The 107,509-nt window shown below is 50.7% G+C and overlaps 1 protein-coding gene across 5 annotated transcripts; it reads right to left on the bottom strand.

Moving 5' to 3' along the window:
* Window positions 1-40,660: 40,660 nt before the first annotated feature.
* On the bottom strand, window positions 40,661-97,804 carry TSPAN14 (tetraspanin 14). Of its 5 annotated transcripts, none has more exons than XM_027062434.2 (9): window positions 97,714-97,804; window positions 69,231-69,328; window positions 52,593-52,643; window positions 50,647-50,793; window positions 48,954-49,124; window positions 46,929-47,054; window positions 45,710-45,754; window positions 43,525-43,644; window positions 40,661-42,470 (listed from the first exon to the last, which is right to left on the bottom strand). In XM_027062434.2, the coding sequence occupies exons 2-9, from the start codon at window positions 69,309-69,311 to the stop codon at window positions 42,399-42,401; spliced, it is 813 nt and encodes a 270-aa protein (XP_026918235.1). In that variant the 5' UTR covers window positions 69,312-69,328; window positions 97,714-97,804; the 3' UTR covers window positions 40,661-42,398. The 5 variants fall into 5 exon arrangements, with proteins under 5 accessions (XP_026918235.1, XP_026918236.1, XP_026918234.1 ...); XM_027062435.2 differs by lacking the exon at window positions 97,714-97,804 and adding an exon at window positions 92,772-97,648; XM_027062433.2 differs by lacking the exon at window positions 97,714-97,804 and adding an exon at window positions 95,431-97,648.
* Between the last annotated feature and the right edge of the window lie 9,705 nt (window positions 97,805-107,509).

Raw genomic sequence — 107,509 nt, 5'->3', positions numbered from 1 at the left:
GCACTCTCTTTCTCTAAAAAAATAAAAATTAAAAAATAAAAATAAAAGCCATTAATAAATTCATAATTAACAAGATATCTCCTAGGTCTTCTATGAAATCTTAGAAAAAAATCAAAATTGAAATTATGCATTACGTAAAAGGAAAATGTAGCCCAAAACTATCGGCACATAAAAGAAAAATTATAGACTTAAAGGCTTTCCTTTTTCATGTCCCCATGAAGATGCACCTCTCTTCTCCAAGCACGTAACAATAATACATACAAAATAATAGGGGAAAAAATGCATAGGAATACAAGAAACACCTCCATGGAATCTATTCCAAACAGGAATGTGGAAACAGTGAACGGTGTGGAAGCCTTGAACTCCACATGGGTCCCCTGGCAAATCGTGGTCACCAGGAATGTAACTCTTACAGAGAAAAGGGGAACAAAAGTTCTCCAGGCAAAGCAGGGGCCTGAAAGGATCGTTATTGAAGCCAAGTGCTTGGCAAGTGCAAGAAACAGCGAGGAGGCCATTGTGGCTGCAGTAGAGTGGACAAGAAGGAGAGTGGGCGAGAAGGTGGAGAGGCAGCAGCAGCCCCAGCCCTGGTGGACACGGATGGCACAGGTAAGGACCCTGGATTTCATCCTGAGTGAGATGGAAGCCACAAGAAGCGGAGGGCGGGGGAAAGTGACATATCTCATTTACATTTCACAATGCACGCTGCCTGTTGTGGGGAAAACCGTGGGTCCATTAGCATTTGTGAACGGTCCCTGTGAAAGGAAATCATTTCTTGAGATTTAGGATATATTCTGAAGAAAAAAAGCAATATTTGCTTAAATTCCGGATACAAATTGTGAAAGAAAGGGAACAAGAGAACTCCAATGTTTCAAGCTCAAATGATAGAACGAATGGTCACGTGACTGAAACTGGTAACATGAAAGAAACAACCTGGTGAAATCAATGATTCCATCTGGGCCAAATTAAGTTTGACATGCTTATTCGGTGTCCAATAGGCAGTTGAATAAAATAAGGGTGAGAGGAGAGGCTAGAAAGAAGACAAAAAGTTTGGCAGTCATCAGTGTGTAGATATCTAAAGCCACAAAACTGGATGACAACAGGGACAGAGTATAGCACAGAGGCCCAGGACACTTCAACAGTTAGACAGCAGGAGGACCCCCAAAGGAGACAAGGACAAAAAACCCTGTGAGGCAGGGGAACAACCCTAAAAGAGCGATATCCCAGAAGCCAAGGGGAGAAAGAATTTCTGGAATTAAGGAGGCATCAACTGCAGTCAAGAGGATGAAGACAGAGAACTGACCACTGAATTTGGCAACATGGAGGTCATGGTTATCTTAATAAGAGTGGTTTCATGAGTTGATGGAAAGGAATACTTGGAAACTTCTAGAGGGAAGTATAAAAGCACATCATGATAACTTTGGGGAAGGGAAGAATTTCTGCTACAAGACATAAAAAGAATAAACTGTAAGAGACAGTGTGGATGAATTTGAATACAGATTAAAGCTTAAAATTTCTACACAAAAACGCACACCATAAAGGCAATTAAAAACAAGCCACCAACTGAGAGAAGATATTTGAATACACATAACTGTCAAATGATTGCAACAATTAATTAAAGCAATAATAACAGCTAACTTCTACAGAGGGCTTATCTGCTAATCATGGTTCAACATATTTTACATCTATTAAACTTATTAATGTCTAGAACAATCTTGCCCTACTGGGGTCTTGTGAGAAAAATAAGCCCTATAAAACGTAATTTGAATGATGATTTTCCTCAGTCCTCCCAAAGATGGTATATAGATAGTACTTGCCTGATGCACTGTAGAAAAGTTAACTCATTACATACAATGAATCCTTTAGGGAACCGTTCTCAAATAACTTGCTCTCAGGATGCCTTTACATTCTTTAAAGATATGGAGTATCTCAAACGCTTTAATTTATTTGACTTATATCTACTAATATTTACCATATTCAAAACTAAAATAGGAAAAAAAATTAATGTTTATTTAAAATAATGGCAAATCCATGACACGCTAACACAGCTAGCATTTTTATGAAAAGTGGCTGCATATTCTAGAACAAAACTATCTAATTGGAAGAGTGGCCTTGTTCTGCATTTTTGCAAATCTATTTGATGTCCACCTTCATAGAGAACATCTGGATTCTCATATCTGCTTCTATGTTCATTCTGTTGCAATATGTAATTTAGTTGAAGTTTATGAAAAATTTTTGACTTCACACAGATACATAGTTAGAAAGGAGAAGAAAATAGAAAAATTGATAGTTTTTTCAGATATGTATTGATAATCTTTGATACCACAATGAAACTTAAACAAATCATAGTTTCTTAAAGGTATATTGTGATGTGAAACCTGAAAAAATATCAATGAATTTATTGTACTTTGTTATGTTAGAACTCATTGCATGTTAATTTCTTACTTTTGATCAATATACCATGATAATATAAAATGTTTCCATTTGGGGAAGCTGGGTGAAAGCTATATGGGAATTCTCTGGGTCACCTTGCAACTCTGAAGTCTCTAAAGTTATTTCAAAATAAAAAGCTTAAAATTCTAAAAAGCAAAATAAATATCAATTGGTTTATTTTGTGCTTCGAATGGGTCTTTCACTAATGCATGATCTTGCAACGTTATTCATTGGTCCTTTGGAAAATACTGGTTCACTAGGTCAAGTAGATATTCCCAATGTGGACACATTTTATTTTACAATATTAGAAAAGTGTTTGTTAACATCACCATGAGTCTCATGATTCTGGTGACAGAGTTTTCCGAAAATTCTAAATTTTCCTTGTAAGCTGGGATTTTATCTTTGGCATATATTGTATCAGTTGTTTTTCAAGTGACAGGTTCACTTTATTCATTTTCAAATACCCGAGTCTTTGTTTTTGTCTTTTTTTTTTTTTTTTTTTTTTTTTGAGAGAGAGAATGAGAGCACGCGGCGGGAGGGGTAGAGGGAGAGAGAGAATCTTAAGCAGCTTCCACACTCAGTGCAGAGCCCAACGCCAGGCTCGATGTCACAACCCCCAGATCATGACCTGAGCTGAAATCCAGAGTCGGACGCTTAACCAATTCAGCCACCCAGGTGCCTCTCAAATCCCCAAGTCTTAACAAAGCCGTAGTTTATCTTTCAGTCTTCCTTCAAGTAAAAACTTGAAGCATTCTATGAATACTTCAGAATGGAAGGTTTTCTATGAATCAAGAGGTGCACCATATGACTCCAGAAATTCCACAGTGCTTTTCCTCAATGCTTTATGCATACTTCTCATTTTATCATACAGTATAATAAATAAGGTTTACTGTCTCATCGAGGAGTGAAACCATCATAAACTTGACTGTAACCACACGATGGTGGAAAAAGACAATGGCTACTGATACTAAAACACCAGCCCGTTTACCCACTCTTAGTTTTGCATCGTTAGCACAAGCGCAAATGTGGCAAAAAGGTCAGATAGCACCTTAGTATTATTGTGAAAATAGTTTTAACCTTGTGGACATGCAGAGTCACAGACCTCCAGGAACCCATGGACCACACTACAAGATTCACTGCTAAAATATCAGGGCTTAGTTTTTTCACAGAATCTTGATTAGGGGAAAAAAATTTTATCTGAAATATACAAAGAACACTTACAAACAAATAAGAAAATGATCAGCAGCCCCACAGAAGAAAAGGCAACAGATAATTGTCCCAAATGCCACTAGGAGGATGCACTAGGAGGATGGAGGATGCCCCTCCATCCTCCTTCCACTGTTTCCTTGCTTTTAGTACGCAGAATTTAATCAAAACAGCAACATGCTTGCGTAAAATTCTCATTTTCTGTCTCCCTTCCATGTGACAAAGTTCTGGCCAATTATTATAAGTAAAAGGTAATGAAAGAGCTGTGTCAAGTGTTTGCTATCCTGATACAAATATCACCCAGTCTTTCTCTCTTTTTTTTTTTTAAGTTTATTTATTTATTTTGAGACAGACGGTGTGAACAGGGAGGGGCAGAGAGAGAGGGAGAGAGAGAATCCCAAGCAGGCTCCGCACTGTCAGCGCAGAGCCCCACACAGGGCTCGAACTCAAGAAACTGTGAGATCGTGACCTGAGCTGAAACCAAGAGCCAGATGCTTGACTGACTGAGCCCCCCATGGAACCCTAACACCCAGTCTTCCTTCCCCCTATTCTTCGTGACTGGAACACAGATGTGGTGTTAAAAAGCACAATAACCATCTGAAGACCCAAATTACTAAGCCACCATCTGAAGATCAAGAAAGAAGTGCCAGCAACATTAATAACATCACAGAGCAAATAGCCCGCTTCAGGTCTGCCTACTTCTAGATTTTTTTGGTTAGGTGGAAAAGCAACCCTACTTACAGAAATCCCTGGTGATTAGGTTTTCTGTTGCTTCCAGCTTAACACATTCCTGTCACATTATTGATACGAACAGACATTTCACAGAAGAGGAAACACAAACAGTAAACTGACAAAGATACTTAACTTTATCACTAATTAGACACAAGCATATAAAAACAAGAATGAACTATCATTTCACTCCTACACGATTGGAAAGAATTTTGTAAAAAGTCTGAAGAAGCGGGGCACCTGGGTGGCTCAGTCAGTTAAGCATCTGACTTCAGCTCAGGCCAGGATCTCACGGTTCGTGGGTTCGGGCCCCGTGTCAGGCTCTGCCACTGAAAGCTCAGAGCCTGGAGCCTGCTTCTGATTCTGTGTCTCCTTCTTTCTGCCCCTCCCCCGCTCACACTTGTCTCTCTCTCTCAGAAATAAATAAACATTAAAAAAAAATTTTTTTTTAAAGCCTGATAAGGCAAGTGTTGGAAAGGATATGGAGCAACATTAATTGTTACAAATTGCTGATGGTAGAAGGTACCAATACAACCACTTTGAAGATCTTTGATAATGTTAAGTTGAAAATGCTGTACATTAATACTAAGGAATAGCACTTCAGGTGCATAACTTACAGAATCTCTTTCACATGTGCTCAAAGAAAACTGAACCAGAAAATATTGTTCCAATTTAACACTGTTCAGAATATGAAAAATTGGAAATAACATAAATACCCAATAAAGGAAACCAGACAAATAAATCTTGATATGTTTTAAAATGTAATACTCTATAGCAAGAAAAATATATTTGAACAACACAGATATGTGTCTTTTAAAAATACAGAACCACAAAATTAAATTAACTTCAGGTTACATACAGTATAATGTCATTCATATAATGATTAAGCAACATAGTGCCTACAAAATATATATTGCAGTATGGAAAAGATATAAGCAAGATACACATTGAATTTAATAAGAGTTGCATATTGGGAGAGAGACGGGGAGTAAAATTTTAAGAAGTCATTAACATAGGTCTCTGCCGTATATAAAGTGTTGAAATAAAAACAAAGAAGGCACTAATATCAACATTTAATAAAGACATTATGGGTCCAAACACAAGAAACAGCAAGTGTTGGAGAAAACATGGAGAACTAGGAAATCTCATGCCCTGTTGGTGGGAATGCAAACTGGTGCAGCCACTGCGGAAAACAGTATGGAGGTTCCGCAAAAAGTTAAAAACAGAACTACCCTGGGGCTCCTGGGTGGCTCAGTTGGTTAAGCCTCCGACTTCAGCTCAGGTCATGATCTCACGGTTCATGTGTTCAAGCCCCACATCAGGCTCCATGCTGATAGTGAAAACCCTGCTTGGGATTCTCTCTCTCTCTCTCTCTCTTTCAAAAATAAATAAATAAATAAACTTGAAAAAAAATGAAAGAAAGAAAAGAAAAATGGAACTAACCCTAAAATTCAGGAGCACCTGGGCGGCTCAATCAGTTAAGCACTGGACTTATGCTCAAGTCATGATGTCACAGATCATTAGTTTGAGCCCCACATCAGACCCTCTGCTGTCAGCACAGAGCCCACTTCAGATCTCTCTCTCTCTCTCTCTCTCTCTCTCTCTCTCTGGCCTTTTCCTGCTCATGCATGCATGCACATGCTCTCTCTCTCTCTCTCTCTGTGTGTCTCTCTGTCTCAAAAATAAACATTTAAAAAAGTGGGGGGTACCTGGGTTGCTCAATCAGTTAAGCGTCAGACTTAGGCTCAGGTTATGATATCATGGTTCATGGGATCGAACCCCACATCGGGTCCACACTGAGCCTGCAGAACTTGCTTGGGATTCTCTCTCTCTCTCCCCAACTTGTGCTCTCTCTCTCTCTCTCTCTCTCTCAAAATGAATAAACTTTAAAAAATAAATAAAAAATAAAAAGTTTAAAAAGTTTAAAAGAAGGAAAACTACCCTGTGATCCAGTAATTCCACTACTGGGTATTTACATAAAAAGTACAAAAACATGTACCCTTAAGTTTCTAGCAGCAATATTTACAATAGCCAAATTATGGAAGTAGCCCAGTTGTCCATCTATAGATGGACACAATGGAATATTATTCAACCATTAAAAAAAAAAAGAATGAAATCTTGCCGTTTGCAGCAATGTGGATGGAGCTACAATGTATTATGCTAAGTGAAATAGGTCAGGCAGAGAAAGACAAATATCATATGATTTCACTCATATGTGGAATTTAAGAAACAAAACAAACAAGCAAAGGAAAAAAAAAAAAGGAGAGACAGACATACCAAGAAACAGACTCGTAATCATAGAGAACAAACTGATGGTTACCAGAGGGGAGGAGGGTGGGGGGATGGGTGAAAAGATGATTGAGGATTAAAACACTTATTGGGTCACCAGGGTGGCTCAGTAGGGTTGAGCATCTGACTCTGGATTTCGGCTCAGGTCATGATCTCACGATTCTCGGGATGCAGCCCCGTGACTGGCTCTGCACTGAATACACGGAGCCTGCTTAGGATTCTCTCTCTCCCTCTCTCTCTGCCCCTCCCCCTGCTCATGTGTGCACTCTCTCTCTCTCTCTCTCTCTCAAAATAAATAAACAAACTTAAAAAAAAAAAGAGTACACTTATCACGATCATGATGAGCACTGAGTAATGTATAGAGTTGTTGAATCACTATATTGTACACCTGAAACTAATATAACACTGTATATTAACTATACTGGAATTGAAATTTTAAAAAACAACTTTAAAACCAGGGGGTACCCGGATGGCTCAGTCAGTTGGGCATCCAACTCTTGGTTTCTGGTCAGGTCATGATCTCATGGGTCATGAGTTCAAGCCCCACCTCAGGCTCCACACTATCAGTATGGAGCCTGCTTGGGATTCTCTCTCTTCCCCTCTCTCTCTGCCCCTCCCTCACTCTCTCTCCCTCTCTCTTTCAAAATAAATAAATAAACTTAAATAAAAATTTTTTTTAAGTTTTTAAAAAGGCATGGTGGGTCCATGAGTATTCATTATATTATTTTCCATTTTGCCTAGATGTTCAAATATTTTATGAGATTTTTTAAAGCTTTATTTTTAAAAGATGCACATGAATTAACTACGTTTTAATCTAAAACATTTAAAAAATAAAATAAGCTAGAAATAGCAGATCAGAGGGAGAAGAAGGGAGAGACAGGAGAGCCCCGAGAAGGTAGAATATATCTAGAATACTCAGCATGGGGCCAAGATGCAGAATGGGAGAGAAAAGGCAATGGGAGGCCTGTGTCAATGAAGACAATGGATTCTGCTGCAAACTTTTTTCTTTTTCTTTTTTTTCTTTTTGAGAGAGAGGGCACAAGCAGCGGAGGGGCAGAGAGAGAGAGAGAGAGAACACTGAGAGCCTGACATGGGGCTCAATCTCACAATCGTGAGATCAGGACCTGAGCCAAGATCAAGAGTCAGATGCTCAACCGACTGAGCCACCCAGGCGCCCCATCATGACCTTAAATTAGACAATGGTTTCTTAGATATGGTACCAAAAACACAAACAGCAATAACAAGAACTAGATATATATAAATAAAATTAGACTTCATTGAAATTTAAAGCATTCATGTTGCAAAAGGCACCATCAAGAAAGTAAAAAGGCAACCCAGGAGTGGGAGGAGATATTTTTAAATCTGATAAGGAACTTGTACCTAGAGTGTATAAAAATTCTTGCAACTCAATAGTAAAAGCCAACCCAGTCAAAAAATGGGCAAAGTATCTAAACAGACATTCCTTCAAAGAAGATATTGTGGTCAATAAGCACAAGAAAAAATGCTCAACATTGTTACTCATAAAAGAAATCAAAATCAAAATCACAACGACCTATTATTTCATACCCACCAGGACAGCTTTAATAAAAAGACATAGATAATAGCAAGGGTCGTTGAGGATGTGGCGAAATTGGAATTCTCATACGGCTGGTGGGAATGTAAAATGGTGCAACTCTTTTGGAAAACAGGCTGGTAGTTCTTCAGATGGTTAAACATAAGGTTTAACCAGCAATTCCAATCCTAGGTGCACACCTAAGAGAAATGAAAACATACGTGCGCACAAAAACTTGTGCATGAATGTTTATAGAAGTATGATTCATAATAGCAAAAAGGTGAAAACAGCCCAACTGTCCATTAAGAGATGGACAGATTGTTTTTTTAAATGCACATTTGAGCAATGGAATATTATTCAGCCACAAAAAGGAATGCTACAGTATTGATGGACCTTGAAAACATCATGCTAAGTGCAAGAAGCCAGCCGCACAAGTCCACATATTACATGATTCCATTCGTATCAAAATCCAGAACAGAGAAATTATAGAGGCATAAAGTAGATTAGTGATTGCCAAGAACTGGGGAAGGAAGAAAAGGACCTAGGGGAGTAATAGTTAAAGTGTACGGGGCTTTCTTAAGGTAATGAAAATATTCTAAAATTGACAGTGGTCGTGGTTGCACATATTGGTGAATTTACTAAAAGTGATTTAAGCGGGGGCGCCTGGGTGGCTCAGTTGGTTGGGCATCCGACTTCGGCTCAGGTCATGATCTCGCGGTCCGTGAGTTCGAGCCTCACATCGGGCTCTGTGCTGACAGCTCGGAGCCTGGAGCCTGTTTCAGATTCTGTGTCTCCCTCTCTCTCTGACCTTCCCCCATTCATGCTCTGTCTCTCTCTGTCTCAAAAATGAATAAACGTTAAAAAAATTTTTTTTAAAGTGATTTAATCATACACTTTACATAACTGAGTTGCATCGTGCATGAATTATATCTCAATAAAGTTTTTTAAGAAAAATTCTCTCCTGGTAATTTATAAGATAAGTAGGGGGGAAAAATCAGGGTAAAGAAGGTCCAAACAACACTATCAACCAACTTTTAACCTAATTGACATTTATAGAATACTCCACACTACAGCAGAGCTCTTTCTTTTTCAAGTGCACGTAGAACACTCACTAAAGACAGATCATATTCTCACCCATTAAAAAAAAAAAAAAACTCAACAAATTTAAAATGTTTGAAATCATGTATGGTATATACTCTGACCACAGTGGAATCAATCTAGAAATTGATGACAGAAAGATGTCTGGAAAAAAATCCCTTCAAATATTCAGAAATAAAACAATATAGTTCTAGGGGTGCCCAGGTAGCTCAGTCAGTTGAGCATCTGACTCCTGGTTTCAGCTCAGGTCATGATCCCAGGGTCATGGGATCCAGCCCTGTGTCAGGCTCCATGCGGATCTAAGCTCCACGCGCTTAAGATTCTCTCTCCCTCCCTCTGACCCTCTCCCCTGCTTGCATGCTCTCCCTGTCTCTAAAATACATTTTTTTTAATAATAATGAAACAGTATAATTCTAAACAACTCATGGATAAAAGAGGAAATCACAAGGTGAATTAGAAAATATTTTAATTGAAGAAAATGAAAATATATGTAAAACCCATGGGACATAGCTAAAGCAGTACATTGAGAGAAATCTATAGCACTGAATGTTTATATTTTTAAAAAAAGAAGCACCTTAAAACAATAGTCTAAGCTTCCACATTAATAAACTAGAAAATAAAGAACAAGCTAAATCCAAAAATAAAAGAAAGAAATAATAAAGATAATAGAAATCAATAAAACAGAAAACAATGAATGAACTAGAAATTGGTTCTTTGAAACCATTAGTAAAAGTAATAAATTTTTCACTAGACTGATCAAAATAGCAAGAAAATACACAATTTACCAATATCAGGCATGAAGGAGGGGTCATCACTGCAGATCCTGCAGACAAAAGAATTTATAAAGAACTTAATGCCGATAGTCTGGTAACTTAGATTAAATACACAAATTCTTTGAGAGACATAAAATACCAAAGTTCACTCAAGAAATATTGTGTCTATTAAAGCAAATTTGAATTTGTACTTTAAAATCTGCCCACAACAAAAACGTGGGCCCAGAACAAATTACTAGAGAATTCTACCAAACATTTAAGGAAGAAATAATATCAATTCTACACAAACTCTTCCAGAAAATGGAAGAGAGAATATTTTTCAACTCATTTTTATGGGGTCAACATTATCCTGATAATAAACTAAAGATACTACAAGAAAACTATAGAGCGGGGCACTTGGGTAGTTCAGTCGGTTATGCATCCAACTTCAGCTCAGGTCATGATCTCGCAGTTCATGAGTTCAAGCTCTGCATCAGGCTCTGTGCTGACAGCTCAGAACCTGGACCCTGTTTTGGATTCTGTGTCTCCCTCTCTCTCTTCCCCTCCCCCACTCATTCTCTCTCTCTCTCTCTCTCTCTCTCTCTCTCTCTCTCTCTCTCTCTCAAAAATAAATAAATATTAAAAAAATTTTAAAGAAAAAGAAAACTATGGACCAATATCCCTTACAGAAACAGTTTTTAGATTTTTAACAAAGTATTAGCCAATTGCATTCAGAAATATATAAAAAGGATAATGTATCATGACCATACAGGATTTATCCCAGAATTCAAGGTCGATTCAACATTCAAAAGTCAATCAAAGTAATTTGTCATATGAGCAGACTGAAAAAGAAACAGCTATAATTATCTCAACAGATTCACAAAAAACTTTTGATATAACCAATGTCCATTCCTAATAAAAATTCTGAGCAAAATAGTAATAATGGAAAAGTTCTTGACCCTAATAAAGTATATCTAGGAAAAATCTTTGGTTAACATTATATGTAAGGATCAAAGATTGAAATTCCTCCCCTAAGACTGGGAACAAAGCAAGGTTGTCTGCACTCACTACATTTATTCAACATTGTACTAAGAGCCTAACCAATGTAATAAGGCAAGAAAAAGAAAATTTAAATGTACACATATTGGAAAGGAAGAAATAAAATTGTTTCTATTTGCATATGATATGATCATCTACATATAAAATCTTAAAGAATCTACAAAAGAAAAAACTATGTGAACTAATAGGTGATTTTAGCAAAGTCACAGAAAATTATCTTATCAACAAACAAGTAAAAATTAAATTTTAAAATACCATGTACCATAGCATCAAAAAACATGAAGTAGAGATAAATTTAACAAAATGTGTTCTCCAATCTACAAAACATTGCTGAGAGAAATAGAAGACCTAAATAAATGGAGCACCATACCTTTTTCATGAATTGGAAGACAACTGTATCAATAGGTCAACTCACCCCAAATTGGTCTACATGTCCAATGCAATCTAAAATTCCTAGTAAGCTTTTTATAGAAATTGACAAGCTGATTCTAAAATTTATGTGGAGAAGCAAAAGTCCTGGCATAACTAAAACAATGTTGAAAAAGAACAAAGTGTGACTCAAAACAATTCAGTCTCAAGATTTACTACAAAATTATAGTTTCAAGATTTACTATGAAACTATAGATAGTGTGATATTTGTGTAAGGGTAGGTGTGTGCATCAGTGAAACAGAACAGAGTCCAGAAATAGACCCACACATACATGGTCAAATACTTTTCAACAAGAGGGCCAAAGTAACTCAATGGAGAAAGAATTTTCTTCTCAGAAAATAGAACGTGGAACCTTACTTTACCCTCTATATATGCCCATGTTCTACCTGTCAAGGAGTGGAAAAGGTAATATCATATCCCCCTGCCCCTCCAAATAGAAAAGATGTACCAGAGATAGGATGGCCAACAGTCCCAGTTTGCCTGGAACAAAGGAGATTCCCAAGATGCAGAAGTTTCACTTTTAAAACAATAAAGACTGGGTCAACCAAGACAAGAAGGTTTACCCTAAGCAGAGATATTACAAGTTTACCCATAATATCCAACTTCCCTTCTGGCTCTGCCTTCCATAGCTCACCACTCTGAAAAGCAGCAGCCTTACCTACTCCATGACCCCAGCTTCTTAGCTCACAGATGTGAACCAGAGCTGGGCCAATCAGACGCCCACTGAAAGGAATCTAAACTAAGACAAAAAGGGTGCGGTCATTTGATGATAACAGATCTTGGAAGTGGAAGGCCACCTAGAATTCAGACCTGGGATAGCATTAGAAGGGTTGCATCCACAGATGAGTAGCACTGGGAGGTGGTCTGTAGGAGCAAGTGTGCAGAAAAAACACCAAGAACCCAGGAGAAAAACAACTCTGGCTACAGACAGCTTTCTGATTCCAGATCGTACTTGCCATTCTTGGATCCTGAGGGGTAGCTTGCAAGGATCCCCCTTTACCCAGCACGTCCTTACCAAAGTGTCTGGCCACCGCAGCCACATGGAGGACTTCTAGCATCTCTCACAGTAGATGCACACAGTAGGTGTTTACAACATGTGGGTAGAATCAATTATAAGCTGTGATGGTTAATTTTATATGACGACATGGATAGGCCATGTGCCCAACTGTTTGGTAAAGTACTAGTCTAGGCGTTTCTGTGAAGTTTTTTTTGTAGATGTGATTACCATTTACAATTGGTTGACTTAAGTAAAGCAGATTACTCTCCGTATATAATGTGAGTAGACCTCACCCAATCAGTTTAAAGCCTTAAGAGCAAAAAACAGGTTTCCCCAAGAAGAAGGAATTCTGCCTCAAGACTGGAACATAGAAATCCTGCCTGAGTTTCCAGCCTGCCCGTGTGCCCTACAGATATGACAGGCCTGCCAATCCCACAGTCAGTAGCCAATTCCTTAAAATAAATCTAAATAGATAGATAGACAGACTGAGAGATATACAGATATCTCCGAAGGGTAGGGCCACTTCTGATGAAATGGTGCCTTTCAATGAATCCTACACGGAGGTGGCTGCCCCAATAGCTGGTGCGTTCTCTTTATACAGGTGCTTTTTATCCTAAGCTGTGAACTTTAATCTTCTGGGAAAAACATACAAACAAACAGAAAAGAGCTCCACGAGGTGAGAAATGTGCTTTTGCTAATGTTTATCAGGTACTGGGAGCAGCTCGTTTCATCTTGCCCACAGACCTCTGATACAGGTCCTATTGCCATCACCCCCAATGTACGTAAAAAGAAACTGAGGCTCAGGAAGGCTTGAATAACCTGCTGAGGTGAAATTAATAAGTGGAAGACACCTGCCGTTAGACATTGGTCAGAGCTGCTGAACTCAGGCCCTGTGGCCGCCGTACCACTTCCGGCACAAGTGACGTGAAAGAAGGTCGGCATGGTGTGGGCATAAGGTACGTCATCAATAATCAGGCTGCTTTATGCCGTATTCAGAACTGGGTCAGCGACGCACTTGAAGTCAGTTCACACTAAACCCACACACACAAACTCGCTTTCAGCTTGTGAGTGTAAAATGGCTCCTGAAGTCGACCCCCCCCACCCCCGGCCCCAGGCTCCAGGCCACATTCTTTCAGAAGGCTTGCCCCCTGCTGTGAGAAGAATAAGGGGCAAATCCAAGAACTTCCACCAAGACCATAATGCCCCATGTATGTTAGGACTTGGTGTCATCGTCACTGGGAAATCCTTAATGCCCCACCTTCAACCCCACCTCCCCTCAGTACTGACACAGCCCAGCCAATGTGCTAGGGAGGTCTCTGGACCCCAGTCTTACTTCTGTTCCTTGTCAGCCATGAATTTTTATCTAGAACAACATCTGAGGCACAAAATAACTTGATTTGTAAAAGGAAGGGGGTGCACAAGTACCGGGGGCACGGACCCGACGTCCAAAATGTTTAGCATCTCACAGAGCCCAGCTGCAAGAACCCAACCCTGGTGGCCAGAAAATAAACACATCTGTGAAATGATAGGGTAAAAATAACTAAGGCCTAACTAAGGTCAGGTAATTTTACAAGAACATGGGAGAAATAGGTATGAAAATGCCCTCAAGGAATTTAGGCCCCAAAGTCGAATGCAAAATCCAGTTCCAAGTGGGAAAACCCTAAGAAGCTTTGTTAATTTTTATGTGAGAAAAACCTGGAAAGCAGTAATGCTAGCCGCCCGGAGAGATTAGTTGAGGGACAGGCAGCCGTCTGCAACCTGTTACTCTGAGCTGGAGCTGAGACCTGGGGTCGGGTTACAGGGAGTCGGGAGATAAGCAGCTGGTGGCCTTTCTCAGAAAGTGTCCCTGCTGACCTCCAACCCGGAAGGGGAAGCAGGGAGGGGGCAAGCATGGCCGCCCCTGATGCAAGGGGAGAGAAATTAAACCTGAGCAGCTGGCCAGGCATCCCCCTTTCAACAGGCAGGACAGGGGCTTCCCTCCATCCAGAGCAGAGCCAAACTCCGTCTGCTCAAAGCCCCTGAGTTTTGGCAGCAGCCAGGAAAGGGCAGGGACCTACCCAGAAAGTCAAGTTCTCTGCTGGGCCACTGACCGCTGGCCGGCTGCATGGCTCCAGGCATTGGTCTTCGTTATCTGCCCCATCCCAGTGGGCCCAAGCTCCTCGGGAACCAACAGAAATAATGGAAAAGGACAAGCACTCTGTCCCTCTTTATACGTCCCTCCAGCCATGTAAGAGAGAATATCTCTTTTCCTGGATCCTCATCAACATTACCACTGTCAAATTTCTTTGACATTTGCCCATCTCATTGTTTCAATTTGCACTGGCGTGATTTACTCGTGATGTTGGGCTTTTCCCTTTCTAAAAGTGCTACCACTAGAGACGGGAGGGCCATGGACCCCGGCGCCATTTGCCAGATGGAGCTGCCTCAGTCAGCACCGTATCTCCAGGCTTGGGGAAAGGCAGGAAGGAAAGGGGCCAAGGCGGGGAGCTGCAAAGGAACCAGAGGCCCCCAGCCAGTGCTGTGCAAGCAGAGTTGGCTCGAAACTTTGCCCGGTGGCTCCGGCATCCTCGCGGCCACTCGGAAACCCCTCCCCCATTGCAGATGAGGAACTGAGCTGCGGGGAGGCAGTGTGGCATCTCCACTAGGAGCTCACTCACCAGCACAGCTGTCCCACCTTTCTGTCTGCCGCGTGCCGGCAGGACATGGGGCTAGAAAGCCAGAAAGTGGGGCCCCGTTAGTCAAGTCCACAAGCCTGGATAGAGCACCTACCGGTGGAAGGCCCGTGCTGGGTGTCACCGTTCAGGCAGGTGGAACAGAAAAGCCTGGCCCCAGCGCTCCCCCACCCCAAAGTACCAGCAACATGAATACCATTCCCACACCCACACACATGCACACACGGCTCTCAGAGACCCCTAGCTTTTTTTCCCACTGCCTTGCCCAGGACAAGGCCCCATGCCCAGCCACACAGTCACAGCCGGGATGGTCCCAGGCCACACAATGCTGTGCCTCCAGCTATCAGCAGACAACAGCGATTCCCCGCAGACTAGTCCCGCATGCACTATAATACGACGTCTGAGGTCTTTGCCTGATCCGTAGGAAAGGTGTTTATCAGCATCCCAAGAACCAAGAATAAAATAACTGCATTTCCTCTCATTTATCCTGCAAAATAAAACCACACAAGGGGTGATGATTTGACAGGCACGGCCAAGGCAGCACCTCCCTATGGCTGAGACTCCAGAAAAACTGAGGTTGGCCGGGCCGTGAGGCAGCTGGTCCCTACCCTCGGTCTAGTGGTGGAGCACCAGGAAAAGGCTGAGCCAGTTCCAAGAGGAGCTGCCATCGGAGCCGGGGGGCGGGGGGGGGGGGGGGGGGGGAGGGGTAAGGGGAGGAAAAGAAGGTGAGGAGTATAATTAGGTGCCCGACACGGCGGCAGAAGCTTTTCTCATTTGTCGAAGAAGCTTTGTGAATCCTCCCAACGACTGTTGAGAAAGGGTTGTTATTCCCCTGGAGCAGGTGACTTTCAAAGGTCAAAAGAGAACCAAGATGAAAACCCAGCTGACCTGGTTCCATTCTACCATGCTAGAATATAACGTCAACCCAACCAAAGTGTGAAGAACTGACTGGTGACTGTTGTTCCCACCCCACCCCCCACCCCGGGCACCGCAGAAAACGAGCTAATGGAGTGTCCCTTCAAGGGTGAAAATCTAGAAGAATGAACATGGTCCGCCTGCCCCCAAATATACCCCGAGGGCTGCAGGTGCCAACCTTACAGGTCATGGGTGCTAGGACGCCTTTCCGGGCTCAGGTGGACAGCTCTGGGTCACCATACACACGCTTCTCATGACGTTCCTCTTGCCTGACTTCAGGGCTCCCTAAGAGGCTTGTAGCACCCCCACTGCTCATCTGCTACCCGAACTGACCCCTCAGACTCACACTCAGCCCCAATTTACCAATTATCTTGGCACAAGGGACTTTCTGCCTCTTGTTTACACGGCACTAACTAGTGTCCCCCGCAGGCTGGACACCCTGCCCCACCCCCAGACACCTCTTCTCTCCTCATCACATATATTCTACCAAAAAAAACCATCAAACATTCCCCTCCCCAGAATTGTTCCTTGAAAATTTACATATCGACGGGAAACATTTTCTTAACAAAAGGAATGGGCACAAATGGCAGGTAATCTGGTGCTGTGAGATCCAAAGGGGAGAGTCTGTCAATGGTCTCCCCAACGCCCTCTTCCCACAGTGCTGCCCTAGACACTCTGTCCCTGGTACCCAGGAAAGAGGCCATGAGCAACAGCTCCGACTACAGTTCAGAAACCCGGGGCACCCTCTCTCCAGTGATCCTATGTGGTCATCGCCTCCCACGTCAACTGAAAAACTGTTGGACCTAACAGAAAAATTCAAGAAGGAAGTTGAAGGAAGTCAGCATGCCAAGATCAATGGGGTCCCACCACATTATGTGAGCAAGAACAGGATGCAGCAGAAGTCAGTGTCAAGCGTGGGTTTCCCTTGATATTGAGTGACTTCTTTTTTTTTTAATATGAAATTTATTGTCAAATTGGTTTCCATACAACACCCAGTGCTCATCCCAACAGGTGTCCTCCTCAATGCCCATCACCCACTTTCCCCTCCCTCCTACCCCCTATCAACCCGCAGTTTATTCTCAGTTTTTAAGAGTCTCTTATGCTTTGGCTCTCTCCCTCTCTAACCTCTTTTTTATTTTCTTCCCCTCCCCCATGGACTTCTGTGAAGTTTCTCAGGATCCACATAAGAGTGAAAACATATGGTATCTGTCTTTCTCTGTATGGCTTATTTCACTTAGCATCACACTCTCCAGTTCCACCCACGTTGCTACAAAAGGCCATGTTTCATTCTTTCTCATTGCCACGTAGTATTCCGTTGTGTATATAAACCACAATTTCTTTATCCATTCATCAGTTGATGGATGTTTAGTGACTTCTGTGTGACGTGCTGAGAATCCCCATGGTTGGGGTGTGCTGCTGGCTTGCTCAAATCACTTGTGCCATGGGGCAAAGGGGGAATAAAACATTGATCGCTTTCCCCTCAGAGGGAAAAAACATGTAGGGAGTAATGACACAGCTACTGAGTGGACGTAATGTCCAAATAATTAGTTATTATGATTCGATTAAGAAACTCCTATTGTAAGCCTAAAATGTAAATCGTGAAATAATAAATAAGGCAAATAAAATCCATCTCAAATTCTTGATTAGAGGAGCCTGGGTGGCTCAGTCCATTGAGCATCCCACTCTTGGTTTCAGCTCAGGTCATGGGTCATGATCCCAGGATCGTAGGATCAAGCCCCACGTTGGGCTCTGCACTGAGTGTGGAGCCTGCTTGGGATTCTCTCTCTCTTCCTCATTACCACTCTTCCCCGACCTCTCTCTAAAAACTTTTTCCAAAAATAATAAATAAATAAATAAATAAATAAATAAATAAATAAAATTCTTGATTATACCAAGAAAATCATGAAGAAAAGTATTTTAAAGTCCTTATATTTCTCATCTTCAGGACAAAATGCTTTAGCCCTGATAAAGATAGATAAAATGGGTTCAAGTACATTTTTTTAAATAAGTTTTTTTATATTTATTTATTTAAAATAAATATATATTTATTTATTTAAAATAAATACATATTTTTATTTAAAATAAATAAAAATATTTATTTATTTATTTTAAATAAATAAATAAATATTTATTTATAATATAATATAATAAATATTTATTTATTTATTTATTTTAGTAATCTCTATGCCAAATGTGAGGCTCGAACTTACAACCTTGAGATCAAGAGTCACACGCTCCACTGACTGAGCCAGCCAGGCACTCTCCAAAAATAAGTTTTGAAATGGCATATGCTATTTCATATACATTTACCAATAGGCTCTCTTAAAACAAAAGGGTACCAAAAGGCTGGAGGGGAAAAAAAACAACAGATGGAGGCAAATACACACTAAGAAGATGCAAAGACAGAAAAGGTCATATTGGTCAAACTAAAATCTAAGTCAAAAACCTAAAACAAGGAACGAAACTGAAGTGAGTTCTAAGTCTGAGAAAAGGTGACAGAATTGCCATTACTTCTATGTTATTATAGATCATATTTCAGCTCCTATCACCTATCCTCAAACACAAGTATATTGTGACTTTCATACTTGCACTGAAGATTCTCAACTTCTAGAGGAGAGGTCACACCGCAGAGCGCACAGGTTTCCATTCAAAAAAGAGACCCTTTAGCACCCGTCCGTCTGGTCCAGCTCTTGTGACACAGCACATGTGCAAGCTATGCGCCCATGTCCCCAGCCACGTCCAGATGCCGGCACCAAAGCCAGCAACGTCCGTGGCCTCACGGCGCTTTCAGGTTAACGGAGGAGACAAACCATGAACAAGCAAACAGAAACGTAAGGAAAAAAAAGAAGGCAGCAAATCCATAGAGAGAGAAAGCCGACCAGGGGGTGCCAAGGGCTGAGGGGAGGAGGGGATGGGGGGGTGAGTGCTTCATCCATCGATAAAGGGTTTCCGTTCTGGGATGAAAATGTTCTGGAGCTCGATGAAGGCGGTGGTTGCACAACATTTTGAATGTACTGTCACTGAAACGGACACGTTAAAATGGTACATTTTATGTTGTGTGTAATTCACCACAATTAAAAAAAAAAAAAAACGATATCTGTAGATGCGGCAGGTTCTGTAGAGAAAATTAGGCAGGGTGTCGTAAGAGAGAGAGATGGGGATGGGACTCGTGGAGAGTGGGTGATCGGGGAAGCACTCAGCCTCGTGAGGATCTGGGGAGAGAGCATTCCCCGAAGAGGGACACAGATGCGTGGAGATTAGGTTGGAGAGGGGGCAGAGGCCAGCAAGAAGCGTTCTATTTTCTTCGTATTGGAAGCCACTGCGGCGGGAAGATGAATGAGCTAATCAGGTATTGCAAAATTTCTTTGGCTGCTGTGCGGAGAAAGGGTGGCCAGGAGTGAGCGTGAAGCAAGGGGACCACCCGGAACATGGCCATGCGGGGAACATCTGCAGGAAAGTACAGGGTTCCAGGCAGGGCTGGTTTTCAAGGTCGACATTTCCATGGGGGTCAGGGGGGAGGGAACTCACTGAGGCTAGGAGGGCCCAGGCCTAGCAGGCGAGGTTGCCATGGTTACCAGATGGTTCCCAGGAAACAGGGAGAAGGCAGATGTCCCATGAAAAGGAGCGTGTCACACAGCTGTCATCGGGGCCTGGACCAGGCCCACGTGGGCCACCGAGGCCGGGGCAGATGTGCAGCAGGAGTGGCTTAATTCTGAGACGCAGGGAGGATGCTGAGGAGGGTGTTCTAGAGCTGCTCCTGGTTGCTGCCCAGGCTAAGCCAACAGAGAGAGGTGGGCCTAGGACGATCTCAGTGGCGGGGGATGAGGCAGAGGGGGCTGGAGCAGACCAGTGAGCCGACACAGGAAGATGTGGGGCTCTCTGGCACGGAGCTGGCCACGTGGTGAGAACTGCCCCTTCCATGAGCACGCAGGCTCAGTTCCCAGGGTGGCCAGGGTCGGCCACATTCAAGAAGCAGGCAGAAAGGAGGTGGGGGGGGGGGGGGGAAGACACCTGGTTCCCAGACAAAGGACGTCCAGATGGATATAGAGGAAGCACTTGAACACCGACACAAACTGTCGGTCACAGCAGAACGGACAGGTCCAGGTGGGGAAGCTTCCTGGATCATGGCGGCAGTGCGACCACGTGTCTCCTGAGTCCTTGTCCCAGGCAACACCCAGCTTCAAGCCTAAAACACGGGGTGACCGAGCAAGCACGGAAGGGGCCGGAGGTTGTGAGGCTCTACAACCCCTGACGTGTGGCATGGGCTTTTGTGGAGAAAGGGCCCTTAACAGGGGAAGACAGGGTGAAGGTCATGGTAACATCGGAAGGGCTTGGTTTAAATCTAACAGGCACCTAGTGTTACAGCATGCCTTGCCAGAGCCCTGTCAGACTTCGGATTTTCTCAGAAATGGGACAAAACAGCAAATATGATGGTATAAAGGATCGAAGCTGAGGGTCTGTATCTTCCACAACGGGGCAGAACATCGGAAGATTCTCACCAAAGTATGAAGTGAAAACCAACAAACAAAAAAACGTGCCTGCGTGGTCAGGGGAGTGATGTGTGCACAGCCATGACCGTCACTGTTACCCCAGCTCATTTCCGTGTGGTCCCCAAAGGTGTGTTCAAGGATCACACCCCCCGAGGGTGTGTTCAAGGATAAAACCCCCCCGAGGTTCTGTAAACTAGAATGATCCGTATCACCAGTGTTTACTACCCCCCTCTCCAGGCACAACCGGATAGTGGAAAAGTTCTCAGGGACAGGGAGCACCACACCCGGCCCCGCCCTACAGGGCCTGAGCCCTACAAACAGCAAGGTCAGGTCTGCTAGGAGCTGGGAAGTGTCCCCAGAAAAGAGATGGTGGGAGGGAGGCCTTAGGGGACAAGACAGGACTGGGGCAATGGGCAGGAGCAGGCAAGGCATCATCTAGACTCATCAGGTACCGGGTAAGTTGTGCTCAGGGATCCCCAAGGGGCACGCACCTCGATGCAGCATAGCAGATGCTTCCCTCAGGACACGTGGGGGCGGGGAGTGGAGGTAAGGAAAAGATCCAGCCAGTGGAACATGTCCCCACTTACTCCTGCCCTGAGCCACCATGCAGCTGCTGTGCCCCAGGCCTCACTCCTGGCATACCAGTCTGCTGTGTTCCCTGTGATCTGTCCACCCCCAGTCTCAAGGGCCAAAGCTCTATGCGGTTCACCAAAGTCAGCACTTAGTTGCGTTGCACAAGTGAATGAATAAGTATTCACTTATTCACTTACATGAATGAACAAATGAATGCATGCACAGATCATTTGTTGAATTAAAGTCTGAGTTCAGAAGCAAATGAATGGAGGGGGCACCTGGGTGGCTCAGTCCGTTGAGCATCCGACGTCAGCCCAGGTCATGATCTCACGGTTCGTGAGTTCAAGCCCCAAGTCCAGGTCTGTGCTGACAGCTCAGAGCTTGAAGCCTGCTTCAGATTCTGTGTCCCCCCCCCCCGCCCCTCCCCCATGCTCGCTCGCTCTGTCTTTCTCAATAAATAAACATTTTTAAAAAATTAAAATTAAAAAAACAAAAAGGAAGTGAATGAATGGACATCAGTCCCCAGACCCAAGGCCAAAGTCAAGGGATGTTCTTCTCAACTCCACTTCTTAGCATTTCGGTGACTATGGATGGATTGAGTCACTTCTGTGAGCCGTGGCTTCCCCATCTGAAACGAGGTCACAGGGCTAGGGGAGCATTCAGTGCGGGCAGGCATCTGATAAATGTATGATACAGATCAGATGCGGGTTTGTTGAACCCTTCATCATGATCCCAGAACAGGAAGCGGACACCGTGTGTCGAACGAGATCCTGACCTGGAATACACCCAGTCCTCAGTGTGTTTCCTCCTCTTCTCCATTCTTTATAAATCAGAAAATTAATTACCCGGAAAAGAGTCTTCTGCACCAGAAACCCAAATGAGTTTAATGTATAATTTACACACGAAAATGTAGATGTCAGTGTGTGACAAATTGCCATAAAAATGTTTTTGCAGTTAAATTTTTGGGCATCTGTCTTCCTCCCAGAAGAGCCAGCCTGCAGACGGTGTGAGGCCCCAGGGCTCAGGCCGGGTGGGGCTGGAAAGGCAGCCTGTCCTCGTCACCAGCTAGTGACAGCAGCTGCCAGCGCAGCCCGGTCCGGAAGGCCCGGGCCTGGGTACCAGCCAGGCGCAGCCAACTCAGAGCTCTCCCCCTTGGGGTCCAAAACAGGGATTTAACTGCGTGCCAGCTCTCTGTTAGACCCAAGGATGGAAGACAGAATGCAGCCTGCTCTCATGCTCCAGTGGCTTCGGGACCCCTGGGAGAGCCAGGCAAGCAGATGATAAAGGATAGACAGTGTGTCGAGTTCTCGGGCAGGGCCGGGCGCTACACTCCTGCAGAGGAACAAGTTCTTCCCTGCACAAGGAGCATCCCCTAAAGACTCCAGTGGGTGGGGACTCGTCCTGGAGGAGTTTGTCCGGAGGCTGAAGGTAGGGGGGCATTTCTAACAGGAAGAACTCCTTGTGCTAAGACAGAGGCTCGGGAGAGCAAGCGTGTCCCCATGGGTAGGAGCGTGGCCTGTGGCACGTGACAAGGACTGTCCAGCAGGGAGCCTGGAGTGGAGAGAAGGAGCCAGGCCACCAAGGGGCCTGCATGCCCAGTCCAGATGCTGGACTCGGTCCTGGATTGAAAACTTTAAACAGATCAAGTCTACGCTTCACTCTGCTGAACAGTATGGAGGTCAAGGGGGAGGGTTTGGGGGTGGGGAGCGAATGAGAGAGGAGATGAAGGGGCTTGGCAAACCACAAAGTGCGGCGTCCACAGAGAGTACCATCCCCAGCAGGACCCCCAAGTTCTGTCCCGAGCCTCAGCACCCCGACAACCTCACGTGTATCTTCATCACAGGGGCACCGGTCCACGGGCGCATGACCACATAGAAGCCACGCGAAAGGCAGGTTGGGCTCCTATTTCTTCTCTGCCGCTGCTACTGCCATTTGGGGCTGTGTGTCATTCTGTGTGTGGGACATTCCCTGACACCCTCTCTCCAGATGCCGAGCAAGGCTCGAGGCACAACCCAAGCATCCTCTCACGCGAAAATGGGGAGGACAGGCAGGGTGCGCTGTGCCGGCCCCAGCTGAGGGAGGGAGGAACTGTGTGGCCCTCCATCCTAGAACCACTGGGAAGGTCAAGAATATGCCCTCTCCCTCACCAGGCAATTACGGAGCGACGTCTGAGCCCAAACCGAGATCCCAACTGTGTCTTCCCAGAACTTAGGCCTCCCACAACAAGACAGAGCAAGTCCCCACTCCCCAACCCTATCAGGGGCTCCAGGGAGCCCCCTCTGCAGCCTTGGAGCCTCGCAGACCTGGTCAAAACACAGAGGCCGGGTGAATAGGGCCAGACACTCACAGGACAAGGATTTCAAGTCCCCAGCCCTCAGCACACTAATGCTCGTTTTAAAGAACGCAGCCTGGCATCAGGAGCTTTTCCACCTCCTGGGAGGCCAGGCGGTGACCCCTCGGTGACTCCCAGCCACATACCTCGCTTGACTTTCGGGGGCCTGAGGTCCTCTGCCTCGGCCAGGGCCTCCCAAGCCTCGCGCTCCCTCCAGCGCCTCAGCTGCTCCTCTCGCATTTTGTAGAAGAGGATGTGCTTCTGCACATCGCTGAGCTCGGTGAGGAGTTCGGGGTCGATGTACATGTCATGTAGGATCTGCTGCAGCATGGTGTCACCTGGGGTGCACACACCAGAAGGGTGGCCAGCCAGGGAAGCCCTGCCAGGCGGGGTACCCCAGGCTACTCCTCACCCCTGGCTCCTCACTCTGGGGCCACTCGGGGGGCCCCCTTCTCTGTGCAGCATCGTCATTCTGCCTCAGCTCCCAGCCAGTGCCAAACTCATCGCCTCTGCCCAGAACAGCAACAGGGGCCAGGCAGCAGGAAGCCAAGAGGCAGCAGGGACCCTGAAGGGGGGGTGGGACAGGCACCCGGAGCAACCTAGTCCTTCTGATGGGTCACCAACTGCCGCATCCCAGCAGCGCTTGTGTCTCGGGCTCCCCTGGGGTTCAGGGACAATGGGGAGGGTCAAAGCCTCCGGCTCTGCAGGGCATCGCCCGGACCGGCCCTGCCTGGGCCGACAGGTGGACAGGTGTCGAGTGATCTGTTAGTGGAAGGTAACGATGACACCAGCTGTATCGATGACACTGCCCTGGGCCAGCCAGGAACTGATCTCTCCTCCGCGGTAAAAGGAGGAGGGGGCAGCTCTGCCTACTAATTCCATGTCTTTTGAGCCAACTTCAAACAGGCCAGAGGAGCCAGCCAGGAGTTTCTAGGCTCCTCAGCCTCTCCCTCTGCCTGCTCCACCTTGCCAACCTTCTTTTCCAGGACATGTGGCATCCTGAGGTAATGCGTTTAAAACTCTGCCTTCTAACTGTGTTAGAGCCCAGCAAGACAAAAAAAAAAAAATCGACAGGGACAAGAAAGGGGCTTTCCCATGGAATTCAAGGACACAAAGGAGGCCAACTTCCTCTCTGCTTCCCTAGGATGAGGTCCTAAAGCCATGCGTGTGCCTCCAGGGGTCAGTTTGGGTTGCTGTCATTGATCTTTTTGTTTGTCGCAGGTGTCTGGAGATCACTGAACAGAATGGTACGGTGTTTTCTCGGAGCCCTGAATCAGAAGCACCCTGGACAGAGTGGGTGTCCTACCAGGGGGTAGGACTGGGCCCCCAGACCCTGTATTCCCACAAGGTAGCTGGGCTTCAGAAGGTAAGTAACCTGCCTATGGCTACCCAATCCACGAGTTGCCACCTTGGGACTCTACCCAGTTTTCAAATTTGACATCCACCGGCAACTGTGACTCTTTCGATGGCTTAAAAATGTTACCCCACCAGGAGAAAACAACAGAACAGGGTCTGGCACCGGGGGCTGGTAGGACTGGTGACCTTCATGTCCCCTTTCCTCCCCCCAGAGGACCAAAGGTGGATCAGACACCCAAGGGTGACGGAACGCAGGTGTGAGTGGGTCCTCTTCTCCCTCTGCTAGGTTAACACACAACAGAATAATTAAGCTGTTGGGATGAGCTTCAAGCCACAGGGTCAAAAGCAAGTGCGAAGGGCCAGGCTGCCCCGCCCTCAGGTCTAGCCGGCTTGCTGCAGTGTGACCCCGACCTGGCGGCCTCCACGCAGAGGCTCTGGCCACGCAGAGCCCTGGGCTCCCACCCCGCCCTCTTCTCTGTCCTCCCGGCGCAGACATTCCGGCCATTCCCCCACCTGTGTCCTGGTTCCCTCGGTTTCTTACACCGACAGCCTTCCCTTGCCTGGGGCACAGCTCTCCCCGCCCTAGCCGGGGCTGGGTGGGAGCGCGGAGTCCAGAGCAGGGACAAGGGGGACAGGGGCACGAAGAGAGTCCAGCCTCCTGCTGGCAGCCTCCTTCTTTCTTCGGGTAGGGGGGAGGGCAGGCTCCTACAACGAGAGCGGGGGGCGGGGGGAGGGGGAAGTACGCAGAGCAGGAAAGGGCTGGCTGCGAGTGCGCCTCCGGTGGGGTGGATCTGATGGCGTCCTCGAGGCGGCCACCCTGCCAGGAGAGGGTGGGTGGCGGCCGGAAGGAATGACCCCCGCTAGAGCCCCGTCTCGTGCCGCAGGGGGCACGGTGCTCCGAGGCAATCCCGGCTCGGTGGGGCGGCAGGCCGAGCCTCCGAGCGCAGCCCCGGCGCCACGGGATCGGCTTTCTGGAAAGACCCGCTCGCCAGGAGCTGGTGGGAGCCGCTCGGCCCGCACCGCGCCACCTCCCACCAGCCCCCTCCCCGGCGGAGGACGCCGCTCGGCCCGGCCTGGAGCGCCCCCTTGCGGCCGGTGTGGGCGCCGCGAGCAGCCCGGGAGCCAGCCTGGCTGGGAGCCCAGGGTACCCGGAGCGAGGTGACGCCGGGATCTGGGTGGAGGGGCATCCCTCCCCCACCCCCGACGCCGTGAAGCGGGGACACGGTGGCTGTCAATGGCCGCTACCCCAGGGGCAGGGGCCGCGCAAACGAAAGGAGTACTGGCGACTAAAAACGAGGCGAGGGGCCCCCGGGTCTACAGTTGTCTGATGCTTTTCAGCTGCCCTTACTTTGTTTTCTTTGGTCATTGGCCGATGTGATGTGTTTAATATTGCATCCTAACGCAATTCCTTCTGGGGCGGGAGTACACGCAAGCAACGCCGTGCAAGGGACTGGAAACCACCCGAATGTCCCTCTATGGGGTGGGGTCTCCCCAGTACAGAACACTACACCTGTCACAAAGGATGGGTCGAGGATGTCCGCTTTGGCGAGAGAAGATGTCCACGGCAGATAAAACGAAAAGGTGAACCGCAGAACACTGTGCACAGCGAAATCCATTGTTTCAATTCTGTATGTGATTACTTTTGTGTAAACAAAGGAAAAATATGGAACACACACGTGGTTTCTTGCTTTCTTCTTGGAAGGGGAAGGGAGGCCGCTATAGACCATTCTGTATTGTTTTAAGTAAGATAGATGCCTGAAACTAAATGTATTTCAAAAGTCCTAAAATGTGGTTCCAAAACATTGGCCTCCACACCCGCCCCCACCCGCAGGGCAGAGCGGAGGCAAAGCCAGAGCTCTCTGGCCAGGAAGGCTACAGCGCGGGGATTGGTAAACTGCTCATGTCACCAGAGGTTCCCAAGCCCCTAAACCACTTGGAGGCATTTTCTCAGCTCTGGTGCTGGTGCGGAGAGGAGTCTGGAGAGCAGGAGGGCAGGGAGGATAGTCAGCGGACTTTGGCCAAAGTCTAGGAGAGACGTGATAAGGACTGTACGGGAGCTGCCAGTGGGGACTAAGGAGGGAAGACTTGGGAGATATTTCTTGTCCCAGAGCCTATCAGGTCATCTCTGCATCTGCTTAAAGTCCTTTTCAAATTTAAATCAGATCGTGGCATTCTCTGCTCAGAGCCTCGCGCTGGCTCCCATTTTACTCAGAGTCCACGCCCAAGTCCTTATAGGGGCCCACCAGGCCCTCCAGGATCTGCCTCTCCACACCCCACCCCCAGATTAGCCCTCCCACCCCTCTCCTTCCGCTGGCCTCCCCCACTTTCCACAAACACACCAGGCATGCCTCCTCCTCAGGGCCTTACCCCGGGTTCTTCCTTCTGCCCGGAAGCCACAAGGGCTCATTCACCTCCTTCACCTCTTTGCTCAAACTTTTAACTCCTCTGTACTCTTGCTCGTCTTTCATTCAACTCAGTTTTTTTTTTCCCTTATTACTTACTTTGCAAAATACCATTTTACTTATTTTGTGTTTTTATCTCTACCTATTAGATAGCCCTCAGTGCCTCTATTACTGCTTAGCATGCACCAGGTGCTAGATAAATATCTATTGGAAAAGAGAGAATGGGGACGCCTGGGTAGCTCAGTCAGTTAAGCATCCAACTTCGGCTCAGGTCACGATTGCTCAGTTTGTGGGTTCGAGCCCCGCGTCGGGCTCTGTGCCGACAGCTCAGGGCCCCAGAGCCTGCTTCTGATTCTGTGTCTCCCTCTCTCTGCCCCTCCCCTGTTCATGCTCTGTCTCTGTCTCTCAAAAACAAAATGTTTAATTTAATAAAATAAGGAAAAGAGAATGAAGGAAGGAACTTACAAGGTAGAACTGATTACAGCCTGTGCAAATCCTGGGGAGGTGTCCAGAACAGCACTCTGAAGGGAGGTTGCTGGAGACTTGGACGTAGGAGACATGAGCAGATTGGCTAAATCTATGGGGCATTAGGTAGACTGATTGCTATAGGCCACCTGCCCTGGCTGTCCCCCCATGCCCTAATCACATGGTCCCTTGAAGGCAGAGTCAAGCGATGGCCAGAGAATCCCATCATCTTAGCCTCGGGAAAGCCTGGGCACAGCCACCACGTAAGGACCACGTAAGAACCCAGGAGGGTTCTCCTATTCTACTCACCTCCCCTGGCACAGACACTTGGGGAAGCTGCTTCCAAGAGCACACTTAGGATCTCAACTTGGTCTCAGTTTTGCAATCCAAGGGCTCAGTGAAAGTCTACAGTCGTTTCTGCCTTGTCACCAGCTAAGCGCCACTGAAAAATTGTGGCCATGAAAACCGACTTTTAACTCCTCTAGTAAAAGTGTCCCTGAGAAGTGCAACAACTACTTAGAAAATACAATGTGAAAAAGATCCCATTCACAGTAAGAACCAGAGATGAGATGCTGGCATGGATTTGACAAACGGACTTGACATGTAGGTGGGGACCCATATGAGGAAAAGTAAAACTCCTCCTTGAGGATATGCCTAAGATTTCTGGGGCTATACTGCCAGAAAATGTCTAATTCATCCGTGTCAGTTGGCCTCCAGTGTGGCTCCCAATGACTCCCTGCTTCCTGGTATTCGTGACCTTGGATTGCATATGACCCCATAGCATTTGACATATGACCCCACATATGTCAGCGCTGGTCTGTGCCATCACTAGAAACCACCAGAATGGTGATCTGTCACTTTTGACATTAGGGTATAAAGGACATTCTGCTTCCCCTTCGGGTTCTCTTTCTCTCACCACTTTGGGGCAGCCTTGTGAGCCCCACGTGGTAAGGAACTGCAGTCTCCCACCAGCAGTCACGTGAGCGAGGTTGGCAGGGAGATCTGGGTAGGAGAGGCTGCAGCCGGGTCCTGCACTTTCACTGCCACCTCACCAGAATCACCCAGCTACGTTGTTGCTAGATTCCTGACCCTCAGAAAGGGTATGAGATACATACGTGTTGTTTTAAGCTCCCCAACTTTGGGGTATTTTGTTATGCAGCAATGTGTAACGAATGCAATATCAATTTACACATGTCATACAATTTCAGGCCAGCTCTGGAAATCAATTGCGAAGTGGGGGAGAAGCTTGATACAATAATTCCCAAGTTAAACAAAAGAGTGAATAGATGAGAACAGCCTAGAAAACACAGAGGCATACTGAACTCTGCACTGCCCAATTCAAACTTATCAAGCAAATATCTCTGTTCTGACGTACGAACAGGCAGATTGAAGTGGGAAAGCCCAGACACATATCCAAATATATACATAATTATTTAGTACACAATCAAAATGGCAGCTAATAATGGGGGGAGGGAATAATTAATTAGACCAGGAATAATTAATCAGCTAGATCCTTGTCTGTTACCTGGGATCCTACCAGGACATCCCTCAGTGGTCATGAACTCTGGGGGTTCTGTGGCATACATAAGAGTAATGACCGCAGCATTAGTCACAAGAGGAAACAGTTCAACGTCATTGATGGGTTCAATATATAAGGTTTGGATCAGCAAATCATGGCAGATCTATAGGACAGAACTGCCACTGAGAATATTTGTTGACGCACAAGGGTGCTCGTTATGTGCTGCTAAGGCAGAAAGCAGGTCGTAAAGTAGCATGGGTAGTATGGTCTCAGTTTTATGAAGGAGGAAAAGAATATTTTAACCCTTACTGCCTTCTAAGAGGAGACTAAGCAGGTCCAGTTGAAAGGAAAAACCCAAGGTGGAAACCTTGCCAGGTCTCGTTCGCACACTTGGGAGGCCGCGCTGGGGTGAGCCGAGCGGCTGCACGTAACACAGGCCAGACTTCAGGTTCCGCAGGAGCAGAGATGACAGGGGAAGGAAAGAGGCAGACGGCCACACAACCCCAGGCTGTGGACCACCGTGTCTCAAATCATCACCAAAACGACTGAATCCTCAAAAGGCTTGCCATGAGGAGATTTTTACGGGAAAAACAAAATAGACCAAAGAACCCTTAACCTTTATCCAATTCTGTCAGGACACAGGAGGGACAAAACAGAGACTGCTAAGGGGCACAGGAGTTGGAGGCACATGGGAGCGTGGGTCCCTGGCATTAGCTGAAATCACGGGGAGGGGCTTGGGGCTTTCTCCATCATGGAATTGGGAGGATCTGAGTACCTCTGAAGGGCAAGGACACCCACGCTGACATTGGGAAACAAAAAGACAACAGTATAGACACAATCACACATTGATAATTACGGCAGCCGAGCCCAGGCTCGCAGCCGGCCAGGCCTGACCTCTGGGGCACTGCCTCTCATTTCCACGACTCATTTTCCTCTTCTGCGTATGTGGAAGTGATCAGGGCGCCACATGGGGCGTCTGTCAGCACTAAACACGTAAGGGGAGTCACGTCAGAGTCGGCCAGGCACACGGGAGGTGACCATGTGAGCTCTGTCTCCCATTCCTTAATCTGGGACCTGGCTCTTCACTAAATTGGGGAATCAAAATATTAGGTGGCTGTGGAGAGCCGTGGCAGCTAACGCTGTCCGCCCAGCGAGCTGCCCCAGACCCCTTGTGGTGTCAAGGAAAAGTCCTGAGTCCCAGACCCACGTGTGACTCGGGCCTGGGACTGATATCCCCACACTGGGAGAAATGGGCTGACTTTCCAGCACAGTTCTGACTTGGGGCCGCTAGTCTTCCTGTTTCCCCACAGCGGAGAAGGTCTGTGTGCAGCAGGAGAGCACAGGGTCAGCATGCGGGGAGAAGCAGAGATGCTGACGGAGGGAACACCCTGGCCATGTGAAGTCCCGTCCAGGCCCCCAAGGCCCCACTCCCTCTCTCTCTGTCTGGGAATGTCCCACTGTCCCTCTCTGCCCTGGGAACCAATAAACCCCTCCTTTTGCTTAACTTTGCTTGAGGTGAGGTCCCTGCAACCCATGTGTCCTGACCACCCCAGAGGCTTGGCTGCCTCTGCTTTTGTCTTGCCAAGGATGCTTCAGAGGTGGACAGGACAGGACGTCAGGAAGGGGAGGCACCCGGGGCAGAGCCTCTGCGAGGGCTCTTCCCGAAAGTCCACTTCTCACAGGAAGTCCTCCCAGACCCCAGCTCCCTCTCTGAACGCAGCCCCAGTCCGACTTCCTCTGTCTCCCTCCAGGAATCCGGTGACGCAGCAGAGAAAGTGGCAGTTTCCAGAGGAGGCCGAGTCCCTCATGCCCGCACACAGCTCGTGGAGCCGGACACTCTGAGTCCTCAGGGTGGAGAAGGTATCGAGCCAGCTGCTACCTCTGCACCTGCCATCTGACAGACGGATGACCTACACTCGCCTGCACCCCTGCCCCCTAAATCTCTCCTAAAGCCCCAGTCCTGCTAATTAGGAAACACTCCGCTCCATCCAAATTCCCCTGGAACGAGGCCACTCGGCACAAAAATAACAGATCGGTTAAGTCACGGCCCGGGACTGGCTCTTATTAACTCAAAGGGCAAGAGACAACTCTGGAGCCCCAGATGGCAAACAGACTTACACTTCGGGCAGCTGCCCACAAAGCCCTCCCAAGGTCCCCTGGTGCCTGCTAAAGACCACACAGTCTGTCAGTACTGCCTGGGGCACCTCTCAGCTGCAGACACAGCCACATCCAAATCACAGGCCCAGCCACACCAGGCCCCGAGACCGCCCTGACCCGTGAAGAGAAGCAGTGTGTGCTTGCCTCGCAAGCAGCTTAGAACTCCCGGCGAGGCTCTCCCCAGGGAACCCTGAGCCCCCACCCCACCCACCCTCAGGCCCCATGCCCTCCTCAGAGAAGGGAAGGGCTGCTAAGATTTCCTGCACGCCCACTGGACTGTGCCACGCGCTTTCCTACCCTATCTCCTTTACCTCTCCGAGCAAGATGAGGAAGCAGGAAATTGTCTTACCCCAAGGTCAGCTTTCTGGTCTAGGCCAAACAGCTTTCTGGTCTAGGTCTAGGTCTTGCCAGTGGATCCAAGACTTAAACCCATCGTGCTGAGCCCATAACGTGTTCCTCTCCTCCCGGCCCACACGCCGGGCTCTTGTCCTGAGTTGGACAGTCTCTCGAGGGCCATGCAGCTGTGCCCACACCTCCCCAGGGGTCAACCCGGAGGGCACCAAGAGCTCAGTGTGCCACGTGACCCCCCTGATCTGCTCCCAGGCCACATCTTGGGCCCTGTGGAGCCCACGCACCTGCCCAGCATGGTGAGGTGCCCACAGCCTCCAGGCCGATGAGCAGTGAGGTGGCTCAGCAGAGGCGGTGAGCTGGGCAAGGCCCTCGGTTCCTTGCAAAGGGAGATTCTGGAAGTCAGGAAATCCAGTTCTGGTCTTCATTGCCCCAGGCGGTGGGACTTGGGACACAGACCACCGGTGTCCTTCCTCTTCTTCCTGGGCATGAGGCTAGAGTTTTGCCAGCCCCTTGTTTGTTTTGCTTATAATCTTTTAATTTTTTATTTTAGAGTGTGTGTGTAAGTGTGAGTAGGGGAGAGGGGCAGAGGAAGGGAGAGAGAAAAATCCCAAGCAGGCTCTACGCTCAGCATAGAGACAGATGTAGGGACTCAATCCCACAACTCTAGGATCATGACCTGAGCAGAAATCAAGAGTCAGATGCTCAATGGACTGAGCCACCCAGGCGCCCCTTTACCAGCCCTTCGTAATTCAATGTGGCATCTGAGTTCTGGCCAATGGCATGCGAACACAGGTGGTGTGCAGGCCACTCGGGCTTCACTCCTAAGATTCCCCCTCCCTCCCTCCCTCCTCACCCTCTTCCCCCCCACCCCCCACCAGCCGACCAGAGATACTCCAAAGGATACTTATCTTTCAAAGTCACCAAAGTTCAGGAGATGCTTGCTCTCGTGGCTAGTATCTTCTGACTCTACCCTCGTGCAATGGTCCTCAAACCTGAGCATGCATTAGCATCACCCAAGGACTGGTTAAAAAGATTACTGGAGGGGCGCCTGGGTGGCTCAGTCGGTTGAGCGTCCGACTTCGGCTCGGGTCATGATCTCGCAGCTCGTGGGTTTGAGCCCCACGTCAGGCTCTGTGCTGCCAGCTCAGAGCCTGGAGCCTGCTTCCCATTGTGTCTCCCTCTCTCTCTGCCCCTCCCCTGCTTGTGTGCGTGCACTTTCTCTTTAAAAATAAACCAACATCAAAAAAAATTTTTTCTTTTTAAAGATTAGAGTGCCATTCCCGAGTTTCTGACTCCACAGGCCTGGAGTGGGACCACAGAATGTGCACTTTTGACAGGTTCCCAAGTGATACCACAGCCGTTGGTCGAGGGACCACACCTTGAGAACCCCAGCACCATTGCCTAAGCTGCGGTGGAAGTAAGATCCCCAGTTCACTGAGGACAAGGGACCGGTTCCCGGCTCCTCCATTAGCGCTGTGCTGCCCTGCTGATCCATTACGGAGCATCCGTTACAGATTCTCTTTTAATCCAGAATACCACCAGGGCCCGCCCACCCCCTGCAGCTTCCTAGAATCACTTTGAGATGCACAGGGAAGGGAGGTAAACTCACTTCAAAATGCAGTTATGCTTGAAAAGAGACTCAAATGTACACCTTACAAACGAGAGGAGTCCCAGGAATTGTGCAGAAGAAAAAAAAAGGGAGAAAGACACTGAAATCCGCCACGGTGGTTGTTCCAGGGAGTGAAGCATCGAAGATGGCCTCCTGGTCAGAGGAGGGGTTTCTTGTACGACAGCTCACCTTGGCTGGCGTTCTGTTGACTGCAGGGGAGCTGATGGCATGCTCAGAACCCAGGTGATGCCCACCCTCTTGGATTTGGCTGCTGGGTGGGTGGCGGGGCCCTCAGCTGAGATGGGGGAAAGTGGAGAACAGTTTGGGGTGTGGGTGGGACTCAGTCCTGGGGGAAGAAGACAAATTCAGTTTTGGACGTGGCTCCCGATGTGTCTGCAGGAGTGGCCGGGGAGACGGGCTAAAGCAGCTTTGCTGACGCGTAGGCTCTCAGGGCAGCAGACATGGCCTGAGGACCTGAGCCAGCCAGCCAGCCAGCCATCGCTGAGAGGGCAACCCGTGCCCCCAGGACGCCTCCCACAGTGGCTGACCTTTACTAGGGCATGTAGGAGATGCTCTAACCCCCAGAATCCATTTCTCACAGCGAGAGATTGGCTCCTTTGGATTCCCTGCCCAGGTCCTATTTTCAAAAGCGAGCTGTGCCAGAAAGACAAGAGGTGCAAGGAAATCTTTTTTGGAATGAGGAAAAAAAGATTCTGGGCATCTGTGGCGGAAATCCCTGCCTTGTTTAGAGCACAGTCGTCCAGTTATTTGATTCTAGGCTTTCATTACCTTTGAGCTGCTTTACAACTAAGTTATGAGTTAACACAAAGTACTTCTTGTCTACGGACGTGCCTAACTGTATGTAGGAGAATGAGGCCCAAGAAAAGCCAACCCCAAAATTCCTTTACTCCATATAGATCTATGTGATTTCTCTTTCGAACTGTTAATCTTACCAGCTTCCTCGTTTAAATACAATTTTTGATACGTGCATATGTAATATTATATAAGTAATGCTTTTGGGGGGGGGGATTATCTCTAGCAAAAGGCACACTAAAGACCACCGCCTCTCTCAGAGATGGGAAGACTGGTGGTGGTCCATGCAGCACAAAACCCATTCTCAGTCCCACCCGTATCACCCCTACCAGGAGGTAGGTATCCAGCCTGGGCTCGCATACCTCCAGGGACAGGGTGCAAAGTCCTTCCTAGAGGCCACTCCATCTCTTTCCATATAGGACAACAGCTGTGATTTTAGAAAGCTGGGGGGAAAAAAAAAAGGATCTAAAACTACAAGAAAACACAAGACCTGGGCCCAGTCCCCACAGACAGATGAATGGCTGCGTCCCAACAACCATCAGGGGCCGGCAGTCCTGGCCTTGCAGAGGCACAGAGAGGCTGAATCAGCTGGGCAGGGAGGGTGAGGGCTGCCGAATGTTTTTTGACGCAAAGATCTCCTGGGAGCAAGCAGAGCAGGGGCCCATGCACTTGACTTACATGCACAGCCACATCCCTTCTCCCTGGCTCCTGGTTTCCATCCTGCTGAGGCTGCCCCACCACGTGGAAGAACACCCTCACGTGTCAGAGGTGGAGGGGACACAGATGGCCTCCTGGCCTCAGGCACTCGCTCTGAGGCCTCGGCGGGCCCCAGAGTTTCCCTGGGTGTCTGTTCTTACCAGAGCAGGACCAGATGGGGTCCAGCCCATCCAAACGCGACGTCCTGCCGTGTGTGTGGCTTTATCCCCTGCAAGGACTGCTTCCGGGCCCTGTCCTGGTTCCCATCCCAAGCTCCTCGAACCCCTTTCTGCCCACGTCATCCCTCCTGGGCCCCCTGAGGGCAGGCTGCGCCGCTAGGCTGACTCTCCCGTGGGGCCCCGGTCCCTATGAGGGGGAGGGCCGCTCTGCTTCCTCTGGGGGGCTCCAGGGACTTCTGGAGTTGTGGTTTCCAGAAGAACGCACACTCCAGGCAAGAAGCAACACCCTCTCCTCCCCCACCCTGTATGCACACCTGTATGCACAGGAAGCAAACAGACCTTAACCTCCAAATGCCTGCTGAGTCTCCCTACGGCCCTCCAAGCCTAGTTGCTGACAGGACAGAGGGTCGGCAGGACGAGACAGGACAGGCAGCTCAGCCTGGGGGGTGGGGGCGGGGGTGCACTGGCCGCTACGGCAACTGCCCTTCGATAATCTTGTCAGCAGTAATTTTGGAGCCACACACTGAGTAATCCGGACCTATGTTAAAACCCTCTACCTGCCTCATCTAATCCCCAAGGCAGCCCCGTGTGGGGGTATTATTATCCTCATTTACGAAAAAAAGGGCCCAAGGAGGTTAAGTGACTTGCCCAAAGCCACATGGCCAGTGAACAGGAGGTGGCTGGGGAGTCACGGCTCTTCAGTAATTAACTGAATATTCCCGGACACCCTGTGACATGAAGGCAGTCATCTCTACTTCTCAAATGAAGAAACCAAGGCATTAAGTTTTAGTGCGGTTTTTTTGAGCCCACACTCAAACTCAGGCTCAGGCCTCTTCCTGCCACAGCACAGGTCCTAACCCAAAGGAATCCAGGTCCAGGATTTCCCCTCCTCTCACGTAATGGCTTTGGTTTTATTACCTGGCAGACAGGGGAGATGGAGGAACTCATCCCTGTCTCCACTGGGGATGCATGCCCACAGAGCCAAGACCTCCCCCTCTTCCTTCCCCACGGATCTTGGCTTTGCCCCGGGCACGTACCTGCCTCTGGGGAAGTGGCCAAGCAGCAGGCGGCACCCAGCGTGGGTACCGCCCTTCTCCAGGAGCACGAGCCACCGAGCCGCCAGGGGGCAGCAACCAGGCAGCGAGCTGTCTGGACCCGGAAGCCCTGTCCCGAGGAACCGGGGCATTCAGTGAGATGCTGCTGCCCCTCGACTCCGCAAGCGTCAGGTCATGTCCTAGAGCTTCAGCCAGGCTGGCCAGGTGCCAGGCTCGTGTCTGCCCAGACTCTGCAGCTCCCTCCCTGTGCAACCTCAGGGACAGCACTGAATCTGAGTGCTTGTCCTCACTTAACAAGGATGCCAGCCAAAAACGAACACTTCCCACACGACCAGCCATCTCCCGAGGCAAAGACGGATGCCTAGGGCTCCCTTGCCCCTCTTGCTTGGCCTCTCCGTGGAGCTTGTGCTGTTGTAAGGCCACAGGCTACTTACTGGGAGGAGTCCTTGGAGAGACATCAATCACCCCCCTTCCATCTACCCCCCTGACCCAGAGCCAGGACCATGCTGGCATGCCCCAGCCCCCAGACCCTATCATTACAATGTTAGTCCACCTCCCTGGAAAGCTCCTTTAAAAACATGTTTTTCTTGCAAACCCTTCTAGGAAGTTATTCTAACAACAAAATACCATAGAGTTTTTATAAGCCCTTGTAGTAACAAAATACCACACCAACTAAAACATCTACCCACAGAAGCGTCATGACTGTTGGCGGCCTCCTCCATGCTCACCCCCTTCCACAGGAGTCTGTCGCCCGGCCAGATGGTTTAAGTGGGAAGGACAAGTTGAGGGGGTCCCGGGGTGGGGATGGGGGGGCCTTCCCTCAATGGCTTCACCACCGTGTCCCCATGACAGTAAGGCCCGAGGGTGTCTCTGACGGGTCTTCCGTCCCTCTACCTTGGCTGATGGGGGCACCATGGAAGGCACAGGAGAGAATAAAAGAAACCAGATCCTGTCGGCGTCACTGAGCCACTTGGATCAAAACAACCCCGAAACTCACCCCACCTCTGGACTTTCCAGCTTCAGGAGCCAAAAACCTCCCCTCATTGTTTAAACCAGTTTGAACTGGGTTTTCTGTTACCTGTGACTGTAAACCTACTCCCCTGGATAGAGCAAGGTTCATTCACATGCTGGCGGTCCCCTGATGGGCAGTGCGACCGTGAAAATGCACCATGGCTGGGCATACACTTGTGGACAAAGATTTCTGAGATATATTAGGTAAATCAGTTGTGAATGCTACATAAAATTGGTTCTCATTTGTATGAGAAAAGATACTTGACCATGCATGAACATTTTCTGGAAGGGTACTTAAGAGTGGCACACACACACACACACACACACACACACACAATGACTAGTTTTAAAGTCGTGGGAGGTGATAAAAGTATAGTCCAAGGTGATCATTTATTTTGCTAGTTATTAAGCCATGCCTTTGAAGCCCCTGCGGAAATACGAGATGCAGAGCACAGGAAGAAAGCGGAATGAAGAAATAATGGTCTCAGACCTTTGTGAGTTCTGCTTTATTTTCCTCCTCCTCCAAAGCTGGGCTCTCTAAAATTGGTAACTTCACCAGGCCAGTATCCACTTACAGGTAGCCTTGACTTTTTCTAAGTTATTCCACAGTCCTTATTCTACACCGCCCATTGCGGGTTTCCCTGGGTCGCCCCGGAGACCCCAAAAGCACTCTGAGGATGAACATACCTTTCCACTGCAGCCTCAGAGGAGGAAACGCCAGGTCTCGCTGAGTTCCCAAAGAGCCAAAATGGCGCCAAAGGTATCCGGTTCTCTGGATTAGAGAGCACCCGGACGAATGAGAACTGCAGGAGGCCCAGTCAGCCCTGGAAGGCCAGGCAGCAACCTCTTGAGGAACAGACACAAGCCTGTGGAAGCATCTTTACCAAGATCCATCATTTGGGAAAGTCACCACAGTTTAGGGGCAGACAACCCTGTGGCCAGACACCAGGCGGGACCCTAGAGCTGGAAACGCCCACCCGGGAAGGTCACACAGCCATTCCACTCAGCCGGTACAGCTGAAGGCACCACACCTCCAGGTGACAGGGCCAAGCAATTGGTGTCTGGGCAGGACCTTCCTAGGACAGCAGGATGCCTTGGGTGCTGGGACCGCTGCAAAGCACCTCCCCTTTCTCCCTGCCTCTGCAGTCCGTGCTCCGGTGCTGCTGACCAGGAGCGAGCAGGTGGCCCCAGCTACCAAGACTGAGGCCTTCCCTTCTCTGCTGGCTCTGACCCAGCCTCCTCTTCTGGGAAGCTCTCCCCCCGGGCTCCCTAAGATTGCAGAGGCCTACACTCACGCATGCCCATTACCACCCCAGCAGCAGCTCCCACGTAGTATCCCTTGGAGAGAAGGCCATGTCCGATGCCTCACTGCCCGGCACAGAAAGCCCTCTGTGGGCCTGCTGGGTGGAGCAGCTCTGGCCTTACAGAGAAGGGAGCCTGCTGCCCATGGCCAGGGCCTCGGGGGCAAGATGGGGCCGAGCACCTGGAAGACCTGTACTTGCATACGGCTGAGCACCACATTCTTCCAAATCCAGGTGTGGAAGCATGAGCGAGCACTCCCCTGCCTCGTCCAAACGCCTGTTGACCTATGACAGAGCCCTGCTAGTTTGGGCAATCTTCAGGAAACTGCTCCTTTCCAGGCTTGCCCTTGGTGTGGTTTTGCTCAGCAGGAGTCGGACATTCAGCCAGACATTCAGAAGTCGGGGCTGGTAGACACCAAGCCTATTTTAATAGGTACGGGTTCTGGGGGGCAGGTTTCCAGAGTCTGAATCCAGACCTTCCAGATCCTCAAAAGGAACTCTCCTTTCTCGGAGTCTCACATGTCGGGCACAAAAATGGCTTCCTCAGAGCTGTTCTGGTGACTGAATGAGTTTTTTAACTGTTAAGTACCCGGAGCACTTCCTGTGTTCCAGGACCCATTAATGTTTCGTCATTCATGCGGGGAAACGGAGCACAGGCTTCCCACGCACCAGCACAGATGGTTTTCCTGCTCAGCTCCCAGCCCTGCCCTTTGGGTAGTGGGAACGCCCGGAGACTGGTGAGCTGGGCAGTGGCAGGCGAGGCTGGCTGGAGGTGTGACGAGAATGGGCAGGAGGGGGTCAGAGACCTGGCAAGCCTGGGCCACAGAAGCGGAGGATGTTGAGAAGGGGCTGGTCCAGAGTGCCGGGAGCCGCAGAGGCCAGTGGAGTCTGGTGCCTGGGCTCGCAGCCTTCAGTCAAGGAAGGGAGTGGTGGGGAGGGGAAGGAAAGGAAGGAAGGCGAGGGGGCCAAGGCAAGCTTTCTGAGATGAGGAAACATGTAAGAAATGGTGCGCGAGGGAGATGAGATGGGAAAAAAAATAACGCAGCGAAGTCCTGCAATGGTGTGAGCAGGAGGGGGCACAGGAAGGACAAGGAAAGACCCGGAAACCTTAAAGTGGGAGTATATGGGGGTTAAGAGGGGGAGTGCAGAGGTCACACCGGCCTCTACGCAGCGTGGCAGGGCAGGGAGTGAGTAGGCTGTGCGGGGAATGACCAGGAGGCTGCGCTGTGGCTTCGTACAAGTCGTTTCCAGTTCACTGGAGACCACCACGCATGCACCACTTCCCCTGGTTTCCTTTCTCTTCTCTCATCCAGCTACGCTGAGGCCAAGGAGATGGCTGAAATGGCCAAAGAGTTTTGTAAGCTAGTCAAAAACCAAACTGAACTTTGAAAAGTCATGGCCAGACTTCCCCCTGAACTGGGCTGTGACCTGTAGAGACTCACAAGGGGTCCAGCCGCCAGGTCGACCTGGATAGATGGGATGGCAGGCGCCATCGCTCCTGGGTGTCCACGCGCCGGCATCGAGGGTCTGGCGTCACCGTCTCCCCCAGGGCAGGATGGGTCAGAGGTACGTGGCCAGGAGGGCAATGCTGCTCACCCTTCACAGACGGGCCAGCGGGTCCAGGACAGCAGTGCCCAGATTCCGACCCAGCGTCCCCAAGTGCGTTTGCCTGGATCGTGCTGCCGGTAGGGGGCTGCACAGAGAGAGCCTAATGCTTTTTCTCCTGGCTCTACAGAGTCAAAGCTCTGCCTCTCACTGTAAGCAAGCCACAGGCCAGCTCATTCCGGTTATAACCTCCACACAAAGGATGACTGAAAGCGGCACACAGAATCTAAAAAATCACAGGGTGCCTGGGTGGCTCAGTCAGTTCAGTGTCTGACTCTTGATTTTGGCTCAGGTCGTGATCGGTTTGTAAGATCGAGCCCCACGTGGGCTCAGCGCAGAGCGTGGAACCCACTTGGGATTCTCTCTCTCTCCCTGCCCCTCCCCCACTTGTGCTCGCTCACACTCTCAAGGTACATAAACCTTAGAAAAAAATCTAAAAAAATCACTTGACGGAAGTTATTTCAGACGGTGCCAACCATAAACTGGCTTTACCGTCCACCATCCTGTCGTGCCTAGCCACACCCAATCCCCCTGGTTCCCTCAGCAGCCGAGCTTACCACAGAGGTACTTAATGCCATCATGATGTCACCCAAAACACAAACAGCCAAGACAACAGCATTAATACAAAGATATATTCCATAAAAGAGTTTGGCGGTCAAAGAAAAGCATTACACTTCCTGAAAACACAAGCATCCTTCTTCCTCTAGTCTACAGAGAAAACTGTAAAAAAAAAAAACAACAACAACAACAAAAAACTGTATCATAACATCATCAACAAACACCCACCAGGATATACCACACTAGCATGTACACTTCTGCGAGTAAGTGAAGGTAGCACTCGATCCCTGAACGATGAGGACAGAACGGGCACGAGATCCAGAGAAGCGTTAGAAAGTAGCCCAGAGACGCACAAATGCCCCAGCTGTCCCTGGCGGGGGGAACCATTCAGTACATCAGACAGACTTCATTTCCAAGAGCAAGCCCCAGGATAGCCCTGCCAGGAAGGGTAGACACGGTCACCACAGATATCCTGTTTGGGGACAGTGGGGGGAGGTCATCACAAAAGTTAGGGGAGGAAAAAAAAAAAAAACCATCCCAAGCTTCTACACAGCTGCAGGCTGGGGTCTGCGGCTCTGCGCAGGAGCCGGGCTAGATTCACTCCAGGGGGAGGCAAATGCCAGGCCGGCCAGCGGCCCTGACCACGTGGCCTCGAAAGCTGCCCTGGTCAAAGGTTCCGGGCCGGCTCTCTCAGGCTGGGGCTCCTCGGCCTCGCAGCGGGCAGGGGGGGAGGTCAGGATTCAAGTTCCGGATGACAGTTTCAGTAGCACCAAGACCAGAAGACAGTGAGGCCAAGCAGGGGAGGGGCACAGGTGCGTGTGTGCTGGGGGGGTGCACGGAGGAAGGGGGAGCGCGCATGTGCACCTGGGTCATTAGGGATGAAAAGGAGAAGCTGATGGGGTTGGGTCTTGAGACACTCAAAGGAACTGAAAGGGATGGCTTCAGTCCCAGACACCGCGTAAGGCTGCTTAGAGGGAATGCCAGAGGAAATGAAGAAATGGTGTGAGAACATTCTTATCCCTATAAATAAACTATTTACACGCTTTAAGAAAAGAAGAGCCGACTCTCAGAGGAGAACCCTGCCCATGCCCCCGTGCCATCTGGGCATAATGCTATTGAGACGAGGGGCGGTTCCTGCCCTGGAAGGGGCGGCAGAGGAGGTCCTCCGTGGCACCGGTCCACACATGGCTCAGGCTTACTTGAACGTGGCTGAGGATCCTGCAAACATCCCCGAGTCGTGCAGACACCACAGGCTCCGCTGGCACGGTCCACTTGTGTCCCTTCCCCTCCCCAATTACAGGCAGCACCCTTCTGCTGCTGGGAGAAGCCTTGTCCGTGTCTTCTGGTCCACCCCTCCCCCCCCCCCCCCCATGTCCCACTCACAGCAGATGGCTGCCCTCCGGGCCGGCACCAATAACATGAGTGGGGCGGTCAGGGTGCCCCGCAGACACAGTCGGTCTCCAGGAGAACTGAGTCAGGCCCCCTTCACAGCCACAGGGGCCTTCTGTCCCTCAGTCGCCAGCCCCGCTTAAAGACACGTTCTCCGTCTCTGGGTAGACCCCAAGTGGTGGCGGGGGGAGAGCGTCTCAGTCACAAGTTTGTGCGGGTTAGAGGGGGGCCCCTCAGTCTTCAGCACCAGCCAACAGAAGCAGAGAGGTCATGTCACGCTGATGCCGAAGACAGGGCGCCGGCTCTGGCTGGGTGCATCCACTTCCTCCCTCTGGACACGGAGGTGACAACGGGGAAGGGCTCTGGCCTCCACGGCGTGGCTCAGCTCTGCTTGCTCACCTCTGTCCCTCAGAAGTGATGGCCTGCCTTCACGGCCTCAATGTCCGAGATCAAGGTCTTCGCCAGGAAGATGCCAAATATCTGAAAGCAAAGCCGGCAGAGGCTGTCAGCGGTGGGGCCCGATGGGGGCGGGCAGGTGCAGAGGGCAAGGCGGGCCCTGCCGTGCACATCAGTCCCACGTCCACTCTGCAGACGCTCAGGACGAGGCAGAGAGACAAACAATTGGGCCTGTGGCAAAACAAGACCAGCCCACCAGTAAAAACGGAGCCCTGAGGTCTACTTTGCTATATCCCAAGGGCCTAGAAGGGGTCAACGGCAGGCACCACAGAAGCAAGACGGACAGTTCACCCTGCCTCCAACACGAACATGCACGTCACATCCCATAAGCTGGGACACACTTTGTACCCAAAGTTAAACCTAAAATAACAGAGCCACCTGACTGGATTTGATTCAAAACAATAAATCTTGACATTTCCTGTAAAGCTGGATTTCATAATAAAAACAAGGTTCTCCCTGATTTTAGCTGTGCTGATATCTGACCTTGGTGACCGGCGTAATCAGGCGGGAAGACTGTTTTTCTACCAGGAACAGACGAATGTGAACTCAGAGACCTTCAGAATGTTGCTTTTTATTTCCCCTTTAAATTCTCATTATGGTTTGGATTTGATGAGCCAGCCTTTCTGAAGTCTGACTTCTTTGCTTGTTTTGCAAGTACATTTGTTCTTTCCTCTTCTAGATGCTTCTGTGTCTAAGCTTCCCTTTGAGATCATTCAACACACACTCGCGGAATGAAGGAGGAAGGAGTGTGTGGACAGCTGGCGGCCCCGGGGCCACTTCAGTCACCCTCTTCATGACAATGTCAGAGCCAAACATTTTCTAAACAATGCACTTTCCACACAGGAGCAGCAGCCGCCCCAGAGGCCACCTGGGAGCTGCCAGCGTCTCTTCCCAAGCCCTGGGCACCCCGGGGAACTCCTGGTTTCTCTGATGCACTGAGTTCTTGGCTTTCCCCCACCCGTTCTCCCGGCAGCCACGAGCCAGCCTGCTCACTGCCTGGCCACCAAAGTCTTTCCAGGCCTAAAATCTGGCTCAAACACAAGGACAAAGGAAGCCACAAAGGGCAGGGAGAACGCACCTGTAGCAGGGAGATGGCGATAAAGACACCGGCCACGATGTAAATATTGCGTGGAAGCCAGCCCTCCAGTGCCTGGATGCACCCTTTTGTGAAGATGGACTCGTCCCACTTGCTCTTCAGCTGCAGGGAAACACCACTGACCTGAGCCCAACACACGCCGGACGTCCCCACCCCGGCTCCCCAGAGGGCTCCTGTCGCGGGCAGGGCGAAGCTCGGTGGGAGCCAAGGTGCTGCAAGGCGGGTGCCAAGGACAAACAGAACTCTCCGGGAGAAACGCACCTGCCTGCCTCGGTCTCTGCCCCCTCCTCCGGCAGTTTGCGTTTTTTACCCTGCCCAACCGAAGACTCCCTGGCGGTGGCCTGCACCCACTCCTGTCAGGGCCTCCCCAGACTGAAAGACAGACTGGTTTGGCACCCCTCCAGAGCCCACACTAGAAGGGCGGGGAGGGGCCTGAAGGCTCCGAGAAGGAAGACGCGCCTTTAAAGAGAAAACTGGAAGGATGTTTGGCATCTTCTGAGTCAGAGGAGTTGGCTAGAGAAGGAGGGGACCGTGGCTTCCCAGGGTGTGGCCCCCACCCAGGGAAGCTTGGCTCCTGGAGCCAGAGCCAGCAGGAACAGTCATAAGCAAAGGGGTGCCTTCCAATACTGACCCCTAGCGGAGGCTCAGTAGGCACACAGGATGTCTCCACAGCACACACAGCACACCCTCACCCCCACCCACCCACATACAGCCTCACCCATAGCAACGCTGATGGAAAAGTCATTCATTTCAGCGGTGGTAAGGGCTGACCTGTGGCCCCCTAAAATTCAGATATTGAAGTCCTAACCCTCAAGCCCTCAGAATGTGACTGCATTTGGAGACAGGGTGTTTAAAGAGGTAATATAATTCGTAACCCTTACCTTAACCCTAACCCTAAACTAACCATCTGGTGAGGTCTCTGAACTGCACATACCCTCACAATGTCCCTAACCCCAACCCTAACCATTATTTTGGCCTGAAACCGAACCCTAATCCTAGATCTGAGGAAAAACATAGGTAAATAGTTATGTATAAAAGACAGATACGTATATCTATACATCCATATAATTGGAATATTACTCAGCCATAAAAAAGAATGAAATCTTGCCATTTGTAACAATGTGGATGGAGCCAGAGTATTATGCTAAGCAAAATATGTCAGAGAAAGACAAATACCATATGAAAAAAAGCAGGGGGGGGTGGAATACATTGAAATGAAGTTATCAGGGTGGGCCATAATCCAATATGACTGGTGTCCTTATAAAAAGAGATTAGGACACCAAAAGACACAGAGGGAAGACCATGTGGGGACACACACAGGAGACAGCCACCTACAAGCAAAGGAGAGAGGCTTCTGACCAACCCTTTCCACACCTTGATCTTGGACTTCTAACCTCCAGAGTTCCAAGAAGACAAATCTCCATTGTTCAAGGCACCGTCTGTGGTACCTGATTATCACAACCCTGGACCCCCTGCAAGCGGCATTGAAACTGACAATGTGAGGAACAGGCCCATCCCTATGCAATGGAGGTCACTGTGGAAGGGGCTTCAGACCTCCCAACCTGGAGGGACACATCCCTAGTGTCCAAGGCCAACAGGAGGGGTGCCTATGGACTCCCCCAGATCCACCCTCCAGAACAACAGTCATCCATATCACCAAAGGCCACTGAGCAAGGTCTGGGGGGAGGTAAAGGGGAGACTCCCTTCTCTTCACATCCAAGTGCACACCCGCTGTGGCCTGAAGAAGGCTCTGGAGGACTGAGCCTTTCTCCCGCCCTGAGACCCGTCTCCCTCCTTATTATCACCACTGCCTCTACACGGCAGTTAAGCCAAGCCATGTGCTCGAACTCCTATATGACAGACACCTTTTGGGACTCCAAGGAGCCATTAACAAATGTTAGCGTTTGTTCCCAAAACTTTCATCTGATCTCTTTCCCCTCATGCAGCAGCTGCTAGATTTTGTGACCGCGGTTGCTGGGGCTTGGCATCATGCCCATCACCGTTCCCGTGAGTCCTGCCATCAGCGAAGGAGGCTCTTCAGCTGGTTCCCAGCTTAGATGGCACCTCCCCTAGATTCCTCACTCCAATTTGCACTTGTGCTAAATCAGGAAGTTGGACCATAGGGGATAAACCTGACAAACTCAAAGTTGTATGCATAGGCACTCACCTGGGTCCTGACATCATATCCGCACTGTGTGTTCACAACTTTTTGCTGTAAGAAAAGCAGAAAAACACTGGTCATTTTTGTTCTCTTGAGAAGCCAGTGGTAGAACGCTCTAGAAAAGTCACAACCAAATATCAGCAAACACCTGTACAAATTCCACCATAGCTCATGGCCTGCAATCCCGATGCCAAGTAACCTTTCATGCTAGGACAAAGGTTGCCAAACTACGTGTGAAGGGCTAGATCATTATTTCCGACCCGCCTACGTAGCAACTACTCAACAACTCTGCTCTCATAGCAGGAAAGAAGATGTTGACGATATATAGAGGAATGCGTATGGCCGTCTTTCAATAAAACTTCATTTATTATGGACACTGAAACTTCAATTTCATACAACTTTCGCCTGCCACAAAATATTATCCTGCTTTTATTGATTTTCAACCATTTGAAAATGGCTGAAACCATTCCTGGCTCACAGATCACCTGAAAACGCAGAGCAGGCCAGACCACGGGTCATGGTTTGCCAATGCCTGCGCTAAGGGGTAAGAGTTCCACTTGCTCAATATTTCACCGTCACACTGGAGACCTCAGGTGCTGGCCGTGCAACCTCAGCACACCGGAGCCTCTCCTGGGCTGGGGGCGTCGGCCATGTGGTCTCGAGGATGCCCTGCCTGCTTGGGAGCCCCGGGGCCCAGTACCAGGCACACGCACCCAGTACCAGTGCATCCAGAGCTGTGAAAGACCCAGTTCTTCTCAAGCTCAGTTCATGCAAACATTCGGTGCTCCTTCACAGGTCACCCTCAGGGGCCCCCATTTCTGGAACCCAGGGACCAGGGCCACGGACAGGGAATGGAAACAGGTGAAGAAGAAAGAAAAGGAGAGAATTCTCCACCACCCCCAGATGGTGAGTACTGCCCACCGCCCCCGTGGGCTTCCGTGCACTGGGCAAAGTTTTCTCCGGAGAACAGTGAGGAGCGTGGCCCAGGGCTCACCACGCTCGTAGCATTTTGTCTAGGCACCCTGAGTGACAGCCCCTCGAGGGAGGGACACTACTGGTTTTCTCCTGCCTCACTCAGAAGACTAGAGCCAGGTGGGCCATGCAAAAACGCTCCTGGGACTTTTACACAGAGGATTTCAGAGCAGTGGTGCATGGACAGAGCGCAGGGCACTCTCTTCAGACTGAGTCAGGAACCGCTCCACACGCCCCGGGCAGGCCGACTCACCGCAGGGTCCGGCACGCAGCAGGAGAAGGGCACCCCACACTTCTCGCGGCTGTAGCTGGCGCCGCTGCAATTGAAATAGACGTTGAGGTCCCAGTCTTCAGGGCCATAGGCACCGCAGCACTGGTTCTGTGATCACAAAAGCAGAGAGCCATCACGGGCTCTGAGCTGGGGTTGTGGCCGCCCACGGGGTAGCAGACATGAGAGGTTAAGTGCACCTCCATGTAACACAGAGAAATCAAGGCCCGCCCTGCTGACCTCCTGCATGCACCGAGATGCCCAGCACGGTGACCCAAGTAGCCCTTTATGAAGGAAACCAGGAAACCTTGGCGATGATCCCAACATGCATGACTGGCTCCCCCTCACCTCGGCACGGCACTCAGGTCCAGACCCTCCTCCCCTGGACCTTCCCCCTTACCTCCCCTCATCCCAGAGCAGAGTCCTCACTCTCCTGAGGCCATAGTCCCTCTGCCGTAGTTCTCCGGGGGGGGGGGGCCAGAGAGGGAATCCCTCCTTGTGGGCAGTGAGTGTGTCTTCCTCCCAAGGAAATTTCCAAGCTGGCCCTAGTTCCTTTGTGTGCCTCTTTACAAAAAAACAGCTGCTGGACGTCTACTCCCAAGGACAGAACTGTGACTGGGGTCGGCCCCTGACCTGGGGTCTCTGCCCTCGCCTCCCCCCCAGCCCCCATTATCTGGTGTTCTCCCAAAGACCATCCCCACTCGTCTAAAAAAAACGTAAAACCAAACATACGGAAAACAGCACGGTGAGGTCGATGGCATCCCAAACCGAGAGCAGATTCTGTTTTTACACGTGTCCTTATTGCTGACGTGGGTGTGGCGGTGATCGCAACGCACACACAACCAGGAATTCTGGTTGTCTTTATGTCTAAGATGAAATCCTATGTCCCCCACCCTCACTCTGCTGTGGTTCCAGCTGCTTTAACGATCACCGTGTATTTCACGGTGAGGAAGCTCTGTGATGTACCGAATCCCTCCGGATAATTGATTTTCAAGAATTTGCAAGGACGGCAGGGGCGACCACCTCGATGTCTTTCAGGCCAGTGCAGGGCGAGAGTGCCCCGCACACGGGACAGACACCGGCACGCCCGCGGCGATGTCACAACGTCAACACCGCACAGTGAGGGACAGACAGTAGGAAACGGCTGGGATGTGACCTTGCAGACGAACGCAGGCCACTATTACAACACAGGAAGGGCCTCTGGTCACATCAATGGGTTTTGCTGGATCCCAGGACACATGACATGGGGGTAAACAAGTCTTAGTTAACGTGAGAGTAGACTATGGTTATTTTTAATGCTTTCTTGATTATTCTCTTCTCAGAACCAGAGTGTTCCTTACGAAGTCCCTGAGGAAGCGAGGTTTTCTGGCAGAGCACAGACAGATCAAACAACAGCCCTACATAGGCCTGGCCGTGGGGAATAGGTTCTTCCCAGGGTGGGGATGGCTGTGGTCCAAGCCTCCAGGTGTGGCTGCACACAAGGGGACTGAATGCCAGATGGAGTAAAGGCCAAGGCCTGGGACAGCTTAGACACCCCCCTGGAGACATATTCCAGGGAGGTTACATTCCTCTCCATCTGGGGGAGTTTCCTCCAGGCAGCTCTGCCCTCTTAAACAGGAAGGGGAAAAGGTCCCCGGGAGGAAGGGGACAGGAATAGCCTCAGACAGTGAGTCATGGGCCGGTGGGGGGAGACGCTCCACCCCTCGGTACCCATAGCGCCTAGGGACCTGCGGCCGCCTGTGAGGCCAGGGCTGGAGAGATCTGGGCCCCTGGGGGAGGGTGGCCACTGGAGCTGCTGGACTGCCCGCCCGATGCAAATGGGGGCGAGCACCCTGCGAACACGCCTGAGCCGCCAGGCACCCATGAGCAGGCAAAGCTAAACCGACCAGAGGCAGGAGTGGCACCTCCCAGGGCCTCCCTGCACTGCCCCCCGCCCCAGCCCAGCCTGGACCGCAGGCATAGGTGGGAAGCCCGTGCTCTACTGGGGAGGCCAGCATGGGTGGTGCTTACAGCTTTCTGCAGGGAGTCAATGAGGTTCTGCAGGTCAATGTCGTCCCGGTAGGATCTGATGTTGCTCTCGAAGAACTCCCGGAACCGGTCCCGCACCCAGTCCTGGAAGAGGAAGGCCAGCACGGCCACAGCCAGCTCCAGGAAGAAGATGAGCACGATGGTGCCACAGAACTGCATGGGGACGAGGGTGGGAGAGTCATCACATTTGTAGCCTCCAGGCCACGCGCGAACCCTCGTCAGACCCAAGGCCACCGCCTGCCGCCAGGAGACCGGCGCTGGAGCCCCGGGAATCCCATGTTACGGGCTGGCAACCCCGCCCTGCCTGTACACAGAGATAACGCACCCCTACCCACATCCCTGCAGCATGGCTAAGAGTCAGGTGAGGGAAGGGAAGAGACAGCTCCAAGCCACGGTGTCACCCACTTCCTGGGAAGGAGTCTCCCTCTCCCCCGCAGGAAACCCCATCCCGGAAACGAGTGGCTAACCTCCTCCACCAGGCAAGCAGCTCCTTTAGGGCACAGCCTGAGCCCCAGACACAGTACCTGACCACTCTCCTCGCACACGCAACCATCCACGTTGCTAGAAATCTAACCCGTCACCCGCACTGTAGGGACATGGAAACTGAGGCTCACTCGGGCGTGTGGCTTGCTTGAGAGCACACTGCTCACACAGGACACCTGAGTTCCCTGGCAGGTGTCTTCACAACTCCAGAGTCGCCGGCGTTACCACTACCTACTCTGCACGCGTCAAGACTTCTCCAGAAGCACAGAGCCCCTGTCTGCAACAGCCGTGGGGCATCCTGCAAGAGTCCACCGCAGCCCCACACCCCTCCCATCAGGCAGACCTCTGGCCTGCGGCGCGCGCACACTCCCCCGGCCATGATCATCACTGGTCACACTGAGCTCATGCCACAGCGGGTGAAGGTCTCAGAGTTAAGACAGAAGGGAAACAACCGCGCACGCGCGCATGCACCCTCGCACACGCAGAAGGCCCTCCGAAACCCAGCCTCCATGCACACAGAGGGAAGATACTAAATGCAATATTTTTAATAGAAAACAAAATTAGGGGAAAAAAACCAAACCAACCGTGTTCTGCTTCTTAAATTAAGCCCAAGAAAGAGATGCTTGATCTAATCACTTCGACAAATAATATATTGCAAAACACGATTAGGTGTTTTCCCCACCAGGTGCTATTTAATTTTAACTGAATGCACTTCAACATGAATTTGTATCTAAATATAAAACCAAATTCTTAGTAACTCGCAGTGCTGCCAGGAAATGAAGGATTCTGCATCGCACATCCCAACAGATTCACACACCCTGGAGGAGGGAAATGATTTCCTAACTTTACTGGCAACACCGTCTGATCTTAGCCAAGAAGGGCGAAGGTGAGCGGCGAACAATGCCTTTAGAACTTCTGAGGGAAGTAAAAAGCAAGGGAGGGGGAGAGGAGCCCCCCGCTTGGCCATCTCTTGCCTCTAGGAGCTGAAAACCAGAGCGGCCCAACTTCTCCAGGTACGAGGAGCTAGCTCATCTGAGTGCTCCCTGAAATCTTACCATTAGGTGGACACCAAAGGTGGCCTCCTGCCCGCACTGCTGGGCCCCCTCCGACCAGATAAGGTATAAGCTTGCCCAGCAGAGCCTGCACCCCTACCTCCCAGCCCTCTCCCACCCCTGTATCTGGGGCCACTCACAAACTTGAGCAGGCAGATGTTCTCCCGCAGGGCCCCCACGCAGCCAGCGAACCCCAGCGTGAACATCACCACGCCCACCATCAGGACCAGCACGACAGGGTCGATTCCGTGCAGCCGGGTCACTTTGGTGAGGTCGGACAGCACCCCCTGAAAGAGGCAGAGAAGGCAGGGCAACATCAGCCTCGGGGAGTCAGGGGTGCCCTGGGGGTCTGGGTGGTGTCCAGAGATAAAATGAGGGCAGGGACCTATCTTAGAAGGCTCAATCCTCCTATTAAAAGCCAGACCAGAGCACGCAGCATGACCCCTGCCCACCTTAGCTCCCAGGACCCTGACATGGAGCATTCCTGGGCTCCACCTTGGCTACGAGTTCCTACCAGGCAGACCCCACGCTTTTTTTGTAGCTTGCAGGGTGCCTATGCCAGACCTGGAGTGGGGAAGGGGTGCCGGGGAACCCTATGGCCTACGGTCAAGGCACCTTAGGGCCAGACCCTCACCTTGGCCTCTGGCCATTGGCAGCTTACTCTGCACTCAGTTCAGGGTGAAGCCCACTCTCCTGACATGAAAACAGCTTCAGTATGAACATTCCTGTGGAAAACACCCGCCAAAGGCAGACAAAGGCAGCGCTGTCCACAAAACCTTTGGTGATGATGGGAGGGGTCCTACATCTGCACTGTCCAAAATGGTAGCCACTGGTCACCCATGCTATTGAGCACCTGAGTGGAACTGAGGAACCGAATTTTCATTCGTGTTTCATTTTAACTAATTTAAATACACACAGTCACATGTGGCTACTGGGAACCAAAACGGACAGAGCAGTTCTCCAGGATTCAGAGGAGGAAGAAGAAAAGAGCAGGGGGAGCCAGGCCTCTCTGCTCAGGGCTAGGCCAGGGGAGCTGCTGCTGTGCAGGCGGTGGCCACACGGTGGCGCTAGGAGTCATGGTTTGCACCGGCTTGCAGGGTTTGTCAGTAGGGCAAAGTGACATTGCACCTCAGCCCCCGCCCTTTAGGGGTTCACAGGCCACCTTGAAGATGCCCAAACCCAAAGGCAGGCCATATTCAGTTCCTAAGGCCATGGCAAGAAAGCCCAGAGATCTAAGTGCCCTGCCTCCTTTCCAGAAAGCAAAGGGAGGTTCCACTGAAGCAACAGAGGGTTCTGGGCCTGAGCCTCAAGAGGATGCCTTAGTTCCCAGGCAGGATCCTGACCCAGTCCACCTTGCTCCTACTCTCTCCCCTATTCTGTCCTCCCTGTAGTGAGGATCCTCTCCAGCTCTCTTGAACCCCCCCAAGCACACACCTACCCGCGGAGCAGAAAGTGGTACTGCAGCTCACGGGTCTCATCCCCCCCCACCCCCCAAAGCTTCAACTGCCTCTGTCCTTCCTGACAGTAAGAGCCCACTCTCCCCGCCTCACCTCTCTTGCACAGGCAGGGCGAGGAGGTTCACAGGTATGTAAAGACCTGCCTCGGCCCCACAGGGCATCCAGGGGGCGTGTTAACACAGCCCTGCTCCTTGATCTCAGGACAAGAACTTCAGGAATAAACACAACTGTGTTCAGGGACCTGCTGGCTACCAGAGGCACAGACAAGAGCAGAAGGTGGCCCCAGGCTGGCCCTAGACACAGCTGCAGACAAGCCCCCAGGGCCATCTGAGGCTTCTGGGAACAGGAGAGAGGGCTCCCCACACTCATGGAGCTTAAATACCCAAACAGCCCAGTCCTGGCCTTGAGCAGCGACCCTACCATGGGGAAGCAGAGCCAGTCACAGGACCCCAGGAGTTTTCGTCACAACTATCTCTAAGAGCTGGCTGTGTGATGATTAATGGCTACAAACCATTACTGCATGCAAGAAATGTTTGTCGGGAAGGAGTCTGGAATAAGGAACAATTTAAGCTGAACAAACCTGGTCTGGGCTACCTGATGTCCAGGGTCCCAGTAACAGGGACACCTACCTTTTCGCTCCATGCCCACAGTCCGACTCCAAGGAAGACAACTCCAGCCAACTGCGGGGAGGCGGGAAAGGAGGGAGAGAGGGAGAGAGGGAGAGAGAGTTAGTTCGGTCCAAAAGCAGCACCATGAACGTGCTTCTTAGAGGAGCGTCCACACCGCTAGTCAAGGGATGCTCCCGGCTCATATCCATGCAGGCGGCACGGGGGTAAGGCAAGCCCTCCGTCCCTGCAGATGACAGGAACTGCACCCGGGGGCCAAAAGATGGTAAGGCATTCTGGCTAACCCGCACCTACCTTCCCTGAACATTTGGACAAACTTCAACCCCAGTGGCCCCCGTGCTCCAGAGACCAGAGGTGAAGATCTCAGAGCAGAGTCTGTCCTGGAAAAACTATGCAGTCAGAGACATGGGGCCCTGCCCTGTTTCTTCCACATTCTGAAAGCCCACCAACTCATTTCAATGCACAATCTGGTGTAGAAGACGATGTCGCCCTCTGTGACAGCTCTCCAGGTGCGTTCACAGGTCCCCGGAGCAGGTGAGCCTCTCTCCAGAGGACCGGGCACCGCTGTGGGGGACGCAGAGGCCGGGGGCACAACTGTGCTCCGTGTTATTAGTTACTGGGTATTCGTTACTGAATTAAAATAGGCCTGTGCTAAACAGTGCATTCACCCCAGAAAGGGAGCACCCCCCAATCCCACGGGGGCTAGGCTGCCTCACGTGTACGAAGAAAAAGCCCCCCCACCCCCCAGGCACCACACAGGTTCCTGAACCAGAGAAGATTTTTCCATATAAAACAAAACACCTGGTCTCTGAAAATTAAGCTGCCTACTTTTCTGCTTAAGTACTTTATGTTGGCATCTGGCTGCCATTCATTATTACCTCACGATACACAACAGGGCTATGTCTGTCTAGAACCCACCTTTCCGAGGCATATTCTCACACTTTAAGACACTCCTGCCTCCTATGTTCACTGCTGGCCCCAGGAGGCTGGAGTGGGAAGGAGAGGCCCTTTAAAGAAAGCCCCGGGAGGTCTCAACCTCTTTGGAATCACAGACCACCTTCAGAAAATGCTTACGTGCCCAAGATTCTGGATGGAATTTCAGAGAGTTCACAGGCTCCTCGAGGCTGGGTCCCACAGCAGTCTGTGGGCCCCCTGTGAAGATGCCCTGCCTGGACCTGATCTGTCTGTTTTACAAAGCAGAACACAGGCCCCAAGAGGGCCAAGATCAAAACACCACGCAGTGCAGAAGGGCCTAGGCCCCACGTCATTCAACTAGTATTGCTTGAGTACATCTTCAGTGCCGGGCACCGTCTCAAGCTCTGGGGCCTGCCGGCAGAGCCCCCCTGCCCGGCTGGGGGTCGCACTCCAGGGAGCGACACACAGTCCTGTATATACCACACACCGGTTTTTCTACTTTTCAGTCCTCCCACTGAATTAACTAGTTGCTGGAATTAACTAGTTCCTTTCCCTCCCCAGTATCTATGCTGCAGGGGCAGACAAGCCCAAAGGTGACCCATCACTGCCCATTGAATCCTGCAGACTTCCCTCCCCGCCATTCCGCCAGGTCCCCAGTGACTGACCCTCTTGCCAGAGCTGGAGGTCAAGTCTTTTTTTTTTTTTTTTTTTTTTCCCCACTTTATTTGACCTGACCAGACACAGCTGGTCCTTCCTTCCTACGCTAAGGCGCTCAGCTTTGGGGGCACGTAGTGCTGTCACTCCTCAGCCTCCCCTGCTGGCTCGTCCTCCTCCAGGAACATCCACATGCTGGCCTCAGTCTGGGCCTCCTTGCCCTCCCCGGCGTCCTCTAGGTGAGGCCATAAGTCACATGGCCTGACATAGCATGTCTACACAGCTGACCCATAAATCCCAATCTCCAGCCATAGCGGCTCCCGGGTCAAATACCCTATGTCCACCTGACTTGTCCACATATGGTGGGTGACACTCTTTGCTCTCCCAACCCCAGCCCCTGCCAACTCTTCCCCTTCTCATTAAATGGTACCACGGCCACCTACTCCGTTGTTTAGATCAGAAAACCTACACCTCTCATGCCTGATGCCTCTTTCTACCCGACTCCCATTCACCCTGCCCTCTGTTGGTTGCACCTTCAAAATACTTAGTGCATCGGACACTCTCTCCCTCTCTGCTCCTACCTGTCCATGCTCCACACCTGCAGGTCTGGATCCTGCAGGGGCCTCCTCACAGGTCCCTAAGCAACTAGAGCAATCCTTTAAAAACATACATCGATGGGGCGCCTGGGTGGCGCAGTCGGTTGAGTGTCCGACTTCAGCCAGGTCACGATCTCGCGGTCCGTGAGTTCGAGCCCCGCGTCGGGCTCTGGGCTGATGGCTCGGAGCCTGGAGCCTGTTTCCGATTCTGTGTCTCCCTCTCTCTCTCTGCCCCTCCCCTGTTCATGCTCTGTTTCTCTCTGTCGCAAAAATAAATAAACGTTGAAAAAAAAAAAAAATACATCGAGTAACTCCCCTCCTCAAAACTCTCCAACTCACTTCCTTTTACACTTAGAATAAAACTCCTTGCCATGGCCCACCAGGGCCTAGGCAGCCAGGCTTTGGCTCATGCAACTCTACTCTCCGGGCCAGCCTGGCATTGTTACTGTTTCTGGAACTCGCCAAACTCATCCCTTCCCTCAGCCCAGAATGTTCCGCCATGTCCCTTTCGGGCTTCCTCCCTCACTTCACTCAGGTCTCCTCATTTCACCTCCTCAGAGACCACCCGAGGTGGACAGCTCTCCATCTTTCAGTCCTGACCTCTTTTTTCTGCTTGATTTTCTTCACGGCACTTCCCGTGGACCACATGAGCTGTATGTCTGTCTATTGTGCCTCTCCCACTTAGGCCCAGAGATGTTTTCTGTTTTGCTCAGGGTTGCATCCCAAGAACTTGGAGAAGGACTTGGCTATGTTAGGTACAGACCAGGCACAAGTGAGTGAGTCGCCAGGGCTCCAAGACCAGGGTGGTCCTTGCCCGTGGTCTCCGGCTCTCCTCCCAGACATGCTCCCGGGTCTAATTCCTCCAAATGCATTCAGAGCAAATGAGGGTCAAGCAAAAGCCCAGTGTGGCCCAAGTCCATCATCAAGTCCTACAGAGGCATTAGGATCAGGACAGGGCCTGGAGGCTTGTCCTTCCCTACGCCCCTGCCTGGCCGCTTTCCACGACAGCCTGCCTACCACCTGGCACCATGGAGGGCAGGGAGAGAATCCTGCCATCCCCCCCCCCCCCCCCCGCCAACCCCCAAAGACCTCTGGCTGAGTCATGGCCAGCTCCCTCCACTGAAGCACAGATTTCCTTCTCTCACAACAACTGGGCACTAAGAAAAGGGCTCATGGTTTGTTCCATTCTGTTTTAAAGAAAGAACTAAAGTTAACTTGCATCAGAAAGACAGGAGGAACCGGCAGCATGGTGGGATCACATGTTAGGTCATGGGTTCTGTGAACACTGGCCCCAGGCAGGAACTTTGGGGGCCGATAGTCATTCTAGAGATGAGGAGACTGACGGAGGACCAGACAGGGGAAGTGGCCTGTCTGGGAGCTCACCCGACAGCCCCGTGGAAGAGCCAGGACAGGACACTGGCCAGCTTAACCCAGCTCCCAACGGGGCCTCTTCTCTGGATCTCTCTAGGGCAGATGGTCCATGGGGCAGGGCTGTTGTCCCTGGCTGCCAACCATCTGGGAGTGACAGTTCAGCTGGGTGCTTTCCAGATTCCGAGTAACCTCCTTTGTCTCTCTTTTATGACCTGATCAAATTCCCTCCCAAAGGATGGGGCCTAATTCCCGCTAAGCCCAAAGGGAGGCCGGCCTTGGACCATGAGGTATGCACACCACTGTGGTCACCATGGCAAGCAGGACCGCTCTTTTCTGTGTTAAACACTTAATACACTGAAAGGGCCCCTTCCACACCCCGTAATACTGGCACTATTACCCCATCTTTCAAACAGGAAAGCTCAGAGGCAGAACAATTCGGTTCTTTGCCCGAAGTCACAGAGCTGGCTGGTGGCAGGGTTAGAACCATACCCAGGCGTCTCTGACCCTCCTGCCAGCACGTTATCCCACCGACCCCCAGGCCAGAAACAAAGCGGCAGCCAGAGCTCTCCACCACAGGAGCAGGCATGGGGGCCCGATGGCACGGGGGTTCCACAGAAGGGGCTTGGGGCCGTGTAACTCTGAAGCCAACCACCCGTATCCTCGGGTGGTGAGGCTCATTCTGTGTCCCAACTAGAGTGGGTGGGTGGCCGGGGAGCAGGGCCTCTTTGGGTGTCACTGTAAATGCTACAGACCTCTCCACCCTAGGCAAAGCCTCCCCACCCCACCCCCACGGAATTAGGTGAGGGCACCTCTTGGGGCACTCCTGGGCTGGGAGCCACACAGAATCTGCTCACCATGTGAGCAAGCCTGTGGCACCTCACCCAAGCACGTTCAAGTGACAGTGAAAGTGTAGACACCTGGCCAGGCCCGGCTGGACGGGAGGAGGGTGCCAACACCAAGCAGCTCAAAAGCAGCCCCTGATCACCCACAATTTAGCGGCCTTAGCCTCTTGCAAGACTGCATTTCGGTGTGTGTCAACGTACTTAGGCAATTCTTGCAGGTCCCAGAGGCCTTTGTGCAGTGAGTTCAAGGCAAACCACCAGCAGCAACGCAACCTTTTCAGGCTCTGCCCACTGGCCTGTGGTTCTTGCAAATCCCCCGGCTTTCAGTAGGCTGACATGCCTACGGGAGTCCTAGAGAAAAACCCAGAAGGACACTCGAGAGGAAGCCAAACTCAAAGCAGACCAGACCAGTGCTGAACAAACAGCACAAGTCAGCTGGTCCTGGTTCTAGTCTCCACTCTGCAACTTCCTGGAGACAGGACTTCATGCCAAGTCCAAGAGCTCTCTGTGCCTATGACTTCCTCTAGAAAATGGGGACGACCCCTCCTGGGTCATAGGAGGGTTCTAAGGATCACACGTGACATGCTCACCCCAGGGCATGGAGCCAGTCCAAGTGAGCCTGGCCCTCCTGCAGGGGAGGGGAGCAGAGCAGAGGCATGGAGGGGCCTTCCAGATGCCACCAGCCTTTGGACTGAAAGTCTCTGTGCCCAACCCCCAATAGCTCCCAGCTCGAGACTTTGTCCTAAGACAAAGTCCTCCTTTCCAGAGGCATCTCTTTTATTGGGTCTCAGGAGACAACAGTGAATTAGAGTTTAGGGAAACAGGGTCTCTGGAGGCTTTTGAAGCAAGATAAGAAAGAATGATGGAAAGAAAACAGGACAGAGAGTGGAAGAAGCTATAAGAGAATCTCAGCTCTGTTTCTAATTCACCCTGTGGCTTTGAGCAAGCCATCCCTCTCTTGGACCTCAGTTGGCCAATCTGCAAAACCGAGCAGTTGGGAGGCAAATCGTCTCCAAAGGCCTGTATACCTTCTGCTGCCTAAGCTTTGCCATCACAAATCATGCCAGGCAGAGACCCGTGGTCCTGGCGCTCTCCAGAACAGGAGATTCTGACCCTAGAGCCGGAGTTCTGAGAACACCAGAGATGTTCCAGTCACTTGAAATGCTAACGATACAAGTTATTGGCCAGAAAGAACGCCAGAGGGCACACACGCTGGGCCCAACCTCACCCTGAGAGCCCAGGTGGCTGAAGGGGAGTCTCAGGATTATCTGTGGGGTTAGGAAGCCTCACCCCTCTAGACTGTAGCCACTCTGAACCGTCACCAATGCAGGGGATGCCTCCTTCAAGTAGTCCCACATTCAGAGAGTCTGAACTAAGCCACTTCCCTGTGGGAGTCTGGAAGGTCTGGGAGCCGGAAGGGATGCTGGAGCCCAGCTTCCTCATTACAGAGGGAAACAGAGCCCAGGGCAGGATGGTGCCTTGCGCAGGGTCACATAGCTATCACACACCAGCTTTTCCTCTTGCCGGAAGGGCGGTTCTGAAAAAAAGAACCATGTGTGCCCTTCCCAGCACAGCCAGCAAACACACGCCAGGGGCCCCAGTGAGAAGTAAGGACTACCCAGAGGACTCCGGGGGCGGTTTCCACAGATATCTCTGAGTTTCCCGATAACAGACAGCCCACCCCGAGCCCCACCCAGGAATCAGACTGTGTCAAGGTCTTTGAAAGGAAGGAAGGAGGAAGGGCAGAGTCATCCAAGGGAGGTTACAGGCAGCTCTCCAGGTAACAGAGAGAAGGAACCCCAACCCAACCCAGCCTCAGCCTCACCTTCTCCCAAGGTTCTGCCCTTGCTGGCACAGTTCAGTGATTAACAGTGGGTAGAAAACCAAAATACTAAGGCCAGCAGTTGACATTTCTGTAAAGGGCCAGATAGTAAATATTTTCAGCCTTGTGCTGGGTGATCTCTGTTTCAACTACTCAACTCTGCTTTTATAGCAGGAAAGGAGCCATAGATAATATGTAAATGAATGGGCAGGGCTGTGTTCCAATTAAGTTGTATGTGCAAAAACAGGCAGGGAGCCAGGCCTGCAAGCCGTAGTCTGCCAAATCCTGCACTAAACTATCACACCAAAACCATCTGGACCTCAAGACGAAAGACAGGATTTCCTTTAGCTCGGCCACACAAACCCCAGAGCATCCCTATAATTCGTGTCCCCAACTTGGGATAGTTTCTATATTACCTGAACAGGTCATAGTAGCCTAAAACTGTAAAAAATCCCAAACGATACAGCCCCACAATGGACTATTATACAACGAGAATCAACAACCTACAACTACATACGACAGTGTGAATGAATCTCACACGCAATATTTAACAAAAAATGTCAGATTCAGAAGATATTACACTGTTAAAGGCGGTGTCACGGACTGAATGTTTGTGTCCCCCAAAATCCAATGTTGATGCCCTAATTCCCAATGTGATGGTAGTTGGAGGTGGGCCTTTGGGAGGTAATTTAGGTTAAATGAGGTCATGAGGATGGGGCCTCCATGATTAGTATCCTTATAAGAGGAAGAGAGACAAGAGCACCCTCTGCCCTGTAGACACAGCAAGAAGGCAGCCGTCGGGAAGCCAGCGAGAGAGCGTTCCCCAGAACCCAACCCTACTGTCACCCCAGTCTCAGACTTGCAGCCTCCAGAAATGTGAGAGATTAATAAACTTCTGTCATTTAAGTCAGTAAGTTTATGGTATTTTGTAATGGCAGCCTGAGCGGACCAAAACAAGAGGAATGCTTCAGAGGAAAAACATCTAGCATCTGATCAAAAGCTACTAGACAGGAGTGCCTGGCTGCCCCAGTCAGTAGAACGTGCTACTCTCGATCTCAGGGTTGTGATTTCAAGCCCCACATTGGACATGGAGCCTACTTTAAAAAAACAACAACAACAAAAAAAAAAAAAAACAGTACTACACGGGCAAGAAGGGAAAATAAATGCGATCTATAACAAGGAAAAATATTCAGTAACTAGAAAAAGACACAAACATTACAGAGGAGATGGAATTAGCTAAGACTTTAAAAACAGATATTTTAGGGGCGCCTGGGTAGCTCAGTCAGTTAAGTATCCGACTTATGATTTCAGCTCAGGTCACAGTCTCACGGTTCCTGAGTTCAAGCCTCGTGTCCAGCTCTAGGCTGGCGGTGCAGAGCCTGCTTGGGATTCTCTCTCTCCCTCTCTCTCTCTCTCTCTCTCTCTGCCCTCCCCAACTCATTCTCTCTTGCTCTCTCTCAAGATAGATAAAAACTTTTTAAAAATCTTTAATAAAAAAATTTTTTAAATAACACAGATATTGTACATATTCTTGAGGACTTAAAGGGAAACATAAACATAATGAGGAAAAGAAATAGAAAACAGAAGATCCAAATGGAACTATTAGAAATAGAAAATACAGCACTGGACGTTAAGAATTCACTAGATGGGTTTAAATTTTTTTTTTTTAATGTTTATTTATTTTTGAGACAGAGAGAGAGACAGAGCATGAACAGGGGAGGGTCAGAGAGAGGGAGTCACGGAATGTGAAACAGGCTCCAGGCTCTGAGCAGTCAGCACAGAGCCCGACGCGGGGCTCGAACCCACGGACCGCGAGATCATGACCTGAGCCGAAGTCGGCCGCTTAACCGACTGAGCCACCCAGGCGCCCCAATAATTCACTAGATGGGTTTAATAGCAATTGGACACTATAGAAAAAAGGATGAGTCAATTTAAAGACAAAGCAATAGGGGCGCCTGGGTGGCGCAGTCGGTTAAGCATCCGACTTCAGCCAGGTCACGATCTCGCAGTCCGTGAGTTCGAGTCCCGCATCAAGCTCTGGGCTGATGGCTCGGAGCCTGGAGCCTGTTGCCGATTCTGTGTCTCCCTCTCTCTCTCTGCCCCTCCCCCGTTCATGCTCTGTCTCTCTCTGTCCCAAAAATAAATAAAAAAACGTTGAAAAAAAATAAAGACAAAGCAATAGAAATTATTTGAACTCAGGGGCAGGGGTTGGGGAGGGGGGGGGGGGGCAATGAACAGAGCCTCAGTGACCCATGAGACTATAAGGGGCCTGAGAAGAAAAAGGGGAGAGGTGTGTATTTGAAGAAATAGTGGTCAAAGGAGTCCGAAATCTGATGACAACTATAAACCCACAAATCCCAAAAGCCCAATGAACCTCAAACAGAATAAAGAAAACCACACCAGCCCATATCATAATAAAACCAAAATCCAGGAATAAAGAGAAAACTGTTGAAGTGAGCCAGGAGGGGGAAGACAGGTTACATTCCATACAGAATATGCATATACAAGGTATTTTAACCAAACGAAATGAAAACATACCGAAATGTGTGGGATGCAGGGGCGCCTGGGTGGCTCAGTCGGTTAAGCGTCCGACTTCAGCTCAGGTCACGATCTCACGATCCGGGAGTTCGAGTCCCGCATCGGGCTCTAGGCTGATGATGGCTCAGAGCCTAGAGCCTGCTTCCGATTCTGTGTCTCCCTCTCTCTCTGCCCCTCCCCCGTTCATGCTCTGTCTCTCTGTCTCAAAAATAAATAAACATTAAAAAAAAAAATTAAAAAAAAAAAAAAGAAATGTGTGGGATGCAGAAAACAAAGAGCATCAAATACCTATACTAGGAAAGAAGATCTAAAATCAATGATCTAATCTTCTGCCTTAAGCAGCTAGGAAAAAAAAACAACAAAGTAATCTTAAAGTCGGGGAAAGTGAGGAAATAATATAAACAGGAACAGAAATCAATGAAATAGACTGGAAACAGATGGTGGGGATAGCTGCACGGCAAGGTGAATGTACTTAATACCACTATGCATGGAAAAATGATTCCAATGATACATCGTTATATGTGTCTTACTACAATTTGCAAGATAAAATTTTAAATAATTTTGAAAGGGACGCCTGGGTGACTCAGTCGGTTGAGCGTCCGACTTCGGCTCAGGTCATAATCTCGCGGTTCATGGGTTGGAGTCCCACATTGGGCTCGGTACTGACAGCTCAGAGCCCGGAGCCTGCTCCAGATTCTGTGTCTCCCTCTCTCTCTACCCCTCCCCCACCTGAGCTCTGTCTCTCAAAAATAAACATTTAAAAAAAATTTTTAATACAATAATTTTAACATCTTTAAAGACATTAACGAAACGAAAAACAGAAGAACAAGGGAGAAACATGACCTAAACTAAAAGAAATCAGATAAGAGAGAGGGTCAATTGTAAGAGGGACAGGAAGCAGATGGACAGTGGCCTGAGGAAGGGGTACAAGGGAATGACAGCAGAGGAGCACAGAAAAGTTTCTGAAGTGCTAGAAAGGTTTTCTATCTTCGCTGGGATGATGGTGGTTTCATGGAGTATACAGCTGTCAACTCATGGAACTGTACTTGAAGTGAATAAATACCATTCTATTGAATTTACACCTCAATAAAGGGGATATTTAAAAAGTATTTCTGGGGGGCGCCTGGGTGGCTCAGTCGGTTAAGCGTCCGACTTCGACTCAGGTCATGATCTCACGGTTCGCGGGTTCGAGCCCCGCGTCAGACTCTGTGCTGACAGCTCAGATCCTGGAGCCTGCTTCGGATTCTGTGTCTCCCTCTGTCTCTGCTCCTCCCCTGCTCTCACTCTGTCTGTCTCTCTCTTTCTCTCAAAAATAAAGATTTAAAAAAAAATTTTTTTTAAAAAGTGTTTCTGGGGAAAAAAAGAAGGTACAACCAAGATAGGAATAGGGCACTCCCACACACAAGACACGGCAGTAGACTGGGGCATGCCAACTGGGGAAGGATGCCCCTCCATTTACTGGGGAAGGATGCATAGTTATACACACCACCAGCTACCCAGATTTGACACTAACCTGTGAGCACTCAGTAATCATATGTGCTGGGCAATGATCATCGCAGAGCCCCGTGAGCGGCCCTTCCTCAAGCCTCCCACGTGCTCAAGGGAGATGAGGAGCTGAAGCCCTATAGGGAGTAAGCATCAGGGTGTTCTAGTGGAATCTCTGATTAAGCAATCTTGCCCTCTGACTTGGCAAGTGCAAATGTAGAAAAATACACACTCACACACCCCATGTGCCAAGAGATAAGGCAGTCTATTTCCTATGAATTGGGGCAGCCCTTCGAGAGAAGTAATTTTGACAGTATAAATACGTCGGTCAGGTCAAAACAGCATACACACCTTCTGACCCATTTAATCTCACTCCTGGGAATCTATCCCAGCAAATAATTTCCCTGCCTTGCCCGAAGGGAGGAATCTGTATTACACTAACCAGTCACTGCATCCTTATCTAGGATAGTAAAAAAAAAAAAAAAAAAAAAAAATATTGGAAACAACCGAAATGTCCAATATGGGAATTTCCAAAAATACAATCAAGAAGACTCTGTGGTGACCTAGAATGTTCTAGGCTAGCTGATGCTGACGTGAAAACGCTGACCTCACAACTACAAGGATTCTCTCACAAAGATGGGAGACCACATGCAACTGAAGACAGAACGGAGCCTGAGGAGGGAACTCGGTAAAGCGGGGGTGCCTTGGGTAAGCTTCTAGAATTTCCATGCGATTACAAAAGTTTGTTAAATAAAACTTGAAGAGAAAAAAGGTACCACTTCTCAGGAGTGGAAGTGAAAATACACTACACATATTATTAAAACACTAGACTTTCCTTTTTTTTTTAATTAATGTATTTATTTTTGAGAGAGAGAGAAAGCGCAAGGGGAGGAGGGGCAGAGAGAGGGAGAGGGAGAATCCCAAGCAGGCTCTACACCGTTGGCACAGAGCCCGACGTGGGGCTAGAACCCACAAACTGTGAGATCATGACCCGAGTCAAAGTCGGATGCTTACCCGACTGAGCCACCCAGGCGCCCCTGGACTTCCCTTTTTGATTGACCTAATCACCCAGAGACAGAAGCAGAGAAACCACATGGACACCAGGGGTCAAGCCTTGGGGTCTGGTGTTACATGGACAGAGTTCAGCTCAAATAAGGGCAACTCTTTGTCAGTCAGAGGGATCCAGAGACATTAGCTCTGCAGGATGTGGGGAGTCTGCTATCAAAGGAGGAGCGCAGTCAAGTCCAGACACAGAGAAGACAACCCGCCACCCACACAGATGCTGGGGGAGGGGGAGGGAGCTCCTGGTTCAGTCCTTCCCCAGCAGACTCGCTTTGCCTCTCTCGGGTAGGGTGACCGCACATCCTGGTTTGCCTGGGACAGTCCTGAGATACATCCGAGATACGTCTGAGAACTCTTAATAAGCTCTCTTTCACTCTTAAAAAGTTTCCCGACTCCAGCCATAAATTACATATTCACCCGTGTCAGGGGAGGCCTTTGTCACTTTGAAGGAAGGCACCTGAAGCCACTCTGGTCACAGCACAGATGCCCACGACTCTCCTCTCACCTAGAAACAGGCTGCCCATTGGGCTCGGAGGCCAATTCCCGCACTTCGCAAGCAGGGAAGCTGCGGCCCAGACCTGCCCGAGTCGCTACAGCGGCCAGTGGCAGGGGGACTCTCTGGCCCGTGTAACACAGGCTTGTTGTCTGTGTGACAAGGGGCCTCAGTTCTCCACTTTTAATCCATCTCTGAAATAGATCCAGGCAGGGGCTTTATCTGAACCTCTGCAGATTGAACTCAATGCTGTGGTGGGAAGCAATCCTGGGGTTGCAGACATCATCTGAATGATTCCCTCCAGAGGATTCACTCAGCAAAACCAAGAGAGCTCAAATTCTCTTTGGAACCAGGTGGGGTGAGAACAAAGAAAAGGGCTCTATCCGTGCCGCCTCCAGGGTCTACCTGACCCAGCTGCCCCTCCCCTGCAAGTCAAAGGAGACTGCTTTTTCATCTGAATTGTGGCCAAGTATACACAATATAAAACGTAAACTCCGCAACCATTCGTAAAAGTACGGCTCAGTGGCGCTCAGTACACAGTGTTGTGCACTGTGCGTTGCCTCCGCCTTACAAAACCGGTGCTCGGTACCTACTCAACCCTGACGCCCCACTCTCCCCTCCCCGGCCCCTGGCCGCCACCATTCTACTTCCATCCTGAAGCCTCTGACTACAAGGTTCTGCACATAGGTGGGATCATACAGTATTTGTTCCTTTGTGACGGGCTTATTTCACTTGGCGTACGTCCTCGAACTCACCCATGTGGTGGCGTGCGTCAGAATTTCCTTCCTTTTTAAAGGCTGAAAAATATTCCATTGCACATACGGAGCACATTTTGTTGATTCATTCATCTGTCGGTAGACGTCTCTACCGAGACGCTTTTGCTCGGTAGAAGCAAAAGATAGTTGCTTCTATCTTTTGGCCGTTGTGAAGAATGCTGCTATGAACACACGTGTGCAAATAGCTCTCTGAGACTCTGCTTTCAATTCTTTCGGGTCTATTCCAAGCGCGGAATTGCTGGATCATACGGTACTTCTATTGTTCACACTATGAGGAACCTCCCTACTGTTTCCCAGAGTGGCTGCACCAGTTTGCATTCCCACCAACAGTGCACGAGACTTCCAATTTCTCCACATCCTCGGCGACATCTGCCACTTTGGGGTGTGTGTGTGTGTGTGTGTATGTGAATAACAGCCATCCTAATGGGTGTAATTTGGTATCTCCTTGCGGTTTTGATTTGCATTTTCTTAAGTCAGAGTGATATTCTGCACTTGAAACAGGTCTCACTAATACAAGCAAAGAATGACTATGATTAAAAAAAAAAAAGAAAAAGAAAAAGGTAGAGGGGCACCTGGCTGGGTCAGTCGGTAGAGCATACAACTCTTGATCTCAGGGTCATGAGTAGAGCCCCATATTGGGCATGGGGCCTACTTAAAAATAATTAATACGTACATACATACAATTTTTTTTTTTTTAAAGTAGAAAGTGCTAGTGTCCTTGAATGCTGCACTGTTTCCCGGACAGCCCCGTGAGAAGAACCGCATGAGGCCCAACCCCATGCTCACTCTGTACACACACATCAGCTCCGTCCACATTTCTCACCCCAAGCGAATATTAATGGTCCCTTGGGGGAAAAAATCTCAGTCCCAAACTGTAGGTAGGGAGCTTTAAAAAAAAAAAAAAAAAAAAAACAACCCTATTCGACTGTTAACAGGTGTGTGTTAGTACACAAGTAATTCTGAACGGGGCCAAGTGCCCAATAAAACCTTGTGTTCATTCCAGCACCTAGAATCGGGCACGGAAATGACAGGTTGCTTCTGCATATTTGAACCTGCCTGCTGGGCCCAGGTCTGCCAGCAAAGCCGTAGTCCCGTCCCGCTGTGCACTGCGAATTCATCGAAACAAAACAAATACAAAAACACTCGGTGCAAAACAACCTATGCTTTGCTTCAAAATAATCGAGGGTGACAGGGGAGGATATAAATTTTCAAAGACTGGCTAATGAGTTGGTAACTGTTGAAGCCACGTGATGGGAACATGGAGGTTTGTCAGACTGTTCAATTTTGGTATTTGCTCTATGTAAAAAAAGAATACTTTCTCGGAGTCTCTGAGGAGGTAAAGCTTGGCATAGGGTTTTACACATTTTCAGCAACCTCGGGAGGCAGGCAGCAGGCCTGTGCCATCGATATTTCACAATGAAAACGCGAAGACTACTCAGTATCACTCAGAGCGGGTCAGAGTCCAGACTGGCACCGGGGTGCCCCCCGCTGCACCCACCACGCTCTTCCCTGAAGGCTCTGCGCCCCACTTCTCAGGCCTCACCCCACACTTAAGCTCCTGTGCAGAAGACAGGAGATAACTGCTAGGGACCCAGCAGGGAGGCGTCTGGCCACCCTCGCACTTTCCCAGCCAAGCTCTCTCATGCCTCGTTTTCCTGGCTGTTCCTTTTTGTCCCCTCCTGTTCTGCCCCAGTGCACACTAACTGAGAAACAGACTCTCGGCCACACATCGGCAATCCTGCAGAACGCCGATAACACTGCAGCCCTTTTCAATCAAGCAGAGTACAACTCGGAATTCATGAACTCCCCTATTCGAATCTGGGGCTGCCGAGGTGTTACTGGGCAAGTTGGTAAAGCTTCCCAAGAGCCAAGAGTCGGTTCCGAAAAGAATGTGAAGAAACAGGGCATTAGCGGGGCCTCAGTTACAGCAGCGGGAAGTTTCGCTCTAGCTGAAAAATTCAGGATGACCTTCGAAGGTCAAGGCGCCACACCAAGCAAGCACAGCCTGGGGGTGGGAGAGAACAACACGGACCACTGGGCGTACAAGTGTCCAAAGTGTCAGACCGCCTGTCTGCCACCTGGCCCTCCACCATACACCTGGCCTGTGGGTGGGGCCTCCGGGTGGGGCCAGGCAGATCCAGGAAGCCACACACTGCGAGGATGAGGCAGCCTCCGTCCTCCCATCAGGAGAAGCCCAAAGGAAACCCGTCGAATGTCCTGTATTGCCTTATTTCAAGGAAAATGACAAAGTTGCCGGAGACAGACAGGCTGAGCACAAAGACGTGGGGTAAACAGCCACGCACTGAATCCCACCCTGTTTCTCCAGGACAGGCACACACAAAAAACCCCAAAACTTTGAGATAAACCATCAGGAGACAATGCTATAATATCAAGGGCAAAAGCTGGGAAGTCTTAACGCAAGTCTGCCTTGTTCTCAAGAGTTCGAGTCCAAACGGGGCATGCCAGAAATCCACAGGAGAGGCAAAATGTAGCATCACGGCCACTCATTCTGTCCCTCCCTCTGCACATGCCCCCACCCAGATACTGATAAGCAATGCTTGCTTAAGGTGTTCGATCGCGTCCCCGCACCCACCTGCATAGACTCAGTGTCTGCTTCTCCTGGACCCACCCCCCTGGTGACACACACATGCTAGGATACCTCCCGTCATGCCTTGACCATCTCCAGCTAGTGCTCGATTTTTCTGCTCTTCTTTAGGGCAGAGCCCTTGAAAGATCTGTCATGAGTCATAGTCTCCACTGCCCCACGTCCCCCTGGCTCCTTGGCCAGCTCCAGGTGGGTTTCCATCCCCCAGAGCACACAGCAGGTCTGGTCCACGTCACCAACAACGTCCACTTTGTCAAGGCCAATGCCAATTTTCTGTCCTCATCCTACGTCACGCCCCTGTGGCACAGCTGACTGTTCCTCTGTCCTTGAGAGGCTTCTATGATACAAAGTCTCCTGTCCACCCACTCACAGCCAACTCTGGAGCCGACTTTCCTCTTCAGGGTCCCCTCTAGCACCCCAGGACTTGACCTTCACACCCCTCCCTCCTCTTCTCAGTCAGCACACTCTCCCTCAAAGACCTCATCTAGTGCCCCCGCCACCGCCCCGATGGTAGTGAAGTCCTTCATCTCTAGGGTGGCCGCAGACAGGAAACAAACATCTCCATGTGGCTAAGAGACCATTCTCCCTCTTCTGTCCCAAAATTCTATCTCAGAACATGAGACCCCCATCCATCCCTTCACTCTGCAGAACCATTCCAAAATCAGATCCAACTTATAACCTCAGAGTTACTGAAAGTAGAAAATACTTCCAACTCCTTACTGACAACTGTAAGGCCCTACATGCCCCGGCTCCTTCATGACTCTGTCCTCCCTCGTGTCCCCTTCTCCCTTGTACTCGCTGAGCTCCAGCCACAAGGCCCAAGTCCCTTGCCCCTGCCAAGTGCAGTCCTGCCTCAGGGCCTTTGCAAATGCTGCTCTTCTTGCCTATAGCTTTCTTCCCAGACCCCCACCGGCTGCCTCTTCACTCATACTCTGGTCTCAGTCCTTAAGTCACCTCCTCAGAATGCCCTTCCCTGACCACCCTAGCCAAGGAGCTCCCTACTCTGTTGCTCAGTAGGCTACTGCCATTACGGGTTACACACAAGCACCACAAGGAACAGGGCTTTATTGCCTGCGTCCACTCTTACCTCCCAGAGCCTAGAGCAGGGCCTGGCCCACAGTCAAAAGGGCACTAAGTGCCCTGCTACCGACGTTTCATGAGGCTCATTCCCAGGCAGGGAAGCGGGAAGACAGACATGCGTGTGGGCCAGAGTTTCAAACGTTCCTAAACCTCCAAGGCTCAGGTAGGGGCCCATTAACCTGGTTTTCAATCACCTTGGCCTTCCCTGTCACTGTACTTAACAGTCTGTTTTATAATGGACTTGTCGCTGGTTCTGCCGGCGGCCGGGGAGGGGGGGGCAGGGCTCATTAACCCTGCCCACCTTCTCCTGCACAGCCTCACAGGGGGCCTGGCAAATCAACGGTTCGTGAAGAATCACGATCTACTGAATAAAAGACTAAGCGGCCGCTCTCGATAACTCACCCAGAAGACGATGTTGTAGCTGAAAAGGAGGTACTTATACCAGCAGCTGACCTCGGCGTTAGAGTATCTATAATAGTGCATCTTCCGAGAGGCGGGATCTGTGAACAGACATGGGAGCGATGAGACGACAGGGTCACTTACAATAACATCTCCCCCAAACCTGCTCCCCAAGAAAGAGCAAAGGTGAGGCTCATGCACAGACTCCAGAAATCTACCCAAACTGTCTCCCCGTGTTCGTGCACGGGTTCAGGCTTCAGTTTACTCTCAATGCCAGCTATAGACTGGGCAACAACCACATTCCTTCAACTCTCCAAAAACAGCCCCGAAAAGAAGAAGAGATTTCTGAAAGAACGCAGAATGTCGGTGTTCAAAGTGTCCCCGGAATTCCAGGCCTTCCCAAACATCTATCTCCTCATCTCTCCATTGGGTGTTGCTGGTTCCACTGCTTGGCAGAGGAAACAGGAGTTAGGAAGGAAGGTTGTGGGACTTGCCCAAGGATAAGACAAAAAAACCCGACAGGGCCCAGGATCTGAACCCAGGACAGCGGGGTCCCCAGTCCACGTCCTCTCCACCCACCACTACCCGCGGCAGAGGGGCCGGGAGTAGAGGGAGTCACCAAAGAAACAGGGGCACTGAGAGGCACGTCTGGGAAGGAGAGATGAAAGGCAGGCATGATCTAACCGAGGCCAGTAAAGACGCCAGAATTAAGGCTCCAATATTCGTTCATCGAACATTTTCTGAGATGACCTCCCAAGCTCTGTCCTCACAGAGGTGAGGAAGGTGGAGAGACCCCAGGAGCATACAGCAGCCAACATTCGCCCATGCCTCTCTCCCCTCCCTCGCCTGCTTAACCTGCCCTGCAACTCGCCCACCACCGTTTTGGCCTCCAGAGGCTGTGGGTAAAAGCTCAGACTCCAGAATGCTCTGTGAACTGCACAGAGGGTGAAGTGGGGGGCCCTCTTTTTCTTTTTCATCTGTGTTCATCCCCCAAAGCCCCTCAGAGAATCCTACAAAAAGGAAGGTGCCCTCAAAAGGGAAATCTCAGGACCTGGCCCGCCTTTACCTGATGGGGAAGGGGGGGGGGGGGATGGGGGGGGGAGTCTCAAGCTGACCCTCAGGACGCAGGATCCAGGGTTCACCCCCAGGCCCCAGTTCACCTCCCACTTCCTGGGGTGAGGGGAGGGGCACATCATAACAGGGCCCAAGGCAAAAACAAACAAGGCTACTCCAGCAGTGAGGAGACAACCCACTCACAACTGCCGGGAAGAATCCAGCTACTGCCGCCTTGCCGAGGAGTGGCTGCTGCAAAATCCCTTCCTGGGCCTCAGTGGCCTGGCCACGGGGCTCATAATGTTCTGAGAAAGTGGTGCCAAGCAGGGACATGAAAACCACAGCCCTCTGGAGATGAGTGCTGTGCCGGCTCAACCCTCCTGGCCACAGAGCAGAATCAACAGGCACCGAAGCCTGGACACCACGGTCTGCTCACCTCCTCCCTCCAGGAGGGATGGGCGAGTCTGGCCGGTCAGGTCTCAAACACCAGCCAGGAAGGGGACACCAACCTGGCAGCCCCCTGTCCCCACTGTCAGAGCCGCGCTTGCACAAAACTCCCCTCCAAGGATGAGGATGAATGTGATCCCAGGTACCGAAGGACACCGCTGGGGACAGGGCACACAGGAGGCCTGAACGCAGCCTGGGCCACACAGGGCGGCTACAAGACCACCGGGGGCTCTCAGGCCGAGCCTTCCTTCGGCAATGCGACCCGACCCTGGGCAAGTTCCTGCCCTCTCAAGGCCTCAGCATCCTCAACTGAAACTGATCCCTGATGTCACTGGTGTTGAGGGACCCAGCTGACAGCATCAAACGACTTATCCTAAACACAGATCTCAAGGCCTTACCCTCTGCACGTTCTGGTAAGTGGGGCTAGGCTGGGGCCCAGAATCTGCATGTTTGACAACTTCTGACTCGCTTAATGTACTAAGTTATCAGCCCGGGCACCATGGACTGCGGTCCCTCTGGGGATCCTACAAAGGCAGAAGGACCCTGCTAGCTGTAGGGACACAGGACAGACTAGGGCTATGGTAGCGACGACTCTTGGTAGGCAACTAACTAAAAGGGAACCAACATTCACCCATTTGTGTTTCACAGATTACAAAAACCTCAAAGCGCTAAGTTTTCGTCCGACTTCAGATGACTGGCTTCATGCATATAGAAAAAAACAAAACAAAACAAAACTTTTTTTAACCTAAATCTCAGGTAAGTTCCTCACAGTGAAACAGTCAACTTGGCTGAAAATGCCCCAGAAGGCAGGAAAATGTTCGAAACGGTAGAAACCCTATTTCTGTTTATGGACAAGACAAGCCTGCTGCTTAGAACTGTCAAATACAGCCCCCTCTTCTTCGTGGTTCCTAGAGACGCCTGGAAGGTGGATGGCCATATGCTCCATAGAACGGAACCCCAGAGACTGGGAAGGGCTACTCAGGCATGGTACCCAAAAGTTCAGGAGTCCTCGAGAGTACTCCTTGGACACCAAGGAGGGTGGTCAGAGGGAGACACAGAATCCGAAGCAGGCTCCAGGCTCTGAGCTGTCAGCTGTCAGCTTTAACCCAACCATGGTAAAGCTCTCGCTCAAAAGCTTTGGAGCAGTAAACAAAGCCAGTCCCCCTTCTTCCTCCACAAAGAAACCAGCTAATTAGCACAAGTCTGCATGTTTTCCAAGGTAGTGGCAGCCTCATCCCTGCCCTCTGCTTGGGGCCTTTGGGAAATGATTACTCTGAGGTGAAACAGAACTCTCAACCTGGAGCTCCCTGTTCTTCAGCTCCGGCCGGTTAAGCATGACGAACATAGAAAGGCCACAGGAGGGGCGCCTGGGTGGTTCCATCAGTTAAGCGTCCAACTTCAGCTCAGGTCATGATCTCACGGTCCGTGAGTTCGAGGCCCGCGTCGGGCTCTGTGCTGACAGCTTAGAGCCTGGAGCCTGCTTTGGATTCTGTGTCTCCCTCTCTCTCTGACCCTCCCCCATTCATGCTCTGTCTCTGTCTCAAAAATAAATAAACATTTAAAAAAAAAAAAAAAAAAAAGAAAGGCCACAGGAATTCATAACCACGCAGGCCCCAGAGGGGAGAGTTCTCTGCAGGGCACCTGGCCTCCCTCACCACAGGTTTTACCCTCTTTCACTGTGGCCCCCGAAGGCCTCACTCCACAAAGACACACAGGCAACCGGAAAAAGCTCTGCTTTCACAGACGTCAGGGTCCAATCCCACACCCAGAGAGTCTCAACAACCATGACATCAACTCCAAGCCCGTACCTTCCTGGAGACTCAGACACTTGGAACTGCACTAGCCAGGTCCACACCAGGGAAGGACTAGGAAACCCCTGATCACCCATGACACCGTGCACCACACTCAGACACGTCCCCTAAATGCCTGTCATGCACGACCCATTGCACTACTTTTGTTGGACCAAGATAACCCTGTGAGGTCTAGGCGTGGGGATGTCCCAATGACACCATTTCCCCATCCAACTCACAAAAGAGGAAACTGTTGAGGGGAAACATTTCAGTCTTTTGTCACCCACTTGTTTATTCCTCCCCGTGAGAAGAAAAGGCACTCAAGTAACCATAGGCGGGGAGAGTGACCCCACTTCCCCACCCCCAGGGAGCCTAAGGAGCAGAAAGAAAGGCTGCTCCTCTCTCTCTCTCTCTCTCTCTCTCTCTCTCTCTCTCTCTCTCTCACTGCAATCTGCCCTGCTGGCCTCCGGCTGTAGAAGCAGGTCCCTAACGTCACTGTCACCAAAGATCTCTGAATGTAAACCAAAGGAGGTAAAGGGAAGATCTGTGTGGACCCCAGTCCAAGCCACGCCTCCAACACAAGGCCCTGGGGACCTCAGTTTGGGGAACGAAGCCAATGCTGAGCTCCAGTGGGTCTGGTTCAGCCGCTTCACAGCCTCAACGCCCTGGCCACCCCACCTGAGTGTTACCCACGCTGACACAGCACCCCGAGAAGGTGACAAAGGCACTGGTGCCGAAACTAAAGCCCAGAGCTGACCCAACATGCAGCCAAATGACCCCGAAGTAACCGTGGTCCCTGACAGCTCATCTTATTTGCTAAACCAAGTAATATCAGAGGAACGCAGAACTCCGCTCTCTACCAACTAAGGAACTTAATTAAAACCAATACCATTGAGGGACGCCTGCTGGCAAAGCCTGTAGAACATGCAACTCTTGATCTTGGGATTGTAGGTTCGAGCCCTATGTCGGGGGTAGACATTACTTAAAAATAAAGTCTTCAGGGGCGCCTGAGTGGCTCAGTCGGTTAAGCGTCAGACTTCGGCTCAGGTCATGACCGCACAGTTCGTGAGTTCAAGTGCCACATCGGGCTCTGGGCTGATGGCTTGGAGCCTGGAGCCTGCCTGAAATTCTGTGTCTCCCTCTCTTTGCTCCTCCCCTGTGTGCACTCTGTCTCTCTCTCTCAAAAATAAATAAACATTAAAAAAATTTTTTTAAATGAAACATAAATAATGTTTTTGGCAGCCGCAGCAATTATGACAAAGGGTAAAAAATCTACAATGTCTAAAAATCCATACTCAAAAGACTCCAGTTTTAGACACAAGGACAAAAGAGACGGACATTAAATGAAAGGGAAGGACAATATAATGAACAGATGAGAAAATGTTCAACATCACTGGAAATGAAACCGAATGACGATCCAGGGATGCTATCTCCTGTTACACTTTTTAATTTGACAAAATAACCACGTAGCTGCTGCTGGCAAGCCCGTGATGAGGATGCCAAGTCCGTGATGAGGATGCCAAGTTCACACCTTGCTGGCAGCAGAGTAAATTGTTACCACTCTTTGGTAAGCAATATGGTCACAGACACTCAAAACCAAAAAAAGAAAAAAAAGAAAAGAAAAAGAAAGTCATACCCTTAATCCAATAAAGTCATGACTAAGAATCTGCCTCCAGAAAATAAACCAACAAAAGAAAAAGAATATGCATTAAGTATGAAATCTGAACATCATGGTTTGCAATTACAGAACAATTTGTAAGCATGTGGTTGAAGGCCAAAATGGAATATAAAAGTGTGGAAATGGTTGCATGGGGGGGTAGACTGCTAAGTGATTTTCTAGAAACGTTTCCACTGTTGCACTTAACCATTACCACCTCTGCATTATAAATGTAAATTGGCCATTGCTGGGGGGAGGATGTGCCAACCTCCAAGGATGTTGGCCCCCCCAACGTGATGACCTCTACGGTCCTTGTAGACAGGGCTTGTCTACTTTGGGATTCTCTCAGCCTGTAAGATTCCTTCCTTCTCCCTCTCCCTGTCTTATTGTTAATTTAAAAAAGTAGCACGTGCTCCACTGTAAAATACGTGAGCAGCTCAGACGTATGAGGAGTAAACGGGCAATGAGAAACCAGCAGACGATGGCTTTCACATTTTCACCATGACCCACAGTAAGAAACACATGAACAAAATCAAGCCAGTGCACACATACTCATGTGCACAGCTCAGCTTCGTGAAAAAATACCTCCCTTTTTGTGCCCCATGCATTCTAGATTTGGGGTTTCAAGTTTGTTTGTTTTTTTCAAAATCATGCCTGCACAGAATCCAAGAAGCAACTACCATACACGTTGTGTTGAGAAAAAGCAGCTTGTAGGCCCTTCCCCCTTCCAAGGGACCCTTTCAACTTTCCAGCTGATCTTGATAGCTATACCCCAAATAGCTCTTAGAAATGTCCATATATAACACGCTTGTGTTACTATTCCTTGGCTTTTCAGTTTTAGGTATTACCTACCTACTTCCTACCCTGGAAGGTGACGATGTAACTTTTTTTTTCATGTTTATTTTTGTGTGAGAGAGTGAGCACATATGTACTGTATGCACACACACACACACACACACACACACACACACCCTCTGCCCTTGGCAGAGGGACAGAGAGAGGGGGACAGAGGATCGGACACAGGCTCCACGCTGTCAGCAGGGAGCCTACGCTGGCTCGAACTCACGAATCGTGACATCATGACGTGAGCTGAAGTCAGATGCTTAACCGATGAAACCACCCAGGCACCCCACTCTATTTACTCCTATAGAAACCACTTGCCCCCCACCAAGCTCCCTCATCCTTCTCCTTTCCTGTATCTCCACTCCAATTACAGTTAAACTCTAGCAATGGCTAGAGTGACTTTCAGAGTTTACATTATCATGACCACTTCTAACATCAGGGAGAGCCATATAAATCATAATTACTTTTCCTGCACAACTTTTTGTTCTCTGGAGTTAACAATTCTCTTATTTTTCTGTTTGTTTAATTTCCTATAAATTTATCCATAGTCAACCCCAAATTCAATGCCAGTTGTCCAAGTCTCCTCTCAGTTAAGTTCACTAACAGCAGATGTTCTGTTTGTATTTCTTCTTCCAGAAGAAAACTCTCCTGGAGCTTATGGAGCTGCTTCGATCTGGACTGGTACCCAGAATTCCCTTTACCTCAATTTGGGACACAGCCCACGAGAGATCCAGTCTTTGCTCACCTTGGTGGAGAAAACTTTCAGTGCAAAAGGCAAGTTTTTTGAACCCTATATATCTGAAAACAGGTTTATCCTACCTTCACTCTTGAACAAAAGCATGTGAACGGAATTGGGAATCAATTTCACAGAGAATGACAAGGCATCACTCTACATCTTCTACATTCCAGCGTATTGAGAAGCCGTGAAGCCACTCAGGTTCCCCATCTGTGTGTCTGATGCGTTTCTTTCTCTGTATGAAATTGTAGGATCATCCCTTTCTCCCCAGCATACTGAAATTTCAGGGTACTGGTCTGGGTTCACCTTCACCCACTTGGTTCAACATCCAAGGAGTCCTTCCAATATGGAAACCAATATCCGCCTAGGAAATTTTTTTTCTTGATGATTTTCCCATTCTTACTTTTTTTTTTTCTCTGTTCTCTCTCTCTCTGTAACTCCTATTAGTGGATACGGAAACCCTGCATGATCCTTCTCTCTGTTATCCATCTCTTCATCTTTTTTGTTTTCTGGAAGAACTCCTTCAACTTGATTCTCTAATTGTTCTGATATTTTTGTCCTGCCCTCATTTTTTAAACTTTTAATAATTTTGTTTTCAAAATATTTTTTGTAGCAGCCTGTTCTTACTTCATGGATACAAAATTTCTCTGATCTCTGAGAAAATGTCTAATTTTTTTCAAAATGTTCTTCCCTCTAAATAGCATGTTTCTTCCAAGTGGCCTTTTTTTTTTTTCCTATTTGTTTTGCTTCCTTTCATGTTAGGCACCTTCTTCAGGTGTTAATAATCCTTAGTAATCCTCATGAGGAAGAGTAAATGCCTAAAAACTAACTGGAAGCACTGAGTCCTGGGGCAGGTGAGTTTTTGTGAAGATGATCGGGCTGGGCCATTTGCTGGGGAAACCTTGTTGTTGACATCGTTAATTCTTTCCTCTGCGGCCAGTCAGGTTCCCCAGTGAGGTCTCTTTTAAGCTCCTACCTGGAAGGAAGGGGGCTGGCTGTCCTCAGTGTTTGAGAAGCCAAATGGAAGTAGAATGCTGGGGAATGAATGTGGTCTCCATATGCACCTCCAGGAATACCTGGGGTTTCACAGGTCCCTGGTTTTTTCTTCTGCAGAATAAATCCCCAATGTCCAGCTAAAGGGAAGAGGGCATCACCAAACATCACGGAGGAAGGAAAGCAATCCAGGTATCCAACCACATCAGCCGCTTTCAAAGAATTCTTACATTTAGCCACCTCAGATGCTCCTCTGCACCACACCCGAAAATAACAATGTGGGTGGTGACACCAACTTCTCTCATTATTTTTTAATTTTTTTAATGTTTGTTTATTTTTGAGAGAGAGAGGGCACATGCTAGTGCCAGTTGGGGAGGGGTAGAGAGGGAGGGAGAGGGAGAGGGAGAGGGAGAGGGAGAGGGAGAGGGAGAGGGAGAGGGAGAGGGAGAGGGAGAGAGAGAGAGAGAGAATTCCAAGCAAGCCCAACACTATCAACACAAAAGCCCAGCTCGGGCCTCAAATTCACGAACCATGAGACCATAACCAGAGCCAAAATCAAGAGTCAGGCACTTAACCAACTGAGCCACCCAGGTGCCCCCCAACTTCTCTATTTTAAACTGGGTCACTCATCCATCACTGGCTTGCAAATTGTTTCTTGTTGTTTCCTTTCCCATCCCCCCTATCCTCATACAGATTTTTTTAAAAATCCCCTTTATCTTAACTTTTGTGAGATTCTACGATAAAGTAAAATTAAGCGTGTCCACTCGACCCACCAATTTTACCCAGATGTCTAGGAAGACTTCAAAATATTGTTAGTTGCCATCTTTTTACTGAGCAAAGTGAAAAACCAGGAAGCATAACTTATCACCATATAAAAGAAAGGGCAAAAGAAACTTTGCAGATGTAACTAAGACTGACTGATCAACTAACCTTAAAATAGTGAAATTACCAGAGTGGGTCCAATGGAATTATGTGAGCCCTTAAAAACAGAGCTTTCTACCAGCTGAGGGCAAAAGTAATCTGGAAGGTTCCAAGCATGAGAAGGACACAGTACATAATGCTGGATCTGAGATCCAGGAGCCATGTGCACAGAGCAGGAGATAAGGGTAGCCCTGGCTACCTTTACAGTCCTGCAACAGTCAGGAACTGAATTCTGCCAATAACTGGAATGAACCTGGAAGTACATTATTCCCCAGAGCTTCCAGAAAGGAACGCAACCCTGCCAACACCTAGATGTGGGCCATGTGAAATCCTAAGCAGAGATCTCAGCTGAACTATGCTGTACCTGGATAGCACTGTCCATCCATAACCTGAGCTGGAAACCTGCCCTCCCCACCCCACCCCCATTACCCTTGCTGTCTCCTCTCTCACTCATTCTCCAGTCAGCCATTCACCAAGACTCAACTTTTCCACCTGGCTTTCAAGTCACAGGCCCATGCCAGTGAAGGGCAGCCATATTCCCAAGGGAGCTGGGGGCCTGGCTGTATCTCCAAGTAGCACATCTTAAGCCTCAGACATTCCTACCACCCGAGAAGAGAGTCCTCAGAGCCCACTGGGTGCTGGGGAACATTCTCGGGCCAACGAAACAGGTAGGCCTAAGGTGACAAGTCAAGGATAGGAATGGTGACTATGGAAGGGGAACAGGTTCCAGTGAGAGAGAGGATCACAAAGGCAGGCCAGAGTAGGCTGCCTCATTGTCCACAGGAATGAACCTGTGACCTCAGCCCCAAGGCACAGCCACCCACTAAGGGGAGGAAGGCTCAGATCCACGGAGCTCAACGTCTCGGAGTCACCCTCAGGGTCAGAAGTGTCTCTGTCCTACTCTACTTAGGACCCAACTCCTCATGGCCAGGGTCTGCCAGAAACAGTGCAAACTGGACACATTGGCAGCAGCCATTCAGAGGTATCCAGAAGTCTGACTCTTCCTCAGGGGAGGACACTACAAAGTCACACAGGGGTAAGGGTGGGCCACCCTCCCTTATCATGGCATCACAAGCACTGAGCCCCTGGCACACAGGTGTGGGAAAGGGAGATTCCCAGAGTTCGGAGACCAGAGGCCCAAGGGATGGCCTCCATGTGGAGGTCCAGGAAAGCCTAGGCTACCAGCTCTGAGCCCCAGCAGGCTCCCCCCCCCCCCGCCATGGGCCTAGGGTTCTAAGCACCTAGTTTCCTGTATGAAACCTTGAACTTAGCAAACAGCATTATGAGTTTCCACCACCAAAACCCACAACCCAAATCCTGCTGAGTCTAAGGAGCGCCAAGGGGCCTCCTCGTTGATCTGGTGAGAGGAGACCTTTGTCTACACCGGTGCTGTTGCTGGGAAAGAAGCAGAGGGAGGGACAGAAGTGGGTCAAAGGAGGGAAGCAGGGAGGCGAGGGCTCAGCGGGAAAAGTGCCGGGCCTAGAATGGAGGTCACCTAATCCAATGATTTTCAAACTTACTATTTTTATTACTTTTTGAGCTACAGGAGCTTCTGTTCAAAGAAATTCTGACCCAGAAACCCAGCATGAAGACAGGCAGAGCAGGTTGCTTGTGTCAGGTGTCTGGGAAGAAAGAGGAGGTTCCGTGAGGAGCACACTTGAAAATCATGGGTCTCGTCCAGCTGATCCCAGATTCCAAAGAACATCAGAATCACTCAAGGAGCTTTTTCCAAACTGCACAGGGAGACTAGTTCAATAGAAGTGTGGCAGACCTAGAAATTCACATTTTTAAGAGCTGTCCTTCAAAGCAGTCAGTTTGGAGGAACTCTCACTGGCAAAATCTGGAAGAATCTGAGCATCAGAATAAACGATAATAGTAATGGATTTTTAATTCGTTGAGTAAAATAAGAATCCTTGAGTCCACTCTGATACATATAAATGGATAAATAAACAAGTGGAGAAGAGAAAGCTCTTTTTTTAAATAAAAAAAATGGTTTGTTTTTTTTAATTTTTTTTTTTTAATGTTTATTTATTTTTGAGAGAGACAGAGACAGAATGTGAGTGGGTTAGGGGCAGAGAGAGAGAGGGAGACACAGAATCCGAAGCAGGCTCCAGGCTCTGAGCTGTCAGCACAGAGCCCGATGCGGGGCTCAAACCCACAAGCTACGAGATCATGACCCGAGCCGAAGTCGGATGCTCAACCAACTGAGCTACCCAGGCGCCCCAAAAAAGGTTTTATTTTTACGTAACCTCTCCATTCAATGTGGGGCTCCAACTCACAACCTGAAGAGTTCAAGAGTCACATGCTTAACCGAATGAGCCGGCCAGGTGCCCCAAGAAAGCTCCTCTTTAGCAGAATGCCAAATGACAAGTGCAGAAGGAATTAACGGAATTAAAATATCACCATTTGGCAACCATGACATAAAGATCTGTCAAGAATCTTCCATCAAGGATCATCAGTGGGTTCTTTTTTGGTCCGTTCCAGATGCTGCAACAAAACCGCACAGGCTGGGTAGCTTATAAAGAATGGAAATTTAGGGGCGCCTGGATGGCTCAGTTGGTTAAGCGGCCGACTTTGACTCAGGTCATGATTTCGCGGTCCGTGAGTTCGAGCCCCGCGTCGGGCTCTGTGCTGACAGCTCAGAGCCTGGAGCTTGTTTCAGATTCTGTGTCTCCCTCTCTCTGACCCTCCCCTGTTCATGCTCTGTCTCTCTCTGTCTCAAAAATAAATAAACGTTAAAAAAAAAAAAATTAAAAAAAAAAAAAGAATGGAAATTTATTTCTCATGGTTCTGGAGGTCCAAGATCAAGTACCAGTATGGTCGAGCAAGGGCCTTCTTCCTTTCTAGTTCAAAGCTGATACCTTTTCACTGTGTCCCCTACATGGTGGAAGGAGCAAGGGAGCTCTGTGGTGTCTCTTTTAAGGGTGGTAATCCTCTTGAGGATGGAGTCCTCATGACCTAAGCACCTCCCAAAGGCCTGCCAAATCGGACATTAGATTTCAATATGTGAATTTGGGGGATACAAACACTCAAGACGGTAACAGGCTCTAAAATCAGTTGATAAAAGTTTGATGAGAAACAACATGTTTACATTATCTCAAAGCATCTCCCCATAGGACACTTATAAATTACAGAGAACATAATAGTAACTCAGCAGTGGAGAAACCCAGCAGATAGTACCTTGTTAACTAAGTCATCACTTTTTTCCTCACCAGTCATGAGTCAAGCCAACATCCATCCCGCCTGAGGGGAAACACTGAGAAGGACACCTCATTCCTGTGGTATTCCTGATGAAAATACATAACATGGGTCCAATCATAAGGAAGAATCCAAGAAATTCCAATTAAGGGAGATTCCACAAAATAACGGGCCTCAAGTCAAAGCATAGAGCTTGTGGCCATTTCCCTTAAAAAAACAAAACAAAAACAAAAACCACAACAACAACAAAAAAGAAATAAAGCACTAGCACAGAAAGCAAGTCTGGGGCCCCGAGATCTTGAACATGATTCATCAGGCATTCATCCAACTACAGGAGCACCATCGAGGTGGTGCAGGCCCACCCAGGTGAGGCAGGACTTAGTCACCCACAGCTGCTGCCCCCGCACCTTCTCAAAAAGCTAGGTGCAAGAAGCCTGGCACTTTCCTGCCTTCTCAGTTGCTCTGCCCTCTGCCAGGGAAGGTGAAGCTGCCGGCTCACAGGATTGGGGGGCGGGGGGGGGGGGGGCCTGTGCCCCGCGATCATCACGGCAGGCCTATTTCTGAAACCCTAACTGCATTTGAAACGCCTACACCCAGAAGCCGGTTGCACACAAGATGTGGAAAATCTGGGCCCAGTTCACAGAGACATCTTCAACGTGGACAAGAACCCAGGAGGCCAACAAGCTGGGCCCTCTGTCCACTGTGAAATTCTCAACTAAGGGCCTGAGGCAAGGGCTCCCCAGACTGAGGATGAGGTGGCAAGCAATCCATCAGTGCACAAACTCGCTAGGCCAGTCCCTCCCGGTGAAAAGGCTTTTGTTGTGGGAGACACAACACCTCGGACTTGATCCTACGAGTCTGGACACCTGCTGCGTGCGGGGCACCCCGAATGAGGCCGTGGGGGTGAAGAGCTCACAGTGGGGCGGGTGCCTGACTCAGGGGACTCGGGCCACACTTCCTTCTACCAGGGACGGAGTGAGTCAGGTAGGTGCTGGAGGGCAGGATCGTGCACAGGAAGGAAGGACGAGGTGGGAAGCTGGTCAGGAAAGGCACCACAGAGCTGGTGGTTTCATCGTGAACGACAGGAGGGCTCCACATCTAGACAGTCACCAACTTGCCCTGAGACGGGGACACCACACCACCACGTAACACAGAGCGACCAACTGTCTCTCACCCCCAAGACTATCCGAGGCGATTATCAACACAGCCCCAGGTGTGTCCCCAGCTTTGGGCCAGGCCCTGCAGATGGGATCAAGACACGCCAGAGCAGCTGCCCCTGCAGAGGGGAAAGAGTTGGGGCCCTGCACGCCACAGATGTTCCGCGTGATGAGTGAGTCCCCTCGCAGGGAGAAGTCACTTCTGCTCCCATAACGGAGTCTCCGGAGCCCTTAGGGGAGCTGCTCCAGCGCGCTGCAAAGATTTGACCTGCGCGTCCAATGCAGACCTGAAATGTTCTCTGTGGAGTTTGCCCCACCCCCACCTGCGCTCCCCCAACAAAAAACTATGTAAGAGAACTCAGAATGACACGCACTGCCTCCTTTTCCTCCCATTTTCCATGCCTGAAACACAGAAAGATTGTTTCTAAAATGTTAAAAAACCCCTCTACGCAAAATTGCACAGCCCACGCTACAGTATGCAGTGTTTTAAGACGACCAACCCACTTCTCTCCAAGGACAGCACTGGGAGCACCCCGTAATCCTGCTCCCGTCAGGGAACGCTCCAAGGTCAGGACAGAGCCTGGCTTCTGGCCTCCTCCCAGCAATGCAAACAGCCGGGGGAGAAAGGTTCACAGAGCAAAGAAAACAAAACAAACTTCCCAAACAAGCTAAGAAAAGTGAAGCCTGCTAGAAAAAAAAATAAATAAAACGTCATGCATTGAAAACATAAAGAGGAAAGGAATGGAGGGGGGTGGGAGGAGAGATTTCTTTTTTTAAAGAAATGCAAATCAATGGTGGGACACTGCTGAAAAGGCTGAGAGGGGTCTGAGATCAGCGCTCAGTCCCGCTCAGTCCCTACACGGAGTCCCTGAAGGCCAGGGGGGGCCCCAGCAGCTGTGCAGGGAGCCCATTCTCCTCCAACCCAGCAGCACTCACCCCCACACACCCCACCAGAACACAGGAGGTGGGCAGGCGATCCTAGCGACATCAGGAAGGCCAGATTCAACTTTTCTCTGCTACAAAAAAAAAAAATTTATAGTCCCCTTTCTGGAGTACTGCTTTTAACTTCGACATACACCAAAACATCTTTCTGTGGGATGTTTTGTGTTTCTACAAGAAAACAACGTTTACAACCTGATTCTGATCCTGTCGTCCAGCTGGGACAGGCGGGGCGGGGCAAGTGGCACCAGATGGCTGAGAGAGGCTCCCTGCCACCCTTTCACAAAGGAGGGCTCCAATTACCCCCTGGGCTCTGTGCCCCAAAGATGACCTCGCCAGCAAGCTTGGGGGAGGTGCCCACAGCTGCCAGCCAAGGGGAGGGGGGCTTTCTCGGGGCCCCAGCCCTCCCTCCGAGACACCCCCCCGCCCCCCGCTTCCGCCGGCCTCCCCACCCCGGCCTCCCCACCCGGCACCCAGGGATACCTCCAGAAACTGCACACCCCAGATGGCAGGTGCTGGGGAGTCGGAGTTGCCAGACTTGTTTCAAGTGGACAACTTTCAGGAGGGCAAGAGGGTGAGGTCTGCAAAAACCACAAAACAGACTAAGGAAGGTGCTAGAGCAACAGGCAGGCGGAACAGAGGTGTCTGAGCCAGGGCTTCTCAAACTTGAAAGTGTATGCAAATCACCTGGGAATTTGGTTAAAATGTCAAGGCTGCCTCTCAACAAGCTCCCAGGTGCTGCCACTGTGGCCCAGAGACAGGCCTGGGGGCCGTGCTTTGAACAGAGAGGGTGTGAGGTGTCCATCAGAAAAGCCACAGCACTCAAGAAGAAAAACAACCATTAGGGCAAGTCCGGGGAGGAGAGCCTGGCCACCTTTATTGGGAGTATGTTTCCGGGGACACGGTCCGCGTTCCTGGAGCAGTGCGTTAATTCTGCGATTTGTGCGGTATTTTAGTGCATCCCCCTGGATCCGCACAGGTTATTTTTATTCCCATTTCACAGCTCTGGAAGCTACGCTAACCAAAGGACTTGGTGAAGCCGGACTCCCTGCCTCTTGGGCGTCTACCAAGACCGAAGGCCTCCTGTGACGCAGGGCATAAACACAGGGCCTAGGGCAGTGACACAGAGGCTGATCCTGGCGTGGCAGACAATGGGAGGAAAGCCACTGGGCCGCAGGCACAAGAGGCCCAGGGGATGTTGGCTGGGTGGGGAAAGGCAGATAAAGGGCCAGGAACCAACCCTAAAGGGGCACCAGTGAAAGGGTGGTGTCGCCTTCTGGAATCTACAACAAAATAAAGGTAAAATTTAAACCTAGCCGCCCCCGCCAGATGAGGAAAGGGGATATTTACGTACAGAAGGTGTCTCTATCTCAAGCATTTTGTTTTCACTTTTATTTTTAATTTTTTTAATGTTTGTTTATTTTTGAGAGCAAGCACGAGCAGGGGAGGGGCAGAGAGAGCAGGAGACACAGAATCTGAAGCCGGCTCCAGGCTCCGAGCTGTCAGCACACAGCCCGAACTGTGAGATCATGACCTGAGCCGAAGTCGGAAGCTCAACCAACTGAGCCACCCAGGCACCCTGTTTTTACTTTTAACAGGCTGGCCCCATTGAAGGGAAGGTCAAATGAAGAGCTTAACTTTCCTCCTCCCCCAGCAACTCCCCTTTCACTGAAAGGATGTGGCCCTTCCAAGAGAAGAGTTACTCCCGCCCTGCCACACCCAGCCCCTGAGAACTGACAGTGTAGGGCAGGCCTCAGGGTGAGTGGGTTTCCCTGTGAAAAACGATGGACATCTGTGGGGTGACTCCCTCAAGAACCTAAGGAAGAAATGGCCTCCTTAATCCCATCTGGTAACATTTCTTCCCCAAAAGATCCCGAGTTGGCAAGAGGGGCTCTCAAGGTAGTGAGCAGCCATTTTGGATTTAGATTCAAAGAATTCAAAGAGTCACAGCTAAAAAGTTTCCAAAGTTCATCTGTGCAACCCTTCCATTTTCCAGAGACAGGCACCCATGGAAATGAATTGCCAAGGTCACCTCGGAAAGAGCCAGTGGCACAGGTGGGACTCAACCCCAGCCTTCTACCTCCATGTGCTTTTTCCAGAGCACCGTGCCCCAATCGTGAGCTTTCCTAACCCTGCCCGGGTCCAGCTACCGGAAAAGCAGCGCCTGTGTTTCAATGCATTTGAAAGTTAACTTCGCTCTTTTTTGCTGAGTCTTGTACAACATTTGCTAAAATGATACTCCAAAGTGCAACCCTGTCCAGGGCTGGAACTCACCTCCTAAGTTGTGAGACTTGGCTAATGAGGGACCAAGCAGAATCTGCCACACCGAAACTTGCCTCTTTGGCATAAGGATTATCTTGATCTTGTTATTTTTTTTAAAACAGCAGGCACAGGAGCAGAGCTGAAAACCGGCATAGAAGTTACCGAAGGGAAATTTACATTTACAAGGGAAATCTCCATTTGGAAGGGTGTTTGCTCTCAGCACCAGGAAGATAAAGGTGACACTAAATCACAAGATATTCTTATCAAAGGAGACACAAACTTAAATCTGCATAACAACCTTACCCTGTTTCCAGGTCTTCCCCACCCAACCCCCCCCACACCACACACACACACCCCAGCCCCAACCATCTTTCTTGTGTCTTAAGCTGAAAAAGGTGATGGCATGGGCCATTTCGTGAAGTTCCTCAAGTTTTCCTGGATCTCTCATGCATGCAGGAGGTGGACATGTTACTAAACTTGTTTGTTTTTCTCCTGTTAATCTGTCTTTTATTACAGGAGGTCTCAGCCAAGAACCATGAAGGGCAGGAGGAAAATTATTTTTCCTCCCCTACAATCAGCCAGGCTGATCTCAAGGATGGACGGGTTTTGAAAGGGTAAAATAAAATACTAAACAAAAGAAAAACAGAGAAAGTTACTAGTGCTCATGCAAAGCAACTCTACTTCAAAGACAGGTGACTATTACAGATTCTGGCTGTGGTTGAGTTTAGAAAGCAGGAGATTTCTGGTTTGGGGTGGGCACAACTCCAGGAACAGGTGCCAGGGAGTAGCCCTCAGCTCTGCCTGTAAACTCCACACGTGGGTGAGACCAGCCCCCCAGGAGGAAGCTTATTGTGCCAACCAAAAACTGGGGGAGGTGAGACACAGGGACAAGGGACAGGTCCCCTCAATTGGGAGAAAAATCCCCACAGACATACAGAGACCAAAATAAAAAAAACTCAACCACCCCTGCCACTTAATGCCAAGAGCTCTTCCTCCACAGACTTCATCACAGGGTGCCAGGAGGTAAAGGAGGACCATACCTGGTACCTGGGAGTAGCTTTTTCTGCCAAAGACCAGGAGGCTAGCATTCCCAAGGCGCTGTGTGTTCTCTCTCCCCCTCTCTCACACCCGCAGTGGCCACAAACAGGTGGGACCTCTCTCAGTCCCCACTGTACAAGTCACCATGATACTGATCCAGTAAGAGGCGGTGACCTTCTCTAACCAAACAGAGATCTCAACACCCCTGGGGAGACAGGGGTGCAGCTGGAGGAACTGAGTGCAGCCAGGGAATTGAATGCCTTTGGCTCAGTGGAAAGACTCATGTCGTAAGGGCTTCCGCTGGTGCTGCACACCCACCGCCTGCCGCCGGCTGCCTGCCCAGCCTGCTGCCTGCCTGAGATTCAAGAGTCCGGAGACGGCAGAACAAAGGAAAATGGCCGTGGCTCAGGCAGCGTGAAGGCTCCAGGCCAGCCGGCTAGCAAGCAAGCTTTTCTGCATCTGAGTACTCCAGGGAGGAACAGGGGACACTGGGCCGAGCACTGAGGTACAAAGGAGAGGGGAGCCTTCGAGACTGACAGCATCCCAGGCATGCACCTGACCCCCATCCAAGGGCACAGCTGGGCCAGGAGAGCTCAGGCAGGACCCACTCCCAGAGGCAGCAAGCAGGCAGGCAGGTGGCTGATGGGACAGAGACCAGGCACCCCCACTCCTTGCCCAGCTGCTCAGAACTCTTCCCAGGGAGGGGGGTGGCTCCGAGCACAGCATGGAGACTTGAGAGAGGGGAATGGAGATCCTGATGGAGGTACCCAGGAAGAGCAGGGCCCATCCAGACCTCCAGGGATGGCGGCGGGGGGGGGGGGGGGGGGGGGGGGGGGGGGGTTGGAGGGCAGGGAGCACTGGGAGAGGGCAGAGTCCAGGCTGGGCAGCTCAGCCAGCATCACAAAACACAAAAGGGGTCCCGGAGTGGCTAAGATCGGTCTACCAAAGACTTCTGTGAGCATAATGGGCTCCTGCTGCCAGCAACAATAGCAGCCCTGGCCACCCCCTCTCCTCCTCCCCTCCCCTGCTCAAAAAATTCACAATGGGAGGCAGCAGGAAACCAGGGCAGAGCCTGTGAATAGCTCCACTGTCAGGCCCCAGGCCCCACCTCCTTAGCCCTACAGGTCAGCCCTAGCTGCCACCCGGCCACAATAGGAACTTCTGTGCTGCCCAGGCCCCAGAGCCTCATACAACAGAGCTGTGGGCATGGAAAGCTCTGGACTTCTCATAGGGGCAGCAAGTAATAGCAATGGTGAGAGAGACAGGGCAGGGGCACAGGCATCCAACCCACCAGATCAGGGTCACAACAGCCACCTTTCTATTTAGGGAGGGCTATCTGCCAGCCAGCCCTAAAACTTCCCCACTTCTAGCCCTGCCCAGCCAGAGCGACAAAGGGAAAAACTGTGGTCACTTCGGAGGCACACGGTGGCCACGGGGATGGGGAAACAGCCAGAGAGCTCCCAGAACTCCCAGGAGGATGCCAGGGGATGGCTCCCACGTGCACCGTCTCTCATATTCCACCCTCCCTCTCCCCAACCCAAGCCAGGAGGAAACACTCAGCTGCCCTCACCGCCCCCCCCCCCCCCCCGCTTCTGCTCTGAAAGGATGGCACCTGCTCCAAAGAGAAAGCCCATTTACACCAGGTGCCTTACACATAGGCCTTTAAAATCACAGGGTGGACGAAGCTGGGGCTGCAAAGCAGGTAGGAGACGGGGATCCCAGAGCCACAGAAAGTCCAAGGAGGCCACGACAGGATGCCTGACCCTCACAGCGACCCCCAAAACTGAGGGAGAAAGCAAATGCCCAGCCCCCGCTGGCTTCTCAGCCAAGACTCCAGGCTCACGCCCCCAGCCCCCCACCCAAGTCCCGCACACTCCTGGGCCTGGTCATACCCACATATTCGAAATCTCTCCTCCCTCCCCAGACCTCATCTGGCACTGGCTGCCTCCTCGAACTCTTGTATCACACTTTTGGGCGCGCACAGGGCACAGCCAACGGACGCAAACAACAGGTGCTCCGTGGAGGCTGGATAACCTGAGCTGAACCAAAACAGACTGCAGTGGAAACCAGGACACCAGCACCCCAGTCTCCCCTCCAGCCCTGGACTCTGTCTGCAGAAGTAAATACAAGATCCCTCCAAGAAAGAAAAACTTGGAAACCTTCCTTCCCCCCTCTCCCGAATCAAAACAACATGCTTCCTTTCTTGTTAAGCACCCAGTGCCTAGACTCCTCCTCCAGTGGCCTATTACAGACCTATGAGCATGTGCAAGGCATCCTGCAGCTCGGCTTCTAGAAGCCAAATTGGTACTGAAAGCAACCTCAATGTCCATCCATAGGAGGCTGACAAAGCAAATCACGGTTTACCATGCAGCGGAAGAACAGGTCGCTGTTAAAAAGAATGGACTAAAGCTACACTTTAGAGTAAAATTTACAAAGTACAGAACAGAGGAATTAGCATACCAGCAAGGGGATAATGGAGGGAGGAGGACAGGCACACTCGCCTAGGCACCCAACATGTGACAGAGGCCTCAGGGGAGCAGAACTGAAGAGGTCAGGCATGGAAATGTTCATTTTCACTGTATATCTTTATGTGCTTTTTTATCATGTATACATTTTAACTAAAAGTTAAACTTAAATTGACATTTAAAATCCCTAGACATGCCTGGGTGGCTCATGTCGGTTGAGAGTCTGACTGTGGCTCAGGTCATGATCTCATGGTTGATGAGTTCGAGCCCCACATCAGGCTCCGTGCTGACAGCTCAGAGCCTGGAGCCTGCTTCAGATTCTGCTTCTCTCTCTCTCTGCCCCTCCCTCGCTCATGCTCTGTCTCAGTCTCTGTCTCAAAAATAAAATAAGCATTTAAATAAATAAATAAATACATACATACATATTTACATACAATCCCTGAAGTTTGTGGCTGTCGCCACACACACACACACACACACACACTCACACATGGCACCTGTACCTCTCCCTGCATGCAGCTTCTGGCTTCTCCCTAGAACAAGGGGCTGAGGAGCAAAGTAGGGGAAGGGGTGCCAGCGTCTGTGATCCAGAAAGAGTAGCACCACCTCAGAGAACTCCCTGCTCACTACTCCGCCCCAGGTCCCCACATACATACAAGCTTTCCCAGGAAGACCAAGAGCAGGTTCTGACAAAGGCAGGAAGGAAACCAGAGGTTATTCCACAAGGAGGGCCACCTGTAGGCAGGTGCACTCTGCGGTGAGACCGTAAGCCCCCAAGCTTCAGGCCTGTGCCCGGAGGAGGCTGAACCGCAGGCATCCCAGGCCTCCAGCACGGACCCTTCTCCAGGGCCCTCCCCAGCCATCAGTGAGGCTCAAGATCCTAGTGGTACGAACCCATCCCAATTTTAGCAGTTAAAGAAAGCTATTTCAACAGATTTCTAGGCCTGGCCCAACTCCAAGTACAGGCTAAAAACAGTTTCTCCAAAATCCCAGCTCAAAACCCCAATCCCTTAGCTACTAAACCATATATTGTGTGTATATATATATATATATATATATATATATACGTATATATATATATATATACATATATATATATATATATATATATATATATATATATACCTTTCAGGAAATAGGAACTGCAAAATGGAGTCGTGAGATAGGTTTGTAGATTTATTCCTTACTAGAGGGATACATATATGTTGTTTAAAAGCCTCCTTTAACTGCATGTCAATAAATACTCCGCACTCAGAAGCGCTGATGTATTTCCTCCAAGTGATTTTCCCCCTGAGGAACAATATAATAACCATCCCAGTCTCTCCTGCTTCTGAAGGGTATGACACAATGCCTACTGGCCAGACCATTTGGGTGAGACCATCTGGAAGGCAGGGAGTGGTTCGTGAATGGAACTCTTTCTACCTAGCAGAACTAGGCCCCCACTCAGTGCCACCACACCCCCGGCCACCACAGCAAAGATCTCCTGTTGGCCTCAAGTTCACAGACTACCCAGGCCACAGAGAAAGAAGGCTGGAAAGAGGGCAAGTATGTATGTTTGGCTCCCCTATCCCATAAGACGCTCTCCAATGGCTGCTCAGTGTTCATCTGTAGCCCCCCAACCAGAGATTACAAATGAGATTTCACAACGAGCAGAATCAGGCTGGCACTTGGAGCCCTCAAACCTCAGCTGCTAGGAAACAAGTCCCCGCCCCTGTCGATGAGCCCGGAGCAACTCCTCGGCAGCTCTTTCCCCGAAATGCTAGAACCCTCCATCAGACCAAGACCAGCCTCTGCCAGACCTCTGCAACCATCTTCCTGCATGAGTGGGCAAGCACTGATGCTCAACAACCAAATCCTGCAGCATCTGCACTGGCACCTGCCCCACTACTTCACCTGTCTTCCCACAAGAAAGCGGTTCGGTTCAGGGCTACCCGCACCCAGAGGGGCCCTGGGCCACCTCTGCACCTGGGTACACACCACGCCCTCCTCCTGGCTCCCCAGGGAATGAAATCCCCACTGCTACCACCGCAGACTCTGTTGTCAACATGCCCCCTCAAAATGTATCCATATTTATACCATTACTTCTATTTCACGGGAAGAGGAGAGACATCGACTGTGGCAGGCAGAACGAGGAAACAGAGCCAGCTTCCGGCCTGGAGCCGTCAGGACGGAGGAAGGCCCCCGAACCCACAGCCAAGAGGTTTTCTTCACACACCCTTCTTACTCACAACAGCAGGTGGCCTCCTTCCTAAAAAGTTGGCTGTTGAGATAGAAGGTCCCCCAGGAGTAGAAGACGCACCAAACAAGCTCATCAGTGTGAGGACTGACCAAGTAGAGAGGAGGGGCAGAGAGAAAGCAAGGAGCGTCACACACGGTTGGCTGGTTGCAGGGACGGGAAGGCCTTAAACAGGGGAAGAAGGCTGGGGGGCTCCCACCCAGAAGCCCCCAGTACACAGCCCAGACAGGGAGAGGAGACCCGCCCCCCTTTCCCCCCCCCACCCCCCAGCAGCTCCCTGGGCCCAGCTCAGACAAATGAGGCAGCCCAGTCCCTAGGCCGAGAGGAGGGTGATGTACAAAGCTGTCAGACTGGTTTGCCCAGGATGGAGAGAGCAAGAAATACAAGGTACGGAGGCCAAGAAACAAGAGTCAAACAGGGAGGGTTGTCAGGGAGCCAAGGGGCTGTGGTCTGGCACCCAACAGGTCTGGCAACAGGAGACAGTAGGGGGGGCGGGGGCCCACAGGGAGCCCAGCTCCCGGGTCTACACTATTTCCTGGGTGCTCAGGGGCAGTCCAACAGGCTGAGAGGGAGGAGCCAGCAGTTGCTGAAAAAACTTGGTTTCTGGAAACAAGGAGAGCCACCGCTCCTGAGAAGTAAGTGGGAAGAGCAGGAAGCTCAGGCCGGGCAGGAACCGGGAGCCGGACCAGAGACCGCACGCGGGCTGCTGCAAGCCTCAAACACGGACACACAATCTCTCCTTGACCAGACTTAGGCTCTTCCGAGCCCTCCGCTCCTCCGCTCAGCCAGGTCCGGCCTGGGGCTTCCATCTCCGTCCAGTTTCAGCAAGAATCCCGCTGGGTCCGTCTGGCCAGAATCCCCTGCCCTCCGTGTCTGACCAGTTCCTCCTCTTCCAATAACCCTCAGGTAACAGCTGACCCCCTAGCCGGCCTTCAGCAGAATCCTGAGGTCTGTTAGCAAACCCCTAAGGCAGAAGTCCTTCTGTCTGCTGCAAGTCCTACATCAAGTCTGCTTTACTGTCTTAAAGTGTCAGAATAATTATTTCTTTAACAACATGGAGCTCCAAATCTTCCTGGTCCCCAAACGGGGGAACCACTCAGTCTGGGGCTGGGGCGGGCCTCCCCCACCAAGCTCCAGGGACAGGCCCCTCTGCCTGGCCTAGGGGTAAAGGCCTAAAATAAGACAGCCAATCTGCAGGCTGGTTAGACGTTAGGGAGGTCTCTTCACGGCAAAGGTCACTCAGTGGGCAACCAGAGCCTCTCCTCGGAGCAGTTGGCAGTGGCCGGGAGGCCCCAATCTGAAGCTGAGGTGGCTCTTTTCCTTATGGCCAACTTTCGGAGAAGCCCAGGTTTCCTCAGGCTCCCCGACGGGCTTCTGAAGCTTGAAGCACAACACCCTGTCTTGGGACCATGCATCCTGGCGCATGCTGTGGCCCTCGGGCCTCTCAGGCTTACCACTTGCCACTCAGACCTCGGGATGCAGAGGAAAGAGATTCAGAGGACACTTGGTTGATTCCAGCTGCTGCTAAGGACTCTCTCCTGGGTGTCACCACTAGGAATTCCTCAAAGCCTCTTTTTTTTTTTCAAAGCTCTCTGGGCCCTGCAGAGTAGCTTGGCACAGACACCAGCAGCGGGGACCCTCAGTCAGGGAAAACCCAGAGAGGTCACCAAACCTCTCTCCTCAGGCTCGAGCCCTGCCCGGTCCCTGTCCTGGTTCACCTCTCCCCCAACCCACAGCCCTGCGGGAAAGCCCAGCCTCAGCTCTGCCAAATTCCAGGAAACACAGTCTCAGGCAGCAACAGGAGCTCACCTCTTACCCAGGATCCCGGGGGCCGCTGTAGAGCCAACTGCCGTGACTCTTGCCACACAGCACAGGCTGACAGACCCCTAAGGAGAGAGGAGCCAGTCCCTCCAGTTACCTAGCTGATGGACGCCAGGATTCTAAGCCTTCTCTCTGGCTGCTCAGCAAGGGAAGCAGAACAGACAGACCTCAAGAAGTGAAGAGTTTAATCCCAGCCTGCCCAGGCCCACTTAAGCTCAGCTTACCAGGCCTCCAAGAGAAAAACCACAGCACAGCAGAGCCTGGCCCAGCCCCACCCAACCCCACCAAGCCCAAGAGCAGAGGAAGTGGGGTTCCCGGAACCAGCTGCTGGTGAGCACTCTGCTGAGCCCCAAACCAGAGTGTCAGGCCTAACATTCTGCTTCCCGGACCTGAAGTGCGCACTTGAGTTTTATAGTAACCCCATGAGAGACAGGAAGGGCAGATTCCTCCCTCATTACAGATGAGAACATCAAGTCCAGGAGGAGGAACAAAGAAAACAAAATCAAAGACGTGTCTACAGGGTCACTCAGCTACAAAGCAGATACAACCCGAAAGCTGGCCTCCCCACTGTCCACCCTACAGGCCGAACAAGGTTATTCGTCTTAATGCTTAACTGGCAGAGGCTCTGAACACTTCCTACCAACCAGGGCCTGTGCTGTTCCCACACAGGCATCTGCCCTTGTCTGAGCCAGAAAACATGCCGTGAGGGAGAAAATGGACGTAGAGACAAGTATGAGTATCCCACACAGATTCATGGAGGACACCGCTATAATGGAAGAGAAGACAAGCCAGTTGCCATTCACCTGGACCGAAGATTCACAGAGCACGGGTCTACGCAGTACCCTGGGAACTATGACGGCCAGCCAGGAGCAAGCCCGCTGTGGTAACCCACCATGACCTCTCCCTCTTTCCAGAGGTGGGAAAGCAGAGGCTCTGGAAAAGGAGGAAATAGGACGAAGGATAGTAAGTTAACCCAATGCAGAAGAACCTGAGGTCTCACGCCTCCACCAGTGTTTCCTGGCCCTGCTGGAAGTCACCAAAGAACAAGCAGGTGACAAAGCACAAAAGCAAGTTCCACAGTGTGGTGGGCTCTTTAACATCCTGCAAGGGCGACTTGAGTGGAAAACTGCAGGGAACAGAGGGGTTCGGCCCCCTTCAACAGGCCAGAGAATCACCCCAGCCCCACACCCAATCAAGCTTTTCTCCATGGGGTTCTGTCCCTTAGTAACTCACTACCTTTCCTTTCCCCACACCCGCAGGCCTACAAGCTCAGCCCCAGAGTCTCAGAGATGGAAGAGGAAGGTGAAGACCTAGAGGGGTGCCTCTACCTGCTCCTGTTTCTAGGAAAGGTGGTTGACCCTACTAGCCACATACAGGTAAAGCATGGGGAAGGCCAAGAACTCCATGGGCTGAACTCCAAGGGCTGGAGCAGGAGCCAACTTTCCGTCGCATAGACATTAACATCCCTCTTCAAAGGCCACTAGGACTGAGCAGCAGAAAACAAGGCTCATTAACCCAGGTCACAGTCCCTAGTACTGGGCTAAGAGCTGAATATATGCTTAGTAGAAATCATCCATGGCCTGGAACTCACTAGTCCTTGGGCCCACGAATGAATAAATGAAACCCAAGGAACCCAAGTCACTGGCGTGGGATCAGACCAGCAGGCTGCCTCTGCAGACTACCTCTTCCCACCCTAACACTCTTTCTTGTTCACCCTACCCCTGCCCTTCAAATGTGGCACTTCGATTCATCTTTAGCCTAAACAGTGCTTCTTTAATTCATGATCACTGTTTCTGGTGACACTCAGACCCAGGCCTTGGGAAGACATCACAGAGGAGGGCACCACGGTAGGCAGACGGTAAGCATTTAGTGCCACTCACCAAATGTTCCCAATCCCCTTCGCCACCCCACCTTGTAAGTATAAGTAGGCCCACGTGGCTGCTTTGGCCAGTGAAATGCCGCTTCCAGGTGGAAGTTTTAAGAGCCAGGGTGAGACTGGTCATGAGCTCTGTCCCCCTGTCCAAGGGACCAGGAATGTTCCAATTAATCAGCATGGGTTCCGCAGTGAGAACAGAAAGCAGATTTGGGACAGATGCGGTGCGAGCAATAAATAAACCTCTGCTGCTTTAAGCCTCTGAGATTTGGGGACTGTTACCACAGCAAACCCTGATCTATCTAGACAGATAGAGGCCATGACTCACGCCCCAATCTTCTCTGCATGGCAGTGCTGGTCGGCCCATTCGCTGGCCCAAGGGAGGCTGAAGCTACTTCACCCGTCACTCAACAGGAGTTCCGGGGTGCCTGCTACGTGCCTGGACCGATGAGATGCTTTCAGAAGCAGGGGATAAAAGGGCTGCTGCATTGAAGGACCTAGTAGCTCCACTACGGGCCAGGCTTGTGCAGTGTACTAACCAACTTTCATACGAAGGCACGGTCTACATTAGAAATGAGAAAACCTGCTCACACTGAGACTTTAGGCGAGTAGTCTGTGACCTCTCCAGAACAGTTTCCTCATCTGTCATATGGGGCGTATAACATTATCTATCATACTGTGTCGTGTCAAGGGTTAAATGAGTTCAAGCAAGTGAAGTGTTCAGGAAAGAGCTTGGCATCTGTGTCCACCAAGAGTAAGTCTCAGTAAACTCACCGTTACCACACTCTTAAACCGTGCACGGAATTGCTTGCAAACTTGTCCGTAACTTCCACTAGGTTTTACATCCAGCACAGGTTGCCCAGGACTGGCACAATGGCACTCTGTAGGCAAGGCCAAATAGAAAATAAGTCCAATCTCTGAGCACATGGTGACCCAAGTGGGGCCTTAGATAATGTTTCTGGAAGCCCAGAACTCCCTGGCTTCCACTATCACCATGATTTGCAGGGCGGAGTCCCCTCCCCTCCAACACAGGGCATGAGCTTTGTCCTCCCATCCTCAAATACGGGGAGGGAGGCACCCTCACCTGTCCTCAGAGATGAGCACAGCTGCCCAGTTGGTAAAGGAGGGAACTTCCCTGGGCAGCCCACCCTCTGCAGCCCCTTCCCCCCCATGCCTTTTCTTCCTAAAGGAGCCACCTCCAGAAGCACCAGTGGGCTTGCACTCCCGCTTGCCTGAATAATAATGCTGCCTAAGGGGAGACCAAGTACAAATCAATAAAACACCACTGAGCACCGACCACCTATGTCCAGGCTGGGCTGTAAGACCACACAGGGCCTACGGTCTCTCAGGGAGTTGTGAGCCTGGAACAGTGCCTGCAAACAGCACCGGGCACGTCTGGCACCCCACAGACTCTCCATCATGCTTTGTTAAATGACCTGAAAGTCACATTTGATGGTCCAAGCGGAGCAGTTCAAAGATGTGGGGATGGAGAGAGCAAGAAATTCTCCAGCTGAAGGTGGGAACAAAGTGCGATGCAGCAGGAGAGGAGGGGAAAATCCCTCTGGTGGCCTGTCTCCCAGACCCTAGGGATCATCGGACTGGGACAAAGTTTGGAGACAGTTGAGAGAGGAGCTAGAAGGGTACATGGGGCCAAGATGGAAGAGTATGTGCTGCATTCTGAGGGTCCCAGGAGGATCTCTGGAAGGAAGGAAGGGTGCCTCTGCCAACCACTGGGCTAGTTGAATGTCGAAGGGATAAAGGGGTGCTGGGTGGGCTCTGGCGGCCTAGACCCCAGGTTTCCCTTCACAAATAGGGAAGGGTGGCCCAAGCACTCAGCAGACACTAACTTCCCCTTCTTTGAGGTCAAAGGGTAGTTGGAAGGCTAGTTTTGAGGCTTTGGCAGGCAGCTACACCCACTCCTATCAGCCCCAGCCACCCCCATCCGGGAAGGAAGACCTCTAGGGAGCAGATCACTGGAGTGAGCACACCAGCAGAGGCTCCAGTGTAACGCCCTGCACTGGTGTCTCAGCATGACTTGATGCCCCCCAGACACCAGCACCCCGGGACAGTCGCTCAGCTTGTACACACACACAGCCGCACTCATCGCCGCTGGCAGCCAGAGGCCACTGCCAGTACTGGGGCCATCGCCTTCCCCCTGACTCCCCACAGCAGGGAGCGCTTCTAGCAGACCAACTTCACACGTGTGCCGCAGGTTCCCCTCCCAACACACACACACACACACACACACACACACGCGCGCGCACTTCCTATCCAGCCGCATAATCACCCCTACACACACATACACACTTTCCACCCACCCGCACCACCACCCCTCCCCAGCAGGAGGAGCGGCGCGAGACCAGCCAACTCCACCGAAGCTCCAGTTAGGTCAGGAGTTCGGCTCTGCTCCCAAGCACAACCTCCAACGACGAACGCGGAGAAGCTGGGTCACCACCTACTCAAACTCGGGCCGCCCCAAACCCGTGCAGGGCAGAGTGAGGCGCACCGCCCGGGTGAGCGACTCGGTACACACCCACCGCGGGGCAGGGGAGGGGACGGCCCTCCCGGGTCTGCACCCATCCTCTACCCTCGGCCTGAGCCGAAGGGAGTGCCCCTCCCTGGGTTCGTTACAGGGGACAGGAGGCAGAGCCCCTAAAGGCGGCGGTCCAGCCCCCCTCTCCCCGAGCTCTGCCACCCCCGCGCGACTCCGGCGCGCACCCGTCCGGGAACGCGGACAGGGCGAGGGCTATTGAAGCCCCAGCGCCAGGCTGGTCGCCCGCTGGGGCTCTCACTCCGCCCGGGGCCGGAGTTCGGCTTAGCGGGGTCCGGGCCAAGGCCTCCAGCCCCTCGCGGGAGATCTGGGCAGACAAAGCCAGCGCCGCCCGTGGGGCCGCCTCCGGGACAAGGGCGAGGAAGCCGGAGGGGCCGAGCCCGAACCTGGGGATCAGTCCCAGTCCCCAGAGGGCCCTCGGGGGGCGGGAGGGGGGGGTCGGCCTCAGACAATGAGCGGGGCAGGGCCCGACGCTCTAGCGGGGGGAGGCTCCGCGCTCCACTCACCCGGGCGCGGCAGCGGCGGCGGCGGCGGCGGTGGCGGCAGCGGCGGCGGCGGCGGCGGCGGCGGCGGCGGCGGCGGCAGGGGCAGCGGCTCGGCCGGGCTCGGCCGAGGAAGTTAGAGCAAGTTCGGAGGCGCGGGGTGGGAGGGCGCGACTCGGGCCATCCGAGCGATGGGGGCGGGGCGCGGAGGGGCGGGGCCGGGGGCGCGGCGCCGGGCGGCAGCAGAGAAAAAAGCGCCGCTTCCCTGCGCGGTGCAGTGCCGCCCGCGCTCCTCGGGCCCGCCCCGGCTCCGCCCCGGCCCCCGGAGGGCCCCGCCCACAGCCCCGCCCCACCCGGCCCCCGCTCGCCCCTCCCCCAGGCCGCCCGGCCTTTCCGCCCGCGCTGCCCGAGCGGCGGTGGGGCCTGGTCACCCGACTTCCCCATTGTCCCATTTTGGGGCCACCGCGAGCGCCCCACCAAGGTGTGCTGCGTCGGCGCCCCCTGCCTTACCTCCTATTGGGCTGGCCCTGAGCTCGGGAGAAACCCGCGTGGTGGGGGCCGAGGGGAGGCAACATCTCTCAAGGGGGGTAGGGGGGTGACCGTGTAGTGGTGAGCGCAGGATTAAGAAAAATGGCCGTATTGAAAATAGGCGGGGCGCCTGGCTGGCTCAGTCCGCAGAGCATGCGACTCTTGATCTTGGGGTCGTGACTTCAAGCCCCACGTTGTGCATAGAGCTTACTTAAAAGAAAGAAAGAAAATAGGAGGCGCTCCTGCCTGGCTTGGGAGACTGCAGGGGGCGGGGAACTTGAAGAGAAGGGTAGTAAGTTAACATTTTGCAATTCTTTGCACACTGGGCAGCAAAGACCTGCTCCTTCTAGTCTTGGTGCTAAAAATACCAAGCTTTCTTTGGACCGCTTGCTGAGATTTGTTACTCAGTTCTGTCCCGGGGAGATGGCTGAGCGCGGTCTTGAGGAAGGAGGCCGACTCCAGGGATGAATTGCAGGGGGGTGGTACTAGAAAGGCTGCCCTCCATGGTCTCCTCCCACCTCTCTGAAATGAGGCACAGGCACGCTAGTGATTCTTAAAGTCATCCAAATGGAAGAGGGCTAGGTGGGCAACAGGAAAGTCACATCTCTCAAAACTGGGCCAGGGAACTAGGTAAACCACATTTTAATACAAGCAAATCAACAGGTTGAGTCCTATTTAAGGAGGAGATCTTGCAACGGAGACGGTTCAGTCCATTCCAGGTTTTTTTTATCAAGGGGGAGACAAGCCTGCTTGTGACATCCCAGGCAGCTCAGGGACATCTTTGGGGAATCTGTCCATTCAGTCACCTTTAAGCAGATAGTGAGTGCCTAATCGAGTACCTGTGCAGGCCCTATTTGATGCTGAGGGTACAGCAGTAAAGAGACAGCTGAGGCCTCCTGCTCCATAAAGCTTACTTTTAGTGGGAAGGACAATTGCAAGTTGAGATAAATGCTGAAACAAAAGCAAGGAGCTGGGATAGAGAATAGGAGTCACTTTGTGTCCTTGAGGAAGAGTTGTTGAAGTCAAATGAGTGAGGGGACAGCCTGGGGAAAAGCCAGGCTGACACATTCCAGGTTGAGAGCAGTATGTACTGAGGCCCTGAAAAAGGTAAACTGTGGACAAAAGTAAGCTCTGGACATGTGAAGGAACTGAAAGAAAACCATATGGCCAGAACAGCAAGCCTGGGAAGGAGGATAGGAAATCCTCCTTCCCAGGCTTGCTGTTCTGGCCATATGGTTTTCCTTCACCCCCAAGTTGGGAGGTGGGCAGGGCATGTGAGGCTGTGTCTAGGGATGGAGGCCTTTTATTAAACCATTGAAGGGTTTTATGAGGAAGTCTAACACGGTCTGATTTACAGCTGCATGAAGAATACATTGGGTGGGTGGCAGGCAGAAATAAAAGCGCGGAGACAATGAGACTGTTGTGGCAGCCCAGGCCAAAGATAATGGTGGTTTGGACCGAATTGTGGCCACACTAAGATGAGTAGTTGAGAGAAGCTATTTTGGACGTGGACTCAACAGGATACGTTGGTAGGACTAATGGGGGCCGGGGGCAGGGGAGGAAAGGGAGAAACCAAAGATGACTTTTAAGTTTATGGCTGGAGTAAGCCAGTGGACAGTGTCTCATTGATTGGAGGTAGCCTGAAGGAAAGGACTACGGCTCAGGGAGAAGCATCAAGAATTCTGTTTTAGCCATGCTGGGTTTGAGATGCCGGTCAGAGATCAATTCACTGGTCAAGTCATTCGGAGGGAGGCCTGGGCCGGAGGTGGGGTTTGGGAGGCATCATCTTAAAGTCGATAAAGGCTGTGGGATCTGAGGAAGTCACCTAGAGTGAACAGGTAGTTGCAGAAGAGAGGGTTCAAGAGGCACCCAGAAGAGTCGAAAGAGCCAGAGCAGGAAAGAAGACAGAGAGGCTGAGGAGGCCAGAGGAGAACCAGGAGACTGCTACAGCCCAGAGACGAAGCAAGGAAAGAGTTTCTAGAACAGACTGGTCAGCTATGTTAGACGCTACCTAGAACTCAGATAAGATGAGGACAGGGAAGGATCCACTGACTCTGGCAACACAAAGGTTATTGGTAAATGTGATAAGGAGAGTGTTCATGGAATGGTGGGATGGGAGCCAAACCACTATCATGTTTGGGCAGCTTGTCTAACAGGGAACAAGAGACCGAGGAGGGGTCTCGAAACGGGTGTGGAATCACAGGAGGCTTTGGCAGAGATTGCTAGATGACCCTAAGAGCCATTCTCCCCCTGGCTACATGGCTCCCCAGAATAAAAGCAAGTTTCTCGGACTCCTTTGCAGCTAGGTATGGCCACATGACTTAGTTCCGGCCCACAGTCAGTGAGTGGAGGCATCCATATGCAACACCTGAGAACCGGCTTTAAAAGGAAGTCGTGCTCCCTCCTCAGCCCTTGTTCTTTCCTGCTCAGTGGATTACCTAAATATCCCGCTGGAGCTCAAGCAACCATGCCAGACTTTGGAGTGGAAGGCACGTGCCGAGGATGTTAGTGCAACAAGATAGAATAAATCTGGGTTCCTCATGTTTAGGGAGCCACCCTACTTTCTCTGGAATACCTGCCTCTTGACTTTGTCTATCAAAGAAAGAAATTTCTGTCCTGCTAAATCCTGTGTTTCCGGATGCTTGTAGCCATGTCTGGTTTTAACTTTTATTAGAATACAGAGGGGTTTGTTGAAATGTACAAGTTACCAGAGCACATTTACAGAGGGATAGGAGTGATCCAGGACAGAAGGCAGGCGCAAGGATTCTGAAGAAAGGGAGATGGGATGTGGGCACTGATGGAGAGGACACCCCTGATGGAGGGATACCTCCACCATTATTGAGTGGGGGCTGGAGGCAGAGATGTTTCCAGTAAAGTTGGTATTGGAAAGATAGTCATTCACACTGATGATACCTGCCGAGTTCTGGACGTGAAGGAGGTGTGAGCTTAGAACGAGGAGAAGGGGAGGGCAAAGCTACCATTATGTACCACGGACTGGTGGGGGTCCTGCCAGCCCAAGCAGCCTCCGGGAGACTGCTCTCTTGTGGACCAGTTGGTCACACTGCAGCAGGGTATGTATGAAGAGGGTGAAGGACATGTCCACAGAGCCACCGTGGCCTCCACCAACCCCCACTGGGCCTCGCTTGACAGTTACATATGCCATTCCCAGCTGCCATGTGAAACCCACCGAGCTTTACCTGACCCATTTTTATAGCAATATGGGTAGCTTCAGCGCATCAGGGATACTCAAAGCAGAGCAGGCCCATTTTATCGTCCTTTTTTAAAAAATAAAAAGAAGGGGCACTTGGGTGGTTCAGTCGGTTGAACGTCTGGCTTCAGCTCAGGTCTTGATCTCACGGTTCATGAGTTCGAGCCCCTCATTGGACTTTTCTGCTGTCAGCACAGAGCCCGCTTCGGATCCTCTGCCCCCTCTCTCTCTGCCCCTCCCCCACTTGCATTCTGCCGCTCAAAAATAAACATTTTTAAAAAGTCTTTTAAAAAATAAAACAAAATAAAAAATAAAGAGATGGACAGCCCCAACTCGTAAAAGGACTGGCTGTATTGTAGTCAGTGACTTCGTTTCCAGGCCAATCCCTGCAGCTGTAATTACCAAGTATACAGCTGAATTATAGTGCAGACTGCAAGCCTGGGGTATGGATTATGGGAACAAAAACCAGTACGGGGCGAAGGGGGGGGTTAGAAAAAGAAGCTGAGAGTTTCTTCCCCTTTTCCTGGAGCTGTAGTTGGCTGTAAGTAAAATTTTCAATGGCAGAGCGTGGTCTCTATTGTCCTCTGATGTCTTCCTTACCCTTCTGTTTGGTCCAGTTCCGATTTCGGTCCCAGTGCTGCGTTTGCTCATCCTGGGCTCCACGCTGCCATACCTCTGTGTACAGGCCAAAGGGTGGGTAATAGGGAGGAAGGAGCTCGAATAGAAGAGGGACTTGGTGGGGCATCTGGATGGCTCAGTTGGTTAAAGGTCTGGCTTTGGCTCAGGTGATGAGCCACGGTTTGTTGGTTTGAGCCCCATGTCAGGCTCTGAGCTGACAGCCTGGAGCCTGCTTCAGATTCTGTGTCTTCCTCTCTCTCTCTGCCCCTCCCCTACGTAAGCTCACTCTCACGCTCTCGCTCTCTCTCTCAAAAATAAATAAACATTTAAACATTTTTTAAAACTATAAAAAAAGAAGGGCTTGGTGTTTGAGCTCTCCCTATTCTCAGCCTCTTGATGTTGAGCAAAATGCATCTCCAAACCTTAGATTTCTTTTTTGTAAAGTCAAGAGAATTGTAAAACCCACCTCATGAGCTTATAGTAAGAATCAAATGAAATAATGTTTATAAAACATCTGTAGGCTGTAAGGAACTCTGTTAGCTGAAAATGATGTGTTATTAAGGCCAGACTACTGAGAATCTTCACGTTAGCATGGTTTTGATGGAAAGAAGAAAATCCCACTCGAACTAGCTTAGGCCTAAGGAGCAGAGATTACTGGGAGGATACTCAGGTCGCTCACAGAATCAAAAACAGAACTTGAAACCAGAGTGACTCTGGAAACTGGAGGCTGATCCTGTGGGTTGTGCAGACTGGGAGCCCCTCCAACCCAGTCTGTTTCTCCTAGTGCTCAGTTTACATATCTCCAACACGACTCTACACCTAGAGGTTGGTATGAACTAATCCCCAGAAACTTTAACTAGTCCAGTTCTGGTCATATGCCCACTCCTGGACCCATCAGTGTAGTGAAGGAGGGAAGATTCCATACTTGGACCAGGTCTGGGTCAAATGCACATCCCTGTGGTCTGTGCAGCAACATCTATATGCCAAAGAAAAGATGGTGTGTGTGAGATGTACCTCACACAATGCCTGGCGGAGTTTTGTGTGGCTGGTATTCCTTAGGCCATAAGCAGTCCCCCCAGGTTTTACGCAGAATAGTAACATTGTTATATCTGAGCTTTAGGAGGGTCCCTCCGAAGGTAGGTGTTGGAAGAATGCGTTGGAGAGAGCAAGATTGGAGCAAAGAACAGACGGGAAGGACACTATTACAGTGGTTCAGGAAGTTGACAATGTGGTAATGGGAAGAGGTGACCAGGTTGAAAGTACATGCAGGAGGTAGAACTGAGGGGTGACTGGATGGGAAGATGAGAAACAGACATCGTCTTCTGGCTTCATAGATAGGCATGCTGTTCACTGAGAAGGAATCTGGGTGACCCTGCGTGTGTGTGGTGACAGGTGACGACCTGGACGTCTTCCCTTGAAGTGTCCCAGGACAGAGGCAAGAGGTCCAATTTGCTGTTTAGGGTTTAGGAGAGACATCTAAGCAGAAGCTGTAAATGTGGGCACTGTTTTGGGGTGTTTTTTTTAACGTTTTATTTATTTTTGAGACAGGGAGAGACAAAGCATGAACGGGGGAGGGTCAGAGAGAGAGAGAGACACACAGAATCTGAAACAGGCTCCAGGTTCTGAGCAGTAAGCACAGAGCCCGACGCGGGGCTCGAACTCACGGACAGTGAGAGATCGTGACCTGAGCTGAAGTCGGATGCTTAACCGACTGAGCCACCCAGGCGCCCCTTGGGGTGTTTTTTAACACTTTTTTTTTATCGTTTATTTATTTTGAGAGAGAGAGAGAGAGAGCACACAAGCAGGAGAGGGGCAGAGAGAGAGAATCCCAAGCAGGCTTTGTGCCGTTAGTACAGAGCCCGATGCAGGGCTTGAACTCACAAACCACAGCTGATCTTATGACATGGGTCATGAGATCAGGACCTGAGCTAAAAACCAAGAGCAAGAGGCTCAACTGACTGAGCCACCCAGGCACCCCTTGGGTTTTAATTAGAGCCTGTGTTCAGCTCCTGTAACAGCAACCCAATTACATTGCTTTAACTGAGTGTGTTTTGTTGATGTTTGGTGCTGTACTTGTTGAAAAACTCTGATGAAAAACGTAATGAAAAGTCTAAAGGTAAGCAGGGCGAGGCCGTTCAGAGTTCCACAGTGCCTTCAGGTCCCAGGTCCTCTCTGTAGGTCTGCTCTAGCTCGCCTTCCTGAGGAAGCCATCATCCGCAGCTTGTGGTCACACGTTGGCTGTTCCAGCTCTACTCCCCACACGCATTCCAGACAGGCAGAAGTTACAGCACCTTGTTAGAAAAGCAAAACTTTCCCAGAAATCCCCACAGACCCCTGCTGATGTGATGGCTCCTTGACCGAGTCTGGTCACGTGGCAAGCCTTAGCTCCAAGGGAGGCGGAGAAATGTAATTTTTAAAAATTAAGTTCCCAAGCCTGTTTGAAAGAAAGGAGAGGAGAATGGGTAGTGACAAAGCAGCACAGGGATGGTGGCTAAAACCATGGCGGTAGAGGAAATTATCCTGGGACTGGGAGATGAGAAGGGAAAAGACCAAGGCAGAATCCCCATGAACACAAATTTGGAAGAGATTAAGAGGAAGAGGACAGGGATCAAGGAGACTGAAAGAGCGGCCGGTGGGGTAAGAGCAGTGTCAGAAGGGTGGTGTGTGTATGGGGCGCCGGGTGGCTCAGTCGGTTAAGTGCCAGACTTCAGCTCAGGTCATGATCTCACCGTCCCAGAGTCTGAGCCCCGCATCCAGCTCTGTGCCGACAGCTCAGAGCCTGGAGCCTGCTTCGGGTTCTGTGTCTCCCTCTCTCTCTGCCCCTCCCCTGCTTGCACTCTGTCAGTTTCTCTCAAAAATAAATAAACATTAAAAAAGTTTAAAAAAAAAAAAGAAGGGGGTGGTGTGTGGAAGTCAAGGGAAACGAATGTTTCAGGAAGGAAGGAGGGATCCCCAGTTTCGAGTGGTTGGCCTGTCACCCAATGCCTGCTGTGTTGGTTCCAGAACAATCTATTTTAAAGAATCTGCAAACTTCCAAGGGCCTCTTGCTTCTATTTGCATCTGCAGCCTCAGCCATGGGCCCCCTGCCCTCCGATTGTGTCTCCTACAAGACTGTAGAGATTTGTGGTAGGAACTCACGTGTGAACATGAGGGTCTGACTTGTGTGGTGGAGCACACTTTAATGATTGAGGCTGAGGCCATGTTATCTGTGCTGGTGATTGGCTTTCTCACCTCGTTCATCCCATCCATAAACTGAGGGTAGGAGAGAGGGGAAGGTTGTTCAGTAGATGACCTCCCAGTGCCCTTCCAGCCCTGCCTGTGTGCCACCCATACTGTAATTACTTCAGATGGGAGAAGATAATTTTGCCAAAGAGGAAGTCCCCAGATGTGGCCAGATGAGACATCGGTGGGGTTGGGGGGGGGGGGGAGGACAGATCCGAGAGGTTAAGACAAGGACCCGTAAGACTGCCTTGGCTCAACCCGCAGCTCTGTCCCTGAAAGCATGGAAATAAGGGATAGACACAGAAGTGAAAGTCACCTGATGGTGTAGAAGCGTTCCTTCTGGAATAATCTCACGTGAACTGGTCTTCATGAAGGTGCGCATTTATAAAACAAATGTGCAAAGTAGTCTCAGAGAGTCACTTCAGCCCGTAAGTGGTTGAACCAGAACCACTGGCTTTATGTCCAATCTTCCACCCAAGACTGTGCCCCTGGAGAGTCATAAACATGGGGATTTGAGCAGGGGCGGGGGGGGGGGGGGGGCTGTGCTTAGGCCCTGCCCACCCCGCTCCCCACAGAGGACAGGGAGAGAGAGGCACCCACACACACACACCTGCAGCAAAGCAGAGCATAGGTGGATGCAGCAGGCATCATGGGTGCCTCTCCTGGTCCCTCTCACAGCCCTGGTGAGCTTCTGCTGGTCCCATGGGAGACCCTTGCTGTCCCTGGGGAGTTTTGCTGGGCAGCTCCTGCTATGTGCGTACACTGCCATCTAGGGGCAGCCGGCTGAACTCAGTTTACCAAGCCACTGCTTGAGTGTGCATGTGTTGGGGGAGGAAAGGAGGGCTTTTGGGTCTGTGATGTCACCTTCCTCCCTGGAGCTTTCGTTCTCTTGGCTCTCCAATTTACCCACCCAGGAAAGACCATGTATTGCACTATTGCACACCCAACTCCTTGGAGTATCCTGATCTCCCTGCCCTGTAAGTGTCGCCGCTCTCCCCAGACTCTGTGCTAAGCTCCGCCCCCCCTTACCTCCCCAGGCTCTGTGAGGTCCTAGCCACTCCTGTGTCTTTAGACATCTTCTGTGCACTGGCCACACTTCATGTTTCTCATCAGTCTTGCTCTCTCTCCTGAGCTCCCACAGCAATCTAGAATGAAAATCTGATCCTGTCAGCTCTCTCCCCTAAACCATGAGAGGCTCTTTTCACTGAATGTTCTACAGAGGCTGGCCAGGTCTGGTCACTGACCAGACCACATCTCAGACCACAGGCCAACCTCACGCTCATTGACCAGCCTGCCACCTCTAGTATAATGGTGGCCACACAGGCCACCCTTCAGGATCAGGTGTTGAAATCTGAGAGCTCAGGAAGCAATTGCCCCTGGCACAAGGAAGCTGCCTCACGCGGGGATCTAGGACCCAAGGCTCTCCAAAGTCCCCTTGCCTCATTTCCGGACAACTGATGAGTGACTCCAGCCCCTGCCTCCCCGTGGGGTCTGTTGAGGCCTCCCTTGGAATGGCCTCACAGTTCGTTTTCTTCCGGCACCCCATCCTGCTTCCCCTCACTTTCTGCACACAAATCTCTGAATCCACTTCTGTGTCCTGTGTGCTTGGCCTCCACACATGCCATCACGTCAGCTCAGGAGATCTTCCGCCCATTCCCTTCACCTGTGTGAAGAACGTGTGGGAGGGGGGGGCGGGGAGGGTGGGGGGAGGAGAAAACCACTCGGGCCAGTCCCCTAGCCAGGTTCTTCAGGACAGGCCTGCGGGTGTATCCACATCACCGACTCCCAGAGCATCATTCCCACTCTAACACTGCTGTCCCACCTTGTTTCCACTGCTGCAGCTGCTTCTGGCCAGCTGGTCCCCAACTTGCTCAGGGCTCCTGCCCGGCTTCTGCCCTCTGCCTCCTCTGTGAGTCTTTGGTGTTTGCCCCCACATTCGGGTGCCCCGGCGCGTTGCTGATCGCTTGGCTCAGATGCCACCACCCACAACCTTCCTTGGGCAGAACTTTTGTGCCAGTCTTGTAGATATGTCTGGCCGGCCCGTGAGGTCCTGACTTAGAGTCTGGGACCCACCCCAGGTCCAGTCAGTGTGCCCAGGATGGACGGTTTGCGGCACAGAGATGTGGCGAGGCGCCTCCCACGGGAGGGTAGCATGCCAGCTCTCTGAGATGCCCAGGAGAGGGCAGTGATGGGTGGCACACAGGATGTCTACTCCGTCTGCTGCTGGGAGTGCTGACTACAGAT

Source organism: Acinonyx jubatus, chromosome D2 (genome assembly GCF_027475565.1).
Source record: "Acinonyx jubatus isolate Ajub_Pintada_27869175 chromosome D2, VMU_Ajub_asm_v1.0, whole genome shotgun sequence".
NCBI classification, from domain to species: domain Eukaryota; kingdom Metazoa; phylum Chordata; class Mammalia; order Carnivora; family Felidae; genus Acinonyx; species Acinonyx jubatus.
This window is presented reverse-complemented; position numbering and strand designations above follow the sequence as displayed.

What these genes read in the sequence shown, in the direction of transcription:
- TSPAN14 (XM_053207784.1), bottom strand. Translation starts at nt 83,766, where the DNA reads ATGGACACCTCACACCCTCTCTGTTCAAAGCACGGCCCCCAGGCCTGT. An exon ending in GGGGTGTGCAGTTTCTGGAG is followed by an intron (nt 69,329 to 83,444) that starts GTATCCCTGGGT and finishes GTCTGTTCACAG; the next exon opens with ATCCCGCCTCTCGGAAGATG. An exon ending in GCTGCGTGCCGGACCCTGCG is followed by an intron (nt 45,755 to 46,928) that starts GTGAGTCGGCCT and finishes CTTTTCTTACAG; the next exon opens with CAAAAAGTTGTGAACACACA.